This window comes from Cydia pomonella, chromosome 8 (assembly GCF_033807575.1).
Source record: "Cydia pomonella isolate Wapato2018A chromosome 8, ilCydPomo1, whole genome shotgun sequence".
In the NCBI taxonomy this organism is placed as follows: domain Eukaryota; kingdom Metazoa; phylum Arthropoda; class Insecta; order Lepidoptera; family Tortricidae; genus Cydia; species Cydia pomonella.
The window spans coordinates 24,095,635-24,239,813 of NC_084710.1; the positions used below are offsets into that span (position 1 = coordinate 24,095,635).

Below are 144,179 nucleotides of genomic sequence, written 5' to 3' on the forward strand. Positions count from 1 at the left end.
TTAGGAATCATTTTCTTACATACATATATTTTACAAAATGTCATGAAAAGTTAAACTACAATTCTCATCTCCAAAATATTATTTTTTATGGCTTTAATACACAAACGCAAATGTCTCAAATGTGAAAAAAATCTTGGCCTACGTATTTTTGGGTCATATACTTGCTGTGTTTAGTATCTTTGTGTACGTTAAATTTTGAAAGCTAAATTAGAACCACTTCATGATTCAATTGGGCTCATACCAATGGTAATGGTATTATGGTGACATCGAGCTGATCTGATGATAGAGACAAGGCTCTAGGAACTAGGCGATCAAAACCATGAAAGCTCATCGAATCTTGGTTAGTTAAAAATATCTCGATGAGTGCCCGTTAAAAAAAAAGTACAGACGGTCTTAAATGATACCAGTATTTTCAAAGAAACGATCATTTTTATATGGGTTATAAACATCATATAATCAAATAATTGGTCACTCAACAGAAATTTCTGCAGAATAAAATCTTTTTAATACAGGCTAAGGAAGGAGCCGACAAATTCGACCAGCTCGCTAGAAACTTCTGGCAAAACATCGCCTCCACCGTCGTCGCTCAGATCGACAAACTCTCCACCGACCCACACGACATTACCACCCTTGTCGACGCACACATATTATTGCTGCAGACCCTTAGAACATCTCAGGAATTTAAGAAGCCAAAAAGCATTAAATTCAATGATGAAAAGCAAGCAGAGAATGTTGACACGGAAGAAACGAGCCAGCAATGTAATGCATCTATCGAAGAGAGATACAAACATAACTTAAACAATGTTGTTGAAAAAATCTGTGCTCAGTACTTGGAGTTCGCTAGCAAAAAACAAGTCGCCAATGCGGTTTTCAGTCCATTACTTACGCTTCTTATTGAGTTTGATAATAAGAATCTCTTTTTAGCGTTATCAAAACATTTCGACTCTGATTCCATCTACGGATTTTACGATAAAACATTAAAAGGATGGTTGGCCGGCGATACTATGCGGTGCAAAGCTGTAGTGGATATTGTGTTCCTTCTAATGAAACATTTGTCTGAAAAAGAACAGGATGCCTTGCTGGACTCTTTTAAACAGGTCAGTTTTAGCGGTCCTATGTTTGTGCCTTGTGGTACTCCAAAACATTTTTTGCACTTCTATGTAAAATAGTACTAAACTAAGTTACGTATTGAATTACTTACGTGTCTAAAATAATATTACGTCTATTATTCCACCAACTTAACAGAATTTAATATGAATACTGCAACTTTTTCGATGGTATACAATATCAAAAGCTTTCCATAAATTTATTATATTTTGTTGTGTAGTGGTATATCATGCTATCCCTTTTGCACCCGCAAATTAGTTACGAATTGAAATAATTGCGCATTTAAAATGAGATAACATCCATTAAACCATCAATTTAACTGTATCTTTAATTAAAAAGCACATTTTATGTGATGACCCACAGTTTCAAAAGCCTTTCTAAAATTTACTTCTATTTCAGTTCCCACCATCCGTAGTTGAGTGGTGTATCTCTCTGTCCCTCTCGCACCCGCACTGCCGGCTACCTGCTGTGCGGCGATGGTTACGGGGAACTTTAGTTGAGGACAGTTTGGTCGCTGTATGTAAGAGGATGATTAATGAAGACGATAGCAAGAGCAGGAGCTTGCTGCTCATGTGTTTGGCTACGGATGACGATGGCGGTAAGTAGCTTTATTTATTTTATTAGTGTTTTCGTCGGCCTGTGCTATAAATATAATAATAATAATAATAATAAAATACTTTATTGTGCACTACAAAGAAATATACATGTTACAAACAAAAAAAAAAGGACATATGTAAGTAGGTAACAACAGGCGGACTTATCGCTAAAAAGCGATCTCTTCCAGACAACCTTCAGATAGCGATTCAGTGGCTAGAAATAAAGTTATTGGGCAGTGCAAAACCACATAAGTGTAAAGTTTATAAAATAAGTAAATAGAAACTACAAACAATGAGAAATAAACTACATATAACTAAATATTTTTGGTAGTGAAAATTAAATTCTTTAATCTTCAATTTAGGCATGCATATTGCACCTACGATTGCTTCATAACAGGCGTTTGGTTTACAGAGATAATGATATCCCAATCATCAGTGGCGAAGATCATGGATCTCGTCTGTGCCGCCCTGAGCCCAACAGCACCGTCATTAGAGCGGCTGGCGGGCGCGGCGGCGGCGCTGGCCAGCGAGCTGAGCGGCTGCGACTGCACCCAGCTGGCCTTAGCTCTCTTCAAACTGCAGCTCACTGTACAGGTGTGTATCATGTCCCAGGCATCAGTACGAGGATCATGGAGCTGGTCTGTGCCGCCCTGAGCCCAACAGCACCGTCATTAGAGCGGCTGGCGGGCGCGGCGGCGGCGCTGGCCAGCGAGCTGAGCGGCTGCGACTGCACCCAGCTGGCCTTAGCTCTCTTCAAACTGCAGCTCACTGTACAGGTGTGTATCATGTCCCAGGCATCAGTACGAGGATCATGGAGCTGGTCTGTGCCGCCCTGAGCCCAACAGCACCATCAATAGAATGGCCGGTGGAGGCCGCGGTGGCTTTAGCCAGCGAGCTGAGCGGCTGCGACTGTACCCTGCTCGCTTTAGCTCTATCCCGATTACTAGTACAATTTTTTTTACTGTCTATTAAGGGTGTCACGTGCGCGTTTTTGACTTATGAAGCAATTGGTTCTACTATACAACCCAATAAATATTTTATAAGTTGGCAGCGATGCTGTTACTTTCAAATTGTATTTTTTTTAGGTTGGTAGCCATTAATCGCAGTAACGTTTTAGTGATTTTTAACCGACTTCAAAAAAGGAGGAGGTTCTCAATTCGACTGTTTTATTTTTTGTATGTATGTTACTCGATATCTCCGAGAATCGTAAACCGATTTTCAAAATTTTTTTTTAATCGAACGGGTATAACCTCGAGATGGTCCCGTTGGCACCAAGTCGGGGTCTGATGATGGGATCTTGGAGAAATCGAGGGAACTCTTCAAATGTTATAGGTACATGTATGGCGCTTTTTGGTAATATTTGAAGTCGGTTTTATTTTTTGTTAAAAAGTTTTTTAAGCACAAATGCTGTTACGAGGAATAAACAATATAGAGTTTTTTTTCAACCTATTATTTATGCTCTGGTGTTGATGAATGTATAAATGACAGTTAAGAGGCTGTCAACACCCAATGTCCTTGAAATTGATGTTACTTAAACAGTTTTTTAAGAAAGACTATTTGTTTTAGTCTAGTAAGAAAAATATATGTTCATATAAATTATATTTCAAAGACCGTGGTTGTACTCGATACGCGATTGAACAAAATCGGCTCGATAGAAAATAATTGCAAAGATTGGTCTTAAAATCACAATTAAACGGTTCTATGTCTTTATTGTTTTGACTTATGGGTCTGCAATTAAAATCACAATTTCAAAACATTTATATCTAAACCGTGGTCGAGTAAAATATTACACTAATAATCCACTTTTTTTTATTCAAATATTTTTCTTATTATTCCCTTGCCCAGGCCCAGTAACATGCGACAATGCTATCTCATTTACTCGGATAGAAATAGACAGTGTGCGCGCTTTAGGTATTGACAGCCTCTTAACAGTAGAGTAGAACAACAAGGTGTATGTTGCAGCGCGGCTCCGGCCCGCTGAGCGTGGAGACGTGGTGCGAGGCGCGCGCCGCGTGGCAGGACGCGGGCGCCGGCGCCGCGCTGTTCCGCGCGCCGGCCGCCAGGGCCGCCAGGCAGCAGCTCCTGCAGGAGTAAGTGGACGCGCCAGTAGAGGAGTAGAACAACAAGGTGTATGTTGCAGCGCGGCTCCGGCCCGCTGAGCGTGGAGACGTGGTGCGAGGCGCGCGCCGCGTGGCAGGACGCGGGCGCCGGCGCCGCGCTGTTCCGCGCGCCGGCCGCCAGGGCCGCCAGGCAGCAGCTCCTGCAGGAGTAAGTGGACGCGCCAGTAGAGGAGTAGAACAACAAGGTGTATGTTGCAGCGCGGCTCCGGCCCGCTGAGCGTGGAGACGTGGTGCGAGGCGCGCGCCGCGTGGCAGGACGCGGGCGCCGGCGCCGCGCTGTTCCGCGCGCCGGCCGCCAGGGCCGCCAGGCAGCAGCTCCTGCAGGAGTAAGTGGACGCGCCAGTAGAGGAGTAGAACAACAAGGTGTATGTTGCAGCGCGGCTCCGGCCCGCTGAGCGTGGAGACGTGGTGCGAGGCGCGCGCCGCGTGGCAGGACGCGGGCGCCGGCGCCGCGCTGTTCCGCGCGCCGGCCGCCAGGGCCGCCAGGCAGCAGCTCCTGCAGGAGTAAGTGGACGCGCCAGTAGAGGAGTAGAACAACAAGGTGTATGTTGCAGCGCGGCTCCGGCCCGCTGAGCGTGGAGACGTGGTGCGAGGCGCGCGCCGCGTGGCAGGACGCGGGCGCCGGCGCCGCGCTGTTCCGCGCGCCGGCCGCCAGGGCCGCCAGGCAGCAGCTCCTGCAGGAGTAAGTGGACGCGCCAGTAGAGGAGTAGAACAACAAGGTGTATGTTGCAGCGCGGCTCCGGCCCGCTGAGCGTGGAGACGTGGTGCGAGGCGCGCGCCGCGTGGCAGGACGCGGGCGCCGGCGCCGCGCTGTTCCGCGCGCCGGCCGCCAGGGCCGCCAGGCAGCAGCTCCTGCAGGAGTAAGTGGACGCGCCAGTAGAGGAGTAGAACAACAAGGTGTATGTTGCAGCGCGGCTCCGGCCCGCTGAGCGTGGAGACGTGGTGCGAGGCGCGCGCCGCGTGGCAGGACGCGGGCGCCGGCGCCGCGCTGTTCCGCGCGCCGGCCGCCAGGGCCGCCAGGCAGCAGCTCCTGCAGGAGTAAGTGGACGCGCCAGTGGATGCCATGAAATCGTGCAACTCGCTGTACCTAAAAAATAAAATGGTTTTTGATAACTGAGAACACCACTTTCCATCCAGCCAGGAAATGCTGCCTGCCTGCAGAAGATTAGCATAGGTTTAATTTTAATTTATTGATTTAAATAAGAAGCAAATTACTTCTTTCTTTTCTCATAGCATGTTTTGGCGTTTGTAAAGTCTTTAATTTTGTGCTAACCTGTAATATGACTACCTTTGTATCCTGTCTGTGGAAACCTGTAATTGGCTTCCCTGATACATATTTATGTTAACCTAGTTTTAGTTTATTAAGCTGTTGGTTTTCCGAATAAAATAAAATAAATAAAATAAAATAAAAATAAATAGCTGTAGCACCTGAACCACCCCTACTACACCCTGTTATCAGCATCTGTCATTAGTCATCATTGTTATCATCATGCTGTACAACTATTTTGGAAAAAAATTAAATAAAAAAAACATTGTTTTCATCATCTGTCATTGGTCATCATTGTTATCATCATCTGTCATTGGTCATCATTGTTATCATCATCTATCATGGGTCATCATTGTTATCATCATCTGTCATTGGCAGACCTCGGACAGGGTGAGCTGCTTTAAGAGTTTGCATAATATGGACATACCTACGTAGTCATTCAATGGCAGATGTGATGTAATTGAATAACGAATTAAATTATTCTATTTAGATCTTTACATAACTAGCAAAACAAATTAATTGTATAGCAAGCCTCTTTAAATGATAAGCATATTATTACATATATCCATATGAAAGTAATATAACTGATATGATATCATACCTCTTTAGATAGACAATAACTCTATTTAACGATGCCATATTTAACATTGAAATATCATGACAAAGTCATTAATGTCATTCTAATGTTCTGTTGTGTTATTTTAATTTGTGAGCAATTTGAGTTTGCTAATAAAAAATAAATAATTAAGAAGAGAGATTATTCCGAATTTGAGTATGCCGAAATATAAAGCAAAAACAGTTCTTAAGTGGATTGAAAATGAACCTGACATGACATATGACGGTAATAAAAGTATTTTTTGTGCAAAATGTAAAACCAAAGTGACAACTAAAAAAAGTAATGTGCAAAGACACATCAAGGGACCAATGCACAATGGCAATTATCGAAAGTTTGATGAGGATTTCAATCTCAATTTAATTCGATTCCTCATTTTGTGTAACATACCATGGTCACAAATGAAGAACCCGGCTTTCAAACAGTTTTTTTCTAAGTATTTATGCTGCCAGTGTGCAAACCAACCTACACTCCCGAGTGAATCATGGCTGAGGAAAGTTTATTTGGATAAATTGTATCAGAAGCAAATCAGTTCAATACACGATAATCTTTCGAATGAAAAAATATGGATTTCTCTTGATGAATTAACCGACTCTTTAGGGAGATATATAATGCATTTTTTAGTGAAGCCATTGAATTCATTTAACAGACCATATTTAATAGCCTGCAAAATATTATCAAAAGTTAATGGTCAAACAATATCTGTATTCGTGATGGACACTCTGAAAAATATGTGGGGCGAATCTTATGACTACAAAATTGGAAATGTTCTGGTGCTAAGTACTGATGGTGTTGCATACATGTTGCTGGACCAACTGGAAAACCAGTGATTACGAGATGGGGAACTTGGCTAGCGGCAGCAGCATATTACGAAAAATATTTTTACGAAATAAAAGTAGTCCTATGGGCATTGAGATCGTCAGACGCAATGTCGATAAGAGTGGCGAAAAGAATTATACAAACTGAAAATTTACGAAATAATCTAAAATATATTGTTGAGAATTTCCATATAATTGAATATGCCTTAAAAAAATTACAGGAATCTAAAATATCCGTCGTAGATACATTTTTAACGTTGGACCAAGTGAGAGCTGGTCTTCGTCTGCTTCTGTCAGTCAGAAATTAGAAGACGTCATAGCTAGAAACCCAGACTTAGATCTGTTTAGGGACTATGCTGAAAAAATTTCGGAAGGAACAGATGTGGACGGTATTTTAATGTACAACTTCACTCCGCTCACTTCAGTGGAAGTAGAAAGGTCTTTTTCCATCTATAAGTGGATATTAAACTCAAGAAGAAGTGCGTTGAAAATTGAAAATCTAGAAAAAATTATAGTTCTTTATTACAATAACCAATAACAAAGAAAAATTTGAATAAATAAATAATACTTACTCGTTTTGTACATAATGCACTGTCATTTTTGTTTAATTATTATTCATGAATTCTTTTTAATATTTCATCTTGAGGCATATCTATATTAACATCTACACTTGACATTAATGACGTAAAAATGGCACACTCTGTCCGAGGTCTGGTCATTGGTCATCATTGTTATCATCATCTATCATGGGTCATCATTGTTATCATCATCTGTCATTGGTCATCATTGTTATCATCATCTATCATTGGTCATCATTGTTATCATCATCTGTCATTGGTCATCATTGTTATCATCATCTGTCATTAGTGATGGTAAAATATATTTTTTAGAGCAACTATTTCCTTCAAAAATAAAATTAGGTAAGTTATTTATGGGGCCCTTACTTGTTAAAAAAAATAACCTCAAATCATTCAGTTCACTTAAAGCATTTTTACTTTTGTAGCTATTTGTGTTTTTTTTTTTAGCAAAAACGCTTCTATATTTAGAGTAGGTTTGAAGCAAACAACAGGAAAACGCCTCTTAAAAACGATAAAAAAAAGTACAAAAGGTGGGATCAGAAAATACTTACTGAATTGTATAGTGTAAATTGTGTTTAACTAAGAAATACAAGGAACACGTATCTACGCTATAAAAATGAGTTCTTCTATTGAAGAAAATATAAATCTTCCAGGCAAAAATACATCGCTTTCTGTCGACAATTATACTCACGCCAATATACATATTAATTTCTACTGAAATATAGTTATGAAAATGTTTTCTTATATCCTCGCAATAGTAGTGAAAAGCACTATGTAATGCCTCGTCCGGAAACGCTAAAGATGGACTCGTATTATTTGTCCTAAAATAAACTGACTCGTCCATCTTTGAGCGGTTTTCCGGCCTCTCCTAAAATGTACTATAGAAGTGCAGAGGCAGTTTTTCTGTCGGCAGTCGAAAACCAGCGGCAACTAGAAAAGAAATGGGTGTTTCCTCTATGTCCACGCTCATGTTTCGGGCGTTAGATTTGAATGGTCAAGTCAAGGTGTCTCAATGTAACATGTATTGTTAGGAACCTCTCCATCTTTACTGTACAATGGATAAATCAATGTATTCCAGCACGGAGTCCCTAGACATCCAGAGGATCGAGCACATAGCGTCGCTGTGCCCATACTTACTGCCGCAGTTCGGCGAGTCACAAATCCCGGACGAGACAGAGGATGCAGCAACGCTTTTGAAACAACTCTTCGACTTTGAGCAAACGGAGGATTCTATAGAGGTAAGTCTTTAGGAGACATTTAAGTTTTTTACTAAAAAATATTTCTTTACTAAAACTTTTAGATGCGAATAAAATAATTTTGAGATTCTCTTTTTATTTACAACGAAATTTCTTTCATTTTATTTTCTTCACCAATAGTTTTTTTGTTTTGCCGACCGGTCTGGCCTAGTGTATTTGTATATTTTCATCACACTTTCTCGAAAAAGTTCTTATTTCATGCAGGTGTACTTAAGGACAAAGGCCTATTTTGTTCCCGCGGGAGTTATGGATTGTGAAAAAAAAAACTCCCTAGGGAGTTATAGCTTTTCTTTATTTTATTATGTCACTTATTCACAGAAACCAAGTAGCATAAATGAGTTTTACTTTTAAAATACTGACGTTTATAATTTAATATTTTTGTTTACGTTTAAAATTAAATAATTTGATTAATTTAACAGCCGTTTAAAATATTTTTACATAATTTTCAATCGTGGCTGAATGCCGAAAAGGTCTGTGCCCTCGATGCTAACCTGTCAAGAAATTACAAAATGGCGGACGAATATTTGATATGTCACCGTATTTCAGAATTATTTTGTTTAAAATTTAGTGTTTTCTTCGCAAGTGTGATGAAAAACATTGTGTGTAACTCCGGGGGTAAGAATATTGCAAACTCGGGTATTTAATTCCCTCCAGCCTGCGGGAATTACCACCCTCGTATCCATAATTTCACTTACCCCCCTCGTTGCACAATGTACTATATGTATATCGTTGTCTGAGTACCCACAACACAAGCCTTGTGGCTTATCGTGGACTTAGTCAATTTGTGTAAGAATATCCCAATAATATTTATGTATTTATTTTATTTATTTAGTTCTCCATCAACTGTCGCATTCCGTTGTACTCGTAACATTTTGCCATTATTGTTTTATAATTGTTAATGCTTATAATTTATAATTATTATTGCTGTTAGTCTAAGTTTCGTGACGCATTGGTTCAACTGTAATGTCATGTAAACATTTTTATCAAAAAAAAAAAAAAACGATATCCTGGCCTAATGATAATGGCCTCAACTACGACGATAGACCCTTTCAAACTTAAACAGAACTTTCCTTGTAGGCCTAGCACAGCAGCGGCGCGACAGTATCTCGCCCGCGAGATGGACTACCCGTTTTTATCCTACTGTATTAATTAGAGTAGGATAGGTAGTCTATCTCATGGACGACATACTGTTGCGCCACTCCTGCGGTACTGCCGTCTCCGAGAAATTGGTAAACATGAGAATCTCCTTAGAAATCATAAACATGCAACTATTAATCACTTTTCAGGTATTCGCCCTCAGACACGACTGCATCCACTCCACCCTGAACTGTCCGCTGGAAGACACGGACGCCATTAAGACCGTGATCGAACAGTCAGGGGACTCCACACCAGAACTGGATAAGAGGGACACTATAGCATATATGAATAAGGTCGTTTTTCGCGCGGCGCTGCTGCGCACACTAATTTTACACAGGTAAATGTTTTATGGTGCTTTTACATTCAATAATTCTATTCGTACGAGTGGGTCTGTGAGCTGTAAATATAGACGCTATTGGCTAATTCCTTTATGACAATTTTCGCATTTTGAAAAATTCCCAATACCTGGATCTATATAAAAATTCTATTTAATCATAGAATCTGGTCACAGAATTTCACGAGAATCGGTTGAGAATAGCGACCTGTATAGGACATCCGGACATACGAAAGCAAAATGCCCGAGTTAAAACGGCCACCTTCACTAACGCTTCGGTCAATTAGAAACGTCAAAGTTAGTTTTAATTTTGACTCAGAATTCATCCTCCAAGAGGGTGCAATGAGGGTTGAAAGTATGGAAGTATAGAAGGGGTAGGAGGCAGGTTAACGACTACTACGGAAACCTACGGCCCGATTCGAAGAATGAGATACGATAACGATAAGTTCTGGTTTAGATAAGTTCTCATTTAGATATCATAGAGATAGATCTTATTGGCATCACAGCGTGTATTAATCAAAATAAACGTCAATTTTGATATGTCATTTAGTTATCGATCTTTCCAAGATCTTAAACGTGTCTTAATCATTCTTCGAATCGGGCCGGAAGTCGCCTGTATGGACTAGTCGTAAATTCAATTTTTAATTCGAGATAACAGTGATCCCATTTTTTGTTAATATTACATAAGGAAACTCAAAAATGATATAATGATAATTTCCAAAGATAAGACCTTGCTAGATCTATTTATCGCCCCCGAAAACCTCCATGTAGCAAATTTGATCGAAATCGTTAGAGCCATTTCAGAGATTCCCGAAATATATAAATATGTGCGTATAAAAGAATTGCTTGTCGCTAAATTGCTATAAAAGAATTGTTTTAGACGAGCAATTTTTTTTTTCTTCCTCGCGTTGTCCCGGCATTTTGCCACGGCTCATGGGAGCCTGGGGTCCGCTTGACAACTAATCCCAAGATTTGGCGTAGGCACTAGTTTTTACGAAAGCGACTGCCATCTGACCTTCCAACCCGGAAGGTAAACTAGGCCTTGTTGGGATTAGTCCGGTTTCCTCACGATGTTTTCCTTCACCGAAAAGCGACTGGTAAATATCGAATGATATTTCGTACATAAGTTCCGAAAAACTCATTGGTACGAGCCGGGGTTTGAACCCGCGACCTCCGGATTGCAAGTCGCACGCTCTTACCGCTAGGCTACCAGCGCTTCTTGTTTTAGACGAGCAATAATCATAATAATCATATAATAATGACATACATATATACATACATAATGTCTTATAGACTAAAAAAAACCTAATTGAACGAGACCTTAATTTCTACAAGCAACATTTGTTTATAGGAATGAAGAAGACGAGCCGTGGGGCGAAGAACTTTTGAAACATGAATACATAGTAGAGCAGTTCGCGCGCGTGCTGCACGACTACGCGGTGGTGTGCTCGCTCTTCGACGGGTACGCTTTCGTGAGTATTGCACCGACAGTGCCATTTTTTTTTTATACTACGTCGGTGGCAAACAAGCATACGGCCTGCCTGATGGTAAGCAGTCTCCGTAGCCTATGTACACCTGCAACTCCAGAGGAGTTACATGCGCGTTGCCGACCCCTAACCCCTCCCCCCTCGTTGAGCTCTGGCAACCTTACTCACCGGCAGGAACACAACACTATGAGTAGGGTCAAGTGTTATTTGGCTGCGGTTTTCTGTAAGGTGGAGGTACTTCCCCAGTTTCCAGTTGCCATTTGCAGTGAAAAAGTAATTGATAAAATAAAATCAGGCGTTACTTCGCGGAAATCCTTGCTAGTTAAAATAAAAAATATTACTTTGCCAATCCGCGAAAATATAACGTTCCCGCAATTAATGTTCCCACCGCAAAAATAAATACGCAAATAAATATAACAACCCACCACCAAAAGTACAAAACTCGACACGTGTTTCGCCTCTCTACGAGGCATCCTCAGGAGATGTCTGACTCCCGCCAACTGACTTTTCAGTAGCAAAGTAATATTTCTTGTTTTAATGACACACTTGACATTTTATTGACTTAACTCGATGATAAGATTTTGCGAGTTAGGTATTCTAGAACGCAGATATGAGGATACCCGGAATCTGTAATAATATTAAAAGATGGCATTCAAAGCCTAACATATTACATAACCTAACATATTACATAAAATATAACAAAGCCTAACGTAGAGGACACTCTAAAAAACTTGTCAAACCTCCATGTGCTGGCAACCCTAGGAAACACTTCTTGCCAAATCGTGTAGTAAATGTGTGGAACTCTCTACCAGAAACTGTTGTTAGTGCACCGTCAGTGAACTCTTTCAAAAATAGACTAGATACACATTTTAGAACATTAAAAAGTGCTAAATAAACACAAGTGCTGCGATATACACGCATCAGCTCCAAGAGCTGCTAGTGTATCAAATAAAATAATAAAAATAAATAATATTGCTTCATAATGTTTTTCTGTAGAAAAGTGTCCATGACCTAAATAAATAAAGAAACATTGAAACAAATATGGTATTTCCAGTGGCCCCATTTCGACGCGATCCGCCTCGGCCGCCAGCACCTGGCGCGCGCCTTGTCCGCCGCCGTGACGTCACCCTCCCCGCTGCGCCGCCACGTGGCCCGGCGCGCCGCCACGGACGGCTACTACTGGAGCATCGCTAAAGTCCTGCTGGAGGAGATGCTTGCGGAGAAAGGGAAAGAAACACGAGGGAGCGGGATGGCGACTCATGACGTCAACTTACAGGAAATCGTCACTGGGAATGGATTTTTCCATACGCTTCAGGTGAGCTTTTTGTACCATATTTATTTATTTTATTTAAAAAAAAGGGGACCGTGCGCGTTCAAGGGTCTGCCATCTTTTGTGGCCTGAATCGGAACCATAAACATGCACATGTACACGTCACGTGGTTTCTTCTGCATAGTAGGTTCTGCCATCTTGTGGGCTACATCGGAACAAAATACATCACATTTACGCCTCGCGCCAAAAATCTGACGGCTCCTGTGCTCCCTCCTACAGTTCATGCACGCTCCTCATACAAAGCTACTAATTTATACAAAATAACATTAAAAAAAATCCCAACCAGCGTTTAAAGACATAGTGTGCAGTAACAGCCCAAAAAAACCGAAGCCTGTGCTGGGGCTAGTTATAAACCTTGCGACATACTCAGAGAGACCATCATCGACACTATCAATATACAATTTGTAAGCATTGTTGAAATTATCAGTTAAGTGTTGATATTCGTATATCGGACGTCACACTTCTGTCTAAAAAAGAGACGCTTTCCAGTTAGATTGTTGTACATTGACCCGCCTGATGCTATCTCTATTCCACGCGCATAATTATATTGCTGTCAAGCTCGCACAGAGACATTAAAACCCGCATCGAAATAGTACATTACGATACAAGTGCGAAAAATAGGAAATTCGAAACGAGTGGCGATAAATTAAAACACGACCGAAGGGAGTGTTTTAAATCGACACGAGTTGCGAATTACCTATTCGCACATGTATCGTACAACGTTTTACAGTACATATGGCCCTTTAAATGTTCGACACAGTAACGTAATATGCTACTTCTCGCACTAGTGCTATAAAGTAGCCCCATATGTACTGTAAAAGCAATTTTCTTATCTCATTGCAAGACCCGTTTGTCGATTATAACAAATGTAAACCATCCCCAAAATTGTTTTTTTTTTACACATTTACGTCACTTATAGTTAACATCTGGGCATTTTCAGATAAAAGTGTACCCTGGGGGCCGATTTTTTAATTTCGACGACTCGATTTCATCTATTTTTTTCAATAATATCTCCACTAATAGGCATTTAAATTCTTCTAATGGAATTGAAAACGAGTGGTCAATACCACTCGATTCCCAATGTCTATCACTTGTATTTAAAAAATAGCATTTCACCGTTTTCCACAGATTTTCGAGTGACGAAATCGAGCGCTCGAAATTCAAAAATTGGTCCCCTGTACTTTTTTAAACCTAACAAAATTTTGGATTATTTCTACTCAGAATCACAAGCACTATCGATTTAAGCAGTAAAAAAATATCCCACAGTCAATTTTGTAACGCAGTTAACCAGTTAAGTTAAGTATTTTGTAAGTTGTAAGTTAGTTGTAGGGACCATTACAAAACTGACTAATAAATTTTGTATGAAAAATTCATCATCATCATTTAAGAGCATGGCTCTTGTCGGTGGAGTAGACGCCAGTTTTCGCGGTCCTCGGCCAAGTTCTTTAGGTCCCTGTAAGGCACGACATTTACTTTTCCTTTTAGTTGCTGCGTGTAACTTGCTCGTGGTTTTCCTCTTCCTCTTCTACCTTCGATCTTGCCTTCCAAAATAGTTTTAAAGAAAGTGTCGTGTCTTATCAAGTGACCTATCATTTTTCCTCGTCTATTCTCTATGGTCCTCAGTAGGTTTCTCCTCTCTCCAACAATTCCCAGCACTTCCTCGTTCGTTTTTTTCTCAGTCCAACTTATTCTCTCCATTCTTCTCCACAACCACATCTCAAAAGCCTCCAAGCGTTTCCTATCCTTCTGCCTGATTGTCCACGTCTCACACCCATACAAAGCGATGCTCCAGATGTATATCTTAATTAGGCGTTTTTTTATATTCTTAGATATCTTAGCCTTTAGCAAATGTTTTTTGGCGTTGAAAGCTGTTTTCGCCATTGCTATCCTTGATATTATTTCATCTGTACATCTGGAGTCTTGTGTAATTAAGCTGCCTAAATATCTAAATTTGTTTACTTGTTCTATATGTGTCCCTCTGATGACAATTTGTTCCTTAACCGGGCGAAATTTTGAAGCAATTAGTGTTTTAGTTTTATTAATGGTAATTTTGAGTCCAAATTGTGTACAAAAATAAGATCCATCTGTTCCATTACTCTTTTTAATTCTGTTGAACTTGGGGCCAGTGCTGCTATGTCGTCCGCAAATCTAATAAATGATATTCTTTCCCCATTAAATTAAGATAGATTAGATTAAAATAAGAGAGTAGAGACTGCACGATCCCACAGTCAAACCGTGTATACTGTTTTGTGGGACTCCGTATCTGTGTAAGATGTATCTTTTTATGTTAGAGTCTGGCTACTGAAATATTACACACATTTTTGGCGGGAAATTCAAAAAATCTTGGGCTGGTCACACTTTGTGTAGTAGGAATTATAGTTTTGATACTAGAAAATATTTTTGATTTTCTGACGTCCACTATGTAAAGTACAAAGACATATATGTATAGACATGTTGTAAACATTGCAGTTTTTCGTTATACAACGCTTCACATTGACTTCGCACATTGTCGTAATTATTTACGAGGTTAAATAATAATTTGCGGACCTCACTCGGTATAGTCATTATTAATATTATTTAAAATAAACTGAAATAAACTGACATAAATTGACAACAGACATTTAGCTTTTTTTTTAAATCATAAACAATTGGTAAAAGGAAATATCTGTCAACAATATTTGGTTAGCCAGACTCTAATAATAAATAAGTAATAATAAATGTGCTAGGCCTATAGTGTCATCACTGACACACTAAATTTCCGCAACAATATGTATTTTTTTTTCTGTAGGCGGAATCTAGATCATCCTCGGACGCGCTAGCCCCTCTCCGCGCTAAATACCTGGTGATGCTCCGCAGCTTCTATCTCGCTCACGCACACGAGCCCGACGTGATCGACGCCACTTTCATCAGCGAAGCGGCCGCGGGCGTCGCCACTGATCCCTCTGTTATAATTAATGCCTATTACAGACACCAGCATACAATGCTTTATGAAAGGTAAGAAAATGTTTTGTTGAAACCTTTTCAAATGTAGCCTCGTGTTACTAAACGGTCTCGTATGCTCGTCCGTTAATGTCATACTTGGATGGATACGCCCTATTTTCTAGCATTTGTAGCAATGTTACCTACAATGCTGTATGAAAGGTAAGATGTTTCTGTCTCTCTTAAAGGTAAGAAAATGTTAATTGTATATGCAATTTAAAATCAAACGCCAGCCTCGACTTTCTAATAAGTAACCTCGATAAGTAACCTCGTAAGCTCGATATTTCTTTATTTTCCAGCATTTGTAGCAATGTCCTATATAATAGGCATCAGCATATAATGTGGTATAAGAGGTAAGATTATTGGAATCTGTTTAAGTAAAATCCTCGAGTTTCTAAACGGCCTCGCTTCCCTCGTCCGTTATATTTGACACTGACTTGAATATTCTCTATTTCCTGGCATGCCCGAAAAGAGACATTGCGTTGCGAATTAAAACGCATACACATATTTGGTGTATTGCCGAATTTCACTTGCCAACCAACTTTTACCAAATAATTAATTCGTAACCATTTCATTTCCCAACCCCATAGTTGGGAAATGAAAATTGCGTACAGGGTTGGGTTAGGTTGAGGTATTATGTAAAGCTGCGAAAAGTTGGTTGCCAAGTGAATTCGGCAATACAATTTTTGCCAACTTGAAGACCTCACTTCATTCGATTAACGTGACAGATAATAACTTACAACTAGGGAACAAATCAAATTATTTTTTAATTTCTTTTTGTTTTACTTTTCACTTTATTTTTATACAACGTCGGCGGCAAACAAGCATACGGCCCGCTTGATGGTAAGCAGTCTCCGTAGCCTATTATTTGGCTGCGGTTTTCTGTAAGGTGGAGGTACTTCCCCAGTTGAGCTCTGCTCTGGAATAACATCCGCTGTGCTGTGCCCTAACATACAAAGCGAGATGATATTCACAATGCCCATACCTCTCTTTAAATATTATTTGATTTGTGAAAAAGATACCTATGGGAGGTACTATAAAACAATGTACTTTTTATTTTACCGTTCTGTCGCCATGCGTGATTTGTGTATCCATGCCAAATCACAGTTTTGCAGCACTAGCGAGAAGCAAAGCAGCGGACGGACAGACAGACGGAGACGGCGAAACCGTATGGGTTCGCTATTATTCTTTGTCCTCGTCACAGTCTCACGTTTCCTTTCTGCCTACTTCTAAAACTCCTAAGTGATGTAGACGTTTTTCGTTGCACTGTCGTTTTTGGTATGTAGTCAGGAATGTTACAACGTGTTTTTAATTTCATCGCATTGCATATGTTCTATCTCTCATGGGCGGACGCGTATGGCTCGTCTATAGAAAATACCAAGTCTACGATAAACAATTTTTTCAGTGACATATCGAAAGCAGAATGGCGTCAAGTCGTCAGCAACACAGCCATCGTGGAGTACCTGGCCGAGCTGGTGCCGGCGGCGGGCTGGGGCGCCGCGGCCGCCAGCTGGGACTTCACCACCATCTCGCTGTGCTCCCTGGCCGGGAGAATCCGCTCCGACCCTAAGCCATGCCCTAAGGTAAAAACACACACACGCACACTAATGCACGAACGCAATCACGCAACAACGCACGCACTCACCCATGCAAACTCACACACGCACACTCACACAAGCACACGCACACTCACACACGCACACTAATGCATGAACGCAATCACGCAACAACGCACGCACTCGCCCACGCACACCCACACACGCACACTAATGCACGAACGCAATCACGCAACAGCGCACGCACACCCACACCCACACACGCACACTAATGCACGAACGCAATCACGCAACAATGCACGCACTCACCCACGCACACTCACACACGCACATTCACACACGCACACTAATGCACGAACGCAATCACGCAACAACGCACGCACTCACCCACGCACACCCACACACGCACACTAATGCACGAACGCAATCACGCAACAGCGCACGCACACCCACACACGCACACTAATGCACGAACGCAATCACGCAACAATGCACGCACTCACCCACGCACACTAATGCACGAACGCACAAGTGACACAGCCATCTTGAAATACCAGAAAAAAGTTTTTTTGAACAATAAAACAGGGAAGCAGGGTAGTTCATTTTATTGAATGCGACAAAACATTGGTTTAGGGTACCTAAATAAACAAAGTAATCATAAAATTATTTTCATTATAGGTAAATGATATCATTTAAATATAAATATCCGCATCTGTTTGTACTGTTTTAGTTACAGGCTTAAATAGATTGCTGGTTAAAAATATGCGACGCTTATTGATATAGCACTGTACTATTCCATGCAACGCCGTTCGGGGAATACCCTGTTCCAAATCATACATGAGACCTAAAGTCTTCGCAGCTTTCTGAAACGACCGAGTGTCTGAGTATGTTATACGGAGACATTTCGAATCACTTTTTACATTTCGCGTTTTGATATCATAAACTGTGGTTTCTGGACATGAGTATACAAATTTGATGAATAAACTTTCGGATTCTTGAGACAAATACGAAAGATCTTGTTTGGTAAATAGTGCGAATTTTGTGTTTAATAATCTATGCTCGCCGTCTCGATAAGACTTATAACCGATATTGTAAGTCCTGGATATCTCGGGCCTGATACAAACACGACCACGCATTATCTTTGTGATCGGGATTCGCGAGTTATAAAGATCTTCTAGTCTTGATTCTATCTCCTCCCATGTTTCGGATAAGATCATCCAACCATTCCGTGGAAAACAATCCGTTCTGTGCAGGAGAGCAGGTTTAGTTTCCTCTACCAGACCTTTTTTACAGTTGTCATTCCAAGCTGATACACACCAGATGCTTGAATCATTCTTTAAAAGCGGATAAGTCCCGAGAAAATACTCGAAAAAGTCAGGAGAAATTCTCAAATCATCTTCTAAAACTACAACAGCTTTATACTTTAGTATCCTGAAGACATAGTTCAGAGCATACTTATAATGGCGACCGATAGCAAGCGTTGGTACTGTCAAAAATGTGATACTAGAGTCCATTTTAAATAAATTCTGGACATACGTTGTATTGGAACAAAACTGGGCCACAATGATAGGGAAGGTCTCTCTAACCGGTCTGAGTATTCTTAGGCTGTTTATGGATCGTTTTAAAAACTGGTCGTTACATGTCATTACCAAAATAGGTATCACCGGTTCCTTATTGATTGTTATCGGTATATTGTTGTTCATTTTTCTGATCGTCATAATAAAACTTAATAGCAAAAATAGAAGTATTAGTACCGGAACAAACCATTTTTCACAGTATTTTCGTAAATTCAGTCGCATTTTGAGACACGACATTCGTTAACATTACTTAAAAGTTCACTGTTCGCTATTTAAGTTAGTATAGTACTGAAAAACCCATAAATATTAACATGATAAATGTTTGCATATTGAGCAAAGATTTTATGTTTTTAATCACGCCTGAGCAATCACAGTAGATGGATATTTTAGATAAAGCCACGGCATGCATTGATACGACCGTCGGCACGAACAACAATCATATGTTGGTTTTAATACTTCAGAAAATCAAAACAATGGTGTGTTTTGCCGCTTCAAAATTCAAAAATGTATTAATATATTATCTACCTTAATAAGATTTTGAGGTGTAAAGGCACTCCAAACGTCAACATGAAATTATATAAGTGTTTTGCGTCAGAACTGTTAGACTTATAATCAAATGCTACAGAATATATAACAAGTATGTATCCAATAAGTCGTATATTCCCCACAGTTAATGAACTAAATTTAGAGATGTTATATATAAAAGTGTTTGTTCTCAGGCAACGATGTTGGCGCGTTCAGTACTGCGTCTATTCCTGGCGGTCCAACGCTTCGTCAACTCTATCCGCGCCGAGTGCCTCAAACGGGAGCCGTTACCCCACGTCGCAGAGCTGCCCACAGAGTGGAAGGACATATTCTCACCCGATCTGCAGTGCAACTTGTTCTCTATCGTCGTTAAAGTGCTGGGTAAGTGTCACAAACGGGAGCCGTTACCCCACGTCGCAGAGCTGCCCACAGAGTGGAAGGACATATTCTCACCCGATCTGCAGTGCAACTTGTTCTCTATCGTCGTTAAAGTGCTGGGTAAGTGTCACAAACGGGAGCCGTTACCCCACGTCGCAGAACTGCCTACAGAGTGGAAGGACATATTCTCACCCGATCTGCAGTGCAACTTGTTCTCTATCGTCGTTAAAGTGCTGGGTAAGTGTCACAAACGGGAGCCGTTACCCCACGTCGCAGAGCTGCCTACAGAGTGGAAGGACATATTCTCACCCGATCTGCAGTGCAACTTGTTCTCTATCGTCGTTAAAGTGCTGGGTAAGTGTCACAAACGGGAGCCGTTACCCCACGTCGCAGAGCTGCCTACAGAGTGGAAGGACATATTCTCACCCGATCTGCAGTGCAACTTGTTCTCTATCGTCGTTAAAGTGCTGGGTAAGTGTCACAAACGGGAGCCGTTACCCCACGTCGCAGAGCTGCCCACAGAGTGGAAGGACATAATCTCACCCGATCTGCAGTGCAACTTGTTCTCTATCGTCGTTAAAGTGCTGGGTAAGTGTCACAAAAGGGAGCCGTTACCCCACGTCACAGAACTGCCTACAGAGTGGAAGGACATATTCTCACCCGATCTGCAGTGCAACTTGTTCTCTATCGTCGTTAAAGTGCTGGGTAAGTGTCACAAACGGGAGCCGTTACCCCACGTCACAGAACTGCCTACAGAGTGGAAGGACATATTCTCACCCGATCTGCAGTGCAACTTGTTCTCTATCGTCGTTAAAGTGCTGGGTAAGTGTCACAAACGGGAGCCGTTACCCCACGTCACAGAACTGCCTACAGAGTGGAAGGACATATTCTCACCCGATCTGCAGTGCAACTTGTTCTCTATCGTCGTTAAAGTGCTGGGTAAGTGTCACAAACGGGAGCCGTTACCCCACGTCGCAGAGCTGCCTACAGAGTGGAAGGACATATTCTCACCCGATCTGCAGTGCAACTTGTTCTCTATCGTCGTTAAAGTGCTGGGTAAGTGTCACAAACGGGAGCCGTTACCCCACGTCGCAGAGCTGCCTACAGAGTGGAAGGACATATTCTCACCCGATCTGCAGTGCAACTTGTTCTCTATCGTCGTTAAAGTGCTGGGTAAGTGTCACAAACGGGAGCCGTTACCCCACGTCACAGAACTGCCTACAGAGTGGAAGGACATATTCTCACCCGATCTGCAGTGCAACTTGTTCTCTATCGTCGCCTACGCTCGGCTGCCGCTCTAGGGTTGTCAACTATGGCTTATGCACGAAAAACTGTCGTGGTAGTGGCACTCGTATCTAGTTGTTAGTTTTATTGTTGTAAATGAAACGGGAAGAATGAAAATATAAATTAATAATAACTTAAATATTTCTAGTAACCCGAGATAATAAAAAATAATAAATAATTAATATTATAAATAATAATATTGTGAAGCCTTTTCTGATTATTTTTTTTACCAATTTTTCACCATCTATTAATTCGACCAATTATAACTCACTTGCCCCTAGCACTGAGTCAATTGTCAACCTAAATTCAATTGAGGTCGACCCAGATCTCGTCACCGCCTTATTGCTTAAGTTAGATCCCTCCAAGTCTGCTGGCCCCGATCAGCTCCCAGCACAATTTTTAATTAAGTGTGCTGAGAACCTAGCAAGGCCCATAGTCATGCTTTTTCGGCGTTCCTTCTCAGAGTGCTCTAGTTTGACGACCGGTTTGGCCTAGTGGGTAGTGACCCTGCCTACGAAGCTGATGGTCCCGGGTTCAAACCTCGTAAGGGCATTTATTCGTGTGATGAGCATGGATATTTGTTCCTGAGTCATGGGTGTTTTCTATGTATTTAAGTATTTATAAATATTTATATATTATATATATCGTTGTCTAAGTACCCTCAACACAAGCCTTATTGAGCTTACTGTGGGACTTAGTCAATTTGTGTAATAATGTCCTATAATATTTATTTATTTATTTATCTATACCTTCAATATGGAAGTCTGCTTTTATCACCCCAGTACATAAAAAAGGGCCGAAAACTGATATTGCAAATTACAGGCCCATATCCAAATTATGTATTTTATCAAAAGTGCTTAAAAAAATTGTTTTTAATCATCTATTCTATTCTATTCTATCTAATCTTATTCTGTTGAACGATTATGTTACTGACGCTATGGATAGTGGGTCCCAAGTTGATGTATAGTTTCTATTTTTCTCCGTGAGCTTCTACTGATTATCGTCTTATCTATTGTTTAAAAACCGCAAAGGAGCGTGCCACTATGAATAAATGGGTAGGCCGCATAGGTAGCGTTTATTGAATTACTACTCTATTGAGCACGGAATAAGATTCACTATGAACTAATACAGAATTCTAACAGAATAGCTGTCTGATCTCTATTGGTGCGTCTAAGGTAGGCGACTAAATGCTCTCAAACCAGCTTAACTTGTGACACTGCGATCCGAAACAAAGATACGTATTCGAAGACCTCGCTTGCACTGGTAATGCGAGCGCATTATGTTTTATCTCTTTAAATTAAAGAACGTAAAACCACCCAAATATATTTGTGTGAAAATCCGGCTCTGTTTTTTACCTGCTCTTCGAGAAACATAACATTGCTTCCTTGGCGCTAGCTAGCCGTGCGCTCGCATTACCAGTGCAAGCGAGGTCTTCGAATACGTATCTTTGTTTCGGATCGCAGTGTCACAAGTTAAGCTGGTTTGAGAGCGTTTAGTCGCCTACCTTAGACGCACCAATAGAGATGAGACAGCTATTCTGTTAGAATTCTGTATTAGTTCATAATGAATCTTATTCCGTGCTCAATAGAGTAGTAATTCAATAAACGCTACCTATGCAGCCTACCCATTTTTTCATAGTGGCACTCGCCTTTGCGGTTTTTAAACAATAGATAAGACGATAATCCGTAGAAGCTCACGGAGAAAAATAGAAACTATAATATATACTGATTACAGCAAATGTTTCGATCGCATTGACCACAGTTTACTAATATCAAAGCTGAATAACATCGGAATAAATGGGGATTTACTGCGATGGTTTATATCATATATCGAGAACAGGAACCAGGCTGTTGTCGTGAATAATTATATGTCCGGCTGGGTCACTGTTCCTAGTGGGGTACCGCAAGGGTCATTATTAGGGCCGTTGCTCTTTAATATATTAATTAATGATATTGACAAATGTCTCCTGCATGCCAAGCTTCTTTGTTTCGCTGATGACATGAAAGTTTTCTTAAAGATAAAATCTATTGCTGACTCAATATTACTAGTCTGACCTCACACGCCTTGATGATTATTGACAATTATACAGATTGGATATGAATCCCTCTAAATGTTTTGCAATGACCTTCTCGCGCCAACGTAACTTACTCGATACTACCTATGCCTTAAAGGGTCAAACCCTGCAGAAAGTATCATGTATGAGAAATTTAGGGGTCATTCACGACTCTAAACTAATTTTTGATAATCACATTAATAACATTATTTGTGGCGCTTATAAAGCCCTAGGTTTCATAATACGCAATTCTGTTCACTTCAATCATGCTAAGACGCTTAAAGTGCTATATTGTTCATATGTTAGAAGTAAGTTAGAATATGCCTCTCAGGTCTGGAACCCTTGCTACAATACATATATTGACAGAATTGAACGCATTCAGAAAAAAAATCATAAAACACCTTTGCTTTAAATTAAAATATCCCTACAGTTCTTCCAACTATCTTAAAATATGTAAGCACCATCACCTTGTCCCTTTACAAAAACGCCGTGAAATAGCCGATATTACATATCTCCTAAGTATTACCAATGGTGTAATCGATTGCTCTGAGTTGCTAAGTAAACTATGTTTCAAAACCCCCTTTCGTTCTAAAAGGTATCATCCCCCAATAGCAATCAACAATGCATCTTCCAAATACAGACATAATAGTTTTTTATCAAGCGCCAGTCGTAACCTAAATGAGCTATCTAAAGAATTGGATATGGATATATTCAACTGTGGCATTACTAGCGTGAGACGTAATTTAGTGCAGAAATACTTTGAGTCTTTTGAGTGAGCGTGTTGTCGCCTTCTTGAATACCTATTACTTATTTATTATTTATACTTTTACCTTAGACCTCATTAAGTTAATTAGTATTTTGAACTCCCACATTATCCTTATTAGGTATCATTTGTATTCGCTTTGTTCACATATGTGGTTGCAATAGTGCGTAATCTTAGTTTAGTATTATGTCACTACCTGTGAGTTCCTATAATTGGCTTCCTGTATCTACTATATTTTTCTATGTCAATGTCACAGCTGTTGGATCTCCAAATAAATAAAAATAAAATTAAAATAAAATTTTGCTGTCATTGTTATTTTACAAATTTGTCACAGTAAATATCTTGCGACGATTTCGACATTGGCGAAATGCACGGTTATTATATTTTAAAGTGTAATAAATTCGCATTCTCATGTATAATTATCCTACAAAACAAAACAATAAACGTGACAACTATTACAATACAAAAAGTTTACAGAACGGAAACATACCAAATTTTACGTTTGTCAATTTTCACTATCGAAAATCCCTAATAACTTTTAAACGGATTACCTCAGTTACACAATTTCCTTTGCCCTGTCCGTTTGAGACCTAAACCTATCAAATGGCACTAAAGACAACACAATATCATGAATTTAAATATTTTTGATAGAAAAAAATGCGAAATTTAACAATTAAATTTAATTTTCATAAATGTATTTAGTTATAAGCCGAAGTTCTTTAAAAATATCATAGTGCTGCTACAATAACAATAATATTATTGTCGTCGTTGCAGGTGGTGCAGATGCCTCCCTGACGGCGCCGCAAGCCGCCTTCCTGGACGCGCTGCTGCCCGCGGCGCGCACGCTCGACTGGCACGCGCTGCCACTACAATATCAGGTCAGCGCCTTCGCGACTACAAATATGTACTAGTAGCTACAGATGCCTCCCCGACGGCGCCGCAAGCCGCCTTCCTGGACGCGCTGCTGCCCGCGGCGCGCACGCTCGACTGGCACGCGCTGCCACTACAATATCAGGTCAGCGCCTTCGCGACTACAAATATGTACTAGTAGCTACAGATGCCTCCCCGACGGCGCCGCAAGCCGCCTTCCTGGACGCGCTGCTGCCCGCGGCGCGCACGCTCGACTGGCACGCGCTGCCACTACAATATCAGGTCAGCGCCTTCGCGACTACAAATATGTACTAGTAGCTACAGATGCCTCCCCGACGGCGCCGCAAGCCGCCTTCCTGGACGCGCTGCTGCCCGCGGCGCGCACGCTCGACTGGCACGCGCTGCCACTACAATATCAGGTCAGCGCCTTCGCGACTACAAATATGTACTAGTAGCTACAGATGCCTCCCCGACGGCGCCGCAAGCCGCCTTCCTGGACGCGCTGCTGCCCGCGGCGCGCACGCTCGACTGGCACGCGCTGCCACTACAATATCAGGTCAGCGCCTTCGCGACTACAAATATGTACTAGTAGCTACAGATGCCTCCCCGACGGCGCCGCAAGCCGCCTTCCTGGACGCGCTGCTGCCCGCGGCGCGCACGCTCGACTGGCACGCGCTGCCACTACAATATCAGGTCAGCGCCTTCGCGACTACAAATATGTACTAGTAGCTACAGATGCCTCCCCGACGGCGCCGCAAGCCGCCTTCCTGGACGCGCTGCTGCCCGCGGCGCGCACGCTCGACTGGCACGCGCTGCCACTACAATATCAGGTCAGCGCCTTCGCGACTACAAATATGTACTAGTAGCTACAGATGCCTCCCCGACGGCGCCGCAAGCCGCCTTCCTGGACGCGCTGCTGCCCGCGGCGCGCACGCTCGACTGGCACGCGCTGCCACTACAATATCAGGTCAGCGCCTTCGCGACTACAAATATGTACTAGTAGCTACAGATGCCTCCCCGACGGCGCCGCAAGCCGCCTTCCTGGACGCGCTGCTGCCCGCGGCGCGCACGCTCGACTGGCACGCGCTGCCACTACAATATCAGGTCAGCGCCTTCGCGACTACATGTACTAGTAGCTACAGATGCCTCCCCGACGGCGCCGCAAGCCGCCTTCCTGGACGCGCTGCTGCCCGCGGCGCGCACGCTCGACTGGCACGCGCTGCCACTACAATATCAGGTCAGCGCCTTCGCGACTACAAATATGTACTAGTAGCTACAGATGCCTCCCCGACGGCGCCGCAAGCCGCCTTCCTGGACGCGCTGCTGCCCGCGGCGCGCACGCTCGACTGGCACGCGCTGCCACTACAATATCAGGTCAGCGCCTTCGCGACTACATGTACTAGTAGCTACAGATGCCTCCCCGACGGCGCCGCAAGCCGCCTTCCTGGACGCGCTGCTGCCCGCGGCGCGCACGCTCGACTGGCACGCGCTGCCACTACAATATCAGGTCAGCGCCTTCGCGACTACAAATATGTACTAGTAGCTACAGATGCCTCCCCGACGGCGCCGCAAGCCGCCTTCCTGGACGCGCTGCTGCCCGCGGCGCGCACGCTCGACTGGCACGCGCTGCCACTACAATATCAGGTCAGCGCCTTCGCGACTACATGTACTAGTAGCTACAGATGCCTCCCCGACGGCGCCGCAAGCCGCCTTCCTGGACGCGCTGCTGCCCGCGGCGCGCACGCTCGACTGGCACGCGCTGCCACTACAATATCAGGTCAGCGCCTTCGCGACTACATGTACTAGTAGCTACAGATGCCTCCCTGACGGCGCCGCAAGCCGCCTTCCTGGACGCGCTGCTGCCCGCGGCGCGCACGCTCGACTGGCACGCGCTGCCACTACAATATCAGGTCAGCGCCTTCGCGACTACATGTACTAGTAGCTACAGATGCCTCCCCGACGGCGCCGCAAGCCGCCTTCCTGGACGCGCTGCTGCCCGCGGCGCGCACGCTCGACTGGCACGCGCTGCCACTACAATATCAGGTCAGCGCCTTCGCGACTACATGTACTAGTAGCTACAGATGCCTCCCCGACGGCGCCGCAAGCCGCCTTCCTGGACGCGCTGCTGCCCGCGGCGCGCACGCTCGACTGGCACGCGCTGCCACTACAATATCAGGTCAGCGCCTTCGCGACTACATGTACTAGTAGCTACAGATGCCTCCCTGACGGCGCCGCAAGCCGCCTTCCTGGACGCGCTGCTGCCCGCGGCGCGCACGCTCGACTGGCACGCGCTGCCACTACAATATCAGGTCAGCGCCTTCGCGACTACATGTACTAGTAGCTACAGATGCCTCCCCGACGGCGCCGCAAGCCGCCTTCCTGGACGCGCTGCTGCCCGCGGCGCGCACGCTCGACTGGCACGCGCTGCCACTACAATATCAGGTCAGCGCCTTCGCGACTACATGTACTAGTAGCTACAGATGCCTCCCTGACGGCGCCGCAAGCCGCCTTCCTGGACGCGCTGCTGCCCGCGGCGCGCACGCTCGACTGGCACGCGCTGCCACTACAATATCAGGTCAGCGCCTTCGCGACTACATGTACTAGTAGCTACAGATGCCTCCCTGACGGCGCCGCAAGCCGCCTTCCTGGACGCGCTGCTGCCCGCGGCGCGCACGCTCGACTGGCACGCGCTGCCACTACAATATCAGGTCAGCGCCTTCGCGACTACATGTACTAGTAGCTACAGATGCCTCCCTGACGGCGCCGCAAGCCGCCTTCCTGGACGCGCTGCTGCCCGCGGCGCGCACGCTCGACTGGCACGCGCTGCCACTACAATATCAGGTCAGCGCCTTCGCGACTACATGTACTAGTAGCTACAGATGCCTCCCCGACGGCGCCGCAAGCCGCCTTCCTGGACGCGCTGCTGCCCGCGGCGCGCACGCTCGACTGGCACGCGCTGCCACTACAATATCAGGTCAGCGCCTTCGCGACTACATGTACTAGTAGCTACAGATGCCTCCCCGACGGCGCCGCAAGCCGCCTTCCTGGACGCGCTGCTGCCCGCGGCGCGCACGCTCGACTGGCACGCGCTGCCACTACAATATCAGGTCAGCGCCTTCGCGACTACATGTACTAGTAGCTACAGATGCCTCCCCGACGGCGCCGCAAGCCGCCTTCCTGGACGCGCTGCTGCCCGCGGCGCGCACGCTCGACTGGCACGCGCTGCCACTACAATATCAGGTCAGCGCCTTCGCGACTACATGTACTAGTAGCTACAGATGCCTCCCTGACGGCGCCGCAAGCCGCCTTCCTGGACGCGCTGCTGCCCGCGGCGCGCACGCTCGACTGGCACGCGCTGCCACTACAATATCAGGTCAGCGCCTTCGCGACTACATGTACTAGTAGCTACAGATGCCTCCCTGACGGCGCCGCAAGCCGCCTTCCTGGACGCGCTGCTGCCCGCGGCGCGCACGCTCGACTGGCACGCGCTGCCACTACAATATCAGGTCAGCGCCTTCGCGACTACATGTACTAGTAGCTACAGATGCCTCCCTGACGGCGCCGCAAGCCGCCTTCCTGGACGCGCTGCTGCCCGCGGCGCGCACGCTCGACTGGCACGCGCTGCCACTACAATATCAGGTCAGCGCCTTCGCGACTACATGTACTAGTAGCTACAGATGCCTCCCTGACGGCGCCGCAAGCCGCCTTCCTGGACGCGCTGCTGCCCGCGGCGCGCACGCTCGACTGGCACGCGCTGCCACTACAATATCAGGTCAGCGCCTTCGCGACTACATGTACTAGTAGCTACAGATGCCTCCCTGACGGCGCCGCAAGCCGCCTTCCTGGACGCGCTGCTGCCCGCGGCGCGCACGCTCGACTGGCACGCGCTGCCACTACAATATCAGGTCAGCGCCTTCGCGACTACATGTACTAGTAGCTACAGATGCCTCCCTGACGGCGCCGCAAGCCGCCTTCCTGGACGCGCTGCTGCCCGCGGCGCGCACGCTCGACTGGCACGCGCTGCCACTACAATATCAGGTCAGCGCCTTCGCGACTACATGTACTAGTAGCTACAGATGCCTCCCTGACGGCGCCGCAAGCCGCCTTCCTGGACGCGCTGCTGCCCGCGGCGCGCACGCTCGACTGGCACGCGCTGCCACTACAATATCAGGTCAGCGCCTTCGCGACTACATGTACTAGTAGCTACAGATGCCTCCCTGACGGCGCCGCAAGCCGCCTTCCTGGACGCGCTGCTGCCCGCGGCGCGCACGCTCGACTGGCACGCGCTGCCACTACAATATCAGGTCAGCGCCTTCGCGACTACATGTACTAGTAGCTACAGATGCCTCCCTGACGGCGCCGCAAGCCGCCTTCCTGGACGCGCTGCTGCCCGCGGCGCGCACGCTCGACTGGCACGCGCTGCCACTACAATATCAGGTCAGCGCCTTCGCGACTACATGTACTAGTAGCTACAGATGCCTCCCTGACGGCGCCGCAAGCCGCCTTCCTGGACGCGCTGCTGCCCGCGGCGCGCACGCTCGACTGGCACGCGCTGCCACTACAATATCAGGTCAGCGCCTTCGCGACTACAAATATGTACTAGTAGCTACAGATGCCTCCCCGACGGCGCCGCAAGCCGCCTTCCTTTTCTCTGCAGTTGACTGTACTTCGTAGCTACAGACGTTTCTCAAAACCTTGTTGTTATGATCATATTTCACGCATTTTCTTGCTTCAGAGTATAGTAAACATATTATTGAACAACAATTATTTAACAAATTATAATCGACTGGTCGTTATTTAATTTATCGCCACTCGTTACAAAATTCCTATTTTTTGCACTTGTATCGTAAATTTGAGAAGTGAAATAGTTATTTATGCTCGTAAAAGCGACATTTACGTCGCGTGTAAGCGACATAATAGTATTTCATGCAACAGTTGTATAAGAAGGGTCAAAAAAGGCGAGTGGCGTGAGTTACAATGTGAGCCGGAGCCGAAGGCGTAGGCGAACATTGTAAAGAAATATGCCACGAGCAATACAACGTTGCATACAATACTTTTCCTACGAGTCAACAAAAATAAATCTTAATTTAGGTAAACAAAGCAAAAGTATATAGCCAAGACGCGCGAGCATACCTTGTTACGCGCCCGGCCCGCCCCGGGCCGCGGCCGGCCGGTCGGCGACACCTCCTCGTAACTCATGAGGCCCTGGTACTTGCTACTTGCTAAATTAAATTTTTGGACAGTTTTTTCTCGATTTTGGCCACTGTAGCCTACGGAGACTAACAAGCAACGCTAAGCGGTCTTCTTAGTCTATGGGTGTTGCTATATTACGGGTGTCACATGCGTGTTTCTGACTTATGAAGTCATTGTTTTTACTATGCAACCAAATGAATATTTTGTAAGTTGGCAGCAATGCACTTAGTTTAAAACTGTATTAGTTTTGATTTTGTTAGGTTGGTAGCCATTAATCGCAGTAACGTTATAGCGATTAAAAGCACAAGTGCTGTTATGAGGAATAGAGAATATAGACTTTTCTTGAAACCTTTTATGTATGTTCTTATATTCGTGTTAATGAATGCATAAAGGACAGATAACAGTAGAGGAGTAGGAAAAAAAAATTATATGCTCTAGAGCGGTGCTGTAAAGACATCTATTACGACCCTTATTAACTTAGCAATAAAGTTCTGCATCTGCCATACTGCCTACCCGCCCTGCCGGCGCAAACACTGCGACGCGCCCCGACCAGCCAGAGTACAATATTCTTTAGTCTTGAAGAAATACAGTAAAATAACCTAAAATATTTAAATTTTTTATAAATGTTCCTCGCAATGGAAGTGAAAAGCACAGTGTATAACTCAGGCATAAATGTCAATTTTTATCCTCGACCATATTGATCCTCGCTGCGCTCGGACTAATAAATTTCCTCGGATAAAAATGGATCGCTTTATGTCTATGTTGTTTAATCTACTATTGTAGGCACTATTGTAGGTAGGTAAATATTCAGAATAACCATCGAATCCGGGAATCATACAGATAAAGCCATCGATCATTTTGTAGTCGATCAAAATATAACTAAATAGATTTTCTTATGCCAATCTAAAAAATTTTTATATAGGTATGAATTGTCATACTCACCATAAATATCTTCCAGAACGGTGAGCTCTCCCTGGCGCGGCTGCTGGCGGGCGCGGCGCGCGCGCTGGCCGCGCCGGCGCCCCCCGCCTACAAGTACCTCGCGCACGGCCTGCTGACTGCGCTGGCCAAGCCGCTAGTGCTGCACGATGGTATCTAATGATCTCTCTCTCTCTCTCTCTCTCTCACACACACACACACATACACACAGAAAGTTTCTCCGTGGCGAAGCTGCTGGAGGCAGGAGTGAGCGCACTTTCAAAAAATGATTGGAAATATTTTGCATCCAAACTAGGCATCGTTACAAAAAGTTCTTATAAAAGTTATTTTTTCTTTCACTAGCGGAGAAACTAGCAGCATGGAGCAACGACGACTCCAACGACGACTCTGAATCACCGCGTCCTCAGCTTGCGATATGTGGCCTGCTGCCCGCACTCGCCAAGCTGCAGGAACTTGTCGATGCAGCGCTGCACACACTCAAGTGAGTTTCATTTAGTTAATGTTTCATTAAAAAGTGCTTCGAGAGTCAACAACACTACAACAAATAAAACAACAACAAATTATGCTCCTGTCTAAACCCCTTCCAACTTCTGGATCATGGGAGGGATGGGGGGGGGGTATGGAATTTAAGGGGGGGGGGACAAAAACAAACGAATCAAAACAGTATAACTTCAAAAGAGTCTTCGATGAATTAGAAAATTATTTAAAACCGTATTTCACAAATGAAAAAAAAAATCTGGTAAAAGGATTTATGTGCTACGAAAGTTCACTTTTTGGTCATTTTTTGAATTTGGATTTTTAAGGGCCGATTTTTCAAACATCAGATCAAATTATCTGTCAGATGAAGATAACACGCTCCCTTTCTTTCTCAAGCAAGAGGAAAAAGAGAGTGTTGTTTTTATCTGATGTTTGACAAATCAGACCTAAATGGAATAAGTGACAGAGATTTCTCAGAAGCACATAATTCTCCATTTTTAACCGACCTTTGATGGTATTTTAAACAGTGTTAGCGCGTTTTTGCGCTATTTAAATAAAAGACAATATGTTTAAAGAAGTACCATTGTTTTAATGGTGTATTACAAGTTATTACTGATAGGTTCTTTGTCTAGGACACGCGCGTTCAGTTCAGTGGTTAAAATGCAAGAGGTCGATGCTCGGGTCGCGCTGCACGTCGATGTGTCGCATGCGCGAAACTCCGGCGCTGGCATCGCGCTCTCCGGTCGGCCGCCGTTCTGTCGTCTATGTTGGCAGATTGGAGCCGCATCTCCATCAATCATCGGTTGTAGACGAAACTAGCGGTGTTGCCACAGCGCTAACAAACAGCATAGTGAACTTTACTGTTATTTTGGTCTTAGCGCGTACATTGTGCACAGGGTAGGGGAGGAGACGTGCGAGATGGTGGCGGGAACAGACAGCCACAGCGTGGCGCTGGGCGGCCTGCTGCTGGCGGACGCGGCCTGCGCCATCTGCCAGCTGGCGCGAGGCGATCTAGTCCATCACTATATTGAGATCTTCAGGTAAGGTAAAATAATAAATAATAATAATAATAATAATAAATTCTTTATTTGGCAGGCAAGAAACCCAAAAAAAATAATAATTACAATGCACATAATAAAAGGTGTAAAAGAAAACATAAAATACAGTAAAGAATAAAAAAAATAATAATAATGCTTATAACCTAAAACAATGAAATAAAACATTTACAAAACTTATGCACTAAAAAAGGCCGTTCTCGGACCGGTGCAGTTTTCGCCAGTGTTTGTTAAATTCGTCACTGTAGTCTTTAGCTACCAGTGACAGAATTTCATTGTTGGAGGCTAGCAATCTCGCCCGGAAGGCAGCCGACCTGGCTCTCAGGATGGCGAAGAAGTCAGGGACCCTCGCGTCCGCGAACATGCCCTTCGCACTGCAGAAACGGGGTAATTTCAACAAAATACGAAAGGCGTTATTGTACTGTACCCTTAACGCGTTGAAGGAGTGCCTGGTGTACCTGTTCCAAAGCTGACAAGTATAAAAACATTGGCAAAAGGCTTTGAACAGGGTCACCTTTACCTCACTCGAACAACGCGCAAAGCGTCGAGCCAACATGTTGCACCGAACCGCGAGAGCCCTGCGCTCCCTCTCCATATCGGCGTTATCTTTCAAGTACTCGTCCAGGATATGTCCTAAGTACTTAAAGCTCGTTACAACCCGAATTGGCGCACCACTCATACACACCGTAGGTATCACCTCCGGACCCTTCCCTGACCTAAAAACGAGCATTTCCGTCTTAAGCACGTTATATTTTAGGCCATGCGTACTGGCATAATGTTCGCAGATCTTAAGCAGCTTCATAAGACCATTAATCGAGGGGCTGAGAAGCACCATATCGTCTGCGTAGCTCAGATTGTTAACTCATACGTTACCAATATGGCAACCGACGTTGGAGCCTCTCAGCTCCCCGATAAGATCGTTGACATATAAATTGAATAGGTCCGGAGATGTCAACCCGCCTTGGCGCACTCCACAGTCTAGCCTGTAATCGTTAGACTGTGCGTCACCCCACTTTACATTGTTAGTTTGGTTTTCGTACCAGAACCTCAACAGACCTATAACCTCAGGAGGTGTCCCAGACGTGAATAGCTTTTTCCACAGCAAATCATAGTTGACTAAGTCAAAAGCGCGGCTGAGATCTAAAAAGCACGCGTACACTGACGTTTCCCTTTTGACATAGTGATTCACTGTGTACTTCAGACCTAATATTGCAGAATCCGTTGAAAGTCCTGAGCGAAAACCAAACTGCGCCTGATCAATTGTAAGATTCCTAGTCAATTCGGGTTGTAATAGCCTCTCGAGTACTTTGCCGATTATCGTAGCCAGCGAGATAGGCCTGTAGTTGTTAAGACTAGACAGGTCACCAGTTTTATTTTTAACAATAGGGACAACTATTGTTTTCATCATGTCAGGAGGAAGATAACAATGGGCTAGGCATGCATTAAAAAAATCTGCTAGGACACGATAAAGCTCGTCACTGCCGTGGAAGATGTGCTCCACGCTAAGTCCATCGTGCCCCGGGGACTTCCCACGCTTCATATGTTTTACAACATTAGAAATATCTTTCATTGTAAAAAAGATGTTATTGTCGTGAGGGGTCACCGGTACCGAAAGCCCCGACGGGGGCACACCCTCCACGTTCAACGGCGTAACCTTGAAATGAGAGGCGAACATATCCGCTATCAGTTTAGGTTCACTAACATTGTTGACTGAGACTGGCAACCCTTGTTTACTATTAAGAGACTTAGTCGCTTTCCAAAATTTTGAGAAATTATTATTCGCCCGATTTAAAGTTAAAATGTTCATTTTTATTTGTTCCTCATTCTTCTGGCACCATTTTAATTTATTTTTAAACACTTTACGGCTGTTTCGCATATTTTCATAATAAACACCGGAACTAGGGTTGCCAGCTACCGCCCAACATTTATAATGGATTTTAGCAATCTCATGAGATTCACTGACATGATGATTCCACCCGGCGACCTGCCTCCTCCGCGTTGAACCGGTCCGAGGACGGCGATGGCAGGTACGAGCGGCGGCATTCTGTAAAGTCCTCACTATCTCATTATATCTACCATCTAATATTAACTTATAATTATTAAAATTATTACTTATGCTAATATCACAGGCAATACAATGACCAGGAGAAATCACATTTTTAAATTCATAATAACAAGCTTCCGCATACTTATATGACTGCTCTTTACTTTTGTTGTTCCAAAGTACTTTACTTAGATTATTAGAAGGGTCTTGGTTAAGTTTTTTAATCATAACAGTCGTGTCAAGTACAATGTACAGCGGAAAGTGATCCGACCAACACACGTCGTTGTCCACACGCACACACTTAATCAATTCGTAGGCCGCAGAGGTAGCCACGCAGTGGTCGAGCCACCGGCGCGCGCCACTCGCCTCGCACAAGTACGTATATGTATCCGGTTGACCACATAAGAACTTCACGTCAGCACACTCCCATTGCTCATCCTTACAAAAATTATCGAGTTCTTGCCCAAACCGTGAATTCGGATGTGCATTATAATCACCTAAGATAAACGCGTTCTCCACTTCGCTATCATTAATAACAGCACTAATTATTCCGAGACAGTTCGTGAAATTTATTAGGTCCTCACTGTTGTTACTATCATACGGCATGTAAACACTAAAGGCTAGAAATGCGTTCTCCTCGATTTGAATACGCACGGCAATGATTCTGTCACTACCACAGTCCACAACGGACACGTTTTTGAAGACCGATTTCCTCCACATAAGCGCGAGCCCGCCGTATGGTCTCCCACGTAGTACACCGGCCGACGAGTCTACAGACGATTTGGCATAGCAACCGAAGTCGTCATCGATTTCATGTATGAAGTTTAGATCATGTTGTAATAGCCATGTTTCCTGTAGCGCTATGAGATCAACATTTTTGCAGATATCTCGCACATGTTGGACCGATCGTTTAATTGACTTACAATTAAATGATACAAAAGATAAGGGGGTAAGTATCCTAAATCATTTCTTTTGGACTCGATAAAAATATTTTATTGTTTAAGTAGGCTTATTACGATGCGCTTATGAACCTCAAATAAAGCTCCCCCGGCTCTAATCCTACACCTCTGACCCGGGAAGATTTAAATCCCCCCTCAATTGGAGGAGGGTATCCCAATAAGGACCGGCAAGAAACTCGGCGGGACACATTTTTTTCAAAACATTACATCTTATAAATAACACGCATTAAATAAGACAAAAAAAAAAAACAATTTAGATTACTATAGAAATGATGCAATTACCTACAGTAGCTACTTTCTTATAGACGAAAGCTTCCGTTCACAAAATATCCCTTTTAAAAGTCTTTTGCAAAGAATTAGTGGCGTATTTTCCCTAGGCGTGGTGGCCTGAGACAGCGCAAGCTTATTTTGGTGATCAGTTTTAGGCGGCAAACATCTGTAGTCACAGTCAACAAACTATTTGAATTTTTTTGATAATTGAACTAGGGACTCAAATCACTCAAACTGTCTGGGGATTTCTGTGTATTTCGTACAACACCAATCATCCTAAGATTTGTATTTCTGTTACAGGGAACCTCGTCACGCCGAGATCCTAGTGACATGCGCGTTGAGACTGTTACCGGCGCCTGTAGCGGCGCACGCACAAGACAGCGGCAACAGTCCGGCGCCTGCACAGTATGCGAGCATGTTCCTGAACCCACCAGAGTTCTCTGTCAAAGGTATAACTAATAATAATATACATCCATAATATTATGCTTACCATTTAGGGTAGTTTCAATTAACAAAAATACTTAAGAACTAAAAATAAACTATCAATAACTATAAATAAAACTAAACCTAAACTAACCTACAAAAACTAGTCAAACAACCCACCCGCATCGCTCCCAACGCAAAGGTGCCCATCACGCTTGCTGCGTTTCCGAGTTGACCCGCGATGGACAACCTTTGCGCTAGAAACGACCCGGAGCGGGGGTCGAGACCCCTCTCCTGCAAGCGCCGCCCCAGTTCCCCAAGAAAAGATTTCGGTCGAGAGATCGGACGTCTCCGCGGCGAGGGGAACAAACAAGGAGCGTGTTAGCCCCGAGTACTTGTCCTTCTTTACGGACGCCGCCTGCTCAGCGGCAGCTCCCGCCGCCCGCCGGCGCGGCCCGAGCGGCCGAGGGGCGCGGCGGCGAACGTACTGACGCAGGTGGCATCCCACAAAAGGCAACACCCCTCTCCCACGGCACCAGAGTCAAACCGTCCGGCTTTTTACCTTCCGACCGACTAAGGCTCGGCGGCTCCAGCACAAACGGGACATTGGCGGACACCTTCGAATAATATCGTTTAACGCGTGGTGCCGTGGGAACCTCCCCGCGTACCGGCGACAGCTCAAGGCATGGTACCCGTTGCTCTCCACCATAGGCCCGCAGATGCATAGATGTGGTGCACAAACATCACAGCCTAGACGGGTTAATATCAAAACGACTGAATCTCAAAATGACCTGTTTAGCATGAGGTCCAGAACGCAAAACGACCACAGTATCAAAAAGCCTATATCTCATAATAGCATGGTAGCAAAACGACTAACGAGTAAAAGGCCTTCGTCTCAGAATAGCTTAGTATCAAAACGACTTGTTCGCAAAACGACCACTCCGTGGAACGTCTACATCTTTAAATGCCTTAATAGCAAAAGGACTAGATCGCAGAAGAACTAAATCTCAAAATGGTTGAATAGCTAAACGACTTCTTGTTGAAAGGGCATGAAACACTATTTCTCTTCGGGCATCTATGGATACCTAATTGTATAACATTATGTAAACATTATGCATGAAGATGAAGTATGTTAAAGAATTACTTAATGGTCAAATCGCAAGGAATAAAACAAAAGAACATAAAGATAAATCAATATATGTCGTGGTAAATAAATATGCTTACTCATTACTAACAAAAAATTGCTTTTACTTATCGCAATGAAATTTTTAAAATTATAACGACATTTTAAACAGAGTTTCCCAACTCTAATAGCTCAAATGATTTTTATATCATAATAATAAAATAAATCATTGGCACATTATTAATCGGCGTTTTTTTTTCCGATATGCTTTTGAGAAACTCAAATGGGCTAATATCTCCATCCTTCAGCGATTCCAGCTCCATCTTATATTTTCGATCAAATATAATGTCTCTTTTTTTGCGGTTTGTTGAATGGAATAGAGATCTGTGTAATTTCAGGCTCTGGATAGCGGCTTCTTTTTCAGACTTTCCAAAAATAGAATGAGAGTGGGCTTTGGCTGTACTCTAACATTTAGACGCCGATGCCACGCCTCTAAGGCATTTGTTGTACGATGTCGTTCTTTACAACAAGATATCAAACTTGTTTTTTTTATCCAGAATCTTTCGACATACTCTTTAAATTTTTCAAATTCAGTGCCAGTCGGAGCATTTATAACGATACCTTGCCATCCGTCGCAAATCAAGGACGCTGGTAGAAGAGGCAGATTTGCTGTCATTCTCACGATTTCTTTTTGCTCGGATGTCACCGTCATTTCAAAGTTTTCAGCATTATCCCATATATTTTTATTAAAATGATAGTAACACCCTGTTACGCTCGAGTTTTCGAAAATATTTTTAAAGGCACTAACTTGGCCTAATTCGTAGTCACATTTATATCTTCTTATATTAATTTTCAGTACATCGCGTATTAATAAAAACATTGCTTCATACGTTTTCTGACGTTAGTCAGGCAACAGTGCAAACAAAGCCGGCACAATGTTAGTTGCAATTTCAGAGCTCCCTGAATCAACGTGTACAGTATAAATCTGGCAGAATGGTTGAGGGACTCTTTTAAAAGTACCATCTCCGAAAAAATGTTTGCTGTGGCTGGCATAATATTGTATCAGATTTAAGTTTTTCTTATAACAAAACAAAAACAATTTGGTTTCAGTACACAACTTATACTCTGCTCCTAAAAAGTCATGGCCTATAATATTTGGTATTTTAACACTGCCAGACTTTGCAAACTCAGTCGTTTTGACGTCCAGATAAGAACGTCTTGCTCGATGCAAAGAATCTTTGACAGATTCAAAACATGGAAATTGGACTTGCTCGGGCTCGCTGCATTCATTGATATGTTTAAGACAGGCTTCTTCGTAGTTCTGTTTGATGGATTTCATGTTTTCGCACACATTGACCTTTGCCTTTTGAACAATGATATCCCGTATAATTTTGTCTGGATCTGCTTCACAAACGTGTTCTGATTCACGAAGAACTGTGTAATTTTCACGTTTTACAGTAATAGAAGCACTGCACTCCTGTCGCTTGTTGCATCTCCATAAAGAAGTTCCGTTGACGTTATTAGATACGTGATTATATTTGTAGTCGCCGTATATGCACGCATTTTTATTTTTGTTACTTTTAATATACACAAATTTTTTTCTTTCCATATTTTCACAAAATAAATTCAGCATTCAATCAGAAAACTTTAAGACTATGGAGTGTGGATTAAAAGGAGTGCAATCTCTTATGGTAGAACTGTTGCAAAAGTGTCCAGCTGCCAGCTATAAATAATAGTTCCAAATCTCTCCAGAGTAGCGCTAGAGTAGCTAAGATCCTATGCGTTATTGACGGAGTGAAGTGCGCTGTCTATGATTTGATTTTTTGTTCAAGTACTCTAGGTATTGTAGCGCCACCTATTTAAGGTTTTTTGATGACACTTTTGGTATATGGAGATTTCTTTCCTTACCTCCACCTTCCATATTTAAGACAATATAACATTGCCTGTCATTGAGAGTCATAAGGACTTGTAATGATAAATTTTAAGTGGCCAGTATATAATATTATTCAAGTATTATATTGTATCAAACCTTTGTGTACCTATAACATGTTATAGTGCGGACTGAGGTTAGACATTGGGGCCTAAATTAAAGTAAGTTTCGAAGATCTAAAGACAATTATACCTAGGGTTTTTAACTGAATTTATTACAAAAAAACTCTTTGGTACCAGAAAACATCGTCATGAAACTAAAACCAAAAGACACTTTCGTAAAACTGCCGTGAACCAAGAAAAACCAAGATGAAAGTACGTGTTACATGCCCTTTCAACAAGAAGTCGTTTAGCTATTCAACCATTTTGAGATTTAGTTCTTCTGCGATCTAGTCCTCTTGCTATTAAGGCATTTAAAGATGTAGACGTTCCACGGAGTGGTCGTTTTGCGAACAAGTCGTTTTGATACTAAGCTATTCTGAGACGAAGGCCTTTTACTCGTTAGTCGTTTTGCTACCATGCTATTATGAGATATAGGCTTTTTGATACTGTGGTCGTTTTGCGTTCTGGACCTCATGCTAAACAGGTCATTTTGAGATTCAGTCGTTTTGATAGTAACCCCAGCCAAGCCCCAGATTCCGGCACCGAAGCAGCGTTTAACCTGGCTCTAACAGCACCAGAGACGTTATTTAAAAGACTGACAAACACACGCTTAATGCCGACTTCGTCCCACAACCGCTGAAGAAACGGCTTTTCAGGTACGGGCGCACCCGGATTGAGTGTCTCCCAGGCTGAAAACGCATCGGAAGCGAAAGGTATGATAGCCCTGTCCCCATCACAGGATACAATCTTAGTGACAAGGTCCACTACCCCCACCGCCGATGCCAAGAAGGCCGGGAGACACACATCCCGCACGCGCCGTATACCCAAGTACCGCCACTACGTATAGGCAACGAAGCCAAATCCCATTGGTCCGAATCTAAAGCGACATTAAGCACACACTCAGCATATTCTTTCACCACACGGTCAAAAGAGTCAATGTGGCCGGGGTGCAGCCAGCCAGGCACAGTACGCAAAAAGTACGTCACCTTGGGAACAGCAAAGCAGGACCTCGACAAAGTAAGCGCCACATGAGCTGAGAGCTTTTTTAACCTCTCGCTAGCTAAGAAACTGGTCTCTCTCTCTCCCTGAAGACTGCGGGTATAGCTGCGGGGAAAATCGGAGATCCCAAAATATTAAAATTTTGGGTAGACAACTCCTTGAGACCACGGAGTAAAAGGTACCAAACGAAGAGAAGGAAGGTTGAGAAATGGCGCTACAGGGAAAAAAACTCACATTTACTGGAGTTGACCTCGAGTCCCAACTCCCGAAAAAGTAGAAGGAGCGCAAGCAGATCCTGTTCGACTTCCTCTGGCCTACCCCCCAGAGTGTTGTCATCGAGGTACCAGACATTCAATAGTGACCGAGATCTAGATACTGATTTTTGTATAGTCAGGCTGAAGATTAGAGGGCCAATCGGGTCACCCTGCTGAGCACCGACCTGAGATGAAATGGATGAACCATTATAGAAGAGCTTGGAAGAGGACGAATAAGCCTGATATAAAAAAGGGTAGAGAGCTAGAACTTTCTCCAGAACCTCTGTTAGAAGAGTGTCGCGTTCTAAAGAGTTGAAAGCATTATTTATGTTCATCTTGATGATGTGGTTACCTATAATTAGATAAGCATCAGTCCTGATTGTCATATAGACTTAAGAGCATGTAAGATGTATTATCTGTTGGTAATCCTAAATAAATAAAATAAAATAAAATAAATAAATGATAATGCAATCCGCGTTGTGCGGGTCAAGGGCGAAGGCTCGGATGGCGTGGATAGCAGGCTCACAACCCAGTTTTTTGCCAAAGCCCAGCTGGCATGGTTGCAAATAGGACGCCATTTCATGTCGCACGGCATAGCAACCAAGCTTGGCAGCCAAAAGGCGGAAGACGCTGCCAACGGCGGTAGGCCTTAAACCGCCGTCAGAACCTGAAACAAGCTCCTTCAAATGTGATGGACGCAGAAACATTGTTAAAGGAGCCTAGAGCTTATGCAACCTCCTCCGGCCTGACGGTGAGCGCTGGGTAGGATCTGTCTGGTTCCGGTGGGAACAACAACGGTCGGGATGGGGCAGGGTGCTTTAACCGTAAGTTGGCAAGGGTTTCAGGGCTCGACGGTGCCACAGCATCATCCGACATCAACACCCTGACTGCACCCTTGAGATCGCCCTCGAACACTTTAGACTCGATAGCCTGAGGGACCGAGTGCGGCCTCGAGGACACAGACTCAGCTTCGACAAATAATGTGTCAATGACCCCCACCGATTCAATGTTACGCTTCACTTTTGTGGTCAAGTTACCTGGACCGGCTGCTTCTGGCGCTTTCAATGCGGAATAGGAAAAGGATAGCCTCGCGAACCACTCCGACGTACCATGGGCGTTGATGCATCTATCGATCACATAGCACAATTTACCCGCGGCAACATTCCGCGTTCCTTTAGGGGCGTGACGCAGCACCCGCATCGGCTTTCTAAAAGTAGCCAGGTTCAAACCCGGTACCAAGTTATCATCGTAACAAATATGTCAGTAAAGTACGTAACCATCAATATTTTTTTCCATTCAGACCCCCCGTCGGCGCTGGACGTGGGGCGGCTGGCGTGCCGCGTGGTGTGGCACTGCGCGCGCTGGGCGGGCGGCGCGCTGCGCGGCTGGTGGGGCGCCGCGCCGCCGCGCGCCGCCCGCGCGCTCGAGCGCCTGCTGCGGGCCTACGTCTCGCCGCACCTCATCCGGGAGCAGTTGGCGGCGGTCAGCGCCGGGGCAGAGGGCTTGGAGGATGCCGAGGTATGTGAGGCGCGGCACTGCGCGCGCTGGGCGGGCGGCGCGCTGCGCGGCTGGTGGGGCGCCGCGCCGCCGCGCGCCGCCCGCGCGCTCGAGCGCCTGCTGCGGGCCTACGTCTCGCCGCACCTCATCCGGGAGCAGTTGGCGGCGGTCAGCGCCGGGGCAGAGGGCTTGGAGGATGCCGAGGTATGTGAGGCGCGGCACTGCGCGCGCTGGGCGGGCGGCGCGCTGCGCGGCTGGTGGGGCGCCGCGCCGCCGCGCGCCGCCCGCGCGCTCGAGCGCCTGCTGCGGGCCTACGTCTCGCCGCACCTCATCCGGGAGCAGTTGGCGGCGGTCAGCGCCGGGGCAGAGGGCTTGGAGGATGCCGAGGTATGTGAGGCGCGGCACTGCGCGCGCTGGGCGGGCGGCGCGCTGCGCGGCTGGTGGGGCGCCGCGCCGCCGCGCGCCGCCCGCGCGCTCGAGCGCCTGCTGCGGGCCTACGTCTCGCCGCACCTCATCCGGGAGCAGTTGGCGGCGGTCAGCGCCGGGGCAGAGGGCTTGGAGGATGCCGAGGTATGTGAGGCGCGGCACTGCGCGCGCTGGGCGGGCGGCGCGCTGCGCGGCTGGTGGGGCGCCGCGCCGCCGCGCGCCGCCCGCGCGCTCGAGCGCCTGCTGCGGGCCTACGTCTCGCCGCACCTCATCCGGGAGCAGTTGGCGGCGGTCAGCGCCGGGGCAGAGGGCTTGGAGGATGCCGAGGTATGTGAGGCGCGGCACTGCGCGCGCTGGGCGGGCGGCGCGCTGCGCGGCTGGTGGGGCGCCGCGCCGCCGCGCGCCGCCCGCGCGCTCGAGCGCCTGCTGCGGGCCTACGTCTCGCCGCACCTCATCCGGGAGCAGTTGGCGGCGGTCAGCGCCGGGGCAGAGGGCTTGGAGGATGCCGAGGTATGTGACACATTATTTGTTGCGTTATCCACTAGGGAAGCTGAGTACGTGCCAGTACTTTCAACAGAAACAGAAAAGGCCGCCCGGACTTTGCAAAGACTATTTAAAGCTTCCGTGTTTCCGTAGTTTATTTAGAAGCAGGTGACGGCTCTTAGCACTGAAGCGATATCTACTAGGGAAGCGGAATACGTAGCAGTAGTTTTAAGAGAAACACTTTAACAAGGCCGCCCGGGTATTAGAGGGACTGATGAAAGCTTACACGTCTCCGCAGTTGATCAAGAAACAAGTGTCAGGTTTTAACGCGCTGAAGCTGCACGTTTAGAAGATGCCGAGGTAAGTTTCGTTCTATTATCTACTAAAATTGCTGGATAAATAAATATCGCCATACAGCGGGGAAATACGGCCAGCCTTCTAGGCACCTTGCCCATTGACGGCAATTTGACCAAATTTTTTGTCTTTAGTTTAAGTACTTAGTAAGTTTTATTATGTTTGTTTATTTTTTTGTTTATGGATATGAAAATAATTTGTATCAATGATTTACGATAGATACCAGTGCTGCACTCTTTCGGCAAAACATTGCAGTAATACTCCCTATTGTGCTTGGGTTTTTTAGAATTGTCTTGATGAGTATTAGTTACCTGTTGAAACGTCGTACAGTCAGAAAAGAAAGTTGTATATTTTTATGCAAAGACTTATTATGGATTTTATGGTCATATACAGCGTGTCCCTAGCCATTGGACAAAGCCGAAATGTACATATGCATTAGGGTAATTAGAACCAGTGTACAAAGTATCATAACAGCCGGTGTAGCGGTTTCGAAGAAATTAACAAATTACCAATTTTTACTTTAGAGCAGCCTGTATGTGTTAGTAGATCCTAAGGTAATATCCTCAAAGAATAGTATGGAACCTTCTTCAACCTTTTTGATTAGCTTTTTTATTTATGTATGAAACAAATAAGCTTCTGACTTTTGAAAAAGATCATCATTATCAAAAATTCCCGGATCCGGCCGGATTACCAGATCCGCCGGACCGGATTGCAAACCCTATTCGGTTCACGCAAATTGCACAAAACGCATTATTCCCTTCAAAATAAAAATAAAATCGAACGCGCTCGAGTAAGTCAAGGTCGCGTTTTTTTTTGCAACTATGTGACCCTGCCACTCGCTGACGGATCGCTAAACTCGTCAGATTATTGAAATGGAGACTATTTAAGAGGCCTTATTCCTACAGACGAGCGTATTTTGTAAAATCATTTCCTGAACTAGGGGCTCGAACAGTTCAAATTTTAATTTTCTCTTTTAAAGCTCTTTCTTAATGAGTTTTGCAGTGAGAAGTGGCGTTTCGGTTCTCAATTGTGCAGTAAACAAGAATCATTTGGTACATGAATGGTTACAATTTGATTCAACATATCTCGTACGAGGGGCTGGAATGATTAACAATCGAAGATTCATTTGAAAAAATTGATAAAATACCTTCCGAGTATTCTTCATTTTTTTGCCGAAAACAGGGTTACATTATATTTTTTTCCGCAAATTGTACGCATATTTTGCTTTAAAAATAATATTATAGCAAACTGTAACTTTATGTTAACCTATAAAAAAAATCATAACTATGGGACCTACATTGCCGTAAATTTATATTTTTTTAAAACACGTGTAAATCACGCAGCACCGACGCTACGCTCTCAGTCCGCGCGGAGCGCGCTAGGACGGACCTGTGCTCGATTGTCAGGCGTTCGTTGCGTTCGTAATCAGTTACGGAGTTCCGAGAAGTGCTGTATACTGCGATTAGAAAATCTTAATAAAAGTACATTTTTTACACTATGCTTAACAACAGACTCTCGCTTATTGATGGATTTTCAGTGTTACTTGAAATTACGTTAGGGTTTGCATTATTATTTTTGACCCGGACGAATCCAAGTTCTCATGATGGAGTCAGGAGTTGATCACTAGAACTCCTAATCTACTCATTGTAATCCCATCCTGTTTAGGCTCAAAATATTTGCCCTCACCCTGACGAGCACCATCGATCTAGATGAGGTCCAGGATCTCATGATGGAGTCAGGAGTTGGTCACCAGAACTCCTAATCTACTCATCATAACTCCATCGTGTTTGGGCTCAATAGATTTGCCCTGACTAGCACCATCAATCTAGATGAAGTCCAGGGTCTCATGATGGAGTCAGGAGTTGGTCACTAGAACTCCTATCTACTCATCATAAGTCAATTGTGTTTGGGCTCAATAGATTTGCCCTGACGAGTACCATCGATCTAGATGAAGTCCAGGGTCACATGATAAACTCAGGAGTTGGTCACCAGAACTCCTAATCTATTCATGATAACTCCATCGTGTTTAGGCTCAATAGATTTACCCTAACGAACACCATCGATCTAGATGAGGTCCAGGGTCTCATGATAGTGTCAGGAGTTGGTCACCATAACTCCTAATGTACTCCAGATCTAGGTGACTCAGAAAATCCCCTCTTGGGGTCCCCAACCATTATTTTCATACAAAGGTTCGTAATTTATCAAAGCAAAGGCAATACAATAGATACTTTTCGCAGGTGACCGTCCACCCGTCGACCAACGAGGTGGTGGTGACGTACCTGGTGGAGGAGCGGCCGCTGGAGCTGTCCGTGTCGCTGGGCGCGGCGCACCCGCTGCCGCTGCCGCGCGTGGCGGCGGTCCGCGCGCCGCAGCACAGCACGCACTGGCTGGCCGTGTACCTGGCCTATCAGGTAACGAGGTGGCGGCGACGTACCTGGTGGAGGAGCGGCCGCTGGAGCTGTCCGTGTCGCTGGGCGCGGCGCACCCGCTGCCGCTGCCGCGCGTGGCGGCGGTCCGCGCGCCGCAGCACAGCACGCACTGGCTGGCCGTGTACCTGGCCTATCAGGTAACGAGGTGGCGGCGACGTACCTGGTGGAGGAGCGGCCGCTGGAGCTGTCCGTGTCGCTGGGCGCGGCGCACCCGCTGCCGCTGCCGCGCGTGGCGGCGGTCCGCGCGCCGCAGCACAGCACGCACTGGCTGGCCGTGTACCTGGCCTATCAGGTAACGAGGTGGTGGCGACGTACCTGGTATTTTTGTAATTAATTTGACTAATGAAGCATGAACTAACTTAATTTTATATATAAACAAATTCGTACGCCAAGCGGCAAAACATAGTGTTCGCAATATGCTTTACCTGTAAGACCAATACAATGTACCTATGTTATAACGAATAAATACGTCAATCAATCATCAATCAATCCATTCTCAACTGAATTTTTTAAGGATTTTCAATTACACTCTGAAATCATTGTGATAAAGAAGACAATGAAATAATGGCATTTAGACGTGTTTTCTGAATGATTTGAATACTCTTATTTATATATTAATGTAGGCAATTAGGTATACCTATTTATGTTGTGTTCTGCAGTAGCTCATCAACTGCGAAGTCGAATCGGATGAATAAGATTTATGGCGCAGGTGACATAGGCCACAATTTCTACCAACTTTAAAGTACTATTTCAAAGAGGCTTTACGAAATAGAAATTGTATTAAATTTTAATAATTGAATTACAGAACGGCACCGTCCTAAACGCGATCCGCATGTGGATGGACACGGTGGCCAGGCGCGTGGAGGCCTCCCCGCAGTGCTACATCTGCTACTGCCGCCTGCAGCCCGCGTCCGGCCGCCTGCCCCGCGTGCCCTGCCACCAGTGCCGCAACAAGTTCCACGCCGAGTGCCTGGTGCGTTGCTAACCCTCCACTTGGCACGGCTCCTGTCGCCACGCCAGCCTTCCTGCACCATGCTTCCATGTATCCCGCTGTTCTCCTCTACAGGTCGCATTTATCTCACAGCATATCACATATTCGACTAATAAACAAATCGTTTTCCAAAATCACATGTTAGTGTATTCTGACATATTATTTTTGTGTCCGCAGCGCAAGTGGTTCCAAACGTCCAGCAAGTCCAACTGCCCGCTGTGCCGCGCCAACTTCTAGGCCCCACGTGACCTGTAGGTACGAAGCCTTTACGAGTCCGACACGAGGTCTGCGCAGGGCCTGTGGGAGGCTACTCCTCACTCCACAAACTCCATCCTGTGCCTATGTGAGGCTGACTCATTACGGTCATTAACTGTACGACCGGCTTACTCCAATCAGGGTTTTAGAACTAGTACATTTGTAACCCTAGGGTCGCAATGGACTAAAAATGTACTCACCAGAATTTGTCAAAAGCATATTATTTTATGAAATCGCATTCGTGCTAACTCTTTTTAACCGACTTCAAAAAAGGAGGAGGTTCTCAATTCGACTGTTTTTTTTTAAATATGTATGTTACTCGATATCTCCGAGAATCGTGAACCGATTTTCAAATATATTTTTTTACTTTAACGTGTATAACCCCGAGATGGTCCCGTTGGCATCAAGTCGGAGTCTGATGATGGGATCTTGGAGAAATCGAGGGAACTCTTCAAATGTTATAGGTACATGTATGGCGCTTTTGGTAATATTTGAAGTCGGTTTTATTTTTTTTCAGGTCGAACTCGAAGTTCAAACTATTGTGGAATAAAATAACTAAAATAACAAAAAATTAAAAACAATCTTATCTAAACCTTATAATGGTCCTAAGATTGAATTTACATCGACACGTATCGATGAATCATTCTTAGCCTGATTTAGGGGAGACCTCGCAGCATATTGGCCATAGTATGTCAAGAATCTTTACAAAGGTAACTAAACCTTTTTTTTTATGTGTTTACATTTGACTAGACGCCTCGCTAGCGAGCAAGATATTGCCCTACGCGTCGTTCGTAGGCTACATCATCCAGTTCAAATGGAACTAGTTTATTCCATATCGATCTTAAAATAATGTAAACAAAAAACTATATGACTATGTCAGACCAATGACATAATTCCATTCATACAAAATGTAGGTTTTCATTAGGCACTTCATAATTCATATGGAATAGAAAATTAGAGTAAGAATTATGATGAGAAACCTAAAAACGAGCAATAATACAATGTTCAAATCTTGCTTAGAATCGTTTGTCTATTGAGAAATTTTGATCGTAATAATTTAACAGATTGTGCTAAATTAAATATATAAGTAATGTTGTAAATAAGCCTGTTTCAATAAAGTATGGATCAAAACAAAATATACATTGAATTTATTTATTAAAAACCTTAGACCCTTCTTATAATTAACCTGTATGTTGTGTTACACCATTTTTAAGAGATTTTATGTGGGATATTTAAAGTTTAAGTAGGAGAGGTGTGTGTGGGTCGTTAAGTAAAATAAAAACTTGAATGCTTTGCTTTATTCAACACCTCATGCAAATCGTTCACATCCAATATAATCTTATATTAGAAAACAGTTAACATCCTATCTACAGAATTATTAATTATTATCAAGATATGACATCAATTCCTTCACTATAAATATTTTGGAAAGGTGCATTTGTCCCATCGGCCCTATGACGTTAATATGTGAAGAAAGTTATACAATAGTTCACATGAAATAAGAAAAAGGAACTAAGCCAATGGAGCCTTTGTGTCAAAAAAAATTATACTATTCATAACTCTTTTCTTTGACGATCAATAACAAATATATTTCTTATCATTTGTGCATAGATCTTTGACTAATTATAAATTATGCTTTTGACTATAATGTGTTGAGACACGTGAATAGAACACAGATACAATAAATTGAAGTTATATGTCTATCAAATCTCTAATTTTTAGCATCTGTGATATAAAAACACAGCTTAAATATACATTTTATTTTAATTGTGCTAAGACTAACGAATCAAAGAACATACCTAAGACAGGAGTTTTGTCTAGGCCTACAGCAGTATAACTAAATACTCGTATCTTTAGTTATTTAAATAAAAGTAAACAAACAATTTGTACATTTTCGGGTAGTCTTAACATTTATAAACTGAAATAAATGTCATATACTCAGAAAAAGTGACCAAGTGCCTTATAAAATAAATAAAATAATTTAATTTGTTCTAATACTTCTAATAGTTATAACATTTGTTGGTTAACCAACCAAATACGAAACCGCCTGGACCTGTGACTGAATAACCTGACTTTAACCCATATTTGATCATGTAATGTTTTCATCTACCCTCAACTGCCGTAAAGAACCATTTGAGGGTAGATTTTTTTACTTTTAATTACTTTTTAAAGATACAGAGTATAGTACTCACAGCAACAAATTCAAGTGGTCATTATTAAACCTTACATTGTTGCAATAAGTTTACAAATAATCAGTTGAATTTTTGATGAGTTAGTGTTAGTTAGGGTCCCTGGCCTGCGGGCGCGGCAGCCAGTCCACGTCCTCGTAGAGCCGCGGGTCGCTCACGCGCAGCGCCGCCCGCTTGTACAGGAAGTAGTACCATGGAGATACTGCCAACAAATGTACAGGGTCATATGTCTCAGCTGTTGCAGGAATGTTCACTAAAAACATTAAGCCAACAAAATATTTAATGATTCAATAGCTACTTTATTTTCTTCTGCTAAAAATAATTGATCGGTAGAGCTATGCTAATTAAGCCTTTATATGGCACAATCCGTTTGTATGGCCACAATAACCACACTGTACCATCATCTCTTTCTAGTTTTAAAGCCAAGATTTTGGAACAATGATGTGATTTGAATTGTAGAGTTTTTAACTCTTTGACCGCCATGCCTATCGTGAGCGGCGCGTCACCATGAAAGTATGAAAGTGTGACATGAATTGATGAAGTGAATGCACGTGTGGTGTGTGTGTACTACGCCTTACCCACAAACACATGCGCATAAGTGACTATAGTATTTAAGGCCATGTACGTGATATATAACACATTATACGTCTAAACCGAACCTAGTTGTTTCCATTTACGTCTGACCTCACACACAAACTACAAAGGTTGATATCGCCCTGTAGCCATGGGCGTCAGTAGACGTCTTTGGCAGTCAAAAGGTTAAATCAAGTCTACAGGGACAAATTTTAGTCACCCTTAAGGCTGCCATTGAAGTCTTCAAGATGAGTTTGCCTGAATACAATACTTAGTAAATAGAGGCATGTTATAGCCTAGGGCTAAAAAGGGCCACAGCTTGCTGCACCAGGCTGTGAGGGGTGTCAAATCATTATAGGGCCAGTGCTAATTTATCTTAAATACACTACTGTTTGTAAAGTTACACAAAAAAAATCCTTTTGATAAAAATTCCTAAAGTTGCTTTCCATGGTAAAGTATCAGATTTTACAATCAATACTCACAACACCGCTGCAGTGTGAACAGCAGCATTAATGTTGGTGAGGAGCTCGGACCAGGCGTGGAAGAAGCATGCAACAGACACGCAGCATGGAGTGCTGCACACACACCAGCGTATATAGCACAGGCGCACCCTGCTGCGCGGAAACGACGCGCGAGAACTTCCACCAGACCTGCCTATGTAGATAAATGACAATCGTTTTATTGAAAGAATATTTAAGTCTTCAAATTTAATGAAAAAAAAAACTGTAATCCTGCCTTACTCGCACCAATGCAAGGGTAGTATCATATCGCTTACTGTGTGGAAAATTTATAATTCCCAACGCAAACTGAAATAATGTTAAAATCTTACCTGGAATAAATAGGTGGAAAAGAATGTCATCAGCAGCAACGTGATGGAGAGCACAAGGAACAGGTCCTGGAAGCTGAATAAATACAAATTATTTTTTCTAGTCAGTTCACTTGTAAAATATTTAGAATATTTGCTTGACTTCTTACATAAATAATACGAGGAGGCCATCTCGACTTCTGGGGAAAAGGCTCGCGCAGTTAAATATTAAGTCACAGAGCAAAAAAGTTAGTTGAAAAAAAAGGCAAACTGTATATCTGGGGGTAGAAATCTTCATGTTTGCATTCTATAATCAGTATTTAAAATATTAACATTGAGAGGCGCTCAAATCAACCGCACATATCAACAAACGTGACGTCATTTGTGACGTAAAAGTTTAAATTATTGATCGAAACTTTTAGTATGAAACCAAACGTCGAATAAATTATTCTAAACTTTACTTTTGCAGAGTTTTACAAAACCCGTCTTTAAATAGTCATAAAAACTTCATTGCAATGTATATAGGTATTTAATTTAATTAATAAGGTAGAAGTGAGATATTTAAATATAATCTGCATTGTGAAACTAAACGCGTAATGAAACTTGAATTTTGCGTATGTATTTACGCATGCTACGATTAGAATTGTTACATACAGAATTCAAACGAAATTCCTTACTTTTGAATTAAATTAATGATATAGCAATAAAAAAAATAACGATTCTTTTTAATCTATTATATTTCAGCACTATCTAAGCCGTAGTTATAATTTCATCTGAAACCTTACGCACTTTGTTGTGCAGCGCGTAGAGCGGAATAGAATTTGCCATTTGTCAATCTTGTCATCTTCAAATCATCATCAATTCATTCATTGAATCATTGAAATCATTGAATTCATTTACAACTTGGCGTAATATTTTGTGGTTAGAAATTAGTAATATCGCCAAAATCGCCTGATGTTTTTTGTAGTATTCTTTATCTAAATAAATCATTCTAGCGTCTCAAATTTCCTATACCCAAAAATTTTGACCTACACTGAACGAACAATTTGTAAATTTCAATACAAGCACTTAACTTCAGTTTGTTTATTTGGGATTTGCGAATCAAACAGCACACATGGGGCGAGATCGAGATCGCAGCAGTTCGCGGCACCGCAGCCGCAGCCGCGAGCGCCGCAGAAGCCGCGACAGAGGGCGGGAGCGCAGCAAGGAGCGGCACCGATCTCGAGAGCGAAGCAAAGATCGACACAGAGACAAAAGTGTAGACCGGAAAGATCGCAGCAGAGAGAGACATAGCAAGGAGCGCCAGAGAGACCGGAAGCCCAGAGAGCATAGTCACAGCCGAGAGAGGTCTCACATGTCTCATAAGGACAGGGACAGTGACCGCCGTGGGGATGATCGGGCACGTAGCTCTTACAAAGACTTTGGTGGCGGAGGTGGGCTCGGCTCAGGCGGAGGTTTTGGCTCTGGTGGGGGATTTGGAGGAGGTAAGAGAATCTAACAAGTCAAGCTAATTAGTGTCTCAACTCTCAATAATTGTTGATATAAAATCTAACAATTATTGATAGAAAACACCAATTGTAACTTCAATAATGTATGGAAATAGTCACATGACTTCACATTTCAGTCACATGGCATTCAATTGTCTTGTATGATTGTCATCTTAGACCCCCTTGTATTTTTTTGAGAATGCATAATGTCAATCAATTTGATTTTTTAAGATATGGGGTACATAGACTTTTCTTATGTAAAAATACATAGTTTGTTTAGTTTTTCATGCATTTGGATTTGTTTGACATCATGCTTACATTAGGGATGTTGTTCCAGGCCTAGGTAGCAGTGCGACTGGCACTGGCGGCGGTGTAGGTGGCCGAGGACGCTACAAGCCACAGGAGGATGACTTTTTGGATGCACGTCGTGAGCAACGAGAGCGCATTGGCGAGCTTGGAGTACCTGCTGTTTGGGGCAAGTCACCACAGAGGCCAGAGTGAGTAATATACTTGCAGTAATACAGGTTGACGGCATGTATAAACCAATATTTGCATCTGTTGCAGAAACATTATGCCCAAATGACTTTCCCAGTCTTCACATTTTAGACTTTACCAATAGAGGTGCATAAACTTAATAGTTTAATAGTCTAATGGCATAGCTTGTTAAGCCATGCACCATCCCCATGATGTTTACTTTTTATTGGCAAATAGCACACAGAGCGAGGCAATTTCCTCACGAACAAAACTGCCAGAGTAGATGTGCCTTGTTCTAGGCGGCACGCGCGTTTTTCTCGCCAGAGCGCGCCCGGTCTGTGTGTACCCGGCACATATACATAGAGTTTACCCATAAACTGTAGTTTTGTAAAAATATCATATTTAGTAGCAAATACTTCAAAATATGGAATATTATAAAATAGTAGTCTAATACGGATACAGATGTGCATTAAAATATATGTACAAAATAAAATGACTTTCTTTTTTGCAGCTCTGATGAAGAGTCCGAACCAGAGAACAACAAAAAAAGCAAAGATAAGAAAAAGAAAAAGTCCAAAGACAAAGAGGACACCAAGCAGAAGCTGAAGAAGCTAAAGAAAAAACTGAAGAAGGTGAAGAAGGCGCGTAAAAAAGCTAAAAAGAAGTCCAAAAGTTCTTCCAGTGACTCCAGCTCGAGTGAAGAAGAGGTGTGGGTGGAGAAAGGAAGTAAGTTCTTACTTATTTTATCTGCTTTAAAAAAACCCATTTATTTCTGGGTAACACAATACAGTATAAAATATTTGTACTTAATTTAAGATATATATTAATTAATACGGTCTCTCAATGTGAGACCATTGAGAGACCGTAAAACGAATGAGTGGCTGAGACAGAAGAGCAAGGTCACCGATGTTGTAAAACGCGTAGCCAGACTGAAGTGGGAATGGGCCGGTCATATAGCACGAAAAACCGATTCGTGGAGCAAACGTCTACTGGAGTGGCGACCATGGGGGGAGGAACGTCCTCAAAGTAGACCCCAGATGCGTTGGGACGACGACATCAAAAGGACTGCGGGGAAGAAGTGGCTCCAGGTCGCACAGAACCGTGACGAGTGGCATAAAATGAAGGAGGCCTACACCCAAAGGGTAGAGAAGGGCTAAAGAAGAAGAAGAGAAGAAGATTAATTAATATTAAGAAAAAATACACTAGAGACGTTTTAAGGGGTATAGAGAATAGAACAGAATCAGAACCCTCTTCCAGTAAATTTTTTGTCTTTTTTTTGCTTGTTGTTTCGGCTTATAAATCTAACTGCTTGCCACCCCCTCATTCTTAGTACTGCTTGATGCTAGATGGTTGTCATTGTCATCTGTACTCCACCCCTTTAACACATTCACTGCCAGACAAAAAACGGCGCACAACCCCAGAAACCGGTGATCTATAGCTGCGTACAAAACAACCCGCCCAACCAAAGTTCACGAGCGCCCACCAGGTGGGTTCCTGGCAGTGAATGTGTTAAGTATCCTTTTTACAGATTATTAAAAGTGTGTGTTCAATTTCATCGTAATTCGTTCATCATCATGGAGAAACATAAATTATCCAAAAATAAAAATAAAATTGTTTCAGCAACCATATTATCATATGGTTCTGGGGAGTTACCTCATGAAAGGTGTATGAAATGTGTATGAAAGGCAATCATAAGAATGTTACGGACCAATTTTTTTGTCCGATTTAGGACTTGACTTTCGTTAAACAGTGTCAAAATTTGTATCCTTACGCTCCTACAATAATTAAGTTTGTTTTTTTATATATGGTGAGCAGTCACCGGAGCCTATGGACGCCCGCAACTCCAGAGGTGTTATATGCGGGGGGCCGACTCTTTATAAAACTTCGTACTTTTTTAAAGAACGCCATACTGCCTCTCGAAAAACCTCGGCATATTCCATAAGCCATACGTTGGTTGAAAAACTACAAATGGTTGAATGTTTTATTTCAGAAGAGCACGAAGTCCCCGGCGCCCAGTCGCTGTTGGCGGAGGACTCGGCGGCCCCGGGCCCGGCGCCGGCGGGGGCGGGGGGAACAGGGACAGGCCCGCTGCGCGAGTTCGGGCGCGCGCTGCTGCCGGGCGAGGGCGCCGCCATGGCCGCCTTCGTGCAGGACGGCAAGCGCATCCCGCGCCGCGGCGAGATCGGCCTCACCAGCGACGAGATCGCCGCCTACGAGAGCGTGGGCTACGTTATGAGCGGCAGCAGGTTAGTCTTCGTTCTCATTATGCAGGTCGGAAGACAAACGCCGGTCCCCAGGATTTGCAAAACTGATTGTGTGGTGCCCTCGTCGAATGATTTTCTCACATCTTGGCTAAATTCACCATGTTCGAGCTGTTCTCTAATCTGTAAACCGTCATTCGGTGGGCCATAATATAATAAATTATTAAGTCGAAGTCAAAATTTACCCAACGAGATATTGAAATAACACCATGTTTAACCGCCTAAAAAAAAAGGTTCTCAATTTAACTCGTGTGTTTGTATGTATGTTTGTCCACGATTATCTCGCGACTCACTAAACCAATTTGATACGATTTTCAGATAAGTGTTTGTTACGTTCGGGAAAAGGTTTTTGTATACATGGGTGGTTTGAAAAAACAATTGAACCCGGTAGGTGGCGCTGCTATCGGTATATGGTCAAATATAACTTGCTGAAACCAACATAATGAAATTGTTATGTATATTTCAACGGGTTCCTGGATGGTTTGGAAGCATCATTGGACCCGGTAGGTGGCGCCGCTGTCGGTATATTTTTTCGACCTTGAAACGTCTTGAACGGCCAAATGTAATATAATGTAATGTAGACTAGACATTGATTTACGTGTTGTCCCCAGACATCGTCGCATGGAAGCCGTCCGCATCCGCAAAGAGAACCAGATCTACTCCGCGGACGAGAAGCGCGCGCTGGCCGCCTTCAGCAAGGAGGAGCGCGCCAAGCGGGAGGGCGCCATCCTCGCGCAGTTCCGGACCGTGCTGCGCGCCAGGACGGCGCGGCGCGACGACGCGTAGCCTGCCGGCGGCGGGCAGGGCGCCTTCCGCAGGGAACCGGAGGGGGCCGCGGCCGAGAGTGCTGGCCGCCTTCAGCAAGGAGGAGCGCGCCAAGCGGGAGGGCGCCATCCTCGCGCAGTTCCGGACCGTGCTGCGCGCCAGGACGGCGCGGCGGGACGACGCGTAGCCTGCCGGCGGCGGGCAGGGCGCCTTCCGCAGGGAACCGGAGGGGGCCGCGGCCGAGAGTGCTGGCCGCCTTCAGCAAGGAGGAGCGCGCCAAGCGGGAGGGCGCCATCCTCGCGCAGTTCCGGACCGTGCTGCGCGCCAGGACGGCGCGGCGGGACGACGCGTAGCCTGCCGGCGGCGGGCAGGGCGCCTTCCGCAGGGAACCGGAGGGGGCCGCGGCCGAGAGTGCTGGCCGCCTTCAGCAAGGAGGAGCGCGCCAAGCGGGAGGGCGCCATCCTCGCGCAGTTCCGGACCGTGCTGCGCGCCAGGACGGCGCGGCGGGACGACGCGTAGCCTGCCGGCGGCGGGCAGGGCGCCTTCCGCAGGGAACCGGAGGGGGCCGCGGCCGAGAGTGCTGGCCGCCTTCAGCAAGGAGGAGCGCGCCAAGCGGGAGGGCGCCATCCTCGCGCAGTTCCGGACCGTGCTGCGCGCCAGGACGGCGCGGCGGGACGACGCGTAGCCTGCCGGCGGCGGGCAGGGCGCCTTCCGCAGGGAACCGGAGGGGGCCGCGGCCGAGAGTGCTGGCCGCCTTCAGCAAGGAGGAGCGCGCCAAGCGGGAGGGCGCCATCCTCGCGCAGTTCCGGACCGTGCTGCGCGCCAGGACGGCGCGGCGGGACGACGCGTAGCCTGCCGGCGGCGGGCAGGGCGCCTTCCGCAGGGAACCGGAGGGGGCCGCGGCCGAGAGTGCTGGCCGCCTTCAGCAAGGAGGAGCGCGCCAAGCGGGAGGGCGCCATCCTCGCGCAGTTCCGGACCGTGCTGCGCGCCAGGACGGCGCGGCGCGACGACGCGTAGGCAGGCGGCAGGGCGCCTTCCGCAGGCAAGAAGAGAACCAAGCGAGGGAGCGCCATACTGGCTCAATTCAAGCCTGTTCTCAGAACCAGGACTGCGAGACGGGACCACGCATAGTCTGTCTCTTTCTTATACAGACGTCATGTAAGATGTCCAGACCAGATGTACTCCGCGGACGAGAAGCGCGCGCTCGCCGCCTTCAGCAAGAAGAGGGCGCCATACTCGCACAGTTCAGGATTGTGCTCAGGTCTCAGATTGCGAGACGAGATGACGCATAACTCCCTCTCTCTCACTCGCATGGAAGCTGTGTAAAGCGTCTTTAACAAAGAGAGCCAAGCGTTAGGGCGCCATACTGGCTCAATTTTGACTTTTGTGTTCGGGGCGAGGACTGCGAGACGAGATGACACGTAACTTTATTGAAACCTGTAGGATAAGGTGATAAATCATGAAGGCGCAAGTCGGCGGGAGTCAAGTTCCTGACCCGTGGTGGGGGTTAACCCATTCATTGCCGAAGACGCGAATTCGCGTCCTATGTATGTGTAATCGTAATGCCGAGGACGCGATTTCGCGTCCTCGAGTTATTTGTTTTTTTTTTTGCTAGAAAACAACTGTACTTAAATGCTGATACCAAAATGTTACTTTATTTATGAAGGATAATATTATACTGTTGCTGGTTTTTGGATTCAGTGCATCTGTAATTTTCATAATTCTTATCTCGGATGCCGAAGACGCGAATTCGCGTCCCATGTTATGTGTAATCGTTATGCCGAGGACGCGATTTCGCGTCCTCGAGTTGTGTTTTTTTTTTGCTAGAAAACAACTGTACTTAAATGCTGATACCAAAATGTTACTTTATTTATGAAGGATAATATTATACTGTTGCTGGTTTTTAGATTCAGTGCATTTGTAATTTTCATAATTCTTATCTCGGATGCCGAAGACGCGAATTCACGTCCGATCGTAATTCCGGGGTCGCGATTTCGCGGCCTCGTTTTTTTACTAGAAAACAACTATTTATTTATTTTTTGAAGGAGAATATTATACTTCGGTTTTTGGATTCAGTGCATTTGTAATTTAGAAAAAATAGTTTTTGCTAGAAAAACACTTATTTAAAAAAACTTATCCCGAGATGTAATTTTTAAAGACAAATTGTATACTGTTACCGGTTATTAAAATAAACACATTTGTAATACTCAACATTTTCATTTCGGGTGAAGCGGAGGCGGATTCCCGTCCATTATGTTTATATTAGGTAATTGTCATTTACCTTTTATCGCGAAGAATATTTAATGATAGTAATTTAATCATGTGCCATATACTTTATAAGTGATTGTGGCAATTAATAATACAAACTACTAAAATAATTTAGATACGCAGACATGTTTATGTCCAGGGGTACTAAACATTTTCGACTGTATATTTAACTATAATAAAATGGGTTGCATTTAATATTTAATATTTTTGTCCATTATCTAAACACTTGCTTTAAACACTTTCTTTAACTTTTATAATCTTACTAAAAACCATTAAAAACTCATATACGTCTGAAGTATACGGCCGTCACGTCTATACTGAATACGTTTTCGACAAAAACTGTTTTTAGGCGCAAAAATTTCACTTACGATGCCGAAAACGCGAAATTGCGTCCTTGACAACGTAATGCCGCGGACGCGAATTCGCGCCCTTGAAATAGGTTAACCTAATGCCGCGGACGCGAACTCGCGTCCATGAAATGTTAACGTAATGCCGCGGACGCGAATTCGCGTCGTCGCGTGGAAGGCGGCGGCACTGCGTGATGAGTAAAAATATGAGGCGTCGGCAATGAATGGGTTAAGTACCTTGACGCTTTTCTGTTTTGCTCTATGGTTGACTGGTAGAGAATGCCTATAGTGGCATTAAGTCCGCCTGTTGTACTCTTCTTTATGCAATAAAGTTTAAAATAAATAAGTCCCATGAACGCCTCGCCAGTAGTGTTTGATAGGTGTATTCGGGTAATTCCAAAGAGAAAAACACTAAAAAAGTTTCGGGTAATTCCGAAAAGGGACTAGGCGATTGGATTTTAAATTATTTTCGAGATTATCCAATTTCCGAAATTACCGTGTATACATTAAGGCACTGAAAGGCAAAAGTGTCTATAGTTTTTAAAAGTTATTGACTTATTGTAATATATTCCAAATGATATTTGTTCATTTGTTGCTCTTTTCTCTCCGACGGTGTGATAAACGCCTTAGTGGTGTGATGTGAAATGTGTGGACTCAGTTCACGATACTGCATCCTGAACTAATACAAACTAATCATTATTAGTTACATTTAAAGTGAATTGTTTAAGTAAATTGTGAATGATAGACCGATCTGTTGAATATCAGTATGTGTATAAGTTATAGTTATGTAGGTAATATAAATATTTGTAAGAATGAATTAAACAACATTTTAAGAATAGTTTTTATTTTCTTACAAACAACATAAAAAACATAACATTAGGTTTTTTCTTCTTACAATAAATTGTGGTCTATCTACTTTGTCTAGCCCGGGGTATTATGACATCTGTTTAACAGATATATTTAGATAATACAGCCCCTTAAGTTTGTTTTTAGTAATCAACAATAAGAAAGCCGAAGTTGCAAGCCAACACTGGTTACAAGCTACTCGCGACTGGAGACACAGAGCGCGGACCATGGCGGTCCTTACACGGCGTCCGGCGGACAGTACGGTACGGCGCGGTGCAATTCACTTCGTGGTTCATTGAGTGCGTTATAGCATCTTTTTCCATAAGGACCAGTGGGTTCAGAAGTTTTTGTAAAATCTTAGCGCTTTTTTAGATGATAATACGGGTCCTAAAATATGAATAACAATCTTATGATCTTTCTCTAAAAACATTGATTTGAAACCGTGTAAGTTATTTACTTTCGCTCAATAAAAAAATCACGAACATAGGTCTAAACGCACCATTAATTTGATTACTATTTGCATAAAACCTATTAAAATTAATATTTCTTTGAAATTGATGACTTTTTTTGTTAAAAATAACTAAAATTCAATTACAATGATATCCCGAGATCTCGGGCACGCACGGCCGTCCGCTCAGTGCTCCGCGAGCACGTGCGCCTGGAGCCTCGCTGGTGGCCGCGCCGCGACGCGTCATGGCGCCGCCGAGCGAGTTGGCCTCGCAGTAAGTAATGGATTCACAAACGCAAGTTACCCTGTGTTAAAACGCCTTAACCTTTCGTTAGGATCCTGAACATTTCAGTCAAATTTACAGTACAAAACCTTGGTTTTACGAACCCACTCGTACACATACGAAAGAACCAAGCGTGTACATCTGACTATTATTCCCGTCCCCCAAATTGGGTTTGAGTGATGAGCCTTAACTACTCGAGTCCCATGGATACAATAAACTTAGATTGTAATTTAACTCTTACCCAATATGGAGTCCGTGGGATTCGAGGGGTGAATCGTTCACGGTTCTTGGGATTTTCCCAATGCACAGACCAAATCTTAGTACAGGTTAGGATTACTATCTTATCTAAAAATTAGTTCCAGTTTTAGAATTTAAACATAAATTGAAAAACAAGCGCTATTTACAAAATATAGTATTTCCCTCGATATATATAAAATAGATATAAATATTACAATTATCCATCTTATTTACACTTTGTTTTCGTTCCATTTGCAAATCACACGAAGGAAGTAGGTAGTGGGTAGCATTTACAATAGTTAAATAATTGGTAACTTGTAATAACATTGTGAAGGTTGAAACTTGTTACATTCAATACATGTGCAAAGTATGTGTAAGTGCTCTCTTATTTCGCATTTGTCCGTTTATTGTGTGACAAATATAGTTGCAAGTACACTGGAAGTTATAAATCAGAAATTACAAGATGTTCTTTGCATTAAAGATCTATTTTTCCACATTACATAAACATATTTATCATTGAAGTAGAAAATCACATAAGATTAGCATGGAAGAATTAATTTTGAAATTTAGCAATGAGCCTAAAACGTAAATTATATATTATTATTTTTACATGGAGAACCAATGCTAATAACATATAAATAGTGATACAGAGCCAATTATATGATCTGATATATATAAAATAGTAAGGATTAGTTACTTTATGTGGCCAGTAAAACCAATCTATTTGGTTCTGTACTATAATGACAATCGGATCGGACAGATCGAATAATCGATATTGCAATCGAACTGTCGCACGTGGAATATAATAGCCACGTGGGCCGAGCCATAAGAGGGTATAGAGAGGAATGCTTGGAACACAATTTTAGACTCCGTAACTTTGTTTGGACTAGTTAGGAGAAACGATTCGATATCGAAACAACAATATTTTGATATCGAAAGACTTGACTGAATAGAATTTGTAACTACTTGAATCTTTCAATTCGTATAAGGTAGCTAAGACGCATAGTCCGAGGTATAATCCAAAAACCGAAAAATGGAACCTTCAAACCCACCCGCAGCTCAAGGGCCGGGGACTTTTGATATGTTCACCTCCTAACTAGTCCAAACAAAGTTACGAAGTTAAAGCACAAACATTTCTCTCGATAACTTCTTTTGAGCGTTCATTTCCTGGCCTAACATTGAAACACAACACCTTGAGCCTCTTCCTCGCGAGCAGCCCAGGCCGGCTGTGTGTGCTCACTGTGCGCCGACATGGAGCGCACGAACTGCTCCGGCTGTGTGTGTGCTCACTGTGCGCGGGCCTGCTGGAGCTGGCGCTGCAGCTCGGCGAGCGCGGCGTGCGCGGCCAGCAGCTGCGCGCGCAGGTAGCGCGCCGACATGGAGCGCACGAACTGCTCCGGCTGTGTGTGTGCTCACTGTGCGCGGGCCTGCTGGAGCTGGCGCTGCAGCTCGGCGAGCGCGGCGTGCGCGGCCAGCAGCTGCGCGCGCAGGTAGCGCGCCGACATGGAGCGCACGAACTGCTCCGGCTGTGTGTGTGCTCACTGTGCGCCGACATGGAGCGCACGAACTGCTCCGGCTGTGTGTGTGCTCACTGTGCGCGGGCCTGCTGGAGCTGGCGCTGCAGCTCGGCGAGCGCGGCGTGCGCGGCCAGCAGCTGCGCGCGCAGGTAGCGCGCCGACATGGAGCGCACGAACTGCTCCGGCTGTGTGTGTGCTCACTGTGCGCGGGCCTGCTGGAGCTGGCGCTGCAGCTCGGCGAGCGCGGCGTGCGCGGCCAGCAGCTGCGCGCGCAGGTAGCGCGCCGACATGGAGCGCACGAACTGCTCCGGCTGTGTGTGTGCTCACTGTGCGCGGGCCTGCTGGAGCTGGCGCTGCAGCTCGGCGAGCGCGGCGTGCGCGGCCAGCAGCTGCGCGCGCAGGTAGCGCGCCGACATGGAGCGCACGAACTGCTCCGGCTGTGTGTGTGCTCACTGTGCGCCGACATGGAGCGCACGAACTGCTCCGGCTGTGTGTGTGCTCACTGTGCGCGGGCCTGCTGGAGCTGGCGCTGCAGCTCGGCGAGCGCGGCGTGCGCGGCCAGCAGCTGCGCGCGCAGGTAGCGCGCCGACATGGAGCGCACGAACTGCTCCGGCTGTGTGTGTGCTCACTGTGCGCGGGCCTGCTGGAGCTGGCGCTGCAGCTCGGCGAGCGCGGCGTGCGCGGCCAGCAGCTGCGCGCGCAGGTAGCGCGCCGACATGGAGCGCACGAACTGCTCCGGCTGTGTGTGTGCTCACTGTGCGCGGGCCTGCTGGAGCTGGCGCTGCAGCTCGGCGAGCGCGGCGTGCGCGGCCAGCAGCTGCGCGCGCAGGTAGCGCGCCGACATGGAGCGCACGAACTGCTCCGGCTGTGTGTGTGCTCACTGTGCGCGGGCCTGCTGGAGCTGGCGCTGCAGCTCGGCGAGCGCGGCGTGCGCGGCCAGCAGCTGCGCGCGCAGGTAGCGCGCCGACATGGAGCGCACGAACTGCTCCGGCTGTGTGTGTGCTCACTGTGCGCGGGCCTGCTGGAGCTGGCGCTGCAGCTCGGCGAGCGCGGCGTGCGCGGCCAGCAGCTGCGCGCGCAGGTAGCGCGCCGACATGGAGCGCACGAACTGCTCCGGCTGTGTGTGTGCTCACTGTGCGCGGGCCTGCTGGAGCTGGCGCTGCAGCTCGGCGAGCGCGGCGTGCGCGGCCAGCAGCTGCGCGCGCAGGTAGCGCGCCGACATGGAGCGCACGAACTGCTCCGGCTGTGTGTGTGCTCACTGTGCGCGGGCCTGCTGGAGCTGGCGCTGCAGCTCGGCGAGCGCGGCGTGCGCGGCCAGCAGCTGCGCGCGCAGGTAGCGCGCCGACATGGAGCGCACGAACTGCTCCGGCTGTGTGTGTGCTCACTGTGCGCGGGCCTGCTGGAGCTGGCGCTGCAGCTCGGCGAGCGCGGCGTGCGCGGCCAGCAGCTGCGCGCGCAGGTAGCGCGCCGACATGGAGCGCACGAACTGCTCCGGCTGTGTGTGTGCTCACTGTGCGCGGGCCTGCTGGAGCTGGCGCTGCAGCTCGGCGAGCGCGGCGTGCGCGGCCAGCAGCTGCGCGCGCAGGTAGCGCGCCGACATGGAGCGCACGAACTGCTCCGGCTGTGTGTGTGCTCACTGTGCGCGGGCCTGCTGGAGCTGGCGCTGCAGCTCGGCGAGCGCGGCGTGCGCGGCCAGCAGCTGCGCGCGCAGGTAGCGCGCCGACATGGAGCGCACGAACTGCTCCGGCTGTGTGTGTGCTCACTGTGCGCGGGCCTGCTGGAGCTGGCGCTGCAGCTCGGCGAGCGCGGCGTGCGCGGCCAGCAGCTGCGCGCGCAGGTAGCGCGCCGACATGGAGCGCACGAACTGCTCCGGCTGTGTGTGTGCTCACTGTGCGCGGGCCTGCTGGAGCTGGCGCTGCAGCTCGGCGAGCGCGGCGTGCGCGGCCAGCAGCTGCGCGCGCAGGTAGCGCGCCGACATGGAGCGCACGAACTGCTCCGGCTGTGTGTGTGCTCACTGTGCGCGGGCCTGCTGGAGCTGGCGCTGCAGCTCGGCGAGCGCGGCGTGCGCGGCCAGCAGCTGCGCGCGCAGGTAGCGCGCCGACATGGAGCGCACGAACTGCTCCGGCTGTGTGTGTGCTCACTGTGCGCGGGCCTGCTGGAGCTGGCGCTGCAGCTCGGCGAGCGCGGCGTGCGCGGCCAGCAGCTGCGCGCGCAGGTAGCGCGCCGACATGGAGCGCACGAACTGCTCCGGCTGTGTGTGTGCTCACTGTGCGCGGGCCTGCTGGAGCTGGCGCTGCAGCTCGGCGAGCGCGGCGTGCGCGGCCAGCAGCTGCGCGCGCAGGTAGCGCGCCGACATGGAGCGCACGAACTGCTCCGGCACGCACACCACGGCCTCGCCGCGCGCCGCGCCGAGGGACAGGGGCTGCAACAATACGTAGCACGTCTTGACACAATAAACTCCATTTCAATTTCAACTCCATTTGTTGTTGTTATTTTCCGCACGGTAACGCTCATTATACAGCCTTGCAAACCTTTTTTGATTCCACATCGGACTTTATGACTGCTAATCCGAGCGATAATTATATAATTGTAGGAGATTTTAATATTAGTCATGCCGTCTGGACTCAAACTAACGGGAATTTAGAACTTGACGCTAATAACAATACAACCTCAACTTTACTTTCCGATTTCCTAAATTTCTCTGACTTAAAACAGTTAAATGGATGCTTTAATGTTAACAACCGAATTTTGGACCTTGTGTTGAGTGACTTGTGTGGTACAGTCACTCACTGTAAGTCACCTCTTACTCCCGAGGACTCCCATCATAGGTCACTGGACATATGTTTTAATTTTCCTTTTCCTTCGGTCGTACACGATCGCCCCAGAGAGAAATTACTCTTTTATGCTGCTAATTACGAAAAAATCAGAAACGATCTATGTTCAACAGACTGGACCCAAATGAATGGCATGAATACTGAACAAGCAGTGTCTTATTTTTATTCAATCTTAAACTCGCTAATTAAACAGCATGTCCCTCCTAGCCGAACACAGTCATCTGGAAATCGTCCTCCGTGGTTCACTCGGGCGTTAATTAAAGTAAGTCGCGAAAAACGTAACATGCATACTAGATGGAAAACTTATAAAAATCCTTTGGACTACCTTTCTTTTAAGCTACTGAGAACAAGAGAGCGTAAGATGGAAATAGATTGCTATAAGTCATACATATCCTTTGCCGAGAGAAATATACGACAATGTCCGAAATATTTTTGGTCTTTCATTAAGTCTAAATTTGCTGCAAATAAAACTCCAGACTGTATGACTTACGGGAATAAAACATCGGCTGACTCTGAAACGGTAGCAAATTACTTCAACGATTACTTTCATTCTGTTTTTGTAAAAAACAACATGTACTCATTTTCCCCTAATATCCGTACGATTAACACCCCGATTGACATCTCCTCCATTAATTTAAGTAATGCCCTAGTCCAAAAATATCTACACAACACTAATTGTTAAAACTACACTTTAAAACCCAAAAATTTATTAAAAGAAACAGCGAGAGAACAATTTTGCTTAATCACTAACGTCAAATCTGATTTTTTCTCATCCACCCTCATTTGAGTTTTATTAATAAAAACGGGTAAGTCAGTAAATGTTGCTAGTTGAATGAATGGAACCAGATTTGAATATTTTTTCATTAAACATGCCGCGGCCCAAGGACTATATGGGTCCTTTAAACCGTGGAAAACATAAACATCTGAACTTTAACTTAAATAGAGTGAGAATGTACATAAACAAGCCTATAAACTATCACTTAACTAAGGCTCTGAAGCAGCTAGAGGCAGAGGGCACAGTTTAGTAACTGGTCTCTTAAACACACGATCCTTAAATTGTAGGGAGACTACACGCGTTACGCCGTCTGCTCCCGGGTGCTTCGCCACAATTCGTCCCAAAAGCCATTTACCTGGAGGTAAACGATCGTCTTTCACTAAGACAACCGTACCAACATTTATGTCGGGGTGATTCTGGGACCATTTGTATCGATGTTGTAACATAGTAAGGTACTCAGATTGCCAACGTCGCCATAGACTTTGTACCATACGTTGCACCTTTTGCCATCGGTTTAAATAGTCAGGTCGAGTATCCACGAAACTTTCTTCAGGGATAGTAAGCGGTGCCTCGCCTATCAAAAAATGACCAGGAGTCAAAGGAAGTTCATCAACAGTAGAACTAATCAACGTTAGAGGCCTAGAGTTGACACAAGCCTCGACTTGTGTGGTCAGAGTGCAAAACTCTTCGAATGTTAAGCCGGACTCACCTAAGACGCGTTTCAAATGTCCTTTTACAGACTTAACTCCTGCCTCCCACAATCCTCCAAAGTGAGGAGCGCCAGGGGGAATAAAATGCCATGTTGTGCTGTCATTAGCCAACAGTTGGGCAATTTCTTCAATAACAGTTGATTTGCTGTTTTTGAACGCGAGGTCTAATTCTTTGGACGCGCCTACGAAATTAGTCCCACAATCACTCCAGATTTCTTTACAATGCCCACGTCGAGCAGTAAAACGTTTGAAGGCTGCTAAAAACGCAGCACTGGATAGTGAACTGACCAGCTCAAGGTGAATAGCCTTTGTAACCATACACAAAAATACACTTATGTACGCTTTACAAGTTTTGGTGCATCTGCCAGAGTACAGTTTCAGCGTGAATGGACCACAAAAGTCAACGCCGCTGGTCAAAAACGGACGTGATGGATTGACTCTGCACTGTGGTAAATTGCCCATCAACTGAGTCATTGGTTGTGCAGCTTGGGTAAAACAAGGTTTACATAATCTTAAAATCTTTTTTACCAAGGTTTTCGCTCTTAGAATCCAATATTTTTGGTGAACAAGATTTAATGTTAATGAATTTCTACCATGCAATGTTCTCAAATGAGCGTCAATTACAATCAACTTTGCTAAGTTACATTTGTAATGTAAAATTATAGGAGACTTCATATCATGTGGTATTTGAGCATTTACAAGACGTCCACCGACTCGAATAATGTTCTCATTGTCTAGGATCGGATTTAAAGAGTGAATGTTACTATTTTTTGGGATAGGTTTGTTCTGTAATAGCAATTCTATTTCACTTTCAAAGTAAACAGACTGTGACATTCGAATACAGGTTTTTAATGCATTTTTTATTTCAGCAGTAGTGAGGTATGTTGGTTTTGGGTTATCGTTCCTTTTTAGAACCTTTTCTTTACATAGTCGAAGAAATCGAAAGCAATAGGCTGTTACACGTATGAGTTTAAGTAGACTAGAGTATCTATTGAGGTACGTGGCACATTCATTGCCTTCAGAGGTGCATAAGTAACTAACTTTTGCTTTCGGTTTTGATTCGAGTGTGGTTTCAGGTATAGTGAAATTAGGGTAACAAATCTCAACAGACTCGCGAAGGAAGGCTGGACCTTCCCACCATAGTTGTGACTGCATCAGCTCGTCAGGGCTGATACCGCGTGAGGCACAGTCCGCGGGGTTGTCCGCAGACTTAATATGATGCCATTGACTACTATTCGTAACATTTAAGATTTCGGTAGTGCGATTACTAACGAATGGCTTCCAAGTATTTGGAGTTTTACGCAACCAAGCCAAAACTATTGTGGAATCTGTCCAAACAAACACACGATTATCATCAATATTTAGACTAGATTTCACATTTGGTATCAATTTAGACAATAGGACTGCCCCACAAAGTTCAAGACGTGGCAATGAGACCTGTTTCACGGGAGCGACCTTTGTTTTGGCTGCGACCAGGCTTACTTTTATCTCATTGTCCGTGATGACTCTGATGTAAATAACCGCAGCGTAGGCGGCGCAAGAGGCGTCACAAAAGCCGTGCAATTCAATTTTTACATTATTTGTAATCCCTAACCAACGTGGAAGCTGAATGGCCTGCATGTGTTCGAAGTTAGTCAGGTAAGTCTGCCATTCAGTTTTCAGGTCTTCGGGAAGTTCAGAGTCCCAGTCTAGGCCGGCCAGCCACAACTTCTGCATAAACATTTTTAATACAACCACACAAGGTGCTAGCCAACCCAGAGGGTCAAACGTTTTTGCTATCGCAGATAGCACACTTCGTTTTGTGACAACGTCGTTGTCATGAGGTAAGTTAACTACCAGTTCAAATATGTCACTTTGTGGTTTCCAAGCTATGCCTAGAGCTTTCACCGAATCATCCATTTTAATATTCACTGAACTTTGTAATGCTTTTTGCGAATCGGGAATCTCGCTTAAAACTTTTTCACTATTAGACGACCACTTATGTAGAAGAAAACCACCACGTTTAAATAGTTCAGTTAAGCGACATTGAAGCCGTTGAGTGTCTTCTTCGGTAGATGAGCCCGTCATTAAATCGTCCATATAGAGATCAGTTTTGAGAAGTTCAGCTTCAGGAAAATCTCCACGTTCATCCTCTGCAAGTTGATGAAGTGTCCTTATGGCAAGATATGGAGCACAAGAACTGCCATATGTAACGGTAAGTAACCGATATTCTCTAATCGGCTCTTCCGATGACTCACGCCACAAGATTCTTTGGTAATCAGTGTCTTGTTTTGAGATAAGTATCTGTCGGTACATTTGTTGTATATCGGCTACTAGACAGTACTTATGTTGTCTCCACCGTGTTACTAAATCTCGTATATCTTGTTGCAGCGGTGGGCCGATGAGTAGCTCATCGTTAAGTGAGTTTCCATCTGCAGGTTTAGCACTTCCGTCAAAAACTACGCGCAGTTTTGTGGTGAGGCTCGAGGCACGAAGAACAGCATGATGTGGTAGGTAATAAGCTTTATTCTTCTTTTCTGTCTCAGGGACGACCTCCATGTGACCGAGTGACTCATATTGGTTCATGAACTTGCAGTATTCTTCGTGAAACTCGGGTCGGCGCTTAAACTTATTTTCCATCTGATGTAAGCGCTTTAAAGCAAGTTGTCTGGAGTTGCCTAAATTTGGAGCGTCTTCGTCCTTGAAGGGTAGGCGAACCTCGTATCGACCGTCAGTGTTTCGAGTGTGAGTTTTCTTAAAATGCTCTTCACACTGCATCTCAGGCTGTGACAGAGGCTTCGCGTTTGGTGAATATTCATCGATCTCCCAAAACTGACGTAGTAACTGATCAACTTCGACTTGTGTATGCATAACAATAACGTTGTGTGACTGATGGCCCGACGGCGCAACCTCGCCGCATACCAGCCAGCCCAATCGTGAGTTCAAAGCGACCAGAGACTCATTATGTTTTACTACTCCACCAAGAATAATATGTGCGTATACAACGGCACCTAAGAGCACGTCGACAGATTCTGGCTTGTGAAAGTGTGGATCCGCAAGGTCTGAAATCTCAGAAGAAGGCCAGGTATCAGATGGGAGCTCTTGTGATGGTAATCTCGAATTTATTCGTCTAAGGACGTACGCCTTAGCTGTAATTATGTGTGATGGATTTCTAATGGCATGAAAGTTCAACTCAACTTGTGATTTGGTTGTCATTGGTACAGGAGATATGCCAGTGATTTTTCCGTTGACTGAAGTGCGCTCGAGATTAAGCAGTTGAGCTGTCGCTTCAGTAACAAAGTTGGACTGCGAGCACGGATCAATCAGTGCTCTCAAGACTATCGTGTCGCCGTTCCTTGCCTTAACTGCAATTCGCGCGGTTGCCAAAATAACTTCTTCACTGTCGCTGTCAACCTCAGCCTTGTAAACTACGGTTGATGTGGTTTGGCTTGTTTCAGGTGTACTGGGTGTTGCTGTATCGTTTTCAGGCACTGATGTGGTCTTGTTAGGGTTTGTGAAGTGCAACAGAGTGTGATGTCGTCGACTACATTTTCTACAGGTGGTGCTCTGCCTACACGCATTAACGGAGTGACCCTTTACAAGGCAATTAAAACAAATGCCATTCTTCTTAATAAAATCCTGACGTTGAGGAACATCTAATGCGGCGAACTCTTTACAATGACAAATATAGTGGTTTTGTGAGCAATAAGTGCATTCGCTGTTTACTTCTGTGACAAATGACTTCATATTTGTGGGTTTTTGGGTTGTGGAATATTTAACTAAGTCTTTTTTCTGCGGTTGGTCTTTTTTGTGAGTGACATTTACCATTTCCATAGACCGGAAACGATTTTCTAAAAATAATGACAGACAGGTAAATGTGGGTATATCTTGAGATGATCCAAGTGACTGTTCCCATTGTTTGTGTGTCTCTAAGTCCAACTTGGATACAACTAAATGTACGATAATTGCGTCCCATGTGGAGGTATCCACGCCGAGATTATCGAGAGAATTCAAACATTCCTTCGTAGTATCTAAAATTTCCTTTAAGCTTTTAAAACATTCTGTGTTCATCTTCTTTTGATTTAAAAGGCGGCTAATTATTGTAGTGACAATCATACGTTTGTTATTGTATCTACTCTCAAGTGTGCTCCAAGCCTTATCGTAATTAGCCTCCGTGAGTGCAAAATGTTTTAGAAGTTGTTCAGCCTCTCCCGATAAACTAGTTTTCAAATAATGATGTTTTTCAATAGTTGTTAGATGTACGTTGTTATGCACGAGAGCCTTAAATAAATCTTTAAAACTTGTCCAGTCGTTATAATTACCGGCGAACTTTGGAATAGATAAAGGAGGTAATTTAGTTCTAATAGGGGTGGTCTCGCCATCATTTGTTGATAAAAAACTATGCGCACTATTATTTGATTGTGGTTGACCTTGACCTTTCGAAAATTCCAACAAATAATCCTTTAATAATCCCTTAAATTCCAGGTATATGTCTTCAGTTTCCTCGTACAGACTTTCAGCATTAAAATGTAATTGCTCCAGTTCAGTTTTCGTAACTGTTGATTGAATCATCTCATATTGATTTTGATACTTAGACCAATAACTTTCTAATGTTTCTAAACGTGTTTGTAAGTAGCCAAGTGTATATCTTGATTTAGACGTCTTTTTAGTATTACTTTGTAACTTAGAAATACGTTCCGATAACGTTTTTTGTGATTCACAAAGTTGAGCCATTGTTTACGTTTATAACAAGAATTCACAACAAAATAAGTTCAAAGTCCACTTTCCCGTATATACTCGAGTTCAATTTACGTGAAGTTATATCTGGCGAAATAGTCTATAAATATGCAGTTTAAAATAATCAAAGTTTCTAATCACAAAAGTTCACGTAACGAAATTGCATTAGTTTGAAACACTTTCTTATTATTATTATAAATTAATATTGTTCAAGTATCAGCAGTCCAAAATTAGTTTCGCACTGTTTAAATGTCCAAATTAGTGAAATAGTTCATAAAGGTTTCTAACCTCACTGGTGCACGAAATCAAAGTTAATATTTACAGTCTAATCTTACCAACTCGCAGTAATTAACACTTAGCCTTTTACACTATTGTTTTTAGCACTTATTACACTTTCACAATCCAGTTCTAGAAGGACCAAACATGTTAAAACTACACTTTAAAACCCAAAAATTTATTAAAAGAAACAGCGAGAGAACAATTTTGCTTAATCACTAACGTCAAATCTGATTTTTTCTCATCCACCCTCATTTGAGTTTTATTAATAAAAACGGGTAAGTCAGTAAATGTTGCTAGTTGAATGAATGGAACCAGATTTGAATATTTTTTCATTAAACACTAATGTTAACAAAGGTGCTGGGGCTGACAAGATTCATCCTATCTTAATATCCCGTTGTAGTAAAGAACTGTCTATACCTCTTACTATTATCTTTCATAAATCGCTGACCGAGGGTTGTTTTCCATCTGTTTGGAAAACGGCTCTAATAACACCAATACACAAAAGTGGGGATAAACACGACGTGACACAGTACAGACCTATATCCAAATTATGCATTTTTGGCAAAATATTTGAAAAAATTGTGACCTCGGAACTAACTAATTGTGTTATTCGCATTATTTCTCCAAATCAACACGGATTTCTTCGTGGTCGAAGTGTCGACACCAACCTTATTACTTTTACAGATTTTATTTTGAATGCTCTAGACAATGGTTATCAGGTTGACGCCGTGTATACCGATTTCTCAAAAGCATTTGATAAAATGAATCATGCCCACCTACTTCAAAAATTATATGATCTTGGTATACACGGTGATCTTCATAGATGGCTTGAATCTTACATACAAAATCGTAGCCAAGCAGTATCTCTAAGAGGCTTTACTTCAAGATACTTGACCATTGATTCAGGTGTACCCCAAGGTTCGCATTTAGGACCACTTTTATTTATCCTATATATTAACGACATAGGTTTATCACTTAATAGTTCAAGGCATCTTGTTTACGCTGATGATACAAAAATATTTAAAATTATAAAAACAAACAACGATTGCCTTGAACTACAACGTGATCTTGACAGTTTTGCTACCTACTGCAACTCCAACCAACTACTACTCAACCCTGATAAATGCAAGTGTATCACTTTCACCCATAAGCGTGTACCCCTTTTATTTAACTATAACTTTTTAGGCAAGCAACTAACTAGAGTTTCCTTAGTTCGAGACCTAGGTATCACTTTAGACTCAAAGCTCAATTTTATTTCACATATAGATCTTATTACTGCAAAAGCTTATAAGCAGTTGGGTTTGATACTTCGGCTCTCTAAACCCTTTAAAGACCCTAATACTCTAAAGATATTATATTCCTCTTACGTCCGTAGTGTTTTAGAATTCGGTTGCATCGTTTGGACTCCCCAATATACAGTTCATAAAACGCGAATTGAAAGAATTCAAAATAAATTATTAAAGTCACTTAACTTCCGCCATGGTTTGAATCTGTCTGAAAGTACCAGCATACGGCACGGTCTCACGCCATTAGTCGGACGCCGCGTATATATAGACCAAATGTTTTTATATAAGCTTTTAAATAACTATATTGACTCTCCTGATCTTCTTGAAAAAATTATTTTTAAATTGCCTCGTCGTATTCCCACTCGCCACCCCCAAACATTCCATATTAGCTTTTGTGGCTCTAATTTTGCCAAGCATACTTTTTTTAGACGAGCCTGTCGTGATTACAATGATAAATTTTCAAATTTAGATATTTTTTCATTATCATTTTGTAAATACAGTAGCATTCTGCGAAGTTCAATCTTTTCTTTATAAATATTGTACGTTTTCTTTTAAGTACCTAGTAACTATATATTATTTGCACGCATAACAACTATAGCGATACATGTATTTTTAATTATTTTGTATACCACTTTAAACTCTGTACTATGTCATGCATTTATTAATTACCTACCGATGTTTTGAAGTCCCTGTACGCGTGACAGACAAGAAGATGCCTAACACCTTCCCTGTTTCGATCCGTAATTTACTATGTATACTTTTATTTTCAATGGAACTAAAGGTTGTTATCACTTAAGCTTATATATATTAATATGTGACTGTTTGTTTCCTAAATAAATTAAAAAAAAAAAAAAAAATTCAATACAAAAGAACGTATTATTCGTAGGTTCGGTCGTTGCCTTCTAATTAAACGCCGCGTATTGGTTGAAATTAATATGATGATAATTTTCGGTTATTCACTTATATCTTGGAAGCTTATATCAGTCAAGTTTTCGATACCTTGAATAGTGTTCGAGATATCCTCTATTGAAAGATTATTTTCGGGCTCTCAATTTTATCTTGATATCTACATTAGTGAAGCTACCGGGCCATGTTTGGTATTGTTTTCGTATAAATCGGGAGCGCCAAATTCTATTATGGTATCACATTGACACCATTCAGAAGAGAAAACATATAAACTTTAAACAAATACCTTTTTTTTACTCCTCTTCACGCTTAAACCGCTGAACCGATTTAGTTGAAATTTAGTATAGAGATATTTTGAATTCCGAGACAGGACATAAGATAGATTTTATATCAAAAATGTGTGAAATGGGGATTGGGGACAATTCAGCTTCTACTCCGAAGCTGAATTCCTGAGGTTAATACTGTTTCTGTTTAGGTTTAAAGACATGTTTGGTATAATTTTGAACTAAATAAAAAATGTAAACCATCCCTAATTTTATATAAATCGGTTCAACGGTCATTGATTCCCCATACAAACTTCCACCCCACTTTTCACACCTACACAAGATGATTTTGGTTATAAAAACTATCCTTTGTCCTGTCCCGGGACTCCAACTATCTCTATAGCACATTTCAACGAAATCGGTTCAACGGTTTTAGAGGGAAGAATAGCTTTGCGATCCTAGCGAAGGTACTTTTTCCATGAAATTCCACTTCGGGAGAAAACGTTTTTCACTAACTAAATCTTAACAAATCACTTTAATTTTGATGTCGATCGCTTTAGCATAATATATTTTAGGTTTATAGGTTTCGCTTTAAAAAAAAATATTTTTGCAAGTTTTGCAAAAGGAAAACCTAGCTTTTCATTGTGTCAATAACATACTAAAAATAATGGAGAATGGCAAATGTTCAGAAGTGGAAAAACGGGTTATTCCCACTAGTTATCACCAAGTTGGTAAAAGGTGGGATTTTTTTCCCCAGTAGCTTTACCACCAAAATTTTGGTAGAGTTCAATACTAATAAAACAATATAGTATAAATAAAGAGTGCTTTAATACATAATACAGTCGAATACCCTATTGCGGGTATCTTACCAGTCAACCATAGGGCAAATCTGAAATGTGTCAAGGTGGGTGCAGTGGCAAAAAAAAACATGTTACCTTCTGTCCACGAAAGGACAAACAATAAGAAGTCGTAGTTTAAACTTGTAGATATTTAATTAAAATTATAAAAAAATACAAAATGTGTATGACACGCAAAGTTCCGTTGTAGAGATATAAGTAGGTATTGACAGATATACGATGATGTGGAGTTATTTTTTGACACTTGGTCCGTGACGTAGCTCTACTCGTCCGGTAATCATGTTAACCGTTCCGTTTCGCGTGAACACCTTCTTTTCTACATATTTAGGCGTAGGACGCTGTCTTTTTAATTTCATTGTATGAAATCCAAAATCAACAATAACTTTCACCGGTCTCCCTCATTGAAGTCGGTTTTTTTTTCTTAAAAATTATATCAAGTAATTTTTCTGTAGACTTTATTGATAACAATTTTACGACAATATATTACCACGATAAATTACGGTATGACTGGTACCAGTACCACTTCCCGTAATGAACATGTCCCATCCCTACGAATGCACGTGCCAGCGCGCCATGTTTGGAGCGACCAATCGCAACGCCGCGAGCACCCGTCCCGCACCTCACGGTTTGGTGATTCGCGTCGCGAACAAAATGGCCAATATTAGGCTTCTATAGGCGGTTTTCTGTATGTCGCTAAGACTCCTAGTATCCGAGGTATAATCTAAAAACCAAAAAATGGGATCTTCAAACCCCCCTCTCCCCCCTCCCCAGCTCAAGGGCTAGGGCCGGGGACTTTTGATATGTTCACCTCCTAACTAGTCCAAACAAAGTAACAGAGTCAAAAATTGTGTTCAAAGTTCGCACAGATTATTTTTGTTTTAATTATTTTTATTTATGACAGATAGTACAGCAATTGGTCTATAGTTGGAATCTAACTACAAGTGTAATCGTACCTCGAGTAATCTCGAGTAATCATATCATTCTGACTAAATTACATTAATTAATGTCAAAATAATTTTGATTGTTCTTAACCTAAAAGACATAAATACACTTTTACGTCGGTAGTCACAATATAGCTTTATTTATAACAATATAATATATTATATATATGTAAAGAAAATCGTGACACCTAACTATTTTCTTAATGTTAACCTGAACGCGTCTAGCTGTTTTAGCCATAGAGTTTACCACCTGTCATGAATGACAGTTATGACATTGACATTCATGATTGGCAAAATATGAAAAGATTGTTCATTACTATAAAATAGATATAATCGATTTTGTGTAAAACAACATAACCCTGACAAATAAAGAAGAAATAACAAAACCCTGAAATAGAGGCTTTAAATGTTGTTTTACACAAAATCAATTATATCTATTTTATAGTAATGAACAATCTTTTCATATTTTGCCAATCATGAATGTCAATGTCATCACTGTCATTCATGACAGGTGGTAAACTCTATGGCTAAAACAGCTAGACGCGTTCAGGGTAACATTAAGAAAATAGTTAGGTGTCACGATTTTCTTTACATATATAGTTTTAGATAAACACTTGGATGGGCAAGCACAAATAGAAAAGATCCGTTGTAAACTAAATAGATTTGTTTATGTGCTACGCAAGTTAAGACGCTCATCAGGTTTACATACGACGTTAATCGCGTATCATGGGTATATTAGTTCAGTGTTAAGATATGGGCTTATTTTGTGGGGAAACTGTACGAATTTTAGCATTGCATTCGTAGCACAGAAAAAATGTATATGTGCTATTTGTAATCTAACCCCATACAAGACATGCAAACCATCTTTCAAAAGACGTAGGATCTTACCGCTGCCATGTTTATACATCTTAGAAATCTGCATGTTTGTAAAGAGGCATATGTATTTATTTACAACAGCTGAAAGCGCCTCTACCAGAAATCAACAGGATCCTGGAAGGTTGGTTTTTAATTGTGTTCCCAGGACAGCATTATATTCGAATCACTGTTTCGTTATGTGCATGAAGCTTTTTAACATGTTACCAAAATCTATAAGAGAACTGCCTGTACATAGATTTAATTAATGAAGCTATTATCTGATAAAAGCTATTATAGTGTAAAAGATTTGTAGTAGTTTTAAGATTTTTGCATGCTAGTACAACCTGTTTAGTACAAATAGCAGAATAAGCTACCAATTGTCACTTACCACCTAAGACACTTTTGCACCTACTTATTCTTTGCAAATAAATAAATACAATACAATACAATTAGAGTAATCTGAAAGGAATCAAGTAATCCATTCCTGTAATGTGGAATCGACATTGATACCCAATTACTAGTAATTGTAATATTGGAAAAGATGATTCCTGATTCCTGAAATGGAATTGTAGTTAGTAATCCCAACACAAACATAAATCTGAAACGGGAGCCAAGTTCAATACTAAGAATATGTGTTGTTGTTAACTCGCCGCCAAAAGAATACAGATTATCATAAACAATCGGTGGTTATCACTATTTCACTATACCTACATTTTAACGTGAAGGCCAGATAAACTTTTTTTTAAATTTGAAAATTACTTAAGGAGATTGAAAAGAGAAAGAAAAACACAGCACAATTAAATTTCAATTTCAATAAGACATGCTGAATTCCTCCGTCAGCCAGGCTAGACCGGTCGTCTATAGGTTTTATACATGTGATACAAAACACCAATTACAGGTTTCCACCACTAAGTACAGTTTAAACAAAAACAATCAGTGGCAACAAATAATTAATGTAATAAGTGCAATTATACATTACCTCGTCATCCCCTGACCCACGTGTTCTCTCTCAGTCATGTTTACAGGACCGCTCTCAGTTGCGGCGACTCGGACTACTTTGCTCTTGGCCTTCATGGACACGGAACAATATTGACAAGTAGAAAGTAAAATAAACTGGTATATATTACCTCATTATCTCCCGATCCGTGCGCCCTCGTCGCAGTAGCCAACAGCTTGGCGAAGCTAGCCTTATTCATGATGATCTTAACGCCGGGCCGGTTGCCGGTGGCGCCGGTACCGGTACCGGTCCCGGTGCCCGTGCCGGTCCCGGTCCCGGCGGCGGCTCGGACCACTTTGCTCTTGGCCTTCATGGCCGCTTTGTGTGGTGACAGGATGGTCGCGTCTGCTGGCAGTTGGACGTATTTTATCTGTGGAAATGGAGAGTACAAAATGGTAGTTTAATTTAAAAATCTGTGACAAAATTATAATAGTAGTTAGTGCTGTGTAGTATTATACAACGTTGCATACTAGTACATTACGATACAAGTGCGAAAAATAGGAAATTCGAAACGAGTGGCGATAAATTAAAACACGACCGAAGGGAGTGTTTTAAATCGACACGAGTTGCGAATTACCTATTCGCACATGTATCGTACAACGTTTTACAGTACATATGGCCCTTTAAATGTTCGACACAGTAACATAATATGCTACTAAATATTTTACAGTACATATGGGGCTACTTTATAGCACTAGTGCGAGAAGTAGCATATTATGTTACTGTGTCGAACATTTAAAGGGCCATATGTACTGTAAAACGTTGTACGATACATGTGCGAATAGGTAATTCGCAACTCGTGTCGATTTAAAACACTCCCTTCGGTCGTGTTTTAATTTATCGCCACTCGTTTCGAATTTCCTATTTTTCGCACTTGTATCGTAATGTACTATTTCCTACGAGTCAACAAAAATAAATCTTAATTTAGGTAAACAAAGCAAAAGTATATAGCCAAGACGCGCGAGCATACCTTGTTGCGCCCGGCCCGCCCCGGGCCGCGGCCGGCCGGGCGGCGACACCTCCTCGTAACTCATGAGGCCCTGGTACTTGCTACTTACTAAATTCAATTTTTGGACAGTTTTTTCTCGATTTTGGCCACCGTAGCCTACGGAGACTAACAAGCAACGCTAAGCGGTCTTCGTAGTCTATGGGTGTTGCTATATTAAGGGTGTCACATGCGTGTGTTTCTGACTTATGATGTAATTATTTTTACTATGCAACCAAATGAATATTTTGTAAGTTGGCAGCAATGCACTTAGTTTAAAACTGTATTCGTTATGGAAAATTCCAAATATAAATATATGCTCTTTGGTTTGAAGTAAAATATGTTGAGTGTTTTTGTTTTTTTTAGTAATAATGAGTATAATTGTATTAATTGTGTTAACTCCGGGAGTTGTACGGATGTAATGTCGTATTCAAATAACAGTCGAAATCATTATATTTCATAAAATACAGTCCCCGCGTTGTTGTGGGTGTACGTGTATTCGCGATAAATTTAGAAATTAAGTACTAAATGGATTTTCATTCGGTTTTCACCTATTAATAGTGTCATTTTTGAGGAAGGTTTAGGAATATTTGTTAAGGATTCGTGTGACCCGGGCGAAGCCGGGGCGGGTCGCCAGTTCGGTTATAAAGGGTCTAGCCGCAATCCTATAGTGAAACTGCCCCTGGCTGAAATGTATACCTTTCTAATTGGTAATTGGTCTTATTATAAGATATCATTTTACAATATTTCAAGCCTGGAATCCCCTTGGTTTAGATAAAAAAACAAAAATATATAAAATCTTTTACAGTACATATGGGGCTACTTTATAGCACTAGTGCGAGAAGTAGCATATTATGTTACTGTGTCGAACATTTAAAGGGCCATATGTACTGTAAAACGTTGTACGATACATGTGCGAATAGGTAATTCGCAACTCGTGTCGATTTAAAACACTCCCTTCGGTCGTGTTTTAATTTATCGCCACTCGTTTCGAATTTCCTATTTTTCGCACTTGTATCGTAATGTACTATTTTAATGCAGTATTGCGTATTTCATAATAGGAATGTTTACGTAGTAGTTGTTTACGTACAGCCATGGTAGATTACATACCGAGGCCAATAAAATAAGAAATGTCTCAGAACACATCGGACTCGCCCATGAAAGGTTCCGTACCATTTATGACGTATTAAAAAAACTACTGACTAGATCTCGTTCAACATTTTACCACTTTGGACACACATTTTACCACTTTGGAAGTGTTTCTCGCACAAACTATTCAGTTTAGAAAAAAATGATATTAGAAACCTCAATATCATTTTTGAAGACCTATCCGTAGATACCCCACACGTATGGGTTTGATGGAAAAAAAAATATTTTTATTTTTTGACGTATGAAAAAAACTACTTACTAGATCTCGTTCAAACCAATTTTCGGTGGAAGTTTGCATGGTAATGTATATCATATATTTTTTTTAGGTTTTTCATTCTGTTAAAAAGTTACAGGGGGGGACACACATTTTTTCACTTTGGAAGTGTCTCTCGCGCAAACTATTCAGTTTAGAAAAAAATGATATTAGAAACCTCAATATCATTTTTGAAGACCTATCCATAGATACCTCACACGTATGGGTTTGATGAAAAAAGATTTTTTGAGTTTCAGTTCTAAGTATCGGGAGCCCCCAAAATTTATTGTTTTTTTCTATTTTTTTGTGAAAATCTTAATGCGGTTCATAGAATACATCTACTTACCAAGTTTGAACAGTATAGCTCTTATAGTTTCGGAAAAAAGTGGCTGTGACATAATCGGACAGACAGACGGACATGACGAATCTATAAGGGTTCCGTTTTTTGCCATTTGGCTACGGAACCCTAAAAAAAATCAAGGTTCTAACTTATTTACAAAGGCCTAAAAATTTTTTTTTTTGTTTAAAATATTTTTTTTATTATTTGCAAGAGGGCGACAACCTCAATTTTTAGGTATTTAATGCACAATACAATATTGTATGAAATATATTTTTTTCATAAAAATCCATCTGTGGCAACAAGATAAAAATGTCTTACTAATGCAGGCCATTCGTCTTACGACCATTAATCATAAAATATAGATACATTCTCGGCATATGTCTAAGAAGGTATATAGATGCTTCATAAAGTATGATGGCGAAAAGAGGGGAGTAGAAGCAATCGATCAATATTGTTGTGAATGTGCGAATGGGTTAAGAACAGTAGGTTGTTGTTCACATGTAGCGGCAATTATATATTACTTGTCGTATTGCAGATTTTTATCCAGAATTCCGCGGCCTAGCCATAAACTCTGTGCACTGTTCAAGACCGAAGGTATAAATGTTAGTATTAATACAGACAGTGACGAGGATGAGTAATTATGTGTTATGTTAAGGTGTAAATTGTAGGATTTTAATAAAATGTGCTTTACTTTTTTAGTTTCTTTTGATACGTAATATTTTTTTAAGGCAGTATTGCGTATGTTATAATAGACCTCAGCTTCGCTTCGGCCGATACTTACATGTGTTCTGAGACATTTCTTATTTTATTGGCCTCGGTATGTAATCTACCATTGCTGTACGTAAACAACTACTACGTAAACATTCCTATTATGAAATACGCAATACTGCATTAAAAAATATATACTTAGTGTAAACAATTTTTCTGCTCGACTAGCTGCTGCTCGTTAATACCTACTAAATGGTTGTAAAGGCGGAAGTACACAATGAGCCAAGTACGTTGACCCAATGTGTAACCTACAGGCGCCTTAAGTCGAATGGCCTGCATTAGTAAGACATTTTTACCTTGTTGCCACAAATGGATCTTTATGAAAAAAATATATTTCATACAATATTGTATTGTGCATTAAATACCTAAAAATTGAGGTTGTCGCCCTCTTGTAAATAATAAAAAAAAAAATTAAAGAAAAAAATAATTTTTTTAGGCTTTTGTAAATAAGTTAGAACCTTGTTTTTTTTTTTTTGAAAATGTATTGTTATTAGTGCCATGTATAATCCGAATTTCAAAGAAATCTAACCATTAGTTTAGCTAAGAAAAATTAAAAAAGATTTTATATATTTTTGTTTTTTTATCCAAACCAAGGGGATTCCAGGCTTGAAATATTGTAAAATGATATCTTATAATAAGACCAATTAACCCTTCTAAGAAAGGTATACATTTCAGCCAGGGGCAGTTTCACTATAGGATTGCGGCTAGACCCTTTGGAACCTAAGATCATCGGTTAGTACATTGAGGCCAACATGATGGGATTCCAAGGGTGAAAGCAAACGCGAGAAATATTAACACATACCTGCACGTCCTTGTCGCGCTGCCTGTTGACGGTGAACACCTTGACGCCGGGCCGCGGCGGGGAGCGCGCCGGGCACGCGCGCACCAGCACGCCGGCGCGCGGGGAGGGGGTGGAGGGGGCGGGGGAGGGGGGGACGGAGGGGGAGGGGGCGGCGGCGGGGGGGGGGGCGGCCGGCGGGGGCGAGCTGTTCTCTTTCAGCATCAGCTTGCCCGCGTCTGCAAACGGAATGCTACTTTCAATGTCAATATAGGGACGTGCTTCTAAACTACTTATCAAAATAAACACCACCAACAAACGTATCAATTAATAATTTCCCTTTATGCCCTGCCTCCAGCACAAACACATTTTTCACTGCTCATGCTCGTAACATTGACATTTAAGTCGCGTGTAAGCAACATATAATTGTTTATTATGCTCTACAGCAGTGCAGTAAAATAATCTATTACAATAGTTATTAACGTAGGAATAAAATTCTGCTTCTGCCGTACGTACGTACGCCGGCACAGCACAGTGCTGCCGTCGTCGGCGGGCAGCAGAGTGATGCCGCGGTTCAGAGCCGCCAGTCATACCTGAGAGCACCACGGTCCGGCCGCTCTGCAGCGCGGACAGCACAGTGCTGCCGTCGTCGGCGGGCAGCAGAGTGATGCCGCGGTTCAGAGCCGCCAGTCATACCTGAGAGCACCACGGTCCGGCCGCTCTGCAGCGCGGACAGCACAGTGCTGCCGTCGTCGGCGGGCAGCAGAGTGATGCCGCGGTTCAGAGCCGCCAGTCATACCTGAGAGCACCACGGTCCGGCCGCTCTGCAGCGCGGACAGCACAGTGCTGCCGTCGTCGGCGGGCAGCAGAGTGATGCCGCGGTTCAGAGCCGCCAGTCATACCTGAGAGCACCACGGTCCGGCCGCTCTGCAGCGCGGACAGCACAGTGCTGCCGTCGTCGGCGGGCAGCAGAGTGATGCCGCGGTTCAGAGCCGCCAGTCATACCTGAGAGCACCACGGTCCGGCCGCTCTGCAGCGCGGACAGCACAGTGCTGCCGTCGTCGGCGGGCAGCAGAGTGATGCCGCGGTTCAGAGCCGCCAGTCATACCTGAGAGCACCACGGTCCGGCCGCTCTGCAGCGCGGACAGCACAGTGCTGCCGTCGTCGGCGGGCAGCAGAGTGATGCCGCGGTTCAGAGCCGCCAGTCATACCTGAGAGCACCACGGTCCGGCCGCTCTGCAGCGCGGACAGCACAGTGCTGCCGTCGTCGGCGGGCAGCAGAGTGATGCCGCGGTTCAGAGCCGCCAGTCATACCTGAGAGCACCACGGTCCGGCCGCTCTGCAGCGCGGACAGCACAGTGCTGCCGTCGTCGGCGGGCAGCAGAGTGATGCCGCGGTTCAGAGCCGCCAGTCATACCTGAGAGAACCACGGTCCGGCCGCTCTGCAGCGCGGACAGCACAGTGCTGCCGTCGTCGGCGGGCAGCAGAGTGATGCCGCGGTTCAGAGCCGCCAGTCATACCTGAGAGCACCACGGTCCGGCCGCTCTGCAGCGCGGACAGCACAGTGCTGCCGTCGTCGGCGGGCAGCAGAGTGATGCCGCGGTTCAGAGCCGCCAGTCATACCTGAGAGCACCACGGTCCGGCCGCTCTGCAGCGCGGACAGCACAGTGCTGCCGTCGTCGGCGGGCAGCAGAGTGATGCCGCGGTTCAGAGCCGCCAGTCATACCTGAGAGCACCACGGTCCGGCCGCTCTGCAGCGCGGACAGCACAGTGCTGCCGTCGTCGGCGGGCAGCAGAGTGATGCCGCGGTTCAGAGCCGCCAGTCATACCTGAGAGCACCACGGTCCGGCCGCTCTGCAGCGCGGACAGCACAGTGCTGCCGTCGTCGGCGGGCAGCAGAGTGATGCCGCGGTTCAGAGCCGCCAGTCATACCTGAGAGCACCACGGTCCGGCCGCTCTGCAGCGCGGACAGCACAGTGCTGCCGTCGTCGGCGGGCAGCAGAGTGATGCCGCGGTTCAGAGCCGCCAGTCATACCTGAGAGCACCACGGTCCGGCCGCTCTGCAGCGCGGACAGCACAGTGCTGCCGTCGTCGGCGGGCAGCAGAGTGATGCCGTGGTGCCGCAGCAGCGCCGCGCCCGGCGCGTTGCTCGCGTCCGCGCCGGGGCCGAGCGGCGGCGGCTGCACGAGGAGCAACACATGATAGCTTTGGCATCGACAAATAAAGGGTTGCAGGCCCGGCTCGACTTATGCCGCGGCCTGGACGCGCGCGGCGAGCGGCGCAACAAGGCCGGTCACACGTCTGGTCGAGCGCGTCCAGCCCGCAGCCTTAGGATGAACAATGCGAGACCTTTATTTCAGCTGCTACTTTTATTGTAAAAATGTGCAAATATACGACTTGAAAATGAATGAAAAACTCAGCTGAAGGACAATTCTACGCGTTTCGCCAGATAAGACGATTGTACAAGTAAACAAAATGAAACATTGCAATATGCAAAGTTCTTGCAACAACACAACAATAGATACAAAATTAGAAGTAGGTACCTCATTAGTTACCAAGTTCGGTTTGTTAAGTTTGTGCTGTATCCGGATGGTGGGTTGTGTGTGTTTCTCTTCTACAGGTATTCGCATCTGAACGGTGTCATAAGTCTTTGATTCCGTCACGTCGTCCACCGCCATTTCTTCTGAAGAATTACAAGTTTTTTTTTTATTAAATTAAAACACACTAAGAAATTCGTTCGCTTTGGTTATTTGTCTGATAGCTTAATAAATAAAATAGTTTTGGAGGTTTTCAAAAAAGGAGTGTACCGGTTTTTAAAGGCTCGGCAACGCGCATGTAACACTTCTGAGGTTGGTGACTGCTTAGCATCAGGCGGGTCTCATGCCTGTTTGCACTTGCACTGGGCGCGCGGGTCATGTTACCTTGTATAGCGCGCACGGAAGCCGCCTGGTCTCTGTCCGCCATGGCCTCCTCCACCGCGGCGCTGACGGCGGGGATCCTGCCCGCTAGAGAGAGCGCGGTGCGCCGGAACTTGCACTGGGCGCGCGGGTCATGTTACCTTGTATAGCGCGCACGGAAGCCGCCTGGTCTCTGTCCGCCATGGCCTCCTCCACCGCGGCGCTGACGGCGGGGATCCTGCCCGCTAGAGAGAGCGCGGTGCGCCGGAACTTGCACTGGGCGCGCGGGTCATGTTACCTTGTATAGCGCGCACGGAAGCCGCCTGGTCTCTGTCCGCCATGGCCTCCTCCACCGCGGCGCTGACGGCGGGGATCCTGCCCGCTAGAGAGAGCGCGGTGCGCCGGAACTTGCACTGGGCGCGCGGGTCATGTTACCTTGTATAGCGCGCACGGAAGCCGCCTGGTCTCTGTCCGCCATGGCCTCCTCCACCGCGGCGCTGACGGCGGGGATCCTGCCCGCTAGAGAGAGCGCGGTGCGCCGGAACTTGCACTGGGCGCGCGGGTCATGTTACCTTGTATAGCGCGCACGGAAGCCGCCTGGTCTCTGTCCGCCATGGCCTCCTCCACCGCGGCGCTGACGGCGGGGATCCTGCCCGCTAGAGAGAGCGCGGTGCGCCGGAACTTGCACTGGGCGCGCGGGTCATGTTACCTTGTATAGCGCGCACGGAAGCCGCCTGGTCTCTGTCCGCCATGGCCTCCTCCACCGCGGCGCTGACGGCGGGGATCCTGCCCGCTAGAGAGAGCGCGGTGCGCCGGAACTTGCACTGGGCGCGCGGGTCATGTTACCTTGTATAGCGCGCACGGAAGCCGCCTGGTCTCTGTCCGCCATGGCCTCCTCCACCGCGGCGCTGACGGCGGGGATCCTGCCCGCTAGAGAGAGCGCGGTGCGCCGGAACTTGCACTGGGCGCGCGGGTCATGTTACCTTGTATAGCGCGCACGGAAGCCGCCTGGTCTCTGTCCGCCATGGCCTCCTCCACCGCGGCGCTGACGGCGGGGATCCTGCCCGCTAGAGAGAGCGCGGTGCGCCGGAACTTGCACTGGGCGCGCGGGTCATGTTACCTTGTATAGCGCGCACGGAAGCCGCCTGGTCTCTGTCCGCCATGGCCTCCTCCACCGCGGCGCTGACGGCGGGGATCCTGCCCGCTAGAGAGAGCGCGGTGCGCCGGAACTTGCACTGGGCGCGCGGGTCATGTTACCTTGTATAGCGCGCACGGAAGCCGCCTGGTCTCTGTCCGCCATGGCCTCCTCCACCGCGGCGCTGACGGCGGGGATCCTGCCCGCTAGAGAGAGCGCGGTGCGCCGGAACTTGCACTGGGCGCGCGGGTCATGTTACCTTGTATAGCGCGCACGGAAGCCGCCTGGTCTCTGTCCGCCATGGCCTCCTCCACCGCGGCGCTGACGGCGGGGATCCTGCCCGCTAGAGAGAGCGCGGTGCGCCGGAACTTGCACTGGGCGCGCGGGTCATGTTACCTTGTATAGCGCGCACGGAAGCCGCCTGGTCTCTGTCCGCCATGGCCTCCTCCACCGCGGCGCTGACGGCGGGGATCCTGCCCGCTAGAGAGAGCGCGGTGCGCCGGAACTTGCACTGGGCGCGCGGGTCGGCGCCGCGCCGCACGAGCAGCGCGGCGAGCGACGCGTGGCCGCGCGCGCACGCCCAGTGGAGGGGCGTCATGCGGAGCATGTCCCTGTTATAATACTATATTAGTGAAAATGCTGGGATTTAGGGAATGGACTGCCAAACGTCATATATACTCCTAAATCATACAGTCCATTTTGAATTTAGAACCTTCTTATAGTTCAAAATTCGATTTAATTTTGTCATTTTAATAGGAACTCGGGACTTAGAATGATAAAGTAGAAAATTTTAAAGATTTTTTTATATGTATGTTTAGGTAGTCATGTTACGGGCAACTTCAAACAAATCAATAAACTTGATTAACCGGGCAGTATAAATAATGGTCATTATGAATAATGCTCCAGAGTGTCGGGCAGTGATAAATTAATTGGTGCTACCTTGGTGCGCGCGTCGCGGCTCACCCCCGCGCGCAGCAGCACGGCGGCGGTGCACGCGTGCCCGCCCAGCGCCGCCAGGTGCAGCGGCGCCGTGCCCAGCTGTGACACATATATACCAGTACCTGCAGTCCACTGCGGCGCCGTGGTCTAGCAACACGGCGGCTACAGCCTCGTGGCCCTGGTGCGCCGCCAGGTGCAGCGGGGTGCGCTCCACCTTGGTGCGCGCGTCGCGGCTCACCCCCGCGCGCAGCAGCACGGCGGCGGTGCACGCGTGCCCGCCCAGCGCCGCCAGGTGCAGCGGCGCCGTGCCCAGCTGTGACACATATATACCAGTACCTGCAGTCCACTGCGGCGCCGTGGTCTAGCAACACGGCGGCTACAGCCTCGTGGCCCTGGTGCGCCGCCAGGTGCAGCGGGGTGCGCTCCACCTTGGTGCGCGCGTCGCGGCTCACCCCCGCGCGCAGCAGCACGGCGGCGGTGCACGCGTGCCCGCCCAGCGCCGCCAGGTGCAGCGGCGCCGTGCCCAGCTGTGACACATATATACCAGTACCTGCAGTCCACTGCGGCGCCGTGGTCTAGCAACACGGCGGCTACAGCCTCGTGGCCCTGGTGCGCCGCCAGGTGCAGCGGGGTGCGCTCCACCTTGGTGCGCGCGTCGCGGCTCACCCCCGCGCGCAGCAGCACGGCGGCGGTGCACGCGTGCCCGCCCAGCGCCGCCAGGTGCAGCGGCGCCGTGCCCAGCTGTGACACATATATACCAGTACCTGCAGTCCACTGCGGCGCCGTGGTCTAGCAACACGGCGGCTACAGCCTCGTGGCCCTGGTGCGCCGCCAGGTGCAGCGGGGTGCGCTCCACCTTGGTGCGCGCGTCGCGGCTCACCCCCGCGCGCAGCAGCACGGCGGCGGTGCACGCGTGCCCGCCCAGCGCCGCCAGGTGCAGCGGCGCCGTGCCCAGCTGTGACACATATATACCAGTACCTGCAGTCCACTGCGGCGCCGTGGTCTAGCAACACGGCGGCTACAGCCTCGTGGCCCTGGTGCGCCGCCAGGTGCAGCGGGGTGCGCTCCACCTTGGTGCGCGCGTCGCGGCTCACCCCCGCGCGCAGCAGCACGGCGGCGGTGCACGCGTGCCCGCCCAGCGCCGCCAGGTGCAGCGGCGCCGTGCCCAGCTGTGACACATATATACCAGTACCTGCAGTCCACTGCGGCGCCGTGGTCTAGCAACACGGCGGCTACAGCCTCGTGGCCCTGGTGCGCCGCCAGGTGCAGCGGGGTGCGCTCCACCTTGGTGCGCGCGTCGCGGCTCACCCCCGCGCGCAGCAGCACGGCGGCGGTGCACGCGTGCCCGCCCAGCGCCGCCAGGTGCAGCGGCGACGTGCCCAGCTGTCGACACATACTTTACCCCCTTAGAATAAAACTTATATCACGAAACGAAACGATTCGTGGAGTAAACTACTACTCGAGTGGCGATCATGGGGGGAGAAACGTCCAAAGTAGACCCCAGATGCGTTGCGACGACGACATCAAAAGGACTGCGGGGAAGAAGTGGCTCCAGGTCGCACAGAACCGTGACGAGTCCTACACCCGAAGAGTAGAGATGGGGTAAAGAGAGAGAGAATAAAACTTAGCAAACTGTTAAAATAGTTATGTTTTACAAGGGAGTTCAGTTGTTGTTTAACCTCTTCTGCTAATATTGATACCCGAACAATCAAAAAATTATAAAAAACCTTGAGCATTGCGAGGGTTCCAAGGCAAGAGGATTAAAAAATGTTTGCCACCGAGTGAAACAACATGTTTACCACACCAACACAAGGAAAACACTAAATAATACTTCACAAAATCAAACCAAATCAAATCCAAATGACCGTTATAAAATATTTATTATTCAATCTCATCATTTAAAAGTAAATTCTACCAGCCAAGAGAAGGAAACAACTCAACATTTTCATCAAATTACTATACCACTCTTGTGGATAAAATGCAACTTTCTAATAAGTTTTTGAACAATGTAAGAGAGCCTTTACAAGCTGGTTAGGTGAAAAATTTCGTTCCTTTCTAACAAACACAATTATGTATTATTATTATTACTTATTTATATTTAAATATCAAAATGATGGATTAAATGATTATCAATAACGATAAAAATATTTTTATACAAAAAAGGACCCAGAAAACATATACAGCAGTTGTTTCTAAGAGTTGGTGCATAACTAGATTGACAACAAAGTTTCCAGGAGTCCCCGCCCTAGGCTAGGCCTGTATCGCGGGAGACCAGACATTTAAATGTCATGCAAATCAACGAAAAAATTAAATATATTCTTATAGTAAAAGATTAATTCTTATGCCTATGTTGATACATGCAATTTTCAGCATTAAAACTATCTCTGGTGTATATTAATTTTGTATCGTATTAGAAACCTTAAATTGGAGGAGGTATATATGTGTATGTAAAACAAAGAAAACAATTACCCAATCGGTGGTGAAGGGTGCTCCCTGCGCCATGAGGTCCAGCACTTGGTTAGTATCCCCGGCCCTCGCTGCCAGTAGCAGCTTCCGTCCCAGTTCCACACCAGCGGAAGTTGCTGCATGTGCATTTGTTAATGTGGTAGGGACCATGTTCTCAGGCTACAAACAAAAATAGACTACTGATTGATACACCTTATTTTAGTTTAGTAATGGTAAGGGTGACACAACAAGCTTAAGGAATCCCTGTGCTTTGCCCGCAAGAGTATTAAAATAATTCAAAGATATAATATATATTGGAGAACCAGACTTCATTATATTTTCCTAATTAATATAAATGCACAATCGTATAAACATAGACCAGGAAATCCTTCAAGGAAATGGCGATAGATCAGACAAACGCTCCATAGACTGGACAACCACCTCTCTGAGCAATCCACTTGCAATCGACTGGCAGTAGATGGTCAGGGTGGCCTCATTCCATATGGAGGCGACCAGTCGAGGAGGCTGGCTCATCTGGACTCTGCAGGAAAGAGCTAGAAGTAGCCACTCAGGATCACAACAAATGGAATATTCTTCTGCAAGCCCTAAGTCACTAATGAGGGATAACAGGATTACATCATCATCATTCTATGAACACTTCTAGGCAGTTCCAGGGAGATAAAACAAAGGTTTTGCAACAGTTCTTGTCATTGACAGCAGTCATGACATGAAGTCCTACCTTAAGTGTTTGCGGACACTGAAACGTAATTTATTGAATTGACATATTAAAATAACTAGTTGCAATTACAGTCGGGGCTCAGTGTTCTGGAGTTCACCAATCCGGCATGCCCAGTAATCAAAATTTGGAAAAGAAATTAGAAACTCAGGTGACCCGCTCCATAATCCCGCAGTACACACAGCCAAAAACTGGATATGTAGGCTTTATTTTCATTTTCATTTATTAATTGCATTCCATGGTACAGACAGATGTTATCTTAAATTAAATTTTCACAACATGGATCCTTTTCTACCATAAACCTTTTATTTCCCACACAAATCCAATAATCCAGCAGTTCCAACAATCTAGCATAGAAGGAAAATTTCAGGTGCCAGATTACCAAGCTCCTACTGTATAAATAATGAAATTCTGTTTTAGAAATGAGTCTAATAGAAATCATATAAACTTGCTAAAAAATAAATGATACAAATCTGTAAATCATATTATAAAGTGACATTGGCCATTATTCTTACTATTGGATACATCCACAGGATTTCTCTATAAATTTCTTTACATGCAGATAAAATGTCCACTGTGAGCTGACAAGTAATAAATAAGAAAATTGATTGCAGAATACTAACCAAGATGATCTGAGGTGTAGAGGCCAGCTGCACCACCACCTCTTCTTCCGGGCCCTCATCCGGCTCCGCCATAGCTTAACTTCTGTAAATAAACACCTCAAATAATACTTCTTCAACCAACAAGCATCATTAAGTCACATTCTTATTGTCTTCCATTCTTTTAAAGTTTTTTACTTGAATGGAGTTATGTTATGGATAGTCTAAACTTAATTGCGAAAATACTATAAGTATGAAGTATAACCTAGGCAATGATGGCAAATAAGCATAAAATTATTATGTGATGCTCCATAAATCAAAAGAAATTGTGTTAAACAATGACACATACAAAATAAGTACATAGTAGGTAGATGTAACAGACAAGTAAAAAATTGTATGGTTTACCTGCATGACTAGACAAATGCGCTAAATTGCTCATTTCTGGGCAATATTTGTTTGTTTATTATTGTAAGAATGTTTGTTTATTTGTATAATATGGAAAATAAGCGTCTCCGGTTCCATGACATAACCTTGACAATAAAATAGAATCTTTGTATCGATGCGTTTTTACACTAATAACATTTGATTGAATATTCTGCATTGTCAAATGTAAACACTCATTAAAAGAAGGTAAAAAGCACTATTTCGCGCCGCAGCAATCATGAAAATTAACAGGATAAGGATGTCAGAACTCGCTATTCGATACGATCGCCATAACCATGCACTTCCTTTTCCTGTTAGAGCGGAAGTGATTCTAGGCTATCAACACTTTCTCATAGCACAACATAAATAATACACACAGAAAACTTACAAATGATAATCTTGTCGCACCAAATCAAGACGTATCTTATTTTCTTATATTCATCAAATACGAGGGACGTGTGGACGTCAACATTTTGCAACCATTTTTGCAATGGGGTACACAATTTAAAAACCGCGAATTCAAATGTCAAAATAAAAAGTTTTAAACATTCCTTTTCTATATTTCACGCAAAAAAAACGAACTGCGAGACAGATTAAATACTTAGAGCATTTTTTTGCACAATATTTTAAACTAAAATAAATCACTTTCAAGCAAATTAATAAAAAAAGGTTCAATAATTTAAGCTGAAATTTGGTGTATGTATGTTGGTCACTATGTGAGCCATAGACTTTCATAGACATCAAGTTCTTATCAATGCGTTCAAGTTAAATAATTCTTGTTCAGAGTAAAAATATTTTTGACATTATGTTGGCTAAATAGTTATTGGCAGCTTTTTTGTTCGGACCATGTTTGGGAATGCCGACATAAATATTATTTAACTATTAAGTTATGGAGTGTGGAATTAAAAGGAGTGACATCTTTTATGGTAGAACTGTTGCAAAAGTGTCCAGCTGTCAGCTATAAATATAGTTCCAAATCTCTCCAGAGTAGCGCTAGAGTAGCTGAGAACCTAGGCGCTATTTTTTGATGGTTTTTTGATGACACTTTTTGGTACATGGAGATTTATTTCCTTACCTCCACCTTCCGTATATTAAATATTGAAAAGATATATGCGACTGACATGTTTCTGATAAAAACGGTCACCCATCCAAGTACTGACCCCGCCCGACGTTGCTTAAGTTCGGTGATTGGATGAGAACCTTGAAATTGGAAAAAAATGTTTATTTTATTCTGTTTTTAGTATTTGTTGTTATAGCGGCAACAGAAATACAATCTGTAGAAATTTCAACTGTCTAACTATCACTGTTTATGAGATACAGCCTGGTGACAGACGGACGGACGGACGGACAACGGAGTCTCAGTAATAGGGTCCCGTTTGACCCTTTGGGTACGGAACCCTAAAAAGTATTATATTTCTATATGGTTTTAAAGAACTGTTTCATAAAATGAATTTCGATTTGAAATGAAATAGATGGCAGCAAAGAGTCCATTCTGACTTTAACCAAGGACCTTTGATTGAAGCTGGATATCCCATCTAAAGCGTTTTGTTGAGGCACGATTCGGGGTAAATGTGATACTAATTCAGCTTCTTAAATTTTTCATGTCACTCTATGATGTTACTATAATGTTGTACTGACTTGTAAAAGAGCCCTTGAGACCTACTTGCACAATAAATTTTTGAATTTTGAATTTTGATATGATGATCGCACGCAGTCACATTAATATTGCTATCCCGCTCGCACAGTGGCATTGACCGCCGACATCATAGGCGGGACAGCAATATGATATGATTTTGCGCGTGCGATAGAAACAGGAACAGGCGGATCAATGTACGGAATTCATCGTGCTTAGCGTCCTTACTTTATCCTGAGTCTTATTATCACTATTATCATCATCGTCTGTTCAAAATCTTTAACTCTTCCAAACAGCTAAATACTGTGTCCAAAATATAAGGAAAAATAACACTTATACGGGCCAGTCCAGACGGGAACAATTTTTCGCCAATCTGATTAAATTGTCTGATCAAATCAGGCCGCCGTTTCGACCACCGATTATGACCGATATTACTGATAAAGTGGGGGTGTGGGTGGACGCAAGAATACCAATTTGTGACGCTAGTATTCACGTTTGGAAGCATTTTTTAAAAATTTGTAGCTCTTAAATATCACCATAAATCTAAATTTGGTGATTAAATTAGAGATTGATGTAATTTTTTTTTCTGATCAAATCGGTCGATTTCACTATCCCGTCTGGACTGGCCTAGGGGATATTGCGCAAAAGTCTGCGTAGGGGGCGCCTCTACCTACCACGGGAGGCAAAGATCAAACTTTCGTTATCTACCTCTCTATCACTCTTGCGTATTCGAGCGATAAAGATGCCAGATAACGAAATTTCGATTTTCGTGTTTCGCGGTAGGCCTCTGTAAACAAACCGCCTTGATGCATCAATGTAATAGTGAAAACTTTTCAAAAAACTGTGCAAGGCATTAGTATGTATAAGTTACTCTATTAGTTTGTGTGATGTGATAGTGCTGCTCTCTGGCGTCAGAATTTTGCATTAAGTTTTCACTTTGGTTTTCACATTGTCCAATCCTACATCCGATATCGGTTACGTTACTTTTCCTTCGAAAGCCTTACATTGAAAGAAGGGTTGATAAGTTCCAAAATGAGGCTTTGTTTCCACTCAGCGTTATCGGGGCACGGTTTCTAGATAAACCTGCTAAACTCACTAACAATGTCCCTAACACCGCGTCCATCAAGTGTCCAGTTAAGTCTACCCTTTGATCCTCTTAAATGCAGAGGAGTGGAGGGCCAACCTCCGCTGGACATTCCAAGTGGAAGAGGTGTGAGATCTATTGTTTCTCGGTTTTATTTATGACTCTCATTTCGAACGTTTATTTTGTTGAATTTTTGGTGCATAAGCTGGAATGCTGTATCGAATAAAACTGCAGATGTTTCTGGGCAAAAATAAATTTCAGGTAAAGTGCGGATTGATTTATAAGAGCGCTACGGGCGTCCAACATCAACGAAATTGACAAACTATAACAAAACTCCTGTTATTTTTTTGTAATCGTTTTGTCATGGACAGGGGTATTACGAAGCCTTCCTCTGCACTGTAATTGTAGTCGGAAATGAGGCTTCATTTCTAAATTATAAGTAGATTTTCTTTCATGACTTTAAAAGGCAAAACCTTCGGGCAACACTGGCTTCCGACACGTCGGAAGGGAGGAGGCCAAGCGATATCTCACCGTACGAATCGTTCTACCATTTTTTGCGGGGGGAAACGTGCACACAATCGCACTTCTTACATACAAAATCCAATCTGTAATGACGACACAAATACATAGAAAATGACACACGTCAAAGACAAATCTTGCACACCTCGATCTCTTTTTGTGTATGGATAAGTCACAAAATGCGCCGCCATAGGTACAGTTGTACCTATGCTTCGGCAGAGGGGAAATAGTACGAATGCCGTCTCCCTTCCCGACGTTGCTCGAAGGGCAAAACGGTTAATTGCCTATTTCAGCAGCAGTGGGTACTTTGTGTGTCGTGCCAAGACGTCTGTGAGTGTGACGGTACTAAAGGTTCGTAATGAGGCTGTTTGCTTACATAATATTTAACGAGAATGGCTACAAGCAGTACAAGCCCAGACAAATGCATTTAAGCCCGCAGAATCAGCTGTGCGTTTGTCTTTGTCTGCCGCGGTATTTCCGGACCGATGCGATCGATCTTAAACTGCCGAGAAAAGAGCGTACTTACTCCCATCTTAAAGGTTGTCAACTCACAGGCAAGCCCTCTAGTGTTGTAGGTGTCCAGGACGCAGGCAATTCTTCTACTCGTTTGCCTCCTATATCATAAAAACCTTATAAAGATAGCCAGAGCAGGTACTCGTGCCGCTTACGCAGCGGCTTACGTGAGCGATGACTCGCGAATGCGACGCGGCGGCCCAACGGCATTCGGAGATCGCCCACGTTGGACACTTCGATAGGTATCAAAGGATTGAATTCACCCGCGCCGCGCCGCTTCGCGTTCGTGAGTTATTCGCTCACGTAAGACACTGCCTTAGACAAAATGTGTGACATCATGACAAGCCAATTTTGCACCCACATGTCTCTTATTATATTTGAACTATTCACCGCTTAGCCTCACTCCTACCCTGCGCGTAAACTCGAGGATATCACCGTTTTGCTCAATATTTTTAGTTTCCTTACATCTTATAAGTACATTCCTTTTTGCTGAAAAACGTCTAATGTTAGACGAAACCACCTCCAAGGATCATTCCAGCGACACAAAACGTGCGCTGCTTTGTTCAAAGTTTTCCTGCGATCTGGGTTTTCTATTGTTACTTTTATACTGCCTATTAATTTTAATTGAACAAATCTATTGATTAACTAATTTGTACTCCATTAAGTCCGCAATAAATATGTTTCAGTTATTAGTATCTGTGTCATCCAACTGAAACATTACGGTCCCATTTGTAGCAGTCGGAAAAAGTGCATGTTGTCTAATTTGCGCGAAGTTAAGCGGGGCAGCTGCCAAGACGTATGTTCAGCTCCATAAAGTTCGCAATGAGGTCGTTTTAGTTTGCCGCCATCGATCGTGCCGGTCTCGAACACAAACTGGCACATGTGCATCTAAAATCACATGCCGCTTCTTGCAAGGTCTGTAAAAACTTTAAATTATACGTATAATTATATTCTTTTAATAATAAATAGTGTGGTTTACGGCAGGTATTTAAAATGGAAACAAGCAGAAACCACAAGCCGCCGTGTATGGTAATGATATGCGGCGGACTTTACCGCGACATAAAAAAACGGTAACCCGCGTCGCGCCTACCCCGCCCGTGTGATACCTACATATTCTTGTGTATTTCAGCTCGTATTTAGGCAAACCAGTATTATTTCTATCCTCCGGCTGGAAAGCGGTAACTTTCGGCACGTTGCACTAAACGAAGTTGCCACTTTCCGCCTCCGTCTAGCATAATAATAAAATAGTAAACAAACTTCGGGCGGTAAATAAGAAAGCCAGCCACCGCAGATCTCTTGAACATAATTGTCGGCCGACGCGAAGTCGAGAGATATTTTTTACTTTATTGTACTACACCTACAATATATATAGTGTAATATACCTGCTACAATTAATCATGACGGTGGCAAGCCGGCATACGGGTCGCCAGTTATGTAATAACCAGTCTATTCTGTATACCAGTATACTTTCTGCTAGGCAAAGGCTGATTGTACGAGTGAGTTTGGGTTTTAATACCATATTGGGTTCGATATGGTCTGGAGACTATACATTTCTTCGCAAATTATTTGACTCGCTCGTGTTAGGTAGGCACGCAATTCGAATGACTCGAGCCGGGGTTATGACGGGTCACGTTGCAAGCCATTCGAACAAATTATAAAATACGACAGCCATCAAAGCCATCCATTTATTGCACAACAGCTGCGATGCCATAGACAGGCAGTACCTAATAGTATTTATAAAACGTTATAGACCCCTCTCTCTCCCTAAATGACTCATGCTAGAACGGTTCGGCATTTGACTATTTTCAAGCTGGATATCTTTCAGATTCTCCACCCTAAAAGCTATCCTTAATTTTCCACGCAAAATTTTATTCACTTTAAAATGGTTTATATCTGGCCTTTATACTGTTACCCCTGAGCTGAAATAATATTTGGCAAGCTTTGCCCTGCTTGCCCCATTTTCGCGTCCGTCAAGGCCGACGATCAAGGTCATTCCACTTCCCCCCCACTATTAAATATTACTTTAGTCTCTGGCCGCCAGGAGGCCAAAAAGGCAATTCCATTGTAATTTGAATCTCTTGTCTGACAAATCAAAATTGCATTTGTCTTGGTAAGTTTTTGTTTGTGGGCTAAAGAGTAGTCTGCAGCTTTGGCAACCTTTTCAGTTTATGAGGTTTCAGAGTTCGGCATATACAGTTGTAGCAGCAGAAGAACGTAGGTAACTCTAAAAGTTCTTAGGAAATTCGGTTGTAATTCCTATTTCAATTTTGCTGGCTTTTTGAAAATTGTTTTGAAGGTTATTCCAAAAGCGCTGTTGGTCTAGCGGTTAGAGCGTGAGACTTGCAATCCGGAGGTCGTGGGTTCAAACCCCGGCTCGTACCAAATAGTTTTTGGACTTTTCGGAACCTATGTACGAAATATCATTTGATATTTACCAGGCGCTTTTCGGTGAAGGAAATCATCGTGAGGCACCCGGACTAATCCAAATAGGGCCTAGTTTACCCTCTGGGTTGGACAGTCAGATGGCAGTCGCTTTCGAAAAAAATGCCTACGACAATTCTTGGGATTAGTTGCCAAGCGAACCCCAGGCCCCCATGAGCCGTGGAAAAATCCGGAACAACGCGAGGAAGATGATAGTGATGTTGTCTAGCGTTATTCCAATTGTGACCCTTTTTTTTAAATTTCGTGTCATCATTGTAAATACAATTTTCATTGTGGGCACAGCCAACAACTGAGTTACAATAAAACTAGTTAGGTACATGAAACAGTAACAGGGCAGTTGGATCGAGTTCTCTGGAAGTTGCTTCAAGCCCGCGAGCCTGACAGCTCGATTAAACAAGCGCCGTGTACGGTGTTTCAGACACCGAGCGAAGCGAGGCGATCGCTTAGATGGACCAGTGTGGTCTACAGGCTCGTGATTAGGTATAACTGAAAAATTTCAAGGAATCTAATTGATCGATTAAAATAGAGAGATTGAACATCGTGCGAAGCTAGTCAGTCGCTCCAACCATTCTTTTTGCCTCTACGATTCGTGAGTATCATTACTGAAAGACTTCAAAGACTCTGACAGGACGATTAAAAAAACATCCTTGGCGTAACTCACAATGTATACCACGCTATTGAAACAAGATTCAACGTTTATCCCAACAATGACAGGCTGTGCGCTACTCCCACGTAATACATAAATATTATAGGGACATTCTTACACAAATTGAAGTCCAACGGTAAGCCAAGAAGGCTTGTGTTGTGGGTACTCAGACAACGATATATATAATATACAAATACTTAGAAAACATCCATGATTCAGGAAAAAATATCTGTGCTCATCGCACAAATAAATGCCGTGACCGGGATTCGAACCCAGGACCATCGGCTTCATAGGCAGGGTCACTACCCACTAGGTCAGACCGGACGCCGGTCGGTCTGTGTAGGTAATAACTGTGGAATGTTGTTTTTTCCATATTATTGGTCCATTTAGTTGAAGGGACTTCGACTACGCGTCTTTCAGTAGATCACTACTCAGGAATGTTTATGCTCCAGCTCCCGGTTTACAAGCATTGGGTCCTCCCGGCGCCCACTGCAATAATTCGACTCTGAGCATATATGTATTCACGATATGCGATAAGCATATACGTACTGTAAAACGTAAAACACACGTGTGAATTTCCTATTTTCCACACCTGTATCGTAAATAACTATTGTGACTTTTAATTTGGCATCAACAAATCATGGAGTCTACATCAAAATCAAAAATCAAAATCAAAATATTCTTTATTCAAATAGGCCTAGCAACAAGCACTTTTAAATCGTCAAATTTTACAAATATCATCTTAATCTAAATATCAGAGCAATTTATTGATGCAGTTATTATTGTTCTAAAAAAAACATTGAACTATTATAGATATGGTAAACTTAATAATAAGAATTTCACAAAAAGATCGTCAAACATCAAAACATCAAGTACCCGGACCTGAACCCGGGTATGTACTTAACTACGACCAAAAGAGAGGTATGGGCAATGCGAATGTCATCTCATCTCGCTTAGTGTGGTAGGGCACTTGGGCACAGCACAGCGGATGTCATTCCAGATCTAGAGCAGAACCCAACTGGGGAAGTACCTCCACCTTACAGAAAACCGCAGCCATATAACACTAGACCCTACTCATAGTGTTGTGTTCCTGCGGTAAGTAATGTTGCCAGAGCTCAACGAGGTTGCGGGGTGTTAGGGTCGGCAACACGCCTGTAACACCTCTGGAGTTGCATGCGTCCATAGGCTACGGTAACCGCTTAGTATAAAAAAGTGCTCTATATATTAAACAACATGAAGGATGCAAAATTATCTTGCAAGTTGCCCGGTTTGATGCACTCATCATATGGCTTCACTCTTTTCCTAGTTTAGTATCTGATCAATGATAATGACAGTACTACAAACCTCGAGGCCACAGATACGCTAGCCCGTCCGGGCATTCGACTCGCCTCCGTGTGTTAGTAAATAATGCAAAAATACTAGCATCTCACCTCACCACAACATGCCAGTGATATTCAATATAACATTGCCAATATTCACGGCAAAAACCTGGCATCCGCCGCGTCGGTTATCAACTCGTATGTTATCGACTAGATTCTCGTATGTTATCGACTCGATTCTCGTCGGTTATCGGCATTCAGTTGCAAATCGTCGGGTTTTCTTTATGGAACGGAATTAAGTAGGCTACTAGCGACATGATACATTTTTATATCCTTTTAGATTGGCGTTAACGCTTCACGATTGTTACCTCGTTTACATGTCTTTTAATATTGTTAGTCACCACAATATTTACTTTTGCGTAATCCTAAACCTACCATCATGAAATAGAAATAAAAAATAGAAATATTAAATTATTTATTGTCAGACCACAGGTAAAAATATAAAAGATGTTAATGGTGACAAGTCTGCCATATTTATGGTGTAGAATATTGAATTGGTATTACTATATGGATTGTTTCCAACAGATTTTGCATTATGAAGCGGTTAAGATTCGAGGTCACCAGGTCATGACATATATACGCGTTTACTAGTCAAGCAATACTAAGCCTCAGCACTTCTCATTTTATATTTCAACAGACCCATTTTACAAATAAAGAAGAATATGTATAATTGTTACACTATAGTGTAAATGAAATCTAAATTATAAACCGGCTACTTTGATGCGCTTGCTTGCTTGACTTTTGAATCGTTATAGATTTGTAAAATTGTTTTCTGTAGCTTTATAAGTGTAGCTAGAAAGGTAGATAACGAAATTATAAAGTTAGGGATGGTCTCTTAAGACCATTTTGGTATATCAACATGGGAATTGATAGCTGCCCTCAGTGCTAAAAAAATCACCCTACATGTATATATTTCATCTACGATAAATAATCAAACAGTATAGTATAAGAACTTGTAACTTGCTTAGGGGCAAGTGCAAACTGCTCCGAAACCTTCAACTCCAGCAACTTGCAACAGCCCGAACAGCAATAAGCATACATTTGCGGAGTTACGTGCTCAATTAGGAGCTAGGCTAAGGCTAAGTCTCAGGTAAAGTGCTTCTAAATAATTCCGTGTGGGTCATGCAAGTTAGAAGTCGCATGCCCCGGACCCCGGGCAATTCCAAGTTGGAACTGGACAAGTTCTATTAAAAGATTGAAAATAGCTAAATGGGTTTACGGGTAACACGAACAAGTTAGGCTTTGATTTTAAAACGGCATGCTTAAGATAAATAGATAGATAATCCGTTTATTTGTTTGCCACAATACACACAGGAAATACAAATAATAAAATAACAAAAAAAAACAGTTAATACAAAATCAAAAGAGAGAAATACACATTTATACAAAATAGAAGTATAAATACTATTCCATACATATAGATAAATCACATGGAGTCGCTTTAAGAGCTTACCCCTATGTCGAAAAGCTCGGCTAATGGTCATATGTATTGTATGGACTGACGTTTATTTGCATACATTTGACGTGCCACTCCCCCGCTATAATCGACAGACTGTAATGTACAGAAAATTACTTACAGGTAAGGTATCTCCAGTTGTTAAATCCTCAAAGTATTTTTAGCTTTTATGCAATTCTATTACAAATACTTAAGTTGCGTTTTAGACTATGTTTGTGTTTTTTCTTTTATATTGAGCGTAAGTTTCTAATCGATGAAGTTACTAGAGAATGGCCTCAAGAGTAGGGTTGCCATCCGTCCGGGTTTCCCCGGATTTGTCCTAGTTTAGAGGGCGTCCGGGGAGCGTCCGAGAGGGACTTCATTTGTAGTCCGGGTTTAAAAATTTAAAGCCTTAGGCCGCCCGCGACACACGCACAACCTGTTTAAAAAAAAACTTTGGACATGTCCGGGTTCTGGACTCTAAAATCCGGGGTTTTCACGCGTCTTGTCCTCGTTTCCAAATTTTAGAGATGGCAGCCCTACTCAAGAGTGATCTAAAATGGCACTAGGATTTTTCAAAACCTGCTGGCTGAACCTTCTGCTAGTTCTGCTCCTGAATGATTGAACATCGTTATTATCGTTACCTCCGCTATACCCAAAAATCGTATAATGCGAGTGGTGTACAACAACGCCTTCAGGGTGCTGGTTGGGCTGCCTAGGTTCTGCAGCGCCTCCGCCATGTTTGCGGAGGCACGAACCGACGGCTTCGAAGCAATTATACGCAAGAACGCGGCTTCATTACTGCGTAGAACCAGGGATAGCACAAACAGCATTCTGAAGATGATTGCTGATCACGTTTGTTGTCCCATAATGATAAGTCTAATTAAATTAATTAAGTCTAATATAACTTTTAAGTATTAAAATTAGTTTTTAAATATTATCTTATGTAATACTAACAAAAAATGGGATCACTGTTATATCGAAATAAAGAATTGATATGATATGATATGGAAACTAATTTTCAAAAAAGATAAACATGTGATAGTTTTCAGGGCATGATTTCGGTTTTCAAAAATTGTACAAATTTTTTTTGGCTTCACCAAAACATACAGCTTCTGTAAAATAACTGTTTCAGTAAAGTCAACATGAAGGTCATTGTCTGTTTTTAACTACACGCTGGAAAACAAAACATTAAGTAAGTAATACGAACGAGAGCCAACTTTCCTCTCGCTCACTTAGGATCAAATTGAAACGAAGCCGATTCAATTTGCCGAGTACTGGAGTAGTTATATTGAAGCGAGCATTTCCCTCGTGTTTTGATAGGTGGAGTGAAGGTACGTGGAGACGTATCTGGAACGCCGGGGGTCTCTTCGAACCTATCTATACAAAATGGACGTTAATTTTATCTCATTTTGATATTAGGGTCATACACATTTTTTTGCAAACTCGTTCGCGTTTTTTGTAGACATCGTAAAGTTAGGGGAACAGAAAGTTAATTTTTACACGGTACCTTTACAGGCAGGGTACATTTTTTCAGTATTAGTGACTCAAATAAGAAAAACGGGATATGTATGTGTATAAACAGCTTACTCAATTTCCCGGTAGATGGCACTTTTTATTTTTTACAACTAACGAACGCTTGTCTACCGTGGATTTTATAAGGTAATTATTTTGTTTTGTATTTTGTGTGATTTGTGTGGAGTTTAAGTACAGCCAAATAAACAAACTACTGTTTATAATTAAACGAGTTGTTTGATTTTGAGCTTTCCCTTTCGAGACCAGAGTACAGAATATACATGGTCCTTCGAACCGGTATAAGTCTCAGAGGCTTTAACTTTAGTTATATTGTCCACAGAAGTGACCTTTTTCTAAAATGCGTTAGACCCATTATTCACTCTTATATAGAGTGTTTTTTTTCTGATTCTCACTCAGCTATGCTCTGTGAGGTGGAAATAAAGATCATAGCAAACTACTTTTATTGTGACTAGCCCCAAAAACCTGAAAAAAATGTAGACTGTCTATATTTTCTATGCGACAGGCAAAATTTTTCTCGCGGTTTCGGAGTTAGTCTTTTAGCAAAACACACATTCACCTGACATAATCTTCATCATCCTCCTCATATTGTTCTCACCTAAAAAAACAAGCCAATTCGAACGTGCACTGACATCAAACAGATATTAGAATGACATGGAATCATATCAGTTAGCTGTCATCCACGCGGGCATCTCACTCGCACTAATAGGTACTTGTGCGGACAAGTCTGAGCGAAATGAACGCACGAATGACAGCTAACTGATATAATGCCAATATTATTCTAATATCGGTTTGATCTCAGTGCAAGATCGAATTGGTCTGAAGGTCTTGAAAAATCACTCCGCATATTTTAGCGCATGCAAGATACCAATAACAGATTTCTAAAATTCGAATGCCGCTTCGAATGACAGGCGCGTTGTCATCCATAAATATTAAACACGATCCTGATTCCGATAAGGCACATTTTTACAGCTTCGCGCCTTATCAGAACCGTTCGATAGACGCAAAAGATGCCGCCGTAACGAACCTTTTATGTTTCCCTCCCTACGTTTTCTTCGCGAAAATCATAATGTCTTTCACCACCCGAAGGTCGGTATAATTTGGCATGCATTAGACTAGGACCCTGGGGCTACGCACAATCCCTCTTTTTGTTTTAATGCATCGGACAGACTTTTCCTTTCTTCCTCTTAATAAATATGTAAAGGACCTCATTGTGCTGAAAACTCCATTTTTTAGCAGGTTTAAAAAAAGTTGAAGGGTCGTTTCAAAGGCTTGTTTAATAATTCATTACGCACAGACGGGCTCGCGTATAATCTAAATAATCTGCTTCGCTAAGATCAAGTAACTACGAATCATCAGAACACCCTACTAAGGTTATGTAATCTTCTTATTCATCTTATTTCCTCCATAGTATAGTATAACTTGAAGTTTATAATACATACATAGATAGTTTAGCTAATCATTAAGCATAATTAAATATGTGTCTAGCCGCATCAACATCAATCCATACCATTTTTTTAATAGTCCATAATTATGTCACCGTCCTGTGTGTTGCAACTTAGCTGCCGTCATAGGCTGCACATAAACATATGACATAAAGGTAAGTAAATAAGATGAACACGCACATCCCACAACACGTTTACGTTCTCGAGCTTTACATCATCTGAATAGACGCTTTGATGACGGCAAAAGTTAGTACAATTTGTTGAAAACTTTTCGTTCCGGGAAAACGTTTCGTAAAAAATACCCGAAAATTTTTCATCACGTTTACCCAATAATATCGACAAAAAATATGATAATGCGGCGAAAAATGGCGACGGAATGACATCTGCCGCGCGGCGATAAGCCCGCAGCTGTCTGTACCTACCGGCGATTTATGTGTCCGCAAAAACATACTTAGGTATTAACCGAACGCCGATAAAGGAGCGGGGGAAAAGGGTGTAAAACCTTATCAAGCGTTCTTGTGTTATTGACTCGCGTGCCGGCAGATGCGGGAATTCCAGCAAATATGAGCTGCGGCGCGATGAGCGCCTAATGAACTTGTTCACAAACACTCCGAACAGCGAGTTTACTGTTGGTGTTTGTACACGCTTTCATTCCAAATGTTATTTAGCACAAAGGATCGTGGCCTTTGTCTCCCAAATCCCGACGACGCGTAAATGGATACTCATAAATTAAGAGCGATTCTTTGTTTCGCAAGATGGCGCGGAATTAATTCGGCACCTGCTACCGCCCGTATCGAGCGAACTTTTTACAACATTCCATTATTTAAAGATTGTCCCTACATCTTTACTGCGTCGCTCGCGGCCTTCCTTTTATTTGAATATGTCGGGCGGGTCAGCCGTGAATGTAACAGAAATCCAATATCTTTGTGAAAAGTTACCCGTGAGTGAAACACGCCTCGATGTGTTTTAAACACGCATAAAGTCATGTATCTCGAGCGACGGGTAGATTAATAAAGTGAAGGCCGAAATTCATTTGTAATATGAATCTAGGTTGAGATCTAAGCAATGTGCCATCATTCAGACTGTAATCGGACAATTTTTAAACTTTATCACAAAGATGTAAGGTATACCATTGGTTAGTTAAGAGTGCCGTTAGTATAGAGCCGGAGATATGGAGGGTTCGTGCAGGGCGAAGTGTGGGTCGTCACGTGCCGGGCACCCGCGCTGAAACATCTACTATTCAAGTTGAATAGGATGTTACAGTGCTCGGGTTTACTAACAACGTCACTCTTAACTGACCTTTTGCCGTTGAAAGAAATCGTTATATGATTTTTTAGACAACAGCCAATAATGATACTGTGTCCAAATCGTCAGGTTAATTAAATGTGGATATAAAACACCAATATCTCATTGAAAAAGAGCTTCTGAAAGCTTTAGAAATGCCCTTGTAAGTGACAGTCTAAAAAAGTACACCAAAAACACCAGTAGGGCTAAGATGGTCGGTTCTTTATCATTTGTCACCATGCCTGTCACATTCTAACAAGTATGTAAGTGCGAAAGTGACGGGCATAGTGACAAGCGATAAAAATGGAACCATGCGGCCACTGCAGGACTGTAATCAAGAAGAGTCTTATTCACGAACAAATTTCCATAACCTCTAAACTAAAAGTAACTCTTCACGAAGTCCTTAATCGCAAAGACTGAACAAGTTAAAAATAATAATTCTGAAGATGATTTATAAGAGTTTCCCCCTCTGCAATGAAAAACACGCAGAAAGTGGAGAACTTATTCTTGTGTCAGGATAAATATCTCAAAATAAATGACTTAGAAATATCTTTATACACATTGACTAATATCTCTCGAGCCTCTATTGTGACCAAACCCGGGCGTTGAAGTAGTCATGTGTGCTCAAATGGAATGCGCGCGTCGCCTTCCAATACCCTCTCAAGAATGCGCCGTTATGAAGGTATAACTAAAAGGTTGGAAGGGTTCCGAGCACGAGGGGAATTTAATGAGTTCTGGCGGTCGCACGGCCGGACCTTAGTAATTAATTCGTCCCTCTCAGGCATTCAGGTGCTGGGTGACAAGTAGTTTAAGTCAAAAGTCCTGGCTAAATCTCTTTTTTTACGTTTACAAGCCGTTGGTTGAACGGAGTGGAGAAGAAAATACTTGCAAGTGGCTTAAAAATACGTTGACAATCAAAATTTAGATATAATTTTATTACTCACACGTCCTTTATTTTACAAAATGTCAATCTAATTAACCCAAACAAAAGTAACAAAACATAATTTGTTCAAAATATTCTCTTTTTTGCTTTGATGCATAAACGCAAAGATTTGCGCTTTGCTTGCTTCCGCCGTGGTATAAAAAAACTTTAAATAGTGTTTTAAATATCGAATTTGTCGTGTTTCATTTCAAAAGCATTGAAAGTACCGATAGTGATTACCTTTGGACTTTCATTAAAACATCTTAACGTTTAATATTCACCTCCTGACTATTATTATTTACGAAAACGGGACCTAATCTTCTAAATCAAGTTTCAAAATTTCCTCTGACGTTCAAGTCAATGAAGAACAACATCAAGTTCGTAAAACTCAGCTAAATGTTGATATCATATCGAGACCACGGGAACAATGCCATCCTCAAAACATGGCAGGTAATTTTAAAACTTAAAAATAGAATGTTTACATCAGTCTGTCAGGAGAGATTACCTAAAATATCTGAGATAGTATGACAACTCAAGACGGCTGGTAACCCCATTCGGCCAGGGTTCTACCTAATCGTCGTAACAAACACGATTCGCTGCTCTAAAATTATTCATTACTGAGCTCTTTACTCAATAGGTAAATGGGATTTCAGGAACTTCGGGTCAGCGGGTCTCTAAAGGCGGACCTTTAATATTTGTGTAGCCCTTTGAATAAGTAGGAGTGATGTTCTCATTTTGCAACTTGTTACAATTATGATGTTTTTTCATACGATCTTGATAGGATTCATAATGAATTATGCGCGCACCAGCCAATCGGCGCGATCAATTGTAGGTATCATATCAAATATCAATATCAAAACCTTAGCAGGTTTTAATTTAATATCAAAATACTGTTGTAGGTAAAGTTCGTAGAAACTTGTTAACGACGTCACCTTAAAAATAAGTGAAGACACATGTGTCATGTTTCTATGAACATGGTACTAGAGCACCGATATTACTGGAAGGAAAACCAGTTGCTATACATTGGGACCGTGCGAAGTGCATGGTGGGGGTAAGTAAAGCGATCCCAGCACATAAGGTGGTAAAAATTTGAACTAACTGCGGATAGCGTCTTTAACATTTCGTACAATTATATGGCTCGAAATGAAACTTTGATTTACGATTACTCCTGAAATATTCATTTAAATTGAATGGTGTAAGGGACCATTGTAATCTGTATGAAATGCTTAATATTTATTTTGATAATTGTTAATTATGTATCCATGTAAATAGCTTTGCAAATGCCACATATTACGTGATCTTTTTCTAGAAGTTAAGAATGGATATAGTAAGTTATCCTTAAAAGATAGACATTTAACATCGTGGACTTTTTTGAAGACCTATGAATGAGAAACAACCCCACCATACATTGTGTTGTTATAGCTCAAACGGATTAGGCAGTGTTTTCGATTAAATAAATAAAATAAATAATAATAATAAATAATAAAGCTCCTAGCCAGCCTGATTTTTTCCGACAACATCGTTATATTTCAAACAATTTACACAAAACCTTAACAAGTTATATACTTAAACCTTCCTCAAGAATCACTCTATTGATAGATGAAAGTCGTATGAAAATCCGTTCAGTAGTTTTTAGTTTTGGAGTAGTTTTATAAGATGTAGTGAATTGACGTTTTCCCCTAGACTTGCGGACACTAGGTTGCGTGACATTCGTGCACGCTCCCAATACGTCCTAGATTTGATCATAGAACGTGATACCACTGGAATTCCTAAGTGGCCATTGCAATACAAATACAGTAACCCATTCCGGCCGCTTGTTGTCCTTATGTGGTGTACACACGCAGAATATGCAGAACATTGCTCAGTACCCAGAGTGAATACACAACACGTGCCTAAGCTTAACCCCATACATAATGAGGATAAACGTGCAAAGCTCAACCCAGATGGTGCTAGTTCCAGTTAAAATATTTTTGTTCATGGAGTATGAATTGATTAACAATTAAACGGAGCAGAAGATATAGCATAGAATAAGTAAAAACTTTAGTTAGGTATCAAAAAGTGCTGTTATATAATCTGGGTTTTTAACCTAGTCTGGGGACAAACCTGTCGCATAGCGTATTTAGTAAAACAATCTGTCCAAGCGGATGTTATGCGAAATTCAGCATCGTATTCGATGCCAGCATATTATAGAATATACCTATCAATAGGTATTGTAAACTTAAATAATAATCATTATAAAATAACAAAAACACAGTGCAAATTACATTTTTTTTACAGAAAAGATAAAATATTGGACCGATTTATCCCAAGCAATCTCTTTCAGGCAATCTTTGGGATTCAATCTATCTTAATGAAACATCTACGAATATGGAGGTTTATTCATAGGTTGTGATTACAATCAGAATACACCGCCTGGGTGCTTTCGTATTCAGAATCAGAATCAGAAATTTATTGGTAAAACTCAACATTTTACATATCGTTTTTTCTTAACCTAGGTACATATAAAAAAAAAAACTAAAAATAATTTAAATAATTCATTAAAATACTGGTTCAATGACCAATAGGTACAATTATTATGCAATAGGCAGTTATTTATGTGAGTGGGTCAATGATATACCTAGTTCATTGAGTGATTTAATTTTCTCAAAAAATTCTTCAATGGTGTGACAAGCCATGAGTAACAAAATATTTTTCAGTTTATTTTTAAAAATTGCGTCAGATCGTGATTCTTTTATATCAGCTGGAAGAGAGTTGTAAATCTTGGGCCCCAAGACACCAAGTGATTTCCGAACCCTAGCGAGTCTCCGAGATGGCACGTCTAGCAGGTGCTGGCCATGCGTGGTCCGACCAGTGGCGTGGTGCTGCGCGCGAGTCGGATGCGACGCGAAGCTCTGCCTAACGTACAAGGCGGCTTCAAGAATGTAAACGCTGGGTAGGGTAAGTATTTTTAGTTCTTTAAAAAGATTCTGTGCTGGATGATCGTGAGGTTTTTTAGCCATTATTCGAACAGCCCGCTTTTGAGCTTTTGGAACCTTGTCGCGGTCCGCCGCCGTCGCCCAAAGGTCAACACCATAGATAAGGATGGAATGGAAGTACCCGTAATATGCCTTTTTCCCCGTAACCCGTAATATGCTTATTTGGACTACTTGTCTGTTAGTACCATCGCCGGCACAGTTTGTAAATCTTATTACAACTAAGTAGAGAAGATTCAACAATTGTCAGTGTTTGCTCTTACTTTAGCGGCACCCTAGCCTAGTTTGGTAGTGACCTGCCTACAAAGCAGGCAGTCTCGTATTACAACATGTCTCCCACAACAGGGCTTTAAGTGCAGGGCTCGATTCTACTCGCTAAATCAACCATAATAGCGTAATTTCAAAATCAGAAGCGAAATGTTGATACAATCAAATGCCCTCGAAGAATCCAATAACACCATTATCGTACCATTTACTATATCCTGTGCTGCCAGGACCTCATCAATGACATCAAGGAGGGCCGTGGAAATACCTCGTTTCTTCCTAAAGCCTGATTGGTTTTCGGGTAAAATATTAATAGATTCCAAATAGTTTGACACTTGATCATACACTACCTTTTCCATTATTTTCGACAGGTAGGGCCATATCGTAGGATATCAAAGTACGTTAAAGTGAAAGCATCAACCACATCACTGCCTGGAACCTTCAAAAAATATTATTTACTACCCACTAGGCCAGACTGGTCGCTGAAGCTTGAAGGAACTGCCATAGGGACCATTATTCGACGCGAGACGTATAATATATTATTAATCCTGTAATGCCCTATATTGCCTAATCCTCATCACAGCCAATACTCATCGGTTATCCATAGACAATGAATATGAGATCCCCGACAAAGGATCCACTGATCATTTTCCGCGGATCTGCACTTGTTGAGTAATTACATATACTCCGGAGGCCAATTCGAACTCTAAGAATCTTATCTTAATTTGTTACTTATTGCTATCTTCATAAAAAAACAATATATTTAGTAATAAATATTGTCTTATTCGACTGCACAAAATCAATATTGAAAAATCGCGTGCGATCATTATCATTAAAATCCCAGCGTGACTTAAAAAAACACAGTTTAGTGAATTAATAATTTACAAACACACAAAAGTTCATTAACACAAACAGGTTCACATTCACGAAAACTATTCCATTATGTTTAGTATTTTTAGGGTTCCGTAGCCAAATAGGGTTCCGTAGCCAAATGGCATAAAACGGAACCCTTATAGTTTCGCCATGTCCGTCTGTCTGTCTGTCTGTCTGTCTGTCTGTCTGTTTGTCTGTCCGAGGCTTTGCTCCGTGGTCGTTAGTGCTAGAAAGCTGAAATTTGGCATGGATATATAAATCAATACAGCCGACAAAGTCGTACAATAAAATCTAAAAAAATAATTTTTTTTAGGGTACCTCCCCTACACGTAAAGTGGGGGTGAATTATTTTTTTCGCTTCAACCCTAGAGTGTGGGGTATCGTTGGAAAGGTCTTTCAAAACTAATAGGGGTTTTCAAGAAACATTTTTTGATAAAGTGAATATATTCGGAGATAATCGCTCCGAAAGAATAAAAAAATGTGTCCCCCCCCCTCTAACTTTTGAACCATAGGTCCAAAAAATATGAAAAAAATTGTGGAAGTAGAACTTAAGAAAGAAATTAAATGAAAACTATAGCGGAAATGATCAGTTTAGCTGTTTTTGAGTTATCGCAAAAAGTTTTCCCTTCATAGTAAAAAGACTTTAATTAGGTACCTACTGATTATGCAAATTTGCCTATTTGTTTAACTCGGGTGAAAGGTACCGTTTCATCCCTTGGTTAACAATTTACTATACTTTAAGCTCCAGTTTAGCTTAATGTGACGGAAGAGTAACTACGGAACCCTACACTGAGCGTGGCCCGACATGCTCTTGGCCGGTTTTATTTTTATTGTTTTAATTTTATTATTGAACTTAGTAATATTTGGGAATGGTTCCAAAGATTACTCCGTTCGTTCGTTCATTTATTGTTTTTTTTTTTTCAATTATAGATTGCTTTTTATGTTGCTGTTGCTGCCTCAAATAAATAAAATTAAGAAATGTCGGCGCCTTCTTGTCGTACCAATATACATAAGAGTATCACAAGTGATATCGATAACAAATTAAAATCTATTTTCGAAGCTCTAATTGGCCTCTTCAATCTTTGAATTATTAATTGAATGCTAAGCGTTCTTACAGGCCAATTCCAACAATATAATGTGATACTGATCTAACATGGATCTGACATCATTCCAATATGAGATGGTTCCAAACTCCTCTTGATAATAGAAGTAGGTCCCTACTTAACTCCGATTCGGGCAATTAATACCACTTTGACGTTAGATATGACTTGGATATTTAACAGATATATGTCCAGAGGACCTGCTAAACTGCGCATTATGTCTACCTTCAACCAAAAACGTAACTTTTGACACTGATAGATCAGTATCATTTATCAATATCATATGGAAAGAGATCGAATCACTAAAACTCGAATTGCCTTGTTATAGTTAATCCGATGAGCGAAGCAAATCCCCTCAAATATGCCAGCCTTTAATCGCACTGGTATAATAATATATATATATCCCATCGAAAACATGATAATATTACATATTATGTAAATGCAACTCTCGCAACGCAAATTTTACCATCGCACGTCGAAATGCAGTTTAAACAATACACATACGAACGAGTAAAGAGACGTGTGCGATAGTCATTCTATGTATTAAAAATAAAGATATCTAATATAGACATCGTTTTTAAAATAGGCAATTCTATGGAAATTGAGTTCTGTGGACACCTCTCGGGCCCCGCCCGGTACTGACTAACTAAATATATACTACTATAACTGATTTGAAGTAACACCTACCGTATGTAAATTAGCGTCTGTGGGTGCGTGCGTTTGTGGGTATAATAATTAAAATAGTTCATAAAGACCTACATATTGATCTGGAAGAGTGTGGCAACAACGGGTCGGGAATCTCGAGGTCAGCCTTGGCTCACTTCGGCGTGTCGACGCCTCGCCCTGACCCGGCTAAAGGCCGCTGCACATGGTGCGAGTTCCAACTACGATTTGAGGTGATGCATATCATTGTTCTTCGTGCATAAAACGCCATCGTCTTCCTAATATTGTTCCATTTGCCTCGACTGACTGAACCTAGGATCCGCACGGCAACCTAATATTAACAAGGTTATAAGCGACTGCCATCTGACCTTACAATCCAAAGGGAATACTAGGTCTTAAAGGTGTCAAACCCAGATCATAGAAATTGATTTTAGAATTGATCACTTCATGATATGGCTAACCTAATCTGGTTTGATTTTTTCATGGTGGGGCCAATCGATAATTTTATGAAATGATTACCACATCATGAAATGATCCATTCTAATGCTTCCCTTTACCGACAAATGGTATTTCGTAGTTATGTTTTAATAAAGCCATTGGTATAATATTTTTTGTACTTGAAAACATCCAATTATCGAAGACTGGACACTGCTTAGTTGATAACCCTTCTATATACCTTCCTTTATGCGACGTGTAGTAAAGTCCTCTTGCCGTATAAATCGCCCTTTACACTGTGACAACACGTCCGCGCCGCATTGAATTAGCTACGTGCAGAAATAAACAGACTTTTCCATCACTGCATACTAAACTTTATACTTACCTACTGGATAAAGTGCAGAAGGCTCAAAGATTCATTATTAACTCGATGCTTAAGGTTATATTCGGATGGCGACTGGAGGAGCGTTTAGGTGCCGTTCGAATGTCAACTGCAGCTACATTACTGCTGTGACAAACGTCACCTGTTTTATTAACAAAACAACGACGCCGCAACATTAAGGCGGCTGCAGTTGACATCCATGTATTTCAGATGTGACAAAGTACATACATCAAAGTACATTGCAACGTCCTCAAAAATCATTAAATGCCAGCCTAGCATGTTGTTTTATAATTTTACACGCAGTCCCAACAAACGATAATGAAAATAATTATCAATCCCATTCCAAAATGAAGTGTCCGCGCTGTCATGCAATATTAAAGCGCAATTAACTGAAAGCGGCGTGGCCCGCCAATCACAATTTCCTAAATGAAAAGCTTTTCAGCTGACCCCGTTAATTGACAGCTACTAATGTAGCCGGCACTGGAAACGACGAGACATTGCTAGAAGAAAGTTCAGACCTTGAGAGTAACACCAGATAACAACATTCAATATTTAAAATATATTAATCGAGATAAATAATTAAATATTATAGGAAATTAATACACTAATTGAGAAAGTCCCACTGTAAGCTCAATAAGGCTTACACCAATAAGTAGTGCATTTTACAATTAATATTAGTCCAAATATGGCTAGCGCATAGTGTTTAAAAAAGGACTTTTGTTAATAATTCACCAGCAGTTCCACTTCACTAGATGATGCCTTTCCAGATCTATTTAACCATTTTTGACCAGTCAGGCAACATAAGGATCTAACCGAATTAAGAACTTCTTTATTTTCAAATCAGTTAGTGAAAGTAAAATGTAAGAGGCCCTTATCAATTTTGTCGCAAAAATGTCAAATTGATAGATTTAGTCGATAAAATTGTACACCTTTTGTAAACGATTAGAAATAACAAAGACTGGTTTCTATTTGCATGTCTTGTTATTTTTCATTTTAATAAATCATTTTTTTAAAACATACTCACTTATTTAGTAATGTTTTTTTTCTGACGGACGTTGACGGATTTGTAAATTTCGTCAAGTTTGGACTGCTAAAAATGGTCATTTTGTATTACACATATCCAGTACTTCAACTTTAATAAACTAAATTTTTATTATTATAAATTTGAAGTATTGTAAATGAAATAAGTCACAATTTCTCTGAAAATCGACTTAATTTCGACGTAATTTTGATACTTAAACAATCTACACCATTTGCTGAAGCTGTTCTTATACATCATTTTGAATAATTTATCATCATAATTTTTTGATGAATTTTTAAAAACTGTCCCTTCTCGTCACATATCACCGGGGACGCACGCTGCGACCTCATTATTATAAGGCAAGATGAGACGTGCTAATAGCAACCAATACTTGTTATTTAGATATTAAGTAACAAAAGATGCACAATTTCAACGATAATAATCTAAATCTATAAATTTTACATTTTTGCTCTAAAATCGTACCAGGCTCTTAAGTCGTCTCTTGCATTTTGAAAAAAAAAAGTCCTGTTTCGGTACCAAAACTAATCAAATCCTCAAACTAAGTGACCTCATTTTTGTGCTGGGCCAGTTGCATGAGATTTTTATTTGCTGACGTTCTGTGTCATGTCTATGGGGTTTTTGACTCTTCTATAATTATTATGTAATGGCTGGAAGATGTTTTGAGCTGGCTATAACCGGTTTCGCGTCTGCTCGCTCGCCTTAATGAGCCTTGAGGTTAGGTAAACAACGGGAGTTTACTGCAAACTTCATTACTGGCCACAAGCATGTTTGCTAACAATTTTGTTGGTTAATAAAGCTGGAAAACTAACTATTCGTTAAATGTAATTTTATAGAAGAGCGAAGAAAATGTATCTTTATGATACGCAAATGGTCCCGAGGCTTTGTACTGATAAAACGCACAGTCAGCGAAACTATTAGCTTAGCACCTCTGCTATTTGTATGCAATCTAAATACCTCAAAAATAGAAGCCGTAAAACTGATTCCTTACGGTTATTGTACGGTCGCTGTTTTTAATCTATTTTTTCATCAAACAGGTAAGTCTGCAAGCAATATTATAAATTAAAAAAGGTGGGAATGGAAATAATTCGCACGCCTCGGTGGTAGGCTTCGGTAGCTCAGTTGGTCGAGAGCGATTGGACCGGTGTTCCTAAAGGTCGCAAGTTCGAGTCTTACCCAAAGCCGTGTATTTTTAAATTGTTCCTTTACTTTAGAAAATTGTCGCGGTTTTTAATAATTGCGCTTTTAATCTAATTAGGTTTATTATTAGACCTAAAGGTCTATGAAATGTGGCGTTCTATGGCTAAAAATGTGGCGTCACTTGCGTTGATGAGCATAAGAACCCTTTTACCTTATAAGCATGGAACGCCACTAATGTCCAACGTCAAGAAATCTTCTTCTCTCGTCTTGGTGGGGGCATGGTCGTGCCCTCAGATTAAACTGTATCAGTCGAAGAAGTACACCTTTTTCTTTCCACAGCTGCAGTACACGCCCGCATAGCTGAATTGAATATGTATGTGGACACAGCAAAAGCTTATTTATTTGCATCAAACGTGCCCATATGTCTCGGTATCTGTGATCTGCATTCGCAACGCCGTGTAATACATACTCGTACAACCGGAGCGGAGCGACGCGACTCGGACACCGGATTAACAGCAAGATTAAGACGGGGCTATAATATATATATATAAATCTTCGTCAAAGTTTGCCTAAAAGTGGTAAGTAAGGAGTAGCAGACGTTTTCTTGCATGACGGTCCCGGCCTTGTTCGGCGACGGCCCGGGCCACGGGGCCGGCGGGAGGGACAGGTGAGCCTTGAGCCGCGGCCAAAACCGCCGGCCCCGAGCGCATGCTTGATTCATTTCCGGATTTCGGCATTTCCTTTCCTGCACCTTCCCTTCTTTCGGCTCCCTGACACAGCCGGCTGAAAAATAAATAGTGTGTTTTAGTTTTTAAGATATATTTTATGATATGTATGCTAGTTTTAAGGTATTTATCTATGGGCCCATAGTTGCCTGAAAATAAAGATTTTAATATTTTTATACGGGATTTTCATCCCATAGCCAAATTTTGCGGACTATATAGCGATATACATACTTAAATAGGTACCTATTTTGCACTGCGACATGGGATTCTTCAAGAAGCGGGTATTTATGGGTCTCAACGGTTCGCAACGCACAACTGGCTCCTCTTGTTGCTTGTGTTCATTGGCGACAGTGATCGCTTCCAATCGGGCGGCTCATCTGCTCGTTTGTTGATTATTACATGAAAAAAGTCATGCTGAGCAACTTTTACAATTATTAGCAAGTGTACTAACCAACCAATCATCAGCGCTTCGTTTTCTTTGGAAAGAACCATCATGTGACCACCGATTAGCCGCCATAGAAAATGACGTGTCGGACGCCTCGGCCGGGGCACGGGCCAGTCTACCTAGCGTGAGTTAAAGTTCATTAAAGAGTATAACTTAAGTTATAGATATGTATATGAAATATTTAAAATTGTGTTTCTCGGTTTAATTTTCCACTTATACTTATCGTGACTACCGCGACTATTGTGACTGTCGTACCTACTGTTCTGGCAGATATATAATTATATATTAAGCTGAAAATAGCACATTCAAAATTCTAAAATTTGATAGCGATTTAATTTCAATATATTGGTGCATTAAAATCACATACCTACACTCGTGAAGGGTTGGGTTACGTTAGGTAAGAAAGTGAATGTGATTTTAGTTTGGCGATGTACATACTACGCCGAGAGTTGCATTACGCACGTGGTGTGACACGGCCTTCATAGTGGCCTTTAGCCTGCAGCAAACGATATCTCAGCCTTGGACACGCGCCAAAGCCTTATGTCTAATGCTGCGTGCGTGGTAAATACGGGCCGTGTAGTCAACTATCTATGCAGCCTAGTACGTAGTGTACAAATGTTTATGACTGCTGGCGGGCTGCGTCACGTACTGCACTGGTGGTTGCAAGCTCCCTTCCTGTAGCTAACAATAACTCACAGGCCAATTCGAACGTACGCTTATTTGACACGCGTTAAAGACACATATCGGAGATATGCTTAGACTGCGTGTAATCCCTATGTAGCGTACTGGTTGCCTTCCTCTGCTAATAACATAATTATGTCAGCTTGTTACAAGCCATGGCCCTTACTCTCAACTTAAAGGTCGGAAACGTACTTGCAACTCCTCTGGTGGCGACGGTAATTGCCTACTAACAGGCAATTGTCTGCTCGTTTGCCTCCTTTATATTATTGCACGCTACCCGCACGCCTACCACTATTTAAACCATTCTATATAAATTTACTTTGCTACTAACAACAGCGCGATTGATCCACCAGCTAGTGGACGTTACATCATTGCAATAAGATTAAATAAGGTACAACGGTACGAATGTACTCGGGTGTGGAGTACTCGGGTCGGGATGGACACGTCCGCAAATGTTTGAGCGTGACCACACGTGAGGCGAGATCGGGACTGTTCGTTTTGTTCCAGCTTCAATTATGATCCCGTTTTTAAGATAGTATAGTATACCTGTAATAACGTCTCACCAAAGGAAAAATACGCTCTATATCATAAATAATAAAAATAATAAAAAAATAAATGGCGCGCTCTCACTGCTCTTAAAATAAAATGATGTTAAGTATTATTGCATGTTTTGTCATGCAATATACATATTATTGCAGTTAAGAGTCGTCGTCAATTTTATCGTAATATTAGTTTACAATTTAGACAATTTTAGTTTGCGATATTAATGTGCAATATTGACATGTCAGCAAATAGGGTGAGGTGTGTTGCGGCAAGACTAAGGTTTTGAACCTAAGGCCTTTGTTTTAAAGTCGGCGTTGAAATAAAAGTTAAAGGCGATTATTTTTTATATTTTTTTCTTTAAACGTATCCAGAGCCCGATTCGGATTCAGCAACTTGATACGGTTTTGATACGATCTTCAACGATCGCCTTGATGGTTGGCGTGCAATTTATTTCGTGGGCGATCTTCAATGTTGTATCAAAATAAGATCAAAACCATGACAAGTTATTTAATCTGAATTGGGCTCCAGGGATTGATTTCATAGTCTTATAGTTCAACAAAACTTACGGCCGGGCTGAAAGGGCGAAACACACAGGTTAAGTACTACAGTATAAATTCGCTTTTAAGGCAAACATCGTATTTGTCAGGAAACACAACGAGTGGCATTCCTTAACTTGGCACATATGTGAGACCACTGCACATTGGTTTTTACGATCCGCAGATAAACAGGTGGTAATCCGAAACGTGCGGCCGTAAACCTACACCCCCTACCCTTTCCATCAGCCTTTCTACCTACCACTACCTACACGCCCCTCCCTTTCCAACACCCTTTCTACCTACCACTACTCCTCCACGCTCGCCGCAGCATATCTTGAGGAACACTCCTCTGGAAGTCTGCAATAATGTTGGAAATAAAAGCTGCCACGGCGTCGTCCACTTACCTTAATATTACGTGTGACCCTCGTGTGACGTTTTTATTTTAGTTTATTTTTATAACAAGCTTTTATTTAACTTGCAATATTTGGGAAAAATCTTCCAGGCAATATTTGACTCAATTCCCATTATTCGATTGAGCTGAAGCTTCACATACATAATTATGTAAGTTGTGTGACAATGCAATTTTATTTGTATGGGTATATTATTACGACAAACAAAAAGTAAGTATTTAAAAGATGCTTAACAAGCTATTGTTTTTATTCTTCTTTCTTCATTTCTTTGACGTGATTATATCTATTTTAACATTATCTAACTCAACTAACCAACCAACTGAACCTTTCGAGGACATACGTTACAAGAATACTAACATACTTTGCCTTTGTGTAGTCGGCTTAAACCTGTACTTGATAGTACAGAGTGGCAGCAACTGGTGCTATCTGTCAATAATCCTTGTGAGCCCCAAAGACTGACCTACGAGTGGGCGGCAGTAAGCAACCTTCTATAGGTCATGTCGTTTACGATGACGCACAGATTTGTCAAATCTAACCTTTAGTAGCATGACAATAGGAGTTAAAGCACGTGTCGTCGTGAATAACACGGTCTGTTATATCATATCTGGAGGTCTATTGGAACTTATCAAAGTCTTATCAAAGCGAATTCGGAACTAGCCCTATTTATATATATATATATATACGAAAAGTTGTTCAATATTATATTACATTTGTTTATGTAACATAGTCACACCTAAATGTACCATGTACTAAGTCATGGCTTATTTAATTGTTCACAAAATAAATCTAAAACAACCATTCCTAAACGCTGTTCAGGCGCATGATGGAAATAAACATTACTTTTTTATTTTATTAAGGAAAACAAACACAAACAGCACCATTTAAACATAAAATTAATACAGTAGTACAATAGGTGGGCACTTTCTAACACAAATCATTATCACTCAGTTAGTATTGTTAGGTATATAGATAAATGCGACCACCACTCATATCAACAATGAAGCAACATTTTTGATACCATACGATTCACTCCAACATCGCTCTTTACTCCTTAATATATGCGAGATGCACTGCGAAAGATGTCAAAATGTTATCAATTTGTACTCGTAAAGTTCAAATGGAGCTCCTTACACTATCGAGTGTGGAAATATAGCAGCACTTAGAATTTCAAAAATATGTCACGGGGTCTACCCGTAATAAGGCCGTACATATTTAACACGGAGAGTGCAGTATATTTATAGTCGACTGTTCGGAGAGGATGAAACGGGATGAAAGTTTAATGTGGAACATTTGGGATGCCGGTGCGTAGACGCGGGCGAGCTTAGTGGGAGTTTAAAATTCATAAGAAGATTTTTACTTGCCTTACACGTGGGTAAAGATAACTAACTAACTATCGTGGCGCAGTGATCCAAAGAGGGTCTTGGCCTCCAAAACGAGAGAATGCCACCTGTCCCGATCCTGTGCCACTTCCTGCCAGTTGTCGGCTTTGAGTTGGCACAGATCCGCCTGTACACTGTCGCTCCAGCGGTATCTGGGCCGACCCACTGGACGGCGACCAGTCGGTTGTCCCAAATAAGCTCTCTTAACACCTCGATCCTCACCCATCCTCAGTAAATGGCCGAACCAGCGAAGTCTGTGGCATTTCGTTTCGCCGATGATATTGGGTTCGGCCACTAACTCCTCGATTTCGGCATTCTTACGGATCCTCCAGGTGCCGTCATCTCTTTTGATAGGTCCCAGGATCTTCCGTAACACCTTTCTTTCCGCTACCAGGAGCTGACTCTCTTCTTTCAGTGTTAGTGTCCAAGCTTCGCAGCCATACATAAGGATTGGTCTTATTATAGTTTTATATACCCGTAACTTAGTATTTCTGCTGAGAAGCTTGGACGCCAACACCTTATGGAGGGCTGCGCTGCATCGCAGGGCGTTTTGGATGCGTATATTGATCTCCTCCTCTCTGGTGTTTGTGTCGGTAATCGTGCATCCGAGGTACCGAAATTTGTCAACTCCGCGATAAACGGTGCCTCCAACATGAAGACTGTCACGCTTGACGCGTGTGTTTTTGTACCGTTTCATGTGGAGGTATTCGGTTTTCGACTGGTTGATCCTGAGACCTATCATAGAAGCCTCTCGTTCCAGGACACTAGCTGCTTCCGCCACTTGTTCACGGCTTTCCCCTAATAAAGCTAGGTCGTCGGCGTACCCTACCACCTTGTGCTTGCCGTTCAACTCAACTCCTATGTCCAATTCTAGTACTTTTCGGACAACATGTTCAAGAGCTAGGTTGAAGAGCACAGGTGATAGAGCATCCCCTTGCTTTAGACCGGTAGTCACCGTGAATTCCTCTGACAACTCGCCGCCTACTTTAACTCGCATCCTGCTTTCCCTCGTTGCTGTGGTGATTATGGCTACTAGTTTTTTGGGGATGTTGAAATTTGCAAGAATGAAGTACAAGGTGCACCTGTCTATACTGTCATAGGCCTTTGTGAAGTCCACAAACAGCGAATGGATGCTTTGTGCGTACTCCCACTTCTTCTGCATTAGCTGTTTGAGCAAGAAAATCTGGTCCATCGTGCTGCGATAGTCTCCGAGGATTTTTTCAGCATATGGCTCTATCCTCTTTAGCAACACGTTGGACAAGACTTTGTACGCTGTTGTGAGCAAAGCAATCCCTCGATAGTTTGTGCACTTCTTTTTTGAGCCTTTTTTGTGGACAGGACATATGACTCCTACGTTCCATTCCTGCGGTTGTTCTTCCAGTTCCCAGATCTTCAGCAAAAGCTCGTATACTTTAGATTGCACTGCACCACCACTGCTTTTCCATATTTCTGATGGCAGCCCGTCAATGCCAGGAGCTTTATTGTTCTTTAGACGCATAATCGCTTGACGGACTTCATCAAAACTGGGAGGGCTGACTTCTACATTTACAGTTTCGGGACTATTGAAGTCAGGAGCTGGTGTATCTAAAGGGGAGCAGTTCAGGAGATCTTGGAAATATTCTTTCCACATACTCTTTATCTCGGTGCTGGAAGTAACAAGGTTTCCGCTGTCGTCTTCGAGGAATTGAGTAACGGGCTGATAGCCTTTCTTAAAGTTACTTATCTCTTTAAAGAACTTCCTCGATTGGCTTCCTCTTATCAGAGTTTCCATCTCCCTTACTATGCCGCTCAGGTGTTCCCTTTTGGCTCGTTTTATGACTCTTTTGGCCTCCACTTGAAGGTGCTTGTGCGTGGCCCTAAATTGTGCATTTTGTTCAGCAAGTACTTTGCATTTCCTCCTTTCCTCTATGATCTTTTCACATTCATTATTCCACCATTTCTTTCTTCTCTTCTTTCTCCTACCACCAATGACTTTTCGTGCCGCTTTCGTCGGCGGTTCGGGTAAAGATAAGTTACTCATATTTGCTCCTAGTTCCGCACATAACTGGATAACTAGTATAAATACTACACTTAAATCGACCGGGATATAAACCGTGATTACCTTTTATATTGTTTTTATTGAGCTCTCGATATTTCGATGCATTTATGCATCTTGTTCACGGGTAACTGAAGATAGCGGGTGGGAGTCAAAGTTGTGTATACCGCGCTCGGTCTACCCTCATTCGTGCGCGTCGGCTGCGTTCGCTTTCTAGTCGCTGAGTCGCGGTTTTTAAGTCGCTGGTAGTTTAAGTGTAGTGAAACTAACCGTGAATCATTCAAAACTGTTAGTAGGTATAAATACTGCTGAACTTGCACTAGTAAAGTATAGGCCCATTCTTAATTTATGTTGTTTTACCTTAACGATCGATCGTCTTTGTAACTGAATCTCATGTATAACGAAAGCTTTCATTCTGTGCATACAAAAATGCAAATGATTGGCGTATCAAAATAAAATCAAAACCGTAACAAAGTTGTTAGAATTATAATGTTCATAATTCATAGTTTACGGCAAATAAGGTAAATTATTAATTCCGTCGAGGTTTACGGTAGACCCGAATGAAATTATACTCAAATGAAAGAGCGTTAAAAAATAAGAATTTTGAATCGACTACATATATTGGCAAAATTCGGATTATCGCGTATTTTGCATTTAAAAGTGTTAATTTAATGACAAACACATAACAAAAGGTAGGCCATATTAAATTTGGAAAATGACAGCGACGGGTGCGTTCGGAAATTGTGAACACGTTTGCGACGGCATGTTGGTTGGCACCCAGTGTGTAAGATGCACAACCTTTTTTTAAAGAATGACTATGTATGTCACTGTTTGTAAATGATGTATAAAGTAAGGCGCGGTAAATAAAATTTCTATGGGAGGACAACCCTTCACGCCTACATTTTTAACCGATTTTAAGATTTCAAAAGAGGAGGTTATCAATTCGGTTGTATGTTTTTTTTTTTTTAAGTTTGTTACTCCATAACTCCGTCATTTCTGAACCGACTTTGAAAATTATTTTTTTGTTTAAATTTATATATATACAGATTGGTCCCGTTTTTGTCAAAACTCAGTTCTGATGATGGGATCCGATGAGGAATCGAGGGCACTCTTCAAATGTGAAAGGCATACATATAGTGTTTTTTGTATTTTCTGTAACAAATCAAGCATTAACATTAAAAAAAATGACATTTGATGGTGTGGAACTGCTGATGATGATCAGAATTGAACTCTTCAACGACACATAGTACACGTTTGGCGATTTCTCCTGTTCGCTGTGTTTGTTAAGTAAATTAAATTTTCAAGGCAAATTTTTGTCAAGTTCGAGTTGACGATGGGGTCCATGAGGAATCGAGTGAACTCTTCAGATATTCAAGGCATACATATAGTGATTTTTGTATTTTCTTTAAAAAATCAAGCATTTACATTTAAAAAAGTGACATTTGATGAAGTGGAACTGCTATGATGATCAGAATGGAACTCTTCAATGATGCATAGTTCACGATTGGCAATTTGTTTTCTTTGCCAAGCAGTTAGGTTTTCAAGGCATATTTTTATATTTCTATCCTATTTAGTTTTTTTAATAATTATCTGGTGCTTTATTTCATGCATGGTGTGAAATAATTTATCTTAAATACAGTCGAATGCCCTATTGCGGGTATCTTACCAGTCAACCATAGGGCAAATCTGAAATGTGTCAAGGTGGGTGTAGTGGCAAAAAAAAAAACCAGTTACCTCCTTTTCTACATAATTAGGCGTAGGACGCTGTCTTTTTAATTTAATTGTATGAAATCTTAAATCAACAATAATCGTTCTTTCACCGGTCTCCCTCATTGAAGTCGGTTTTTTTTTTCTTAAAAATTATATAGCCGCATTTTTCTACTGACTAACTGAGTGTGCCAGAGTTATTATTTTACCCGAGCAAAGCCGGGTTTTCGTCTAGTAAATATATAATACTCATACTCATACTCTTTTATAGCTGGCTTTTTTCAGTTGAAATTAAATGAATGGATGGATGGATTTATGTATGGAATATATAAATTTTAGGGGACATCTTACACAGATCAACCTAGCCCTAAACTAGGCAAAGCTTGTACTTTGGGTACTAATCGACAGTATACATACTTAGGCCAGACCGGTCGTCATAAATGTTGTAGGGTTTTATACGTGGAACCGTTACAATCCGTAACAACCTCACGTAGGTATTTGAAATCATTAAATATTTAATAGAATTGCTAAGAAATCCTTAGAGAGTAACTGTTCATTTTGCAATTATTTATTTAAATAAAACACTGAATTAAATGTTACTTGTCTTTAATGTACGCCATTATTCTGTCGTCTACTGTGTTGCCACAGATCATCAAATACCGCTTAAGGATACGTTCATGTAGTTCCATAAACATCCCCCCTCTTTTAATTAACATAAAAAATAAAAACAAATTTAAAGTTTAAACCCATAAGCCTATAACTTACAGATCTAATTTCTCAGGCACCCTGACTATCCTGCCACTTCTGGTTTTGAACGCTTGAGGAGCATTTATAACAGAAACATTACCAGAAGCAGAAGAACCAGCCAAATCAGCGTTACTTAACAAATCTTCACCATTCTTAGGAGTATCACTCAAAGTTTCAACATTAGGGGAAATGCCTGTTACATTGTTATTTTGTGAATTCCTATCACTACTACAACTAACAGCTGGTGTTAGGGTGCCTGTTGTAATATCTAAATCATCAAACATATTACAATAATTTCTAAATTTAGGCTTATCATTTACATATTTTCTATTTCTACGAAAGAGTCTGCCACTATCATCTGCCAACAAATATGAGCGGGGCTCATCACAACGTTTAAGGACCCTGCCTGGAACCCATGGAGAATCAATATTTTTTTTAAACATCACATTTTGTTTAGGGTTAAGGTTTGACAGATGCTTAGTATTCTTATTATAATATTTTTTTACAGAGTCATGATATTGCTCATATTTTTGTTTATCAATAGTAACTACTTTAGGTTTAAGACAATTCAGAGACACAGGTATAAGAGAGTTTAAATTTCTTGAGTACATTAATTGAGCAGGTGAGGGCTGATATGGCTTTTCTGTATTTCTATAATTTAACAGACCAAGGTAAGGGTCTGAGCCATCTTCCTTACATTTTTTTATAATAGATTTAAATATTTTAACTCCGCTTTCACTCATTCCGTTTGATTGAGAGTGCTTCGGACTTGTCTCAATATGAGTAAATTTATAATCTAAAGCAAATTGCTTAAATTTATCAGATGTAAACTGAGTTCCACAATCTGTTACTACGTAAGATGGAATACCATGCCTTGCAAATATTGACTTACAATGAGTAATTACACAATCACTAGTCAAGTTATCTAATTTACACACCTCAATGAATTTAGAGTAATAATCTATCATTACTAAGTAATTATTTTCAGTAAAATTACAAATATCCATACCTATTTTATACCATGGTAAAAACTCAATGTCATGGTTCAGCAAGGGTTCTTTCTGATTGTTAGGCATAAACTTTGCACATGGCATACAGCCAGTTACATAACAGTCTAAGTCTTTGTTAATTTCTGGCCAAAAAACACAAGAACGTGCCCTAGTTTTACATGTACTTAAACCTACATGTCCTTCATGTATTTTTTGCATCATGTATTGCTTTAGTGATCTAGGGATAACTACAAGATTGCTTTTTAAGATTATACCATCTAAAATTGCTAGTTCATCCCGAAAGGTCCAGTACTGTTTTACATTTGCATTTAGATCATGACAATTTTTTGGCCATCCATTCTCAATAAACGATTTTACAATACATAGCACCCTATCATTCTTTGTTTCTTCTTGTATTTTCTTTAGCCAGACATTTGAGATTGGCAAACTTTCTCGAAGTAATTTTACATGCATTATAATATTCTTATTAAGTTCCTGGAATTTATTTTCAGTTTCTTTTTTATTACAACTTCGAGAAAGTGTGTCAGCAATATACATTTCACGACCTGGTTTGTATTTTACATCTAAATTATAACCTTGAACTGCTAGCATCATACGCTGTAACCTGGCAGGAACTTTGTATAAAGGTTTCTTAAAGAGTGATTCAAGAGGTTTGTGGTCAGTTTCAACAAACACTTTACGGCCATATACATACTGATGCATTTTAACACACCCATAGACCACAGCTAACATTTCCTTTTCCAGTTGACAGTAATTTTGTTCTGTTGAAGTTAGGCTTCGGGATCCAAATGCAACAGGTTTTTCATTTTGCAAAATGACAGCTCCAAGAGCTGTAGACGAGCTGTCAACTGACAAAGTTATGTTTTGGTTTGTGTTAAAGTAGGTTAAACATGGACTGTTACATATAGCATGTTTCAACTTATTAAAAGAATCTTCTTGGTTGCTCTCCCAACGGAACACATTGTCCTCTTTCATTAGTTCCCTTAGAGGTTGATTAATGTCAGAGTACCTAGGTATGAATCTTGATAGGTAATTACACATACCAAGAAACCTTTCAAGATCTTTCTTGCATTTTGGAGATTCCATTTTCATAACTGCCTCCACCTTAGATGGGTCTGGGGTCACACCTTGCGATGTAAATTTATGCCCTATATACAATAATTCTTTAACAAAAAACTTGCATTTACTTTCATTGAATTTGATACCGTTAACTGATGCTATTTTAAGAACTTTATTCAACCTTTCATTTAATTCTTCAATACTAGAAGCCCATACACAAATATCATCTATGTATGTACTAACTCCCTCTACATTTTCAAACATTTGTGCAATTGTTCTACCAAACTCCTCAGGCGCAGAAGAAATTCCAAATGGCATTCTTAAATATTTGTACCGGCCAAATGGAGTTTGGAATGTACATAAATCTGAGCTTGCCTCATCCAATTTTTGCATCCAAAAACCATTTGATGCATCTAACACTGCAAATACTTTAGCACCTTGCATTTTGCTTTTTATTTCATCTAATGTATGCAATTGAAATTTAGGCTGAATAATAAATTTATTTAATGCTCTTGGATCAAGGCAAATGCGCAATTTATTATTTGGTTTTCTGACTACAACTAAGCTATTGACCCATTTAGTTGGCTTGGTTACCTTCTGTATTACTCCCATCTGCTCCATTCTTCCCAGTTCTTCTTTTAGTTCGGACAGTAATGAAAATGGAACTCGCCGTGCAGCCTGCACCACAGGCACTGCATCCTCACAAAGTCTCAGTTCTACTGTGTTGGGAAGGCATCCAAGACCACCATCAAACAGCTCACTGAAATTATTTTTTAAGTTTTTTATTAACTTAGGAATTTTATTGTCAATTTCAACACTATGAACATTGACCAGGTCCTCATTAACAGTAATGAAACCATGTTTTAAACATGTCTCACAGCCTAGCAAAGTAGGGACTTCACCCTCAAGAATTACAAAATCCACCATGTAAGTGTTTTTGTTAGGATGTCTAATCGTTAAATTACACTCCCCATGGACACTCATACTTTTCTTGTCCAACTGTACTATTTTCTTTTCACTCATTTTAATTAGTTCTTTGGGAATTAAAAGCTTTTTACATACCTCTGTACTTATAATGTTACATCCCGCACCTGTGTCCAGTTTCATAAGAGTTGGTTGTCCATTAACGTAGAATGTTTGTGTAATTTCATTCGCTGATTCGACGTTGGCCACTCCGACGAAGAAGTGGTCGCTCATGTCATCAACCTCTTCTACATGATTAGACTCCTCTTGAACCATATGCACTTTCTTTTTCATGCACATAGTTGTAAAGTGATTAATTTTGTTACAATTATAGCATGTTTTTCCATAAGCAGGACACTTGTTGATACCATGAGATTTACCGCAGTTTCTACAATTTTTTATAGTTTTACTTGAAGAATGTTGATTGTTGGTAGGCTTACGAACAAACAGAACCTCCGCCTCCGGTTCCTTATTTAAATTTTGTTGTTGAACATGTAGCCTTGAAGCTTCAGCATTTTTCAGGTACGTAGTCACGTATTCCAATGTCAGTTTGGTGTCCTCTTCCGAAATTAATTTTGTTTTTAGCATGTCATATTGTCTGTCTAGTCCGGAAATGATTTTACTTGGAATCAGTTTATCTTCCAACTCCCCCAGCTCACACTGTCGTCCAAGATTAATAACTTTAGTAAAATAGTCTTCCAACCTTTCACCGCCATTTTGTTTTATAACAAAGAATTCATGGCGTAAAATTGTCAAATTTTTTCTTGGAGAAAAATGGTTTTTGAATTTGTCGAGTACTTTTTCAAACGTATCATTTTCATCTTTTGTAAACGTGTTGTAGATATCGATTCCTTTTGTTCCAATTAAGTTGAGAAGTATTGCAATTTTTCTCTTCTCCTTGGCCTTGTCCAATTCGTTAGCTTCCATATGAATTATTAGCCTCTGGCTCCATATTTTGAAATTTTCAGCCAGATTTCCTTCATAGGTCATGGGCGGCACTACGCCTGACCCCACACCTGACACCATGTTCATTTTGCAATTATTTATTTAAATAAAACACTGAATTAAATGTTACTTGTCTTTAATGTACGCCATTATTCTGTCGTCTACTGTGTTGCCACAGATCATCAAATACCGCTTAAGGATACGTTCATGTAGTTCCATAAACAGTAACATATATAGGTCAGCATATATAGGTATATTTAGGCCAGCATAAATGCTTCATGGACAGATAAGACCGAGTGGGCTGGTGGAGCGTCGATTGCATTTGCATTCCCTCACGGACCGGATTAATGCGTCCAATTCCGTCGGAAATGAAGTTCCACCCACGTATCTGTGATATCAAACACCTCCTTTTGCGTTATAATGGTTGGAACCCTGACCAGATTGTACAAGTAAAATTACAGTCGATTATGTACTTGTAGCCGCTGACGAGATCACGACGAATCGAATAAAAAGCTTCGATTCTTAGGGAACTGAATTGATATAATCTTCCAAAAGTTACTGGTTTACAAGGGTTCTTGCCAAAACGGTTAAATGTAGAAAGTGGCTGGTTGTTGATAGTATGGAAGATGATGAGAGAGTGATTTTGCAATTGTGAGCTGTCATCTTCAGTCTATTTGCATTCGTAGCTCACGACGAATTATAATTTTATAATTCTAAAGCTGGACCTTGTAAAAAAACACTTATGGACCAATTCGAGTTTTAGTTATTCGATATGATACCGTGTAAGTCAGTGTAAAAAGTGACGTTATTGTTTGAAGAAATGTTACTAACAGATCAGGATCGAAAACTCAAATTTGACTGTTATTAAGGCACAGGTTCAATCGACCAATCAAACATTTATTCAGCAAATAGGCCACAAGGGCACTTTTACCTACCTGTACTTAATTAATTACCTATCTGTACTTAATTAATTATCTATCTGTACTTAATAAGTATTATTCAACCTTTACTACCTAATCGTAACGTAAGTAGGCACTTACGATCTTTCATGAAGGAAAACGCCACCAGCCGCAAACATAAGACGCAAATACATAAACCAACGAACCACTCCCAACATAATGATCCCGCGACTCGTGTTGCCCGTCTGCAAGGCATCCTCAGGAGGCCCTGGCTGGGGTTGTTGACAGCTCGGCGTGTGCCAAAGAGCGCTTTCTTGCTTTTTTATTATTTTTATTTTGCGAATATCAAAGATAAAAGTATAACGATACATGTTCCGGCCTTGAAATAAAGTCCCTGCAGAGGGACTGCGGTAAGGTTCTTTGATAAAGGCAAAGATACATTGATTGAGTAAGTTGCATAAAATGTAAGACAATTTAAGCATTGAATTTCACAGGTAAACTAGATGGCGCTGTACAGCTCCATACATTTTGCGGTAACTCTGACTGTCAAAATTTGACGTTCGACAATTCAATGACCGCAAAACATATGGCGCAGGACAGCGCTATATGTCTTGGATGTCAAACTAAGGGGCACATTTTTTTCTTAGATTCTTCAATTATCTTTGATATTAAGTGTCAGCGTAAAAAGTAAGTAAAGCGTCAAATGTATCTACCATTCTCTTATAACTTATCATAAAGAGAGAGAGAGTTATCTCTACATGTAGAACAATTACACTGTGAAAGATACTTTTAAAGACGAACGATAAAAATATATCTCTACTTGGATGAATCTTCGAGGGAGGCCGCGGATACTTTTGGCGCGTTGTTTCATCCGCTACTGTCGATGCTGACTGTACAGGTTTTTGAGGGCACGAGAACGCGCACCAATCGAGTTGCATGCGTCCATAGGCAGTGACTGTTTACCACCAGGCGAGCTATTCATATGTATGTTTGTTTGCTAACTATTTTTCTTAAGATACCTGTAATAAAACTGTCTCTATGACAGTTCGTTGAAGTCTTTTTTGGCTGGGCTTAATTAAAAAAATAATAATAGAAATGCTTTTACTGTACTTACATGTGACATTTCAAATGAAATAAGTGTGCTAAACTTAAAAAAAATGTCTACAAACATTTTATGTGACAGGTACTTAACTCCATAAAATAACGAACTGTCATGGCAACCGTCATTCAACGCAACAATAGTACATTATGATACAAGTGTGCTAAGTTGGTCATTACACACGAGGCGATATTGTGCGCGCGAGTTGCAAGCGAGCGCGCAATAAGAAAGCTGATGTGTGTAATCACCATAGAACCCGCGTTTCATACGACGTTTTTCAACACACTTGCGAGGAAATAAGAAAGGCGGCGGGCGGGGCGCCGGCTCCCGCCAGTCCACGTTGTAAAATCTACTCGACCAATTTAAGAAGGCTCCGTTTGTATACATATTATTAGCATTAAGTTACCTTCTTAACTCACTCGGATAATATAATGAACAAGCACGAGTGGTATAATATACTGAAAAAAGCACGCGTGTTTAATATCTATGATTACAAGCCAAAAATCGGTGGAATAAAAATAAAAATGCCGTGTTGAGCAAATGTGTTGAAAAGTATAATTAGATATTTCTAATCTCCATGGAGTTCCGCAAAGTAACACGTTCAATTACCGGTTGTTCTTAGTTATGCTCGCCCCTATTATGTAGCCACTTGTAGGACGGATCCAACTCGGCTTTCTTTTCCTCTTTGATATCTAGAAAAAGTTCACGTAAAATGTCTTAACTACGATTTAAGAATTTCTTAAATGCTAGTATTTTGAAAACTAGGAGCCGTGAACTGAGGCCTTTGTGAATGTCCATGGAATGGAAGACGAGTGTCTCGACGTTACCACGAGCTGCGGTCGGCTCTGTCGGCTGCGCTATACTTAGACAGAGTTTCGCGGTCTGTCTTACTAGCTCGAAATAGAACTGGATTACTTAGGTACTATGTACACGAGTCTGCACTCACTGAATAAATTATAACATGTAATATTCACAGAGGTTATGTTAATGTCGGGGGACGTGCTGAGTGAGTTGCGTTTTAAATAATTATCGAGGTGAAGCCATGCACTAAGCAGAGCTTGTTGGCGTTGGTGGGATAATTTAGATACCTTTGATTGGCCTGGCTAAGACAAAATTAGTACAAGGTCCCAGTGTATGATTTAGTCCGCTTTTCGGCGTCTGGGGTAACGTGTTTCTTTTCTCACAGATTCAATGTACAAGTATAGGCGGACCAATCATTTTTTTCACTCAGAAGGTGCAAAATACAACATTTTAATGGGTGATTATTATAATTGTTGTCATTTTTTCCGTCAATTTTTGATTAATTTATTGGATAGATAGAATTCCCTATTCTCTAACCGTGCGATAGCGAAGCGAACGATTTAATTTTTTCGCGGTAGGCCCTCTGTGTACTTACTATAAGCGCCATTTCACCGCATGTTCTAAACAAAATTCCACAGATAATTAGGTGTGCATTTTTTTGTCGCAAATTGAGATTTAGTATTTATTCCACCCAGACTGACGAGCTCTTCAAACCAGCCCAATTTCATTAAAAAATAACGAAAAAATCGGTAAAGCAAAATAAAATTGGCCCATTCGTACATTGATATGTTCATTTTTAAATAGGCCGTCTTTTTCGTTTTGTGCTAGATTATTCTAACCGCGAGACTCTAGTTTCTTATGAATGTATTGAGTATTGCCTACGGCCAGATATATTTATGAGTTCCGGCATTGAAAGTACTCGTCACGCCCTGCGCACGTCACGCACCGATTGTTTCGGGTACACACGGAGGCGAAGTTACATTTTTAAAATAACATATCGATGTGATATTAATCTTGACTTTTAATTTCAATAAGTCGAACAAAATATTCGTGATCAACACACAATTAAAATGCCCTTACCAGGATCCGAAACCGGGCCCTCCTGCTCCGTCGGCAGGATCACTAACGACTGGGCTATGAGGCCGTGTATCCGTTGCAGGATTCAGTGGTCCATTGTTTTTGTGCAATTTTGCACATCGTAACCTGACTCTGATAAATAATACGACTGCGCCGTGCACTGAGATTAATATCAAATTACTATCATAGTATTAAAATCAGAACAGGCCTCCCGCTTAATTCAATCCCGGAGCACAGTGCTAATGTTTGCATTCCCACTTCATTTCCATCTGCATTGCCATAATGTACTGTAAAACCTGCAGATCTCTAGATTTTAATCCCTCCTTCATGAAACTTTATAATCCTTATTTATTTCATATAACAAGTGGAAGTTAGTTCATTACGGTCTAAACGAACGCCTAATTTTGGGAAAATATTTTGATTTGTGTTTTTAAGTAGTCACACTATGGCACTATAGAACTATATACTTACCTATCTATTACAAACTGAAGTAGATTTTATATATTAAAGAAAATGTGACGAAGGCCTCACGTGGTGAAGGCCGGATTCGTACTAGTCTTTAGCTATCCGGGCTAACGCTATGAACCCCTCGGCCACCTCGCCACGGCGGAACTGGTCCCAATTTCTCGACTATATGCCATCTTAGTAAGACAAGGCGTATCTGACTAACTCTTAAGGCAAGCAGTACGTGCTTACACCTCCTATACGAATCCCTTACGGGATAACGATAAAGCGAGAGAGATTAAGAGAGAGAGAGAGAGAGAGAGAGAGATCTCTAAACAACTTAAGAAAAAATCAAATTATTTTTATCAAATATTTATTGTGTGAAATTTATTTCATGTAAAATTCAATTATTGTGTAAAGGTAAATCACGGACTATATCACCCAGAGTCCGTGTCCGCCGTGTTTGAAGAAATTAACGTCCAGAAAATATTATGTTTAGGGTGATGTCCGGACTTTGGTCAGAATATTCAATTTCTTCATATGGCAACTGTATGTGGGGCAGCATACATACCAATGCCACCTGCACCCGTTCTCGACTATTCGTCACGCACGAGGCTTTTACAGTTGCTTTTCAGTTAAACCGCTATAATTCTTCACGGTTGACGCATTTATTGCGTATAGATGCGAGCATATTTTACTTTTTATTCGAACGATGGTCCCGGCGTTTATGCAGGTACGGAAACGACTGACAAATGTGTTTCGGGACAGAGTTGGTCGATACAAAACTTACAAATTGATGCCGATTTGTGATATTTTGTACAAGATATGTGCTGCGAGAATAACAAATAAATAGGTTTTTTATAGTTTGGATGCCCCTCATAAAACTCCAGTTTTATGTTTAAAGAACTTGACTTAGTTTTACGACTCTGTCTTTGAGTATTGAATCGATATCGGGATTTAAACGGACTCAAACCATATTTCAAAATCACCTTTAGCTATTAATTTTAAAGGACCTTTATAAATAAAAGAAATTTTTTTCCATTGGTATTCATTACTCAATTTATTGCAACAATGAATCGTAATATACAAAGTTAAAATATCTTGAAATTTGTTGCACAGATTTAGCCATCTCAATAAAGATGTCAGGTCAAGTTTGTATAGAAAATTCAATTGAGTTTTCTTTAGAAACTTCTCTAACAAAGTTTAATACAACTTGAATTTGGATATAATGACTAGTCTATAAACCTCAGAAGAGTTCTTAAAATGAGGACTAAAAACTGAAGTTTTTCTTTACCGACATTAAGTATTGAGGGTCATACACCGGAAGATCGATTCTAAATCAACAATGTGTTATGGTTTTGATACGACCTTGACCTGTTATTTTGGTGATTGGCCCGCATCTCACGCATGCCTTTTACTTCATTTAGCAATTTCAAATCAGCGCGACCGATAAAAAAAAAATAAGACCAAAATCGTAACAAGTTGTTAAATCCGAATTAAGCTTCCATAGCCAGTTTTTGCGATAAAAAGTAAAAAAAACCGTCCAAACATGAAAGTATTTCATGGTCGTGAAATATTGTTTCGCATTTTCTCATCCTTGTGTAGCGGCCAGTAAAATGGCACGTCAGGGGTTTCATGATGGACGGGCATCCTTATTTAAGCTTTTATTATATCCAGATGGTTGCGAACGAGCGTATACAGATAACAGTAAGGGGTAATGTATGCCTACTCGGGATTGATACTGCGGCAATTTTACGTCGGATTATTGGCCATTAAGTAGGGAACTAATATATTGAAATAAAAAAAATATTTGGGGACAATCTTACACAGACCGACCTAGCCCCAAAGCTTGTACTATGGGTACTAGGCGACGATATACATACGTGGTATATAGAAAACACCAATGACTCAGGAGCAAATATCTGTGTTCACCACACAAATAAATGTCCTTACCGGGATTCGAACCCGGGACCATCGGCTTCATAGGCAGGGTAGTGACCCACTAGGCCAGGCCGGTCTATGTATGTTGAGTCACGCGAACCAAGCCGCCGCTCTCATTTCAATACTACATATTGTGACATCACAAGATATTTATATACTAATATATGTGTCTAGTTCGACGAAGCTGCAGAGAAAAGGCACCGCCCCTGCATAGGCATTTCTATGCAGAGGTGGTATCTTTTCTTTGAATACTAGATTTCGTCGTGAAATTGGAGCGAATCGAAATTTTCTCATACAAAACTTGTCATTGCTCTATTTTATTTGTATATTTTTTTTTGACAGACATATAGGATCGTATGTGTATACGAGTATTTATGTTGTAAATATGTTATATTAAAATGAGAGCGTAACTAAGATTGTATTGGGGCGGCTTTTTAGCGGAGGTTTCGTATGACTCTTAAGGAACAAATGTATATTGAAAATACTGGTGGTGTCTTTATATGTAATCAAGGTAACAAACGTCCATTGTCAGCTTATACTCACCAGAAGAGCCAGTTCTGCGTTACCGACCTTTTGGAACCTGGAACACATCGCTTGTTGAAGAAGTCCACTGTCGTAGCGCAAAGGAAACCCTTTAGAGGGTAGCTCAAACTACATCGTGCACGAAGCACGAACTAAAGAGATTCCACGAGGCTTATTCTGATTTAAACATTTGTTATGGTTTTGATCCTATTTTGATACGACCTTAAAGATCACTTACGCTGGTGCATGTGAAATGAAGAAAAACTCGTGCGTGAGGTCCACGCCAACCACCAAGCCGATTAGCAGGGTCGTGTCAAAACCACATCTAACGCATAACAAATCGTTTAATTAGAATCGACCTCCCGGTATTTTCACGCGATCATTTCGCTCTGACTTGTCCGTATTTATATTGGTGTGGCGTATAACCAATGGATTAAACTACGTAAAGTGCAAACAATACAAGTGCTGCCGCCACCACCAATAGTTAACGCCCAATAAGGAGTGTAGCAGAAGTAGTAGCAGAGTAAGCAGAGCAGAGCCCAACTGGGGAAGTACTTCCACCTTACAGAAAACAGCAGCCAATTAACACTAGATCCTACTCATAGTGTTGTGTTCCTGCCGGTGAGTAAGGTTGCCAGAGCTCAACTAGGGGGGGCGGGTTTAGGGTCGGCAACGCGCATGTAACTCCTCTGGAGTTGCAGGCGTACATAGGCTACGGAGACTGCTTACCATCAGGCGGGCCGTATGCTTGTTTGCTACCGACGTAGTATAAAAATAAAAAAAAAGTAATTCAGAACCAGTATGTTTCTGCATTCTCACTCTGCATCGCATTTTTTACAGACCGTGGAAGTATGTCGTACAATGATTTTTTTATTTATTCTTGTTGTTTATATTAAATACCAAGTTTTTGTTATTGCGCTAAGGGACCACCGATAAAAGTCTAAAGCGTGTTTAAACCCTTGGCCCGTGTAAAACTCATCTAATATAGATAAGAGCTTATCAGCAAACCCATTATTTATTAATCATAGCATTCAGTCCCGTCTCTCTCGGAATTATCCACCCAAGGAAGTTAGGAAGTATTTACGTTGAACAAAATTTAAATTGGCTTTCGGTTGTTTATGAATTTAATCTTAAGTAGGTAATTGGCTTCGTGAAAATAGAACGCAAGCCTTATCTCATAAAGTTTAAAAGTCGTCTAAAAAGTCTAAAAAAGTCTGATTTGCAAACCAGCTCAAACCTTGGTGGGTACCCGCAGAATTATTTACAGTAGACAATCGAAAGTATTAACGTCGTTTTTGGACAGGTAAACCTTTCATACGTAGATCATAACTCCTACCACTTTTAGCTGATTGCCAGACATATGTTCAATTACCAACCTATGTAAGTCCCGGTCGTCTCACCTCGTAATTGTTTATAATTGCATTTATTTTTATTTGTTTACAGCTCCTCAAAGTATCGGCCGGATTCGAAGAATGATTAAGACACGGTTAAGATCTTGGAAAGATCTTTAAAAGATCGATAACTAAACGACATGTCAAAATTGACGTTTATTTCGATTCCGCTGTGATCCCAATAAAATCTATCTACGATATTTCTAACGTCAATGTGACATTGGTTGCCCGAATCGAGCTGCTTCTATCAATTATACGACATACAAACGATGTCTAAATGAGAACTTATCTAAACCAGAACTTCTCGTTATCGTATTTCATTCTTCGAATAGGGCCGTATATCTCCTCGAACTTTCATTTACCCACTTTCCTCGTTTGCTTTAAATTTTCGTAGATATCACGTAGCACTAGCTACGCCGTAGAACTGCTACCATATTCGTAGCACAGCAAAAATTTAAAATACGTATTTAACGTCTCTTGCGCTGTAGACGGCTAGTTAGAGGCCAATTCAAATAATTGTATAATATTATGTATAAATATATAAATAATTTCATTTTGTCCTCATTCGCTCGTCCGTCTCGCTTGCGCTAATAAATGCACGGACAAAACCGATGACATGATTTTAAATATCGTTTTGATGTCGAATGCACGTTCGAATGGCCTCTTAATCAAATGTGGCTTTTTTATACTACGTCGGCGGCAAACAAGCACTTGATGGTAAATAGTCTCCCTGTCTATGGACGCCTGCAACTCCAGAGGTGTATCATGCTTTCCATTTTCTTGTAATCCTAAAAAAATGCAATTTATCTTCTTTTATTTATCGCGTATGATTCAGTTTTTAAGTTTACCTACCTACGACGTTTCGCCCCCGTTATCCCCGTGGTCTCAGAGAAGACTAGCTAAAGTTGATATCAACATCTAGCCGCGCGAGTTTTCCGAACTACCCGCACTTGGTCTTGTTTATCAACTTGTTTTGCGCACTAGGGATGTCACCCAGTCGACACACAACACTCACAAAGTTCTAGTTTTCAACCAGCGATATTTGCTTGCGCTTTTATTTAGTAATGACTGAGTTCTATGTGAATGATATCCTAAAAACTATCGTACCGATGACTACGTTATTTTGATTTCAATGGCTTCTCGAACTTTTCTATTCTGGAACCGATGATGTATAGAAAAGATTTTAGGGTTATGCAACTCAATCCAGTGGTTTAATCCTGACTCTAGCAAATGCTTAGCAACGGAAGGCTTACTTACTTGACGATTTTGACAACGACGTCCTCGAAACGTCGGAGGTAAATTTAAAAACTTATTTATACGCGATTAAGTCCCATTTGAATAAATAATAAGATATTGCGTTTAAAATAAAAATAATTAAATACAAACAGGCTTATCTTTTTGAAAGAAAAAACCCGAACGAATAAATCAGAGGCACAAAAGGGTGTTGACTGTATTATGCAAAAAAAAAAACAAATATATTTTACATCGTGCATGACTAGCACTAAAATTATTTTAAAGAATCGGCGAACTTCGCCAGTAACTAAATCCATCCAAAATCGCTTTAAAAGGGTTGAATGTTTAAAAGGTCTTATTTAACTTATACTGTTCCATTTGGATGAAACACCCTGTATATAGGTACGTCAACAAACCTCGTCTCAGAAAAGCCATGTATTTTTAATAACCCATGTATTTATAATCGGGCCTCAAGCCTTGGAATTATTCACGGCCCTTCAAAGTATCACCGCTCGAAACTTTTGGCCTCTTGTTTACTTTACATTCGAGGCCGATTATTATTTAACAATTAGATATGGTTTTGATCTTGTTATGATATTAACTAGAGGTTTATTCAGATAGTAATTTCTTGTTATTAACAAAGATATATATACTTCCGTGTAAGATACTTAAATAAAGTCTAAGAAATAAATGTGTCGTCCTAAAATCAAGAAAAATTTATGCTCGATTAGATAGCGATAGTAGATGGCGATACCGTTAGATATTTAACACATATCAGTGAAAGAACATGGGTCAAATAGCCATATGTTCTAAGGGTTTTAGTTCTGTGTCGAAAGATGGCAGTAAATTTAGTTGACTAAAAAATTTACTTTGACAATACGCCTCTATACTCAATTATCTTTGTTATCCATTGTATACATATATGATATGATCAGGCAGATGTTAAACGTGTCATTTTTAGTTTCATTGAAACAATAGATAAGGCCTAGGCCTACCCGTAGGTGTGGACGCGGGGTTTATGAATATCGGGCCCATTCGAACGTACACTGATATCAAAATGACATCTAAATTATGTCATTCAGATATTGTGCAATTGCGCTTACTATTAATAATATACTATACTTACTATAAATAGTACTTGTAACAATAAAATACATAATTTAGAAATAATTCCGATATCAGTGTTCGATCGAATTGTTTGTTTACACATTGATTAGTGTTTAGTACCACTAAACATAAGTAGCAAAATATATAAATAACCACTAATCAATATGTAAATTGCCCCCTATATGAAGGTCATTCACGTAGGGGTAGTTGTATTGAAACTAAAAAAGAAATTACTGTATGGTCCTTGATACGACTCACAGTGCACCTTACACACACCGATTAACACGAGTGAGATGTCTAATGACATGACCAGTGCATTTCTTTTGCGCCAATCAGCGTGAGCTATCATCAAGGTCATATCCGAACAAGAGCAGAACAGTAACAAAATGTTAAATCAGAATCGGTCTCCTTCTTGTTTACTTTAAATTGGACTTTTTCAAATCTCTTCGACCGCGAAATAAACTTCAGCTGCCGTAATTGTTATTTAATGTAAGGGTTTCTTTGGCTGACTATTCTTGAGCTTATGGCTACGAGATAAGGTCGAGAGTTGGTTACTCCTGTATTTGTTTGTGACGCGTAGTTACTAGTACCATCGTTGACTTAGTTGGCTGACCACTTGTGACTCTTATTTCAACGGTATAAAGTCTACCAATGATCAGTAAAGTGTATTGCTGTTAGTATAGCAGTTTTTGCTCATACAATATTCAGCGTAGTACACTTGCTATCAGATATATCGGAGCAGCCATGGTGCTCACAAATATCTGAACACGCCCTTATTGTCAAGGCGTTAGTGTGTGTTCAGATATTTTTGAGCACCTCGGCCGCTTCAATATAAGTATCTGATGGCGACAGATGTACAGTACAGACTGTCATTATCAAATCAATAACCAAATCCATCATACGATCGCTGAAGCAAAAAAGAATAAACTATTAAATTTTGTTGTTATTGACATTCGGCCCAATTCGAACAATGCTTATAAGATGCTTATAGATTTATTCTCACTGCACCCACCTTGAACTTTCTCTGTTTTGCCTTATGGTTGACTGGTAGAGAATGCCTATTGGCATTAAGTCCGCCTGTTGTACTTTGTTTTTATGTGCAATAAAGTTTAAAATAAATAAATAAGCCACAGCAGTACGATACCGATCTGCTAGTGTCAAAAGTGACGTTTTTTTCTAGAAGATATGTCACATTTGACACTGACAGATCAGTATCATACCGCTGTGACTTCTTACAAGTTCGAATCGGGCTAACTTTTGAGTAACTTCAACAGCGTACCTAAGTTTAAATGAACCTCTTAAGTTTGCATTTAACAAATCTTAAAGCTTATCATAAAAGTTTGCACCGGTTCGCCAACGCGTGCTCTCGTTGAAGCTTCTCGTAATGAAGCGAAACGTGTCAAGCAATCTTCAACTTAAAATACGTGAGTATAACCCAGTTTAATATACTTAAAATATCTCGAAGCTTGTTGGTTTTCCACTACCACACGCAATTGTCACTCAAGCCGTGTACCACACAAGACTACATGAATGATAAAACAACGTGGGATTAATTGTGATTCGAAATGATTAATTATTTATTATATTTGAATAATGATGATGAAATGGATATTCCAATGCATGTACTTCCTTTGTTGTTTTATTTTTTATTTGTTTGACATTTAGAATTTGTTCTAGAAACATTCTAGACTAGTATTTTTTATACAATTGTTTTTTTTGTATGACGATATTTTGTGAAATTCTTAGTATTCAATTTGATCTATGAATTATATTCATTAGTATTATATATGGAATAATATTTACATCAATAAATTGCTCTGATAATTAGCTTAAGATAATTATATGTAATACTGTCTTACTATTCATAAGTGCTTGTTGCTAGGCCTACATGAATAAAGTATATTTGAACTGAACTGAACTGAACATATTTGCGCCACTCAGTATTACCGACACAATGATTACATAATAATTTCATAATCTTGTAGATTATTCGTGAGCCATATTCCTATGAGATCCGGTGTAACTGTGATCAGTGTAAGTCTACTTGCATATTGCGGCGGTGCTGCAATAACGCAGATCGTTTTGGTTTAAGCTATTTACTTAGCTTCGTCGTCTCAGGCGGTCGTGCATTAGCGTAACTGAAGCAAGTGGCGATAGTCGGCTAATGTTGTCGGTGTTCTTTCACCGTTCGTGTTGTAAATACAAATAATTTATTGAAAACGTATTGTACAGTGCAGTGGTGGATCTTAAAGATTAAGGATTAAGGATAAGGAAAAGTTTACAAATGCCTGAACTAGGAGTTCCTTTGATTCAGCCAAAAAGGACAATATTAATTATATATTCTGCGTCGAAAAAAAAACGCATGAAAACTCGAAAACACGCGTTTTCCCAAACATAAGACTAATCTAGATCGATTGTATACCCCCAAAAACCCCCATATACCAAATTTCAGCGAAATCATTAGAGCCGTTTCCGAGATCACAGAAATATATATATTTACAAGAATTGCTCGTTTAAAGGTATAAGATAAATAGTACACAATAAAAAAATTATCACCTTTACAAAAAAAACTTATTTCAGTATTCAATATCAAAGTACAGTAAGTAATCATTTTACGACTATTAGTAAGTCCTCTGTATCAAAAAAAATGTGAACAAGTCTGGTTCTATCTTGTTATTACTATAGTCGGTCTGTCAAGCGTTGATTGCGATCCCGTCCTGGGACCCGGAGTCAAGATGATAATCAACGAAACGCTATTGTCTCTCTATCTCTCTTCCACATTAGTGCGATAGAGACAGCGTTTCGTTTCTCTGCGAACGATTGTCATCTTGGTTAGGCCCCCAGGTTTTACTAAGCAATGAGCTGCCGCCAATGATCTCGATCATGAGCCATTAAAATCTTTGTCTCTATATTAGAGACGGACCAAAGTAACTTTGCAGGGCATTTGTAATTACCAAGTTTGGGAGTCTCATCATAAATATAGGTATATTTAAAAAAAATATAATACGTATGGTAATAGGTACAATACGACGAGTATGACGTTCTTAATGACACCCACACACTGTTGTTTTGAAATCGACGTAGACTTAGACGGACTCCGTCGGAGCCCGGTACATAATTTTTTTGTACTGTCCGTATAAATTAGTCGCAGTGCATTTTCCCTATTGCCTAGGAAGTTTCTCTATCTACACCTTAATACATGGGCAATATAGTCGTGTATCCATATTTTTGGGATTTAGTCCGTATCGATATTTTTAGACGTGACTGCACTAAAACGTTACAACAAGAATGTAAGACAACAAAAAGCTTTAATCAAGTAAACTCAATTTAATTCCACTTTCAGCACCATCTTCCCGAGCCAGCACAACCTTTGAAGATATTCGTAAACCCTCTAAACACCACTCTGAATTACATCGAGAGTGTACCATGAATATTCAGATATTCAAAATTGTTAACGTTATTCAGAAATAACGCGCAATCATCTATCATTGTCCCGCGGCTAACATCATCTTGGAACTTTCGAGCGTGAGCCCAAAGTTGGACTAATTAGAGGCTTTACCACGCCGTAAATAACGCAGCATTAGATCTCGAGGAAAAAGCCGCTTGAAAAATTGAGGTGGAGGCACTAGCACTTTGTTAGCCGCTATGGCCGCTTCTCCACTTAGAGATGACTTATGCTAGTTATGCTTTATGAGATAAGTAGGACGACGCAACGCAATTTCAGAAGATTGGACTTTAAATTTGACCAACTTTGGAGCAGCCCTATAGAACATTATAGAAAACCTCAGCTGAACTTCTTCAGCTAAATTACTTAATTTAGTATGTACTTAGTATGTAGTTATTCTTGGGATAAAGCAGATCATTCAGGGCTCTTGGGAATGGCTTATATCATACATCGTTGCACCACCACGAAAATACTGGCTCATCTCACATTCGTAGCAAAATTAAGCAGAAATAACTTAAAATTTACCCATTTGGTCTCTCTAGATGACAAAATGAACCTTTCACAGGTTTCAAAGAATGAAACGAGCTCTTTCCAGTTGGAGTTGTCAAAAGAATCATAATTTAAAAAGAGGCGTGAAGTATATGCCTGATAAAAATGTTTATTTGATTACAGTTACTAAATCGTTGAAGCTCGCAGCTCGAGTCACACTTTATTCCCGCTTTCTAAATATATTTATTGTGACCGTGAAGCTTTTACAACGCCTAAGTGGTTCTCGCGAACTTTGCCATTGTGCCGCGCCGGGCTGTCAGAAGTGACAGACGACAACGACAATCGCACGCCACTCCGCTATCACGAGCAGAGATGGCCGTTATTCGAATAAGTAATCATTAATAATAATTCATGTGTATACACGGTGCCCGCGAGGAAACGGAAAGATTTTAACATTATATTCCTCCGAATCATATTTAGAGACAAATATGTATATAAACTTATTTTAATTCGCCTAGTTTCAGAGTTATCAAATAAAAAAAAGTTTTTTTATTGTGTTTCGGTGCATAAAAGAAAATATTTCAGGCAAGCACCCATATAAAACAAAGTCATGCACAGAGAATTTAATTTTAACTACCTATACAATGTAAAATGACACAAAAGAGTAAATCTTCTGGTGGCGATGACGCGACTATGGGACCTAGTCTAGACTGCCTTATTGACAGATGTCAAAGTGACAAAAAACCCTTTGAATAGACTAGTTTTTATGAAATAAAAACGTATCAATACATATTAATAAATTTTCCAAGAACATGTACTTATTATGTTTAAGAACATATAAAAAGTAAAGGTCCCTTTTTTGGGTTTTTTTAAACAACTCGCAAACGGTGACTCCTAGCAAAAAAGTTTCGTCTAGTCAAGTAATCTACATAATATTCTCTACAAAAAAAGTTCAATACACTTTTTCGATGGGATCAATTATTGATTTTACCATAATAAAAAATTGTGTGAGATAGCCCTTTTAATATAGAATACAGAATATAGATAGATAGATAGATAGATTTTATTTGGTATTAATCATACACTGTCAAGTACAATTTAACTTACTTTCTTTTTTACTTGGTAACTATGTTTCATACAAAAATATGTAACAAAAAAAAACAGAATTAAAAAAATCTCCCAGCAAAAAAATCCTTTAGTAAAGTAATCTACATAAAAATCTCTACAAAAAAGGTTCTATACACTTTTTCGCTAGGATCAATATTTACCGAGATATGAAAGGGTAAATATTAATTACGATGAATTCTCCCTTTTAATTGTATGGTGACATAATATTAGTCACGAATATTCAAGAAGACTAAATTTGGCCCAGAAATGAATTCCCCGTCCTCGAATTATACGAAAATGACATCAAACTTGCCCTAGTAGCTACATGTCTGCAGAAATTGAGCGTTGAAGACAAAACGGCACCCTGTAACATTCCCCCCCAACCGGACTAAATCGGCTAAGGTTGTATGGGTCATACAACAATCGTGGCAAGTGGCGTCTTCTAAAAATGGTAAGGTTGACAGCAATACACTCCTTCGTACAATAATCGCATTTGGTAGTTGACATAGAATAGAGTAAGAGCTCCAAACGTCCTGCAGTGCCGTTCTTTCAACTACCTATTATTGGGCTGAAATTAAAAGTGTATTAAAAGAGAAGAATCAAACAGCCAAAAACCATTAACAATTCCAGCAGGTCACGGGCTGATCTAGGCAAATATGAAAAACGGATTCGTAAAAAGCTTCCACTGAATTCGCATCAGTTTTTTTCATTTGAAGTTTACAGTTTTTTTCAGTACTGAAGACAAGACTAGACCAAGGGGTGTACCCCTTAGTCTTGTCCTCAGAGTTATTCTTGTCTTGATTAATTTTGTATATTTCGATTGTGAAATAATCGTAACTATTTTTTTGATCAAATCTTTCGAGGAATACTTTTTCAGTTAATTTGCGTTTACATACGCCTAATTATATTCAAATATATTAATCGTCACTCATCAATCGTGTCCACGTCCCATCTCTAATGAAGTGTAATTTCGCGGAGAGCGTTGTTCTCGAGTCTATTACCGCCTTTGTGTTACGATAACATTATAGTTAATTGTGGGCCTTTGTCTTGCTGTCGGCTGTTGTACTTAACAGATTATTTATAAATACACCTTATGTCTTGGCAATACGGTACATGTAAAGTCAGTGAACATTGTGTAGGATGGTACTGACAGCGACACTCTTCACTGACCGTCGATGAACCTTAAAGTACTTCCAGTAAGGTTTAGAATAGTTAGATAGTGTTTCATTATGAGTGTTTCATGAGGCAGACGGTTATCGACGTCAACTGTCAACTCACGTCGCTAGAGGGCACTTGCTGTCAAATATAAGAGCCGTTCACATTATTTGATGTGATATAAGAGGGTAACATTACTTTTTTGCATCAAGTTTGGTTATCGGAGTTTTTTTGATGAGAAATATCAAAACGTCATAAGCAATTATTACGAGTATTTTACAATGAAATAAGACAAAATCTCTTAAAGACTTGTGTGTAAAATCTAAATTTGTAGTTATTTTAGTGTGTCATAATAATTATAAGAACTTACATTCCTGGTTTACGT

At 42.3% G+C, this 144,179-nt stretch overlaps 3 protein-coding genes across 3 annotated transcripts; 1 reads left to right on the forward strand and 2 right to left on the reverse strand.

Moving 5' to 3' along the window:
- Window positions 1-48,113: 48,113 nt before the first annotated feature.
- LOC133520885 (transmembrane protein 138-like) lies at window positions 48,114-50,971 on the reverse strand. Its single transcript, XM_061855584.1, has 4 exons — window positions 50,568-50,971; window positions 50,422-50,494; window positions 50,075-50,246; window positions 48,114-49,221 (listed from the first exon to the last, which is right to left on the reverse strand). Exons 1-4 carry the CDS (start codon window positions 50,693-50,695, stop codon window positions 49,109-49,111), a joined length of 486 nt encoding a protein of 161 aa, XP_061711568.1. The 5' UTR covers window positions 50,696-50,971; the 3' UTR covers window positions 48,114-49,108.
- Window positions 50,972-51,236: 265 nt separating this feature from the next.
- On the forward strand, window positions 51,237-55,433 carry LOC133520884 (NKAP family protein CG6066). The gene is made up of 5 exons (XM_061855583.1): window positions 51,237-51,881; window positions 52,222-52,381; window positions 52,870-53,084; window positions 54,349-54,604; window positions 55,231-55,433. Exons 1-5 carry the CDS (start codon window positions 51,512-51,514, stop codon window positions 55,403-55,405), a joined length of 1,176 nt encoding a protein of 391 aa, XP_061711567.1. The 5' UTR covers window positions 51,237-51,511; the 3' UTR covers window positions 55,406-55,433.
- An 8,044-nt stretch (window positions 55,434-63,477) lies between these two features.
- On the reverse strand, window positions 63,478-90,870 carry LOC133520340 (GA-binding protein subunit beta-2). The gene is made up of 15 exons (XM_061854713.1): window positions 90,585-90,870; window positions 89,798-89,879; window positions 88,463-88,618; window positions 87,186-87,376; window positions 85,409-85,665; window positions 85,017-85,123; window positions 84,743-84,880; window positions 84,469-84,606; window positions 84,218-84,332; window positions 83,944-84,078; window positions 83,566-83,705; window positions 83,058-83,202; window positions 81,047-81,261; window positions 76,880-77,119; window positions 63,478-63,752 (listed from the first exon to the last, which is right to left on the reverse strand). The coding sequence occupies exons 2-15, from the start codon at window positions 89,867-89,869 to the stop codon at window positions 63,594-63,596; spliced, it is 2,208 nt and encodes a 735-aa protein (XP_061710697.1). The 5' UTR covers window positions 89,870-89,879; window positions 90,585-90,870; the 3' UTR covers window positions 63,478-63,593.
- Window positions 90,871-144,179: the final 53,309 nt, after the last annotated feature.

What these genes read in the sequence shown, in the direction of transcription:
- LOC133520885 (XM_061855584.1), bottom strand. Translation starts at nt 50,695, where the DNA reads ATGAAGATTTCTACCCCCAGATATACAGTTTGCCTTTTTTTTCAACTA. An exon ending in GGCCTCCTCGTATTATTTAT is followed by an intron (nt 50,495 to 50,567) that starts GTAAGAAGTCAA and finishes GTATTTATTCAG; the next exon opens with CTTCCAGGACCTGTTCCTTG. An exon ending in GTTCACACTGCAGCGGTGTT is followed by an intron (nt 49,222 to 50,074) that starts GTGAGTATTGAT and finishes ATTTGTTGGCAG; the next exon opens with TATCTCCATGGTACTACTTC.
- LOC133520884 (XM_061855583.1), top strand. Translation starts at nt 51,512, where the DNA reads ATGGGGCGAGATCGAGATCGCAGCAGTTCGCGGCACCGCAGCCGCAGC. An exon ending in TGGTGGGGGATTTGGAGGAG is followed by an intron (nt 51,882 to 52,221) that starts GTAAGAGAATCT and finishes ATGTTGTTCCAG; the next exon opens with GCCTAGGTAGCAGTGCGACT. An exon ending in AAGTCACCACAGAGGCCAGA is followed by an intron (nt 52,382 to 52,869) that starts GTGAGTAATATA and finishes TCTTTTTTGCAG; the next exon opens with CTCTGATGAAGAGTCCGAAC.
- LOC133520340 (XM_061854713.1), bottom strand. Translation starts at nt 89,869, where the DNA reads ATGGCGGAGCCGGATGAGGGCCCGGAAGAAGAGGTGGTGGTGCAGCTG. An exon ending in GGCGCCGCAGTGGACTGCAG is followed by an intron (nt 85,666 to 87,185) that starts GTACTGGTATAT and finishes GTATTATAACAG; the next exon opens with GGACATGCTCCGCATGACGC. An exon ending in TTCCGTGCGCGCTATACAAG is followed by an intron (nt 83,706 to 83,943) that starts GTAACATGACCC and finishes GTAATTCTTCAG; the next exon opens with AAGAAATGGCGGTGGACGAC.